This window comes from Sturnira hondurensis, unplaced genomic scaffold, assembly GCF_014824575.4.
Source record: "Sturnira hondurensis isolate 20B ecotype Veracruz unplaced genomic scaffold, ASM1482457v3 Scaffold0023344, whole genome shotgun sequence".
NCBI classification, from domain to species: Eukaryota; Metazoa; Chordata; class Mammalia; order Chiroptera; family Phyllostomidae; genus Sturnira; species Sturnira hondurensis.
In genome coordinates this window covers 185,344-317,502 of record NW_028095975.1, presented here as the reverse complement: position 1 = coordinate 317,502, position 132,159 = coordinate 185,344, and the positions used below count along the sequence as shown (strand labels likewise).

General features: G+C 37.5%; 1 protein-coding gene and 1 pseudogene across 2 annotated transcripts; both read right to left on the bottom strand.

Annotated features, from left to right (window-relative positions):
• Nucleotides 1-33,354: 33,354 nt before the first annotated feature.
• On the bottom strand, nt 33,355-89,329 carry LOC118980776 (membrane cofactor protein-like). 2 transcript variants are annotated; one of them, XM_037037415.1, is made up of 7 exons: nt 89,146-89,329; nt 53,183-53,268; nt 51,367-51,564; nt 41,887-42,069; nt 41,547-41,591; nt 38,944-38,991; nt 33,355-33,653 (listed from the first exon to the last, which is right to left on the bottom strand). In XM_037037415.1, the coding sequence occupies exons 1-7, from the start codon at nt 89,172-89,174 to the stop codon at nt 33,571-33,573; spliced, it is 672 nt and encodes a 223-aa protein (XP_036893310.1). In that variant the 5' UTR covers nt 89,175-89,329; the 3' UTR covers nt 33,355-33,570. The 2 variants fall into 2 exon arrangements, with proteins under 2 accessions (XP_036893310.1, XP_036893311.1); XM_037037416.1 differs by having other exon boundaries at nt 41,996-42,069.
• A 10,017-nt stretch (nt 89,330-99,346) lies between these two features.
• LOC118980777 (membrane cofactor protein-like) lies at nt 99,347-121,035 on the bottom strand (annotated as a pseudogene).
• Nucleotides 121,036-132,159: the final 11,124 nt, after the last annotated feature.

The window sequence follows — 132,159 nt, the reverse complement described above, 5'->3', positions numbered from 1 at the left end:
CATAAAAATGTTAAATACATGTGCACTGGCTTAAGTAAAATATATTGAAAATTAATATTCTTGTTTATTTTACTTTTCATGGCTTCAAGAAAATTTAAGTTATCCATGTGACTCATTGTATTTCCTGGCCAGTGCTTGAATAGAATGAGGAATTTTAGAAAGATGCCTCCTTTTACAATTAAAGGGCAATATAAACTTTCATTCTTGGGGAGGATCTCTTACCAGAACTCATGATTTTCTTGACAATAGGGGTGAATGAGGCATTACTGGAATTGAATACTGGTGAAACTGCTACCTTTAAAATGTTTCATCTTAGAGCCAGATTTTAAATTGTGACATTAGGAAAGCTCGTATTTCTCTACAGTCTTTCCCACTGGAACTAAATTAAAATGAGAAACCATGTATTACTTTCTATGCAACACTTCTATTACTTAGTTTGGAGGGAATAAAAATATATTATACAGGGATAGAGAAAAGTAAGACTAATTAACATTTGAAATTGCTTTAAAAGAATCATTTATTTCTAGTTTAGGGATTCAATAGTTTATTTTTTAGTTGTCCATTTTCTAAACGGGCTTCTGGAATTTAATTTCTGTACTTAATGATGTTTGTCTCTGATGCTATTTCTTTACCTTGCCTTGTAGGGAAACACAGGTTACTGCTGTGTGCAGTACTTAACAGAATGAATCAGCCACTCTAGAAGAGCAGGCATGCTAAATGGTTTCCACAATCCAGTGTATCAGTTCATCTTTTGGTCTGTTAAAATGTTAAGCTCTGCTATAAATTCATATTGTTACTATAGAAAAAAAGTATAGAGATTCTTCACAAAATTAAAACATACACCTACCGTATTTTTCATTAATTTCACTTCCTGGAATATATCCAAAGAAAATGAAACTACTTGGAAGAGGTATCTACATCCCCCTGGTTATTGCAGCATTTTTATTACAATAAACAAGACATGGAAACAGCCTGTTGTCAATAACATATACCTTGATTTATTAAATGTTATTTATAAATATGGTGGAGTACAATTCAGCCATAAAAATGAAGAAAATGCATCATTTGTAACAACATGGATAGTTCTTGAGGGCATTATATTAAGTGAAATTAGTCATACAGAAAAGGGCAAATACTATTGACCTCACGTGCAGGTGAAATCTGAAAAAAAACAAACTCATAGAAAAAAGAAATCAAATTAATAGTCGCCAGAGCCTAGGGTTGGGGAAATTGAGTGGAAGTTGTCAAAATGTACAAACTTTCAGTTATAACTTAAGAATATTGAAATGTAATATAAAAGTATAGTATGAAGACCATAATTAGTAATAGTATATTGCATATTGGCAAGTTTGCTAAGAAAATAAAAGTTCTGCCCTGGCTGGTGTAGCTTAGGGATTGAGGGCAGGCTGTGAAGCACATTCTGTTTCACCTAAATTATTCAGAAGTTTGATCTCTTTCAGGCTTATTAAGAACTCATCAGCATTTGTTTCTACAGAAGAGATATATTGCCAGTAGTTCTTTTTTAAAAAACATTTTATTTATTTTTAGACAGAGGGGAAGGGTAGGAGGAAGAGAGGGAAAGAAACATCAATGTTGGTTGCCTCTCACACACCCCCTACTAAGGACCTGACCCACAACCCAGGCATGTGCCCTGACTGGGAATCCAACCCACAACCCTTCGGTTTGCAGGCCAACACTCAATCCACTGAGCTACACCAGCCAGGGCTAGCAGTTCTTTGAACTGCTAAAGAATTGCTAGCAGTTCTTTTTTTTTTAATTGTTGTTCAAGTACAGTTGTCTGTGTCTTTCCCCTCACCCCAGCCATCTCCACCTCTCCCCCCCAATATCACCCCCCTTGGTTTTTTTCCATGTGACCTTTTTGGTTTCTGAAAACCCTTCTCCTTTTTCCCCTAGTTATCCCCTCCCACGTCCCCTCTGGTTACTGTCAATTTGTTCTTAATTTCTGGTTATATTTTGTTTGCTTGTTTGTTTTGTTGATTAGGTTCCACTTAAAGGTGAGATCATATGGTATTTGTCTTTCACTGCCTGACTGATTTCACTTAGCATAATGCTCTCCAGCTCCATCCATGCTGTAACAAAGGGTAGGAGCTCCTTCTTTCTTTCTGCTGCATATTATTCCATTGCGTAAATGTACCATGGTTTTTTGATCCATTCATTTACTGATGGGCACTTTGGCTGCTTCTGGCACTTGGCTATTGTAAATCATGCTGCTATGAACATTGTGGGGCATACATTCTTTTGAATTGGTGTTTCAAGTTCTTGGGGTATAATCCCAGCAGTGGAATTGCCAGGTTGAAAGGCAGTTCCATTTTTAGTTTTTTGACTAAATTCCATACTGTTTTCCACAGTGGCTGCATTAGTCTTCATTCCCACTAATAGGACACTAGGGTTCCCTTTTTCCACATCCTTTCCAACACTTGTTGTTTGTTGATTTGTTTATGGTGGCGATTCTGACCGGTGTGAAGTAGTATCTCACTGTGGTTTTAATCTGCATCTCTCTGATAGCTAGTGATGCCGATCTTTTCCTGTGCCTCTGGACCCTCTGTATTTCCTCCTTGGAGAAGTGTCTGTTCAGGTTTTTTGCCCATTTTTCCAGTTGGGTTGTTTGTCTTCCTGGAGTGGAGTCGTGTGAGTTCTTTATATGTTTTAGAGGTCAAACCCTTGTCTGAGTATCATTGGCAAATATGTTTTCCCATAACAGTTGGTTGTCTTTTCATTTTAATGGTGTTTCTTTAGCCATGTAGAAGCTTTTTTTTTTTATGAGATACCATCTGTTTATTCCTTCCTTCATGTCCCTTGTTCTGGGGGATATATCAGTAAAAATATTTCTGTGTGGAATATCTGAGATTTTCCTGCCTATGTTCTACTCTAGGACTTTTATGGTGTCATGACTTATATTTAAGTCTTTTATCCACCTTGAATTCATTTTTGTGTATGGTGTAAGTTGGTGGTCTAGTTTCCTTTTTTGCATGTAGCTGTCAAGAATTGAAAAGATAAAATCGACAAGCATTTTAGCAGACTCATCAAGAAAAAAAGAGAGAGGACCCAAATAAACACAATCAGAAATGAAAGAGGAAAGATTACAACTGATACCACAGAAATACAAAGGATTGTAAGAAATTACTATGAAGAACTATATGCCAAGAAATTTGAAAACCTAGGTGAAATGGACAAATTTCTAGAAAAATATAATCTTCCAAAACTGAATGAAGAAGGAGGAGAAAGCCTGAACAGACCAATAACAGCAGAAATGAAATAACAGAAATAACAGACCAATGAAATCGAAGCAGTTATCAAAAAACTCCCAGCACACACAAGCCCTAGACTGGACGGTTTCACAGGAGAATTTTACAAAGCATTTAAGGAAGAGCTAACCCCTATCCTTCACAGATTAGTCCAAATAAGTCCAAGAAGATGGAAAATTCCCAAACTCTTTTCATGAGAGTTATCATCCTAATCCCAAAACCAGATAAAGACACAACAAAGAAAAAAAAACTATTGCTAGTAGTTCTTGCGTGATGCTTCAGTGTGCCTTCTGTCCAACACTCCTTTCCACTTGAACACAGGTAACCATGTGGTAAAACTTAGCTAGGCAGGACCCATACCCTAGAAAGCATTCTGTGGAATGCTCCATGTCTGTGGAAAGCATGGCCTTGAAAACAAGATTCAAGATGTGTCCAAAAGAAATAGACTACAAAGACAGTCATGTTTTGAAGGACATGAGAATTCTCAATGATGATGTATGTGTAAGATAATGTGGGAAGTCTTCTAAGTGAGACAGAAAACAATGATTAGGGATCATGTAGCAGTAATTACTGGGAATGTCAGGGGAACTGATGGACATCCTCAGGATCTGTCCATTGGTGGAAGACCAGTGTTCCTGGCCTTAATTAAGAAAGAGGAGAGGCTTCAGCATGGCCAGGGAAGCATTTGGATGCCTGAGACTACACATACCTCCCTTCTATCTTGACTGTGATAAAGGAAGTGGGACATGCTCTCTAAACCTAACACTCCTCTACAATACTAGATCCTGTTCACTTTTCCCTGTCACTAGACCCTGCTACAACCATGGTAAAGAAAAGAGATTCAGCCCTGGCTGGTGTAGCTCGGTGGATTGCGCACAGGCCTGTGAAGCAAAGGATTGCCAGTTTGATTCCCAGTCAGGGCACATGCCTGGGCTGCGGGCCAGGTTCCCAGTGGGGGACACATGAGAGGCAACACACATTGATGTTTCTCTCCCACTCTTTCTCCTTCCTGTTCCCTCTCTCTAAAAATAAATATAAATTTAAAATATTTTAAAAAAAGAAAAGACTCAGGAGAAATTTTTTGTGTTACAGTGGATCTGTAGGTTTTCTGGAGTAAGGCTCTTTTTATTTAGTTGATCAACTCTGAAAACACTTTTTACAAGAGAAGCAATGGGGAAAGGTCAGTTAATCATTAATCTCTTATCAACTCATATCTCAATTTATGGCTTACTGTCTTGTGCCTACCCAGCAACCACAACAGAGGGCAAAGAACATTTCTTCTGAACTTGTAATCTGTGTGTAATGACGGCACTGTGATGATCAGCATATTAATTCTGGGTAGTTCAGCTGTCCATGCTGCCATCTGAATTAAAAAATCCTGTTATCTCAGTGTCCTTCCTTGACAAAATACTTAAAGCTAGAGAACACCTCTAATTAAAATGATTATTGGAAAGGAGCCAATTCATTTCAACAGAAAAAGATCCAAGATTCATAAAACCATTGAAATGACACCACAGAGATGCAGACATGTGCACTTGAAGATGCTGAAGCTCTCCTGATACCTCAGGAAGCCCCATCCTCTTAGTTTGGACACTGTCACTCCTCCATCTTCCTTCTTTGTGCTGAAAGCACACACAGTCTGCTCGGTGGAAATGCTGCACTTAGGATAAACAAATACTCTAATTACTCAAAGGGAAAATGTGTTGCCTAGAATTTCTGTTTACAAGTTTGCCATTTTTCTCTTACTTTCAATAATTTTTAGCATCGGATGGGCTTATTAAAGAGAATTTGGAAATATGCAGGAGGAAAATATAAAAATAAGTCACGTTTATTATGCTACCTATTAATTGCTGTTCATGTTTTAATGTTTTAATTTCTTTACAGACACATCTTTCTTAAATATATTCTTTTTCTTTTATAGAGCAGGACCCACTTTTTATAGACAGATGAGAGTAAAATACAGGGTATGGCACAAATAACAGCCCTTTTTCCTGTTTTAATACAAAATCTTTTATTACAAAATCATAAGCACATAATTCCATAACAAAAGTATCACACTCAAGCATACCATATGACATTTTAGGTGAACTGTTAAAATTTAATACTTGAACAAAATAAAATAAATGGAAAAATTAAATAAAACTATAAATTATTACACCCATATTATTACCCTACCAACTACACTAAAGCAGGCCTTACTTCTTCCAGTCCCCATATATAGGTCTTACTTCAAGGGGAAAGAAGTAATTTATAATTATTAATAGGGCATTAAATGATAATAGAAGTAATGGCTTAAGTCTGTTCCAGAGAAATATCTGGAAAAATTTAAACTATATATTTCCTAAGACCTATTTCAAAAGCACTTTGCACTAAAAAAATCATTAAAATTTTTAAATAAATAATTTTTAGATTCAAAATACAAAAAAATTAACTAACAATTCATGAGTTTTAAGATTTTATCAAATTAATAAACTTGTATTTGGTGTAATATTATGTACTATACTAAATATTTCTAGAAAATATCATCATCTCTACATTTTAAAAATACATTTGTATGTGTTTCCCAATTATTATGTATGAGTGTGAAAGCTGGATACTAAAGAAGAAAAATAATTGATTTATTTGCAATATGGTGTTGGAGGAGAGCTGTAAAGATATCCTAAAGCACTAGGAAGACAAACCAGTAAATCCTAGAGTAGAGTAAGCCTGCAACAGCCCTGAAGGAAAAAAAAAAAGACAAAACTGAAGCTGTCCTACTTTGGGCACATCATGAGAAGGTAGGCCAGGTTCCATGGGAAAGATAATAAAAGATAGAAAAAATAAAGACTAAATATGTGATGTACTGACCCCATAAAAGAGGTCCTAGGTAGGAGTCTAAAGGAGCTGAGCAGAGCTATTGAGGACTGGATACTGTGGACATTTCTCATTCACAAAGTCTACAAAATTCAGGACCAACTCAACAGCACATAGCATGCACACTGTTAACTTCTGTGTAATTATAATTCTAATAGTGGTCTTTAGAGTATATTCTGACACATTTATCTGGATAAATATAAAAAGGGAGCTGGTCCTCAATTTGAATTTCAATTTGAATTCATGCAAGGTACTGGGGATGAAAGATCAAGCCTAAGCAAACTCAAACTAAGGGGGAAAATTGGAATTTGTATCACAGAAAAGAGGTAATTGGCTTATTTAAAGAGTTAAAAATTCAAAGACCAGTCTTTTCCTACTTCCACCCAAAGATGCGCAATGACATACAGTCAGGTCACCAAAAAAAGAAAGGCAAGTAGCCTACAAATATATAAAAAGATGCTCAATATTTGTGTTTAGTTGGAACTCTATTATTTGGGGGGTTTCTGAACAAGTGATTTTTAAAGAAGGACTAGAAATTAAATGCTTGGTAATTGTGCTTTTGTAGAAGTAAAATTCTCCATCACAAGAAAAATATTGTTTTTTTCTTCCAGAATTTAGTAGGTCAATGAGCAATATGATTAACAAATATCTAATGACGTGACTTTTTAATTAGAAGAAATCTATGAGATCCAAGATGGTGGCAGAGTAGGTGGAAGCAACACTAATCTTCTCCTAGGACCGAACCGGAATTACAACTATATTACAGAAAAATCATCCTGAATAACCACCTGAACACTGGAAAGAAACCTTGTAACTAAGGACTTAAGGAAGAAACCACACCACCACAATGAGGCTGGTAGGAAGTGTGGAGGTGCTAAAAGGCTGCTGGGCTCCCATGGACAGCAGCTGAAGTTTCAGGGGGATATTTTAGTGGCTGTGGCCCCTGAGAAGTGTGGGGTCTAAACCCCAAGGGGCGCACCCAGACTAGGAAAAGAGCCCAGCTGTGAAAAGCAGTGAGGTTTCTGTCCACCAGGGAGAGATGGCTAGAGATGGAGAGAGCCTCTTAAAGGGCCAATGAACAAGATTTCATGTGCAGCTACTCAACCCCGGACTCTGGGAGAGGGAGAGCAAAGTAGACTAGAGCCACATGAGGAGATTCTGGGATTGGTGGATGTGGGGAGAGAACTTGAGTGTGAGGAGCCAGGATCCCTGTGCTGATTCATTCCCCATGTTGTAGAAGCCATTGTTTTAGTGCAGAAAGCTCCCCTCTAAGTGGCATCAACCTGAAGGGATGCAGTAGCCCCACCCCCAGGAATCCCTCTCACCCCACTCTGTGCAGGTTAAGCCTGGCCGCTGAGGCATACAGCTGGAGGCCATTTCAGAGATCAAACCTAACAGAAAGCCCACAGGTGGAGGCAGACCTCAGGGAACTCTGGGACTCTAGCTGTCCCTCCCCTGGGCCCAGTGCTGGTAAAAGCCAACCTTGGTGTGCATCCTGGTTCTTCATGCACACACCCAGGCCCAGCAGAAATCCACAAGCTATGGATTGCTGATAGCTCTGAAAAAATTTCCCAGGGCCAGGTCACAGGGAGGAGAAGGGTGGGAAGGAGGAGGAGGCTACAGGGGAATGGGGAGGGGGAGAGGAAGAGGAAAAAATAGAAAAAAATAAAATGGCAGCAAATACGTATCTTCTAGTAATCACTTTAAATGTAAGTGGCTTAAATGTTCCAATCAAAAAACAGAGGGTACCTGAATAGAATAAGAAAACAAGACCCATATATATGCTTTCTCCAAGAGAATCACCTCAGAACAAAAGAAACAAACAGTCTCAATGTAAAAGGCCAAATGGAGAAAGATATGTCTTACAAATGTTAAGGGGAAAAGAGCTGCAGTAACAATACTTATGTCCAACAAAATAAACTTTAAAACCAAGGCTATAGTAAGAGACAAAAAAAGGACACTATATAATGATAAAGGAAACAGTCCAACAAGAGGATATGACCCTAGTAAACATTTATGCACTTAAAATAGGAGCATCTAAATGTGCAAATCAAATCATGATGGACATAAGGAGAATATCAACAGAACTACCGTCATAGTTGGGAATTTTCACACCCCACTGACTTCAAATGGATAGATCTTCCAAACAGCAAATCAACAAGGAGACATCCCTAAAATGATACACTAGATCAAATGGATTTAATTAATATCTACAGAGCATTTCACTCCAAAGCAGGAGCATATACATTCTTTTGAGGAGGTCATGGAACTTTTTCTAGAATAGACCACATGCGAGGACACAAAACAAGTCTGAAGAAATTTAAGAAGACTGAAATCATATCAAGCATCTTCTCTGGCCATAATGCTATGAAACTAGAAATAATGACACGAAGAAAACTGAAAAATACACAAAGTAAAGGAAGCTAAATAACATGTTATTGAACAATGAATGAGTTACCAATAAGATCAAGAGAGAAATAAAAAGATAACTTGAAACAAATGAAAATGAGAATACAACAACCCAAAATCTATGGGACACGGGGAAAGCAATCCTAAAAGAGAAATTCATAGAATTACAGGCCTATCTTAAGAAACAAGAAAAAGTTCAAATAAAGAATCTGACTTTACACTTAAAAAACCTTGAAAAAGAAAAACAAACCAAGCCAAAAGTGAGTGGTAGAAAGGAAACAATAAAGATCAGAGCAGAAATAAACAAATTGCCTTAAAAATTACAAAAGATTAAAGAATCCAAGAGCAGATTCTATGAAAAGATAAACAGTATCAACAAACCCTTAACCAGACTCATTAAGAAAAAAAAGAGAGAACACCCAAATAAATGAAATGAGGAATGAAACAGGAGAAATAGCAACTGGCACCAAAGAAATACAAAGGATTATATGAAAATATTACAAACAAATGTATGCCAACAAATTGGACAATCTGGATGAAATGAATAAATTCCTAGAAACATAGAGTCTTTTAAAACTAAATCAGGAAGAACCAGAGAATCTGCATAGACAGATTACACATACCGAAATTGAAGCAGTAATCAAAAAACTCCCAACAAACAAAAACCCTGGACCAGATGGCCTCACAGGTAAATTTCACCAAACATTGAAAGAAGAACTAAGACCTCTCCTTCTCAAACTATTTCATAAAATTCAAGAGGAGGGAAGGCTGCCAACTCATTTTACAAGGCCAGCATTATCCTAATTCCAAAGCCAGAAAAAGACACTACAAAGAAGGAAAATCATAGGCCAATATCACTGATGAACATAGCTGCTAAAATCCTCAACAAAACATTAGCAATCCAAATGCAACAATGCATCAGAAAGATCATACACCATGATCCGGTGGGATTTCTTCCACAAATGCAAGATTGGTACAACATTCTCAAGTCAATAAATATGATTAACCACATAATCAAAATGAAGGATAAAAGCCACACATTCAAATCAATAGATGCAGAAAAGGCATTTGATAAAATCCAGCAACCATTTATGATAAAACTCTGAGCAAAATGGGAATCGCAAAAACATACATAAACCTGGTCAAGGCTATATATGACAAAGCCACAGCCAGCATCATACTCAATGAGCAAAAACAGGCATTCCCCTTGAGACTGAGAACAAGATAGGAATGTCTGCTTTTCTCTTGTTCAACATAGTCCTGGAACTTCTAGCCACAGCAATCAGACAAGAAGAAATAAAAGGCATCCAAATTGGAAAGGAAGAAGTAAAATTATGTTTATTTGAAGATGGCATGATATTGTACATAGAGAACTCTAAAAAGTTCACCAGGAAACTACTAGACATGGTAAACAAACTCAGGAAAGTAGCAGGATATGAATTAATACCCAGAAATGAGTTGCATTTTATATGCCAAAAATTAGGTATCAGAAAGGGAAATTAAGAAAACAATCCCATTCACAATTGCTTTGAAAAGAATACAATGCCTAGGAATAAATCTAACCAAGGATGTAAAAGACTTGTACTCAGAAAATTATAACACACTGAATAAAGAAATTGAAGAAGATACAAATAAGTGGAAGCACATATTATGTTCATGAATAGGACAAATTAACATCATTAAAATATCCATACTACTCAAAACAATTATAGATTCAACACAATTTCTGCCAAGATACCAATGATGTATTTCACAGAACAAGAACAAATATTTTAAAAATCCATATGGAATCCCAAAAGGCCCCAGATAGAACAACAATCTTGAGAAATAAAAACAAAGTTGGAGGAATCTAATATCAAAATGTACTACAATGCTACAGTAATCAAAATAGCATGGTACTGGCATAAAAACACACTCATGGATCAAAGGAAAAGAATGGAAAACTCAGAAATAAACCCACACTTTCATGATCAATTACTATTTGACAGAGAAACCAAGTACATACAGTAGGCTAAAGATAGTTAATCAATAAATGGTGTTGGGAAAATTGGACAGATACATAAAGGAAAAGGAAACTAGACTGCCTTCTTACACCATACACAAGAATAAATTCAAAGTGTATTAAAGACTTAAAGGTTAGATCAAAACCATAAAAATCCTAGAAGAAACCATAGGCAGCAAAATCTGAAACACTGCTTATAGCAATATTTTATCTACATATCTCCTCAGGCAAGGAAAACAAACAAAAAAAATTAACAGATGGGACTACATGAAACTAAAAAGTTTGTGTTTTTCTACAGCAAAGGGAACCATCAACAAAATGAAAAGATAACCCACTGAATGGGAGCATGCATTTGCCAATATATCTGATAAGAGCCTAATATCCAGAATTTATAAGGAATCCATAAAACTCAACACCAAAAAATGTTTAATTAAGAAATGGGGAAAATACCTGAAGAGACACTTCTCCAAAGAGGACATACAGATGGCCAATAGAAATATTAAAAGATTCTCAGCATCAATAATCCTCAGAAAAATGCAAATTAAAACCACAATGAGATACCACCTCACACTTTTCAGAATGTGTATCATCAGTAAATCAACAAACAACAACAAGTGCTACCAAGGATGTGGAGAAAGGGGAACCCATTTTGCACTGCAGATTAGTGCAGCCACTGTGGAAAGCAGTACGGAGAAACTTCAAAAAATTAAAAATAGATCTTTCTTATGACCCAGCAATTCTACTTCTGGGAATTTACCCAAAGAGACCCAAAACACTAATTCAAAAGGACATAAGCACCCCTATGTTCACTGCAGCATTATGCACAGTTAACAAGATATAGTAGCAGCCCAAATATCCGTCAGGGGATAAGTGGATAAAACAACAATGGAACATTTACACAATGGAATACTACTATGGAGGTATAAAAAGAAAAAAAACTTTTACCTTTTGCAACAGCATGGATGGAACTGGAGAATTGTTGTTAAGTGAAATAAGCCAGTCAGAGAAAGACAAATACCATACAATTTCACTCAGGTGGAACCTAGTGAACAAATTGAACTAACAAGCAAAATAGAGACAGGCCCATAGAGAGCAGGCTGACAGCTGTGGGATCGGGGGCATTACAACATGGAGAGATAGAGCAAAAGGGGAAAAAAAACCATGGTCATGGAGAACAGTGTGGTGATTGATGGGGGAGGAGAGTATAAGGGGGACAAATGGTAATGGAAAGAAATATAACCAAAAATAAAATTTTAAAAAGAAATCTATGACATTTTTTCTATCACATTAGTTATCTATGATAACTGTATATACTATTCTACATACATATATTAACTATGGTAAAGTACCGTATTACCTACATTAGCTTGCTTTATTGTGTGATTAACCTCATGCTTTACATTTTTCATCAGAAAATCAAGGACTGAACCAATTTCTATCCAAAGCTATTCTTCTCTTTTAAATTAAACTTATTGGGGCAACACTGGTTAATATTAACATTCTAACTCTGTTTTGTTTGCTTTTCAGTAAACAAGTATCAAATGTAAGTGATTTTTAAGTCTATGATATTAACATGAAATTCTGTCTTCACCATTATATTGAGAAATAAACATTTTTACCTTTCAAATATACTTATGGAATGTGGGTTGTAATACATTTTCTTTTTAAAGCCGAGAGGAAATAAAATGAATGTGTTTTTGCTGAGCAATGTTCTCCTTTATGTTTTTGAATGGTTTCAGAATTGCTTTGTTGGTTAGGGCATGCCACAGTATTGCTTCTGCTGGTAAAAGCTAAATATGAAAGTCAGCTGGCCAGGAAGTGCTTACCAGATGCAAATGGAGAGGCATAGCTCCCAGGACCAGCATCTAAAAGATGGCTTAACTATCCTCTGTCTAGCCATTCTCTTTCAGGTTTTCACAAATCCTAGTGTGTAATTCACCCAGGGCAGTGGAAGTCCTTCTCTCAGAGCTGTCACAGGTCCATTCATGCTGCTACTCCCACCTCTGAAAAAGATGTAAATATGTACCAATTTAGAATGCAAAGAATCAATTAACACTAAGTTTTATTTTGAAGAAGCTGACCCTGATTTGGCATATTCTCTAGCAAATGAGAACTCCAAATCCACACAGTCTTCTTCATCTAAAACAAACTGTCTTGACTGGTCAGAGTTTTAGCCACTTTGGTGAAGATGTGAATGAAGATATAGATGCACAGCTCCAGTCAGACTGGAAAGTCTGTCTTATTGGAGCTCTCTTAGAAGGGTCAACTCAGATGGCAGGAACACGGTGCAGAAGGTTTGACAGCCCAGTCTGTGCATTTTCCCTGCTATGAAGAGTGCAGGAGGGGCCTCTGTAAACAATGGCTGACAGACTCTGGTTATGAATTGGAGCCCAATTAGTCAAGAGGAATTCTTTTTGGCATTTGAGGTTTGTACTGAGAGCTTCCATTTCCTTACCAAGCTCTCATTCCTTAACCCTGTGTGATATGGATTCTATTTACACTTTAACCTCATTCCAGATATAACATATCAATAGAGAAAACCGAAAAAGCAGAGAAACTTAAATATGCATAATCCTATCAAGTATTAATTAATTTGGGTATATTTCCAGCTAATCTTTTTATGGGTATCAATATACATTCTATTTATAAAAGAAATGCCAAAGCCACATTAGGAGATTGCTTTGTTCACTTATAAAAAACATCAGCATTTCCACACAATGATATTTTTACATTGCATGTTGCATAGTATTCCATCTTATAAATTCCATAACACTATTACTAGATACTTAAAGTTTATATTTTTCCAAAATTCTACAACTTTGCTCTGATGATTTCTTTGGGATAAACTCTAAATAAGATTGGTGGTTTAAAGGTCATATCCATTTGAAAACATTTAAAAATGAAAAAAATAGCAAAAACAAAATTTGAGAGGGGGCTACTCCTGATACATTTACTCACAACGCAATGTTTTGATTCTTTGCCAACCAAGGAAAAAAAAATGTCAGATCCTTTTGTGTGCTCTTTAACATCCCTCATGTTGCACTTTTTCCCCTTTTACTGGTCTTACAGATTTACATCTACAAATAAATCTTGCTCATTTTTAATTTTCCAGAATTGAGATTGTTTCACTACAAAAGTTCCCCTTCTTACCAATTTCTGCTCATCCAACCAATCATGGCCTTATTCATGGCCAATCATAGCATTAGGAATTTAACACTTAATACATGTTTGTCGTTACCTTTTTCAAGCACTTGTATTTCATCTTCACTTATACTTAGTTCCAGAACAGTAAGGGCCCCATAGATTGAGGCCCAATATGCTGAACGGCAGAGTGTTTAATAATTCAACTTACCAGGGGTCCTCTCAAAGGAGTAGGGGCAAAGCCATTTCCATTGGGTGTGGGAGTCCATCTTGGTAATTTTGAAAATTACCAAGTCCACCAAAACCATCTCGGTAAGTTTGAAATCTGGCAGGCCTTCAATCATGAAAATCTCAAGTATTGTCCCTAATTATGCTTGACTAATGCCAAGTTAAAGCAAGGACCCTGGCACAACTGCCAGTTTGGAAGCCCCAGGACAAAAAGAGAACCTTAGGGGTGCTGGACCCTAGGGGACCCACTGTCTGTACTCTGGGTTTCTATGTTCAGGTCGATCCTCTTCATTCCTCCACCCAGTGTTCCGGAAAAGCCACAATGATGATTCCGCCAGTTCTTGTTTCCTTTCCACCCTGCATTAGTGGGAGGCGGTGGTGAACCTCCAGTTCTCGCAAATTTTCAATGTTCATCCCAATAGGTAACTGTGTGACAGACTCGGGCGTGGGCGGAGTGCGAGCTGCAAGCAGACAAGGTTCCAACCTAACCTAAGGCCCCGCCAGGCGCTGAAGCCCCGCCTTTCACCCAGCTGATTGGCCCTGCCTAAACTGGTACCTGAAAGCCCAGGCCACGCCCACCAGTGGTATATCACTGGACTCTTGAGCTTGCTGATTGTTACGTCTGCACTCAAAAAGGTAAATACTCACTGTCCCTCAGGTTTCTTGCTGGGGTCCCGAAAAATGAGAGCATGTTACGGGCTGCACAAGGCACCTTCCCGCCACGTCGAGAGTCTCTTTTCTTCTTGGTGCTTTCTTGGGATCCTTTTGGTGACCCTAGTGCTCCTGCTACCTATAAGCTCTGGTAGGAGAAGGGAAAGGGTGGGAGCCAGGGAGAGAACAGGAGCGGGTTGGGGAGCAGGCTGTCTGGAGCCCAGGGCAGAGGGAACTTTGCTTAATAGGCCGGGTAAGAGGCCGGGGGCACAGTCAACCCGCATGTTTCAGAGTGGAGGTAGAAGGCTTACCCACAGTGCTCAAGGTTGTGCTATGGCGATTCAGGACGGTGAGTACCCTGTAGTGCCCAGAGTGAGGGTTGCTTGGTGGTAGGCACTGAGCCTCGTGGGGTACAGGGTGCAGTCCCTGTTTGTCGGGGGCCAAGCTGTGTAGAAGCTTGCAGGTGTTCAGGGAGCCAGCGAATCAATCACGATGGGTAGCCCTGACTCAATGCTGAATGTAAGGGTTTACACTTGAGTGTTCAGTTGTGTGTGGGGTTTGCTAGGGCCTCTGCTGTGCCCATGGGGAGGGTTTGTGCTGTGTTCCCTAGACAGGGCGGTGGCTTGGTGAACTCCCCCGCCCACAGAGTTGGGCCGGGGAATCCCAGGTCAGGTGTCGCTGGTTGTTACTTATGCTTCACAGAAGTGTCCAGGCCAGCGGTGCAGGGTGTGGGGCAAGGAAGCTCCCTGCTTGCTTTCTACTGGGTACTGGGGAGTGCATGTTATACAGGGAGTCCTTGAGTGAGGGGTCCTGGGATTTAGGGGGATTAGGAAGGTCACTCAGTGCTTTTCATGCATAACGGTATCAGGCTGCTCGTTGCCCCCAAATCATACCGATAATTATCGTGCAAATTTTTTTCTGCCTCACTCCCCATCCATAGCCACACATGGAATCATCTTCCTATGCCCAACCAATGCAGATAATCTTATTCTATTCCCGAATGTCTTTTGGGCAATGTTTTTTCTTTTCTTTTCCTTTCCTTTCCTTTCCTTTCTTTTCTTTTCTTTTCTTTTCTTTTCTTTTCTTTTCTTTTCTTTTCTTTTCTTTTCTTTCTCATTAGGTTGAGTCCTAATGAAGGAGAGATTTGAAGCAGCCTAAAAAAAATACTGGTAGCCAACCCTAGTGAGAAATGAGAGTCATAAGAAATAAACTATAAATATCATCAATAGAATTTTCCCCAACAGCTCATAAACTAAAGCTGAAAGCCTTATTTGGCAAACTTTAGTGAAAGCCGTTCACTAAGTTTGAGTCGTGTTTCATTAAACATGAATGTTCATTGGAATGAATAAAGTATATATACATGTATAAGCTTATTGCATAAAATGTATAGAATCAGAGGACAATCATTGAATACTTTAGTGTATTTCCAACTGTCTTTATATGCATATGTGTCTCCCCACCCAAGTTATTTAGGACCCTATTACATGTGCAGTTTCATGCTGCATTCTGTCCTTAGCAGAATTCATTCAATGAATATTTGCTCTTTTATGTGCCAGGTTCTGTGCTGGTTCTGGGAATACACTGATGAATAATAGCAAATCATTCCTATTTCTATGATTCTTGTTTCACTATTTGTCTGTTTACCCCACACACACACTCAAACATAAACAGTGACTATATTTTGCTCACTGTTAGATTCCCAGTACCAGGCACACAGTAGGCAATCAATCAACATTTGCTGCAATTTATGGGGACTGGCAGACAGTAACCAAACCATGATACTGGTATGTTATAACCCCAGACAGGTGCCCTGGAGGGAAGGAGCATGATTCTCTGACAACATTTATCAAATGACTGGTCAAGGGGAGACTTTCCTGCTCATGAGACAGGCCAAACTCTGCTGCTTCGGGGCTTCTGCACTTGCTGTCCCTCAGTGTGGGAACATTCTCCTGCTGCACTTGGGATGTTACCCCCAATGGGACCTTCTCTGAGCAAACTCTATCACAGAGACCCAAACACTCCAGCTCAAATCCCCCCCAACTAGTGGGATGATCTCATTGTAAGGTCTAAAATTATCTAATCATTATACTGTATACCTGAAACTAATATAATCAATATAGTATTATATACTAACTGTACATAATTTTCTAAAAAAGAATTAAAAAACCTAAGTAGGGTGGTCACTAGTAAGGAATTGAAACAGTATTCAAAAACTTTCCCTTAAACAAAAGTCTAGGTGAGCATGGCAAAGGAGGAAAAATTGGGACAACTGTAATAGAATAACAAGTTTTAAAAAGTCCAGGTCCAGATGGCTTACCTGGTTACTTCTCCCAAGCATTCAAAGGACCATGTATCATGATCAAATGGGGTTCATTCCAGGGATGGAGAGAGGGTTCAACATTCACAAACCAATCAATGTGGTGCACCTCATTAAGAAAATAAAAGATAAAAACCACATGATCATTTCAAGATGCAGAAAAACTTTTGACAAGATAGCATCTATGTATGCCTACAATACAATAAAATGAGTACAGAAAGCATAGTATCTCAACAGATGAAAGGTCATATATGACACTCAGCTAATGTCATACTTAAGGGTGAGCATCTGAAAGCTTTTCCTCCAAGATGAGGAACAAGACAGGGATGCCTACTCTCACCACTGTTATTCAACATAGTAGTGAAGTTCTACACAGAAAAGATAGGCAAGAAAACAAACTGGAAGGCATCCAAATTCAGTGTGAAGAAGTGAAGCTGTCACTATTTGCAAATTGTGACAAAATGCTATGTATAGAAAACCCTAAATATTCCACCAAAAGACCATTAGAAAAAATAAGCAAATACTGTAAATTGCAGGATACAATAGTAAAAAATGCAATATAAAAAATCTGTTGTGTTCTTATATATTAACAACAAAGTATCAGAAAGAAAAATAAAGAAAATAATCCTATTTATAATCGGAAGTATAAATGCCTAGGAATAAACTTAACAAAAGATGAGAAGGAGCTTTATATTGCATTGCAGAAAGAAAGGGAGGAAGACAATGAAATAGAAAGATATCCCATGTTCATAGACTGGAAGCTTTAATATTATTAAAGTAGACATAAATCTAAAGCAGTGTACAAACGTAATGCAATCCCCACAAAATTCAAATGGCATTTTTCAGAGAATAGGAAAAAAATCATCAAATTTTATGGAACTACGAAAGACTCTGAATAGCCAAGCAATCTTGAGAAAAAAGAGCAAAACTGAAGGTATCACACATCCTGACTTCAATTTATTCTACAAAGCTAAAATAATCAAAACAGCATGGTATTAACAAGAAAACAGACAGAGAATAATGGGACAGACTCCAGAGCACAGAAATAACCCCACACATATACGAACAATTAATTTCCTGCAAAGAGGCCAAAAATATAATGGTGAAAGAAAAGTCTCTTCAAAAAATGGCACTGGTACTTCTGGTCAAGATGGTAGCATGGGTAAACACAATTGGCCTCAACCACATCAAAATTGCAACTAAACTACATAATAACCATTGAGGTGGTAGGAGGGGCAGAGACAAAGAATTGGCTGGTCCCATGCCCTAATGTGCCAGATAAAAATCAGGAGAGATATCTCAGGCATGAACAATCCCAAGCCCACACCAGGCCTTCCAACCCAAAGTTTCAGTTCCAGGAAGAGAAATCTCTGTAATTTTTCTTGTAAAAACCAGCAGGGATTGAGGCTGTGAAAAACAGAAGTCCCTGGCAATTGCAGAACTCCCTGGCAATTCCTCTTAAAGGGCCCACATATATTACTCATACTCACTCCTTCTGAGCCCCAGCACAAAAGCAGCAGATTGAAAGTCACCAGAGACACACACAGAAGAAGTGAAATCTGGCATCAGGGTAAGAGCTGGGGGAATGCTTTCTCCCAGACAGAAATGCTGGCAGTGACCACTGTTCCTTTTTTGAGCCGTTCCCATCAACAGCCACAGAGCCAGCAGGGAGACTCTATATCTGACATTCCCTCAACTTGGCTTACACAGTTGCCCCACACTGGTGATTCTTGCCACAACCAAGTTCTGGGCCACACAAACTGTTTCCAGTGGCTTTACCATACAAATGGCTTGTCTTGGCCCATGCTCCAGATTTTCCTAAATTCTATCAAATAAGCAGTATCTGTTTCAACAAGCCCCATACCTCTTACTATATTTCCCCAGCTCAAGCAATAGCAGCAGCTGGACTTGGTTCACAGCTTGGCCTTGCCTGGGCACCTCCAAACCCAGCACAAGTAGCAGCCATCAGCAGAATGCTTTGTAGCTTCTGCTGTGTGACCCCGAAAGAACAGAGACATAGCTGACCCTGGACATGCTAACATCAATCAAGGCTCAATGACAACAAGAGGATGTACACATCTCACACAGTGGGTGCACCTCAAGTACCCAGCTTCGGTAATAAAGGAGGCTGTGCCACTGTACTCTACAGGACGACTTCTACACTAGGCCACTCTACCAAGCCTGGTAGACGTAGCAGCTCCACCTGATACATAGAAACACACACAGGGAGGCTGCCAAGATGAGAAGACAAAAAAAAAACAAAACAAAAAAACAAAAAAACAGATGGCCCAAATGAAAAAACAGAACAAAACGCCAGAAAAAGAACAAAACAAAATGGAGACAAGCAAGCTACTAGATGCAGACTTCAAAACACTGGTTATAAGGATGCTCAAGGAACTTCATGAGAATCTCAATGGCATAAAAAATTCCAGTCAAAAATGAAGTATACACTAATTAAAAAATTAAAAAAAAAACCCTTACAGGGAATCAACAGTAGAGTGGATGAAGTCAAGAATCAAATCAGTGGACTTCCGCCAAGATGGAGGCATAGGTGGAAACACTGTGCCTTCTCCCACAACCAAGTTTGAATACAACAAAGGTTTGGAGAACAAAGACACAGCCACAAGACAGAAAACTGAATTATACGGAAGTCCAACAACCACTAACCATTCAACGGGGATGGTAAGAGGGGCGGAACCAGCAGCGGAGCAGGGTCGGGCAGGACAGATCCCCCCGACCTAGGCATGCAAGTGGCCCGGACCCAGGGTGCGGGGCAGACTGACTACGGTCGCACATTCTCGCACAGTGAGACGGACCACGCAAGCCCCAGGGGGCGAGGGCTGACGGCGGTGGCACACTCGCATGCAATGGGAAGAAACGCGTGGGCCCGGTTACAGTGGCAGCTGCCACACCTGTGGGGGCCGCGGCAGGAGACGGCAGACAGGATGCCATTGTTCCTCTTTGACCCCGCCCCCACATACACTGTCACAACCCAGCAACTGAGTTGCCCTGCTCTGGTGAAGACCTAGGGCTCCGATCCTGCTACGGAACAGGCACGAACAGCCCAAAAGATGGTGCAAGAAGAACTCAAAGTCCCAGAGCCAATAACTCTAAGCGACCGAGAAATTGCCAGCCTCTCAGAAGCACAATTCAAGACACTGTTTATCAGGATGCTCACAGAACTGGTTGATTATAGTCACAAATTAGAGGAACATATGAAGGCTAAACTAATTGAAGTGAAGGGAGATGTCCAGAAAACCAATAGTGATGGAAAGGAAACTGGGACTCAAATCAATGGAATGGACCAGAAGGAAGAACAAAACAACCAACCAGAAAGGAATGAAAAAATGAGAATTCAAAAAAATGAGGAGAGGCTTAGGAACCTCCAGGACATCTTTAAACGTTCCAACATCCGGATTATAGGGGTACCAAAAGGGGGAAAGAAACAGCCACGAGTGGAAAACATATTTGAACAAATAATAAAGGAGAACTTCCCCAGTCTGGCAAAGGAAATAAACTTCCAGGAAATCCAGGAAGCTCAGAGAGTGCCAAAGAAGTTGGACCCAAGAAGGAATACACCAAGGCACATCATAATTACATTAGCCAAGACTAAAATGAAGGAGAGAATTCTAGAAGCAGAAAAAGATAAGGGGACAGTCACCTACAAAGGAGTACCCATCAGACTGTCAGTGGATTTCTCAAAAGAGACCTTACAGGCAAGAAGGGACTGGAAAGAAGTATTCCAAGTCATGAAATCCAAAGACCTACATCCAAGATTGCTTTATCCAGCAAAACTTTCATTTAGAATGGAAAGACACATAAAGTGCTTCCCAGATAAGGTCAAATTCAAGGAGTTCATCATCACCAAGCCCTTATTATATGAAATGCTAAAGGGACTTATATAAGAAAAAGAAGATGAAAAATATGAACAGTGAAAGGACAGCAAACTCACAGTTATTAACAACCACACCTAAACAAAAGCAAAACTAGAGGACAGCTAGATCAGGAGTGGAAACATAGAAATGAAGAATGCATGGAGGGTTAGCAACAGGGGAGTGGGAGGAGGAGAAGGGAGGAGAAGGTACAGAAAATAGCATAGAGGGTAGGTAGAAAATAGATAGGGGGGAGGGCAAGAATACTGGGGGAAATACAAAATCTAAAGACTTGAGACACGTGGTTATAAACTAAGGGGGGAGAATGATGGGGGAGGGAGTGTGCAGGTGGAGAGGAATGAAGGGGGGGAATAGAATAACTGTAATGGTATAATCAATAAAATATATTTTAATAAATAAATAAATAAGAATCAAATCAGTGATGTGAAATATAAGGAAGCAAAAAAAAAACGATCAGAAAAGCAAGAAAAAATGAATTTAAAAAAATGAGGATAGTGTAAGGAGACTCTGAGACAACTTCATGCATACCGACATTTATACCATGGGGGAGCTGGAAGGAGAAGAGAGAGAAGTTGAAAACCTCTTTGAAAAAATAATGAAAACTTCCTTAACTTGGTAAAGGAAATAGACATACAAGCCCAGGAAGCACAGAGACACCCAAACAAGATGAACCCAAAGAGGCCCACATCAGAACACATCATAAATAAATTGCCAAAGGTTCAAGACAGAGAGAAACGTAAAAGCAGTGAGATAAAACCAGTTAGTTATTTATAAGGGAGCCCCCATATGGCTGTCAGCTGATTTCTCAAAGAAATGTTCAAGCTAGAAGGGATAGGCAAAAATATCAAAGTGATGAAAAGCAAGGGCCTACACTCAAGATTACTCTACCAAGCAAAGCTATCATAGAATTGAAGGGCAGATAAGGAAATTCTGAGACAAGAAAAACTTAAAAGAGTACATCACCACCAAACCAGTATTATATGAAATGTTAAAGGGTGTTCTTCAAGGAGAAGAAGATAAAAAATATGAACAATAAAATGGCAATAAATGCATATCTATAAACAATTGATTCTAGAAAACAAAATAAACAAATAAGTAGAACAGAAATGAAATCACATAAAGAGAGCAGGTTGATGAGTGTCAGATGGACGGAGGGTTGGAGACCTGAGTGAAAGAAGGGCAAATGGGTACTTACAGAATGTGCATGAAGATGTAAAGGAAGAACCCATGCCTCTCATGACCCATGTATGTGGACAATGGTGTGAGATTGCCCGAGGGAGTGGGGAGAGCTGATTGGAGGAGGACAAATTGGGAAAATTGGGACAAGTACAATGGCATAATGGATAAAACATAATTTGAAAAAGATACTGGTAAAACTGAAAAGCCACATGCAAAAGAATAAAACTAGACTCTATGTGACATCATACACAAGAATTAACTCCAAATGGATTAAAGACTTGAATATAAGACCAGCAACAATAAAATACATAGCAGAAGAGATAACTATTAAATTTATCAACTTCTGTCTCAGAAGGGTTTCTGTAAATTTGACTCCAAAGGCATAGGAAGTGAAAACAAAGACTTAAATAAATGGGACTATATCTAATTTAATAGCTTCTTCACAGCAAAAGAAACTGTTAACAGTACCAAAAGGCAACCAACTGAATGGGAAAAGGTATTTGCCAAAGGTACCTCTGGCAAGGTGCTGATTTCCAAAATATGTGAAGAAATCATACAGCCCAACAACAAAATCTGATTAGAAAATGGGCAGAGGACCTGAACAATTTTCCAAGGAAGACATTCAGATGGTCTCCAATAGATTAAAAGTTCCTCAACATCACTAGGTATAAGAGAGATGCAAATCAAAACCACCATAATGAGATACCACCTCACACCTCTTAGAATGTTTATTATCAATAAGAGAAGAACCAACAAGTATTGGAGAGGTTATGGAGAAAAAGGAAACCATATGTACTTCTAGTGGGAATGTAAATTCGTGCAGCCACTATTAAAAACAGTATGAAGGTTCATCAAAAAAAATTAGGAATAGAGCTAACATATGAACCAGCATTCCCTCATCTTGTCATCTACCAGAATAGTTTGAAAGCATTTATTAAGATACAGGGTTCCTTATGTTCACTGCAGCATTATTTGCATTAACCAAGACATGGGAACAACCTACCTGTCCTTTAACAGGTGATTGAATAAAGATGTGGTAAATATATACAATGGAATACTACTCAGTCACATAAAAAGTTTAAATATTGTCACTTGAAACAGCATGGATGGATCTTGAGAGTATTATACTAAGGAAGTAAGTAGCCAGAAAAAGACAAAACCGTGATTTCACTCCTATGTGGGATATACAACAAAAAGCAACCGATGAACAACCAAACCAGACATAAGGAACACTTACAGACAACAAAGTGGCAGTAGCTAGATGGGAAGGGTGCTGGTGGCAGGAGGTTAAAGAGGTTAAAGGGAGGTGAGGGAAGGAGACTAAACTCCACAACAGAGTATACAGATGTGCTCTTTCAGTGTTGTACACTGAAATGTATATAATGTTATTAACCAAAGTTACTCCAGTAAATTCAATTAGAATGTCAGATACCTTTTGTTGTTTGTTAGAAGTGCAAATACATATCTTTTAAACTTTAACATCAATCTGATATAAGACCAATCCAGGGAATCAGAAAAGTTTCTCAGGGATCAGCACAGATCTACCTACCCACTTTCTCCTTAGGGCCTTAACCTTGTGGGAGAGGCCTCTGCATTCTTCTAGCCCTCTAGGGCTCTATGGGTCTGCAGCACATTAATTTACACAATAGTTCTGTCAGATTTGTTAGGTTTTCAAGCCCACAGACAATTTAGAGGAAGGAGAATTGCTAAAGTAGAAGTAACACTATTCTAGGAAGGGAAAAACTACCACTAAAAAAAAACAAGAAATAAAAAATTCTAATGGCATAATGATATGGCCAAACAGCTACCTCAGAGAAAATTTCAGGAAAAGCATGATCCATTGATTAGTGAAGGAAGAATAAATTATATTTAAAATAATGTTAAAGTTATAATGTTGGTATTTAATTGGCATTTATTCACTTATAAAGTGCTTAGTTCCTATGATATGAAACATATGAAGTCTTACATTTTGAAACACTTTAGTCCAGGTTTTGATCTATGAAATCTGCAATGATTATTTAACAGTCAGTGCTTATGACAGCATTTCTTGAGCACCCACTGGGTACAGAATATAGTAGGAAAGGAAGGCATATTGTCCCTGACCTCAGGAACTTGCATTCTAAGAGAAGTCTGTGCCTAAGGTGGCAAGTCATCATCCTCAGTTTGTGCTTCAAACTGTGGAAGGGTAATCTGATGGAGGGCTATGTACTGCAGAAGTCTTCTTAGGAGAGAGGTAAGTGTGAAATGAATTTAAAAACAATGGGGAAGGTTGGATACTGTTAAATATATTTAAAACCAAAAATATTGCTGTTGTCTCTTCAATTTACTATGTAATGAATATTCACCTTTTTCAGCAAGAAACAAATGCTAATGGAATTAATGTAATTAAGTGGAAATCTAATGGAATTAAATCAGGTGTGGCACATGATCCTGTAAAAGTACAGAACAGTCACTTAAAATCTTGCCAATGATCTTTCCCTTTATTCTGTCCTAAATGCCTGCTTCTGGACTATGATCCATGGCTCCATGGCTGGTGAGAAAGAAAATGCTTTACTTTCACACTCTCATTCTGTTATGCCCAGATGCCTGTGGTGCTCCACTGAGATATGAATCTATGATCTCAAAGGTTCTCCTAATAATGTTTATCAACCTGGGGACAGTGTAGAATATCAGTGTTGCCCAGGATACATGCGTATCTTTGCTCTTGCCCTGTCTTCTCTTTGTCAGCCTGATAAAACATGGGAACCTCTCCTAGAGGCTTGTACAGGTAAGTACACAAAACTTTATTTTTANATGTCCAATTCGGGGCAACATTTCTTTGGCCCAGTTTGTGCCACTAGGTAGAAAAGTGTGAAACAAAACGTGTAAGAAAGAATTAGAGCAGCAGTCCCTTCGCTTTGCCCACTGGCTCATCCAAAGGAGACTCCGACTGGTGTGAGGACTCAGAAGAGGGGAATCTATTCCACCTGAGCATGAAGTGCTACCTGAGCTAGGTGAGTTTTCTTCCTTCTAGGACCAATACACAAAATTAAGTTTCCTTTTCTGAAATGTGTGGCTTAAGATTTATTCTGCCTTTGTGCAGGTGAAGTGATATGCACACAAAGAATGAGATCCTGATACAACTTGATATTATCTAAATTTACTTCCTACAAAACTGCCTACAGCTAGATGACTTGTTTAAGTGAGCTATCTTTGCCAATGATACCTCAGACAAGGGTTTGATCACCAAAATGTATAAAGAACTCATGCAACTCCACACCAGCAAGACAAATATCCAAATAAAAAATGGGCAAAAGACCTGAACAAACTGTTCTCCAAGGAGGACATACAGAGGGCCCATAGACATATGAAAGGATGCTCAGCATCACTTGCCATCAGAGAGATGCAAATTCAAGCCACAATGAGATACCACTTCACACCAGTGAGAATGGCCATCATAAACAAATAAACAAACAACAAGTGCTGGTGAGGTTGTGGAGAAAAGGGAACCCTAATGCACTGTTAAGTGGGAATGAAGACTGGTGCAGCCACTGTGGAAAACAGTATGGAATTTACTCAAAAAACTAAAAATGGAACTGCTTTTCAACCTGGCAATTCCACTGCTGGGATTATATCCTAAGAACCTGAAACACCAATTGAAAAGAACCTATGTCCTCCAATGTTCATAGCAGCATGATTTACAATAGCCAAGTGCCAGAAGCAGCCTAAGTGCCCATCAGTAAATGTATGGATCAAAAAACTGTGGTACATTCACACAGTGGAATACTACACAGCAGAAAAAAGGAACTCCTACCCTTTGCAACAGCATGGGTGGAACTGGAGAGCATTATGCTAAGTGAAGTAAGCCAGGCAGTGAAAGACAAATATCATATGAAGTCACCTATAAGTGGAACCCAATCAACAAAACAAATGTGAGCAAAATGGAAACAGACATGGAGATAAAGAACTGAGAGTGACTAAAGGGGATGGGGGAGGGGGAAGGGAATAAAAGGGGAAAGAAAGGGAAGAGTCAAGGAACATGTATAAAGGACCCTTGGACAAAGACAATGTGGGGGGGCGGAGGATTGCATGTGGAAGATGGGGTAGGATAGGGGAGGGGAGGGGAGAGGAATGAGGGGGAAATGGGAACCACTGTAACTGAACAATAAAAAATACTGGAAAAAAAGTGAGCTCTTTTTGTTCTACTAGGGAGAGAAAACTGCCCAGGCCAGAATTTAGAGTGTATTCTATGTCCCTTAAAAAGTAGAATTCTCCCTGAGAAAACTACAAGGCCACAGTGTTCACTTTGTATCAAGCTGGCATTCTTGTTATTGAGTGTTGGAGCCTTCTTTTTACAGAAGTAGGCAACTGATTCCAAATTTTTATTGATTCTTGACTGGTTTGTTGATGTTAGAAAATGTTAAGAATAAATGCCATACATTAACTTTATAGCTTCTTTAAGTCATCAAAATGTTACAAAAATATTTTTAGATAGAAGTTTACCCTATTTACTATGAAGATTTTTCAATAATATTCTTAGTTAAGGAAGTCAAATTTGTTCAGATTCCCAGTTTTCAGTTTTGTTTTTAGTTTGATGGCTAAAGTGTTACACACATGTGTAAAATTTTCCTTACAACAAACAATATATAAGACACATTTTAGAGTTGTTGACAGAATGAACCTTAAGAGTTGGCATTAATCCTTAAACAAAAAGACTTCAAAATCAGTTTCTGTACAAAAAATAATTTCATTTAATACTATAGTTCTCTAAATTTGGAGATTTCATTTAGAAAATCACCTACCAACCTTAATACTACCAGTGATGCTGTGTTGACTTGCTTTGTAAAAGCAAGTGTTATTTGAAGGAAAACAAACATCTTTGTTCACACTCAAATTCATACCAGTTTCGAAGAAGCATGACAGATTGGTGACTACATTCAGGCCCCATTGAAATGTTAGCATTATGTCTTAACAGTCGCATTTGTCATAGGAAAGGAAACCAGAGATTTACTTTGTAAATTTTTTTCTTTCAATTTTTATTGATATAATTGCCACATATCTTTATACAAATTTAAGGTGTACAGATAATGATGTGATAATGCACAGTTAACAAATAACTGCTATAAAATTTTAATCAATATTCATCATCTCATACTTACAAAATTTTTTTCTTCTCTGTGATCAGAATTTTTAAGATTCTCCTAGCAATTTGACAATATACAATATAGCACTGCTAATTACAGTTACCATGCTATCCATTATAATCCAGTACTTGCTTAACATAATTGGAAGCTGGTGCCCTTTGACACCCTCCCCCCTATTTCCCCAACTGACATGTGCACTGGCCTGCAGTGCCCCCAGCATCATGGATGGGAAATCAAAGACAAATTCACACGGACTACAAAGTCCTGTGGAGGAAAAGGGACAGGCAGGGCGGTTACCAACACCCAACCCCCTTACCCTTGGCTCTGGCAACAACAAAAGTCATTTCTTTTTTCTATGAGTTTGTTTTTTTTTAGATTCCTGTATATCAGGTTGACAGCGTTTGTCTTTCTCTACATGACTTATTTCACTGCATGCCCTCAAGTTCCATCCATGTTGTTACAAATGGGAAGACTTCTATAAATAACATTTTATTCATCTAGTCATATGTTGAAAAACACAGGCTGTTCCAATTCTTGGTTATTGTAAATAATATTGTGATCATCAGGGAGGTGCAGATATGTTTTCTTCCACATAGTGACTTCATTTCCTTCTGATGTATTCCCAGAGGTGGAATTGTTGGATCATGTGGTAGTTCTATTTTTAATTTTATGAGTGACTTCCATCATTTTTCCCATTTTAGCTATACAAACTCATGGTAGAACTTAACATTTTAACAGATCAAAAGATGAACTGATACACTGGATTGTGGAAACCATTTAGCATGCCTGCTCTTCTAGAGTGGCTGATTCATTCTGTTAAGTACTGCACACAGCAGTAACCTGTGTTTCCCTACAAGGCAAGGTAAAGAAATAGCATCAGAGACAAACATCATTAAGTACAGAAATTAAATGCCAGAAGCCCGTTTAGAAAATGGACAACTAAAAAATAAACTATTGAATCCCTGAACTAGAAAGAAATGATTCTTTTAAAGCAATTTCAAATGCTAATTAGTCTTACTTTTTCTTATCCCTGTGTTATATATTTTTATTCCCTCCAAACCAAGTAATAGAAGTGTTGCATAGAAAGTACTTAATAAATGTTTTCTCATTTTAATTTAGTTCCAGTGGGAAAGACTGTAGAGAAACACGAGCTTTCCTAATGTCACAATTTAAAATCTGGCTCTAAGACGAAACATTTTAAAGGTAGCAGTTTCACCAGTATTCAATTTCAATAATGCCTCATTCACCCCTATTGTCAAGAAAACCATGAGTTCTGGTAAGAGATCCTCCCCAAGAATGAAAGTTTATATTGCCCTTTAATTGTAAAAGGAGGCATCTTTCTAAAATTCCTCATTCTATTCAAGCACTGGCCAGGAAATACAATGAGTCACATGGATAACTTAAATTTTCTTGAAGCCATGAAAAGTAAAATAAAGAAGAATATTGATTTTCAATATATTTTACTTAAGCCAGTGCACATGTATTTAACATTTTTATGCTAACTCTTTGAAATCTGGTGTGTACTTTACACTTATAGCACATCTTGTATTCGAAGTCCTCAGTAGGATTATTAATGATTAAATTGGAACGATGAACTATAATAACTATTAAATTAGAAAATGTCATTGTAGTGCCTGCCTTAGTCAGTTGACCATGACAGACAGGCTAAGGCTAAAACCGGCCCAGCCAGTTATCTGCACAATGCTTGTGACAGCAAGCAGGTCCGGGATGCCTGCCCAGTGTCGGAGAGGACCAGTTAGCCCTGGATTCTTGATATTTCTCTCTGTGGGGAGGCACCACTGTGAGCCACCACTGTCACGGGACCCACTTGTGGTCCAGCAGCTTCCTAAACACTACTGTGGGGGGCGATGTGGTGGTTAGGCCCATCCCTGAGTGCTCCAAGACGGCGGTATTTTTCTATTTTTTGAAGTCAATTCATTTTATTTTCTGTAGTAGTAGCAGCTTTTTCTTCAAATACATTTAAAAATAGAAATCCAATACATAAGAGAGCTAAGTAAGCATTAGTATAAATATAAAGAAATGTTTCTTTGATAAAACAAAGATATTTGAAGACAATGAAAATCTAAAACTAAATTTTTAATTATAGTTATTTTACATTGACTTCAGCATTTAATAAATTAACTGCAAGGGTTTCAGACACCTTGAAGCTCACATCAGTCTGAAAACTGGTTGGCTTCAGCCTCAAGGAATCCTGGGAGAACAAGAAGACAGAGAGGGCTGGGAGGCCCAGACCAACCTTCTAGCAGGAATGTTTATCTTTCCCTTTGGCCCTGGGATCAAAGACATTTTGTTTGTTTGCCAAGAAATTGTTCTTCCCACTGGGCTGTGTGGAATCTGCTCCCAAACTCTTGATTGTAACCTAGGGTAGTTCCCCACATTATAAGTGATGGGATATATATCTCTTGTGGCCATTTTTCAAGTAATTTAAATATGTTTAATAATCTTAAAAATGACTACTCATGCTATCTTTCTGTTTTAATATTTTATTTATTGGTTAGAGAGAGAGAGAAAGGAGAGAGAGAGAGAGAGAGACGTGGATTTGTTGTTTCACTTATTCGTACATTCATTGGTTGCTTCTTATATGTGCTCTGAGTAGAGACCAAATCCACAATTTTGGCGTATCAGGATGGTGCTCTAACCAACTGAACTATCCAACCAAGGCCTATTGTTCCACTTTGGTGTGAAGGCTGTAGATGGGTAATTGTATTCCAAATCATCATAAGTACAAGTTTACCTCAATCCACTTAGTACCAAGTTTTAACATCAATGTTTGATTACCTGTGACTAGTACCCTGCTTCCAGAGTTACCCCTAGAAAAAGAGGAGTGTCTGTGTATATTTAGAGCCTTGTAAATTAGTTTCTAAAGCAATGGCTGCCAAGTATTTTGGGGGGAGATTATGGACATTAAACAGTGCAAAGAATATAATAAAATATGTACTTTTCCTCAGAGAAGGCAGGTAATGCTGAATATTACTCCACATCTTGTCTAGAGCATATATATAAGGTGAGGAGTCTTTAAGAAATCTAAACAGGAGAAAAATTTGCTTATAAACTTCATTGCATTCAAATTTCAAATATACTGGCTCATCAGTAACAGTCTTCACCCTTGTTACTCAAAGTACAGTCCAGGCCCAGCAGCATCAGCACTGGGAGCTAATTAGAAATGGAACTCAGATCAGTGACCGCACTGAACCTTTAATCCCGGAGTACAATGACTCAGATAATTCCTCACTTTTAAAAGAGACATTCACTGGTCGCTAGAGTGTTTGATTCATACTTATTTAAAGAACCATTAAGTATTCTGATGCACTGATGTTTTAAACAAAGTGAGGAACACAAAACTATTTTATTTTGCTTTTTTTAGAAGGTATTATTCATGAACCTTTTGCATTGTAAAAACATTCCACTGAGATCATTTCTTACTCAGACTGCAGTGTATATTTAATTTAAAAACTATCTCATGTGTTCTAAATTTAAGGTCCAAATAAAGGCATTGTGAATATTTTAAAAAGATAACCAATTATTAATATAAAAGTAAAACATATTGTATGACCCCCAATTCAAAAACTCTTAAAAGTGTTACTTTGATTTTAAAGCTACCTCCAAAGTGACAGGCAAAAATAAACTGCTGAAAATAAAATTTTTCAGTTTCTGGTCTAAGCTCCAGTAGTTCTAAGTCTTTCAGTACATTGAAAATTATTTCGTTAACATTTATGTGCAATGTTCACAAATTCAATTCTCCTTAGAAGATATATATTTGTCAATGTTTTCTATTCTAAATTCCCATTTTGTAGATAAAAAGAAAGATAAAGTTAATGAGGTGCCTTGGTAATTCAACCCTCTCAGCAACTTTAAGTTTAACCCTTCAGTTTTACTGAAACTCAGTAAATTAAGAAAACATGAGAGGAAAGTCAATTAGTGTTGTTTTAATTCCCTAGTTTAATTTCTATAACTAACAACTCTAAATGAAAAGAATTCAATTTGAGTATTTGAATAAAACATCTACACAACTTCTTAAAACAAGTTATATGGACAAATGGAAGCTTTCATCCTAAAAATTCCAGTGAATAAAAATGTCAAATTCTCCACAGTGAACTATTTGAAATTAAGTTTTGGCCACCCCACTTTAGGAAATAGAGTAGACCTAGGTTAGGGAAGGCCCTATAGTGATCCATGATTTTCTGCAGAACTTAAATCTCAAACCCCACAGATTTTTTTCTTACAGTTGTAACAGCTAAAGCAATTCTGTTTAGATTACCACATAATTGAATGATATTAAAATAGAGGAAAATATTTGTAGTAAGGAAATGCAGTTCTGATAGCACACTCACACAGGCACATGATTAAACAAGGCAGCAGGCGATACAGAATGCAAACCAAAGCTGCACAAAAGTATGTCGGGAATGAGAAGCACCAATACGTCCATAAAAACATGTTTATTTTACGCTCTCTTCCTTATGTGAAGATATTTGTACAGACAGGCGCCAACTACTGCAATGTCAAGAACTACAAGAAACCAGAAAACAAAAAACATGTAACTCTAAAAAATAATTACCAAGGCTGAAAATCTACCAAAAGAAACTAATGTTAGTCATATTTCAGTGGTCAGAATGTTATATTTTTAAAGCACCTATACATTAATATTCTATCTAGACACTTCTCTGTCTAAATGCAATTCCCTGGAATCATTTAAAAAGTCCATAGTAATCCAGAGGTGAATTCTTGCATAATTTATAATATTTGGAATGCAAGTTCATATGACTAATCTCCTTGACAGCAAATACATATATTATTTAGGATTTGTTGATAACTGGACATATAGAATACACAAGAATATACAATCACCAACACAAGGTAGAATATCATGTAAAAAGTCAGGTAGTTCTAGACTGGTTTACTTAATTTCAAGCTATAAAAACTGCCAAAGCTAAAAATATCATTAAAGATGCACTTCTTCACATTAATATTTTGATTTAAGTAGCATCCAAGTGTTGGACACTTACGTACAATAAGAACAATCACGGCAATAAGTCCTCCATCTGAGAAACAAATAAAACCAGTTTGAAGATAATTGAGCACATGTGAGTCTCCAGAGAGTCTGTGCATTTAAACATTGATCAGATTACCCAGAAACTACAGCAAAGAAAAAGTTTATCACCTTAGTTTAGTGTATATAACTGCTAGTGCATCCAGGTCATTTTGATCACAGAACCCTCTCTCTGGTTCAGGCTTAGGGTCTAACTTGGGAAACTCTTAATTAGAACCTTGCTTGTCATTGTTTTGTGCTGCAGTCACCACCCCAGGTTATAAAAATTAGAATTCACTAGGTTAGAGGAAAATTATTTTAGAGAACATATTATCCCACTAGAGTTGGTTTAGTTCAGTCTTCAGTTTATCATTCTTATGATTTTGTTAGAAATTTCATTTCTATTGTTCCTCAAAAGTGAGTCTATCTGATAAGTCATAAATGAAGTTCTATTAGTTGATTACACAGACACAGTTTGCAATCTTCACAAACAATATGTCATTTTATCATTGATACTTCCTCATGTACCCCCACTCCCCAAAAGAAGACACAGTCTTACCAAGAACATTCTAAGCATGAAAATGGAACACCAGGGCACATGGATAAATTATGATTAGAAACTTAAATATGCAGTTCTCTCTTTTTTTTACTATCCAGGGAGTAATAAATAATACTACCAAATCTTAAATCTTAGAAACATTGGCCACTACTGCTTCTGTTTCCAAACTGCCATTCTTTTCATTAAATTTCTATAAGTCACAGCATACAATGTCAGGTTTACCTCTGCTTTTGTCATTTCATAAAAATTATCAAGTGTGTAGCATCTTAGAATGGCCCTGGGTTCACTGGCACAATGATGGCTTGACTGCAGTGTTCAGAGGGAAAACAGAACAAGCCTAAGGCGCATTTCATAAAAAGATAAACCTTACTAAACTAGCCTAATGTAAAGAAAAGTAATATATATTTCTCTTCACTTACTCATCATAACTCCTTATCTTTCACCTAACTGTCACAACTATACTTTATCATTTCCTTTAACATATATTGTGTGAACCTTGTGAGCCTACAGAGTGAAGCCTGACCTAGAAAATAACTAACCCAACTTGAAGTACTCTAAGGCTTATGTATACAAGGTATGAATAGAAAGAAAATCCATTTAAAAATTGCCATTACAAAGTAACACTATCACATGGACAGCAAGTTAGGTTTTGTAAATTTTAACCTACAAACAACCACAGCAATTGAGAATATTACCTCATCTTATTAGGGATCCTTATTTAAGGCATCTCTTAAAAACTGTGTTATCTACATGTGTCTACACATACTACTGCTTACACATGTCATGGTATCTGCACTACTAAAATGAGTACAAATGTCAAATATCACTCCTTTGTGACAGGTTGTTTCTTGTATAACTACAGATAATTGAAATATAATATTTCTGTGTAGAACTCTAAGATTTCATAATGCAGTGTTATGTATAACCAAAATAATACCTAAATTGTCGTCATCATTTGGTGATTCAATACTGAGAGTGGAAAGTCCTAGAAAAAAGAAAAAAAATAAAAATAATTCACAAAAAGAAGTAAATATAAAACTTACTGACCTCGAAATTCAAAAGTTTTGATATTTTGCCTTTGTACAAAATCTTTTAGAATTTCATTTTTCTTATATAAATTATATTAATGTTTTTAATTTAAAGTGCTATTATATTATAGATTCATATTCAATGTCATCAGAATTGTTCCTCCTCTCTAGTAATATTTTCTGTGACAATATTCTGTGGTACAGCATGCAAATTTACCATTAGCGTATTGTCAGTATTAGCCTATAGATTCAATGTAATTCTACTTAAAAAAATTAAGGAGGGCTTAATAAATAATTTAGAGGGCATTTGGCAATACAGAGAAATTTCAACATAACAAGGTCCATTTATGAAATCCCCCAGCTAACATCATACTCAATGCTGAAAGACTGAGAGTTTCTCCCTTAAGATCAGGAACAAGGCAAGATAACTGTTTGTTTTTTTCATTCAACATAATGTTGAAAGTTATAACCCATGAAGTTAGGCAAGAAAAAAAAGCATACAAATTGGAAAGGAAGAAATAAAACAATCTCTGTTTTAGATTATATGATTTTTAAGTAGAAACATGTAGAAATTACACACATACACATGCCCACAAACTTAGCAGTTGGAACTAACAAGTTTGTAGCCTGCAAAGTTGTAGACAGTAACCTGCAATTCTATACACTAACAGTTGCATTTCTATACACTAACAAAGAACAAACAAGGAAGGAAATTGAGCAAACAACTCTACAATAGCATCAAAAAAAGAGTAAAATACTTAGGAAGAAAGTTAACCAAGGAGGTGAAAGACTCCTATCCTGGAAACTACAAAATGTTGTGTCCCTAAAAGAAAGAAAAGACAATATAAATAAATGAAAAGATATCCTGTGTTCATGAACTGGAAGACCTGAGATAATTAAGATGTTAATACTACACAAAATAACCTACAGATCATATGCAACCCCTATCACCATCTGGAATATGCATTTTATATAAATAGAAAATTTCAATATATAATTAATATGCAATCTCAAAGGATTAGGGATAGGCAAAGCAACCATGAAATAGAAGAGTAAAGTTAAGAGAACTCACATTTTCTGTTTTTAAAACTTACTCAAAAGCTACAATAATCAAAACGCGTTGTTATGGGCATAAATACAAATCCATGGAATAGAATACAGAGCTCAGAAATAAACCTTCACATTCACGGTCAAATGATTGTCTGCAAGGGTGGTAAGAACATTTAATTGGGAAAGGGCAATCTTTTCAACAACATTCTTGAAATATCTACATACAGAAGAGTGGAGTTTGATCCTTATATATAAAAATGAATTCAAAATGGATCAAAGAACTAAATATAAGAGCTAAAACTATAAAACTCTTAGTAAGAACATAAAGGACAAGCTTCATGGTTTTGGGTCTGACAGTGATTTCTTGGATGTGACACCAAAAGGACAGGTGACAAAGATGAAAATAGATAAACTGGACTTCATCAAAACTAAAAATGCTTATCCATGGTCACAATCTGCAGAGTGGAAAGGCAATTCATAGAATGGAAGGAAACGTGCAAATAATGCATCTGATAAGGGGTTACCATCGAAAATATATAATAAGCTCCTAAAAGTTCATAGCAGAAAATAACCAAAATCGAAAATGTACAAGAGACTGGAATAGCAATTTTTTCAGAGAAGATATGCAAAGCACCAATAAGCACATGAAAATATATTCTCTAATCATTAGAAAGTGCAAGTAAAACCCACAATGAGAGTACTTCATAGACATTAGGATGGTTAGTATCAAAAAACAGAAAATGACAAGCATTGGAAAAGAGGTGGAGAAATTGGAACTTCTGTGGCTCTCTGGTGGGAATGTAAAATTGGTGCAGCTGCTGTGGGAGACACTGTGGCTATTGCTTAGAAAGTAAACAGAGAACTAGCACATAACCCAGCATTCTATTCCTGGGTGTACACACCCCAAGTTGAAAACAGGCCTTAAACAGTTACTCAAATGCCAATACTCAGAGAAGCAGATTCAAAATAGCCAAAAGTTGGAAACAACTCAAGTGCCTATAGTGAAGTGAATGGACAACAAATGTGGTGTATACTAACAGTGGAATATTATTTAATCATGAAAGGAATAAAGTTCTGATACATGCTACAAGGTAGATGAACCTTGAAAATGTTATGCTAATGTTATGCTTATTATTTCACAATAAGCCAAAATATTTAAATTGATAGATAACTGAAGAACAATTGCCAGGGTTTGGGGGAGGGAAAAATGGAGAGTTATTGTTTAATGGGTATAATGTTTTAATTTGAGATGAAAAAGTTTTGGAATATAGAAGTGATGGTTGCACAACAAGGTGAATGTAGTTAAAGCCACTTATGTAAACTTAAAATGGTTAAAATGGTAAAAATAAAATAAAATAAAATAAAAGTTAATCTGCAAAAAATAGCATGAGTGGCTTGAACATTGCTGAGAAGAAAGTGTTCTGCCAGATAGTAAGGCATGTCATAGTACTACAGTAAAAAATTAAAGATTTGGTGTTGGCACAGCCATGGGCAGAGTTCAATGAACCGAGAAACAATTGGAACACCTATGAATTTCATGTATGATAAAAACTGGCACTTCAAACATTTGGAGAGAAAATAATGAATGTTCATACCAATTTCAGATGTAACAGAATTTAAAGGCAAAGAATGCAATGAAAACATATGGTTAAAAATTTTATAGAATTTCAGCAAGGGGAAGACCTACAACTTTTATAATAAGACACAATTCATATACTCATTAGAGAAAAAAATTGAACCAACCAACTACCTGTTCATGTGAAACTTATGTACATATAAACAACCACTAATGTTAAAATGGTTAAATAAAGTGGTATATATTAAAGACATGAACAAATGGAAACATATACCATGTTCATGGGTTGGAAGAATTATCATCATCAAAAGGTCCATACTACTCAAAGCAATTTACAGATTCAATGCAATACCAATTAAAGTACCAATGGCATATTTTGCAGACAGAGAACAAACATTTCAAAAATTTATATGGAACCATAAACAACCCCAAATAGCTGCTATAATTTTGAGAAAGAAGAGTGAAATAGGAGAGATCACAATACCTTATACCAAACTGTATTACAAGGCCACTGTAATCAAAACAGTCTGGTAATGGCATAAAAACAGGCACATAGACCAATGGAACAGAACAAAGAACCCAGAAATAAACCCAAGTCTCTATGGTCAATTAATATTCAACAAAGGGGGCAACAACATAAAATGGAGTAAAAATAGCCTCTTCAACAAATGGTTTTGGGAGAACTGGACAGCTATATGCAAAAAACTGAAACTTGAGCACCGACTTACACCATCCACAAAGATAAATTCAAAGTGGATAAAAGAATTAAATATAAGCCATGAAACCATTAAAGCCCTAGAGAAGAACATTGGCAGGAAAATCTCAGATATTTCATGCAACAACATTTTTACTGATATGTCCCCTAGAGCAAGGACTATAAAGGAAAGAATAAACAAGTGGGATCTCATCAAAATAAAAATCTTCTGCACGGCTAAAGAAAACAGTATGAAAATAAAAAGAGAATCAACTGTATGGGAAAACATATTTGCCAATGATATCTCAAACAAGGGTTTAATCTCCAAAATACACAAAGAACTTACATGACTCCACTCTAAGAAGACAAGCAACCCAATTAAAAAGTGGGCAAAGCACTAGAAGAGAGAATTCTCCAAGGAGGACATACAGAGGATCCAGAGACACATGAAAAGATGCTCAATATCGCTAGCTATTAAAGAGATGCAAATTAAAACCACAATGAGATACCACTTCACACTGGTCAGAATGGCCATCATAAACAAAGCAACAAACAACAAGAGTTGGAGAGGGTGTGGAGAAAAGGGAATCCTAGTGCACTGTTGGTGGGATTGCAGACTGGTACAACCACTATGGAAAACAGTATGGAATTTTCTCAGAAAACTAAAAATGCATCTGCCTTTTGACCCAGCAATTCCAGTGCTAGGATTATACCCGAAGAATCTTGAAACACCAATCCAAAAGAACCTATGCACCCCAATGTTCATAGCAGCACAATTTACAATAGCCAAGAGCTGGACACAACCTAGGTGTCCATCAGTAAATGAATGGATCCAAAAACTATGGTACATTTACACAATGGAATTCTATGCAGCAGAAAGAAAGAAGGAGCTCCTACCCTTTGTCACAGCATGGATGGAACTGGAAAGCATTATGCTGAGTGAAATGAGCCAGGTGGTGAAAGATAAATACCATATGATCTTACCTTTAACAGGAACCTAAACAACAAAACAAACAAGCAAGCAAAATATAACAAAAGACACTGAAATAGAGAACAGGCTGACTGTATCCAGAGGGGATAGGGGAGGAAATTTCAGGGTAAAAGGAGAAGGGTTTACAGGAACAAGTATAAAGGACACATGGACAAAAACTAAGAAGGGTGGAAATGGGAGGGAAGTGGGGAGCACTGGGGGTGGGTGGGCTGGGATTAGAGTAAAAGAGAAAAGTGTACTTTAACAACAATTAAAATAAATAAATTTAAATTTTAAAAAATGTGGTATATACTAAAATCCACATTAAAAGTATGGGGATAAATCTAAATACAATCTCAGTCTAAGATGTAAATGTAAAATGTGAGAGTTTTAGAAAAATATGAATCGAATAATTCCATTTCTGGTTAACAAAAAGAAAAGAACAGTAAGATACGTGTGTCTACACATTTGAGGATGTGAATGTATAGAGACAGAGACAAGAACATCTAAACTATTAAATGATTAATTCAGTTAATAAACTATAGAAACAGAAGGAGACTAATCTTTTATTCCATATACTTTTGTAATATTTGAAATTTTACAAATATACATTTGTATACTATTACTTATATAGTTAGAAGTTATAAAAAGCAATCTATATCCAAACATATAAAATCTTAAGAGAAAGGTGATTAGTAAAAATAAGGCAAATATAAAAAGCTAAATATGATTCACTTCTTGTTATGGGGGCTTTAATTTATAATAAATTGACAAACCAACAAAAATATTTTAAAAACATAATAGAAAAAATGAGCAAAGAACATGAATAAGTAAATGTGGATGAGAAAAAGTTCAGCTTCTTTGTATATAATGAAACAAACACAAATTAACACATGACATTTTTTACTCATCACCTTATGAAATTCTTAATATAAATCGGATAAAGTGTTACTGAACCTGGTTGACTTGCAGTGGGAGGTGTAGTTGGAACAACAGTCTTGACACCTCAAAAAATAAATTTGATTACATTCACCAGCTTTATCTATACAAAATTAGAGATTTAATTTGACTTTTTATTTTTTTACAAAGATTAATTCTTTCTCTGAATGAAAAATACACACACTTTCCTATCTTTGCAATTCTACTATGGAAAGTTACTATATGGACTTTGCTTAAGAGTGTTCACTGTAGCTTTATATTTTAGAATGGAAGTCCCAGAAATTAACTAATAGAAAATCATAAAAATAAGCTGTTCAAAAAATACGTATCTTTGAAAAACCTGACATCCAATCCCTATTGTACTACATAATTCTTATGTTTTTGATTTTCACTTAGTATTTCACATTTTTCATGTTTGGGCATGCATATCTATCTTCTCATATTTCATATGTTGCTACTGACTTTTTATGTAGTTTCTTCTAACTGATGATAAAAATGATTGAAAGTCCCATGAGGAACTTTGAGACTTCAGGAAAAAACCCTATAGATTATCTTCTTTATAAACAGTTCCTCACAATCCTCTCACCTTTGAAACACTAAACAGTATCTGTGTTATATAAGTCCTTTATGCAATACTATGGCCAACTCTTTCAAAAGAGCTTATCAACTGTACTTGAACAACAAAGTTAAAAAATAAATAACTCAAATCATAAGTGAAACGATTTAGTAAATTGCAAAAAATCCTGGATAAATATAAAATTATTTTATATTTTGAAATAAAAAAATTTAAAAAATAAAAGAGCTGATCAACACAGTATTCCACAGTGCATATACCCACTAGGACCATGTGAATCAACACAGATTGGCTAAAGAGTATAAACTTCACATGCAAACTTAATATATCAGTCTGCAAAAAACCTATCTTTCCCACCTCCAAAACCTCACAGCACTCAGCTAAGGTACTCAAGGATGCTACCAGTTTTCAGGTATAGAAGAATGATAAAAAAGTGTTCTAATTACCGTGTTAACAGGCGTAATTCCCCTCAATCCCTTAAAATATTAGGAGAATAGGAAATATACCAACAAATGAGAAGCCAGTAATGGAAATTTGTTCTGAGTTCAACGTGCTCATGTTTAATGCCCACAGAAATGATATTATTGGAGTAAGTAGAGCTAAATTAGGACCTTGAGTGAGGTCTGCCCAGGCTAAAGCTCTTCCCACCACATTATTCCCCCCTTGTCTACATGGGATACATCCCACAAGCCCCACTGATGCCTGGAAACCTGGAGAGTGCTGAACCATATATACATTGTATTTCTATTATACAAATACAACTATGGTAAAGTTTAACTTATAAATTAGGCAAGGTAAGAGATTAACAACAACTACTAATAAAATGGAACAAATGGAAGTTTACAACTTCCTGTAATAAAAATAATGTGAATGTGGTCTCTCCCTCTGAACATATCTTATTGTACTGCACTCTCCCTTCTTCTAGTGAGGATGTGAGGTGCCATCTCACAATGTGATGAGAAGTGAGGTGAACACACTGAACCAAGGCATGAGTCCCTGGGTGGGGAAGAGTGGGACAGTGTGAGATTTCATCGTGTTGTTCAGAATGGCAAATGACTTGAAACTTATGAGTTACTTATTCCTGGAATTTCCATTTACTATTTTGTGGCCGTGATTGTGGGTAAGTGAAACCACAGAAAGTGAAACTGTGCTTATGTGGTGCCTACTGCATTGCTCTTGGGTCTTGTTTCTGCTGAAACTAGAGAGGAACCAGAGACAGCACCACTGAAATCAGGAGGACGGCTCTGTCCACCATACCAAAATAATCTCCCAAGGCTTAAGCAGAGCAGCTCATCAGAAGTCCATGCAAGAAGTCCTCCATTTCATTCCAATAACAAAAGAGGTTTTCTGCCTTTCAGTTGCTATGAAATCTACTTTCTGTTCCCAAATAAAAATGCCCAGTAAGGAGAAAAAGAATAACTATATGACAAAGGGAAAGGTGGGGGTCTTGTTCTAGAGACAGCAGATGTTTCCCTGTTTAGGTGTTACTACATATGGTACTAGGAGCAAAACTGAATGCAGTCCAGGAAATACAACATCATCCTGCATCATGAAGATACCCTATAGAGTTATCAGCAGATTGTTTTTAAATAACAGATTAGTAACGTTAATGACATAGAAAAGATGTGTATTGAAGAACAAGCCATGGGCCTTTCTCATCACTAGTATTAACTGGAGTGATGCTGCAAGTCATAAATGAACTCCCTTAAGAGCTTCCTGTATGACAGGAACTGTGCTATGTGCTCCAAGTGCATCCCATTCTAACTCTACTATCACCCAGTGAGGAAGACATTAACTCATTTTACACACAAGGAAAGACGTTCAAGGTTTACCTAACTTGTTCCCAAGTTTGTTCCAATGTCTGCAAACTGTGGCAAATAGTTTCAAAATCACTAAGTGTAACAACTACAATGGCTGTGAATAGGTTCTTTCTCCTTGCACAACTAAAAATTATGGATGAGTATAAATCACCAGACATTTAAAGGATTTTTAAAATGTCACCTGGCATTTAAAGAATTTTGGAAAATACAAGCAGATAGTACTAAACCTGAGACACTGGAAATTGTAGTTTTTGTACTGAGAGGTGTTGACACTGGAAAAAAATAAAGAAGACAGGATCAACCATTAGGTAAAAATTTTCATGCTTCAATTTACTGTGAAAAATGATTGCTATACACTTTTACACCTAAAAATGCTGAACAACAGACACCTATGTGATGTATGTAGTGTGCTGAGAATCTACTGAAACACAAATTTTATGTCATATGCTTGTCACAGAAATGAATATGAGATAGAGTTAATTGCAAAAATTGCTTTTCAATTATTCAGTATCATTGATATTTAATGTCTGAGAAATAAAATCTAGAAATAAAAGGCGCCCTTTGTACCTTTAATACATTTTGGCATCTGAGGTTCCCAAGTACTGTTAGGTCCACATGCGATAATGCTACTGCCTTCAAGGTAAAAACCTGGCAGGCATTCAACTGCAACCATCACCTTGTAGTAAAACTTTCTTCCCGCTCCTGACACCAGTCTTCCATTCTCAAACACTGGATGTTCACATTTGACCACTGAAAAGCAGAGAAATTCCAGAATTAATGGAAACCTGTTTTAACACAGAAACAAAAAGACTAGTGCAAAATAGTTATTTCCCCTGGGGACAAAGAGAAAAAATGAAAGGCAGATGTTAATTTAAAAAATAAAGACTTTATTTGTCATTTTTATCATCTTTCCCACTTAGGACAGACTGTCATGATAGATTATTGGTTTCCTATATGTTTTCCCACTACTGACAAGTTTTCAGAAAGGCCTGACTACCACATAGAATTTTCAGGTAAGTTCAAAACAACTTTGGATGCTCTTTACTTCTAGGGATTTCTTAAAATAAATTTAATGCTAACTCTGACTCAGTATCCTGAGGTTTTAGAGAGGCAGGAAAGAAAGGTGCTTGTAAAAAGGTAGTATTTGAGCTCAAATGTTGAAAACAAAGTAGCCACGCAAAGATATGCAGAGAGGAAGTCATCGGCTATCAACATATAAGAACTGGGGTGTTCAAGAAATAGAAAAGCCACTGGAGTTAGGACTCTGTTCCAAATATTTTGCACTGGAACTCAGAGATCGAAAACCACAGTTTATATTGTAATCCCACAGGCCTGGTAAAACATAATATTAGCCCTTGTACCCATGTATTCTAGAATTTACCATTCTGCTCTGCTTCTTAGCACGTAAAATGCTGGGCACCACCNCAGAAAGTCCTGACTACCACATAGAATTTTCAGGTAAGTTCAAAACAACTTTGGATGCTCTTTACTTCTAGGGATTTCTTAAAATAAATTTAATGCTGACTCTGACTCAGTATCCTGAGGTTTTAGAGAGGCTGGAAAGAAAGATGCTTGTAAAAAGGTAGTATTTGAGCTCAAATGTTGAAAACTAAGTAGCCACGCAAAGATATGCAGAGAGGAAGTCATCAGCTATCAACATACAAGAACTGGGGTGTTCAAGAAATAGAAAAGCCACTGGAGTTAGGACTCTGTTCCAAATATTTTGCACTGGAACTCAGAGATCGAAAACCACAGTTTATATTGTAATCCCACAGGCCTGGTAAAACATAATATTAGCCCTTGTATCCATGTATTCTAGAATTTACCATTCTGCTCTGCTTCTTAGCACGTAAAATGCTGGGCACCACCCTCTAGGTTGATTTCAGGATCCAACAATGGGTATGGCAAAATTTGGAAAAAAATCACAAACAAAAGAATACACTGGGCTGGGCATTAAGTACAAGAGAACATCTTATGAGAGTAAATCTGAGCAACGCATAAGGTTCTATCATGAGCTGCCTTGTAAACCAGAAGAGTGCTCTTTGTCCTTACACATAGACCTGAGTTTCCATCAGGTATCTTTTCCCTTCAACTTGAAGAGCCTCCTTTAGCAATTCTTGAAATTAAGTTAGGGTAGTGACAATTCTCTTACCTTTTGTCTCAAAAGGGTTTTTTTTTTTTCAAATTTTCCCTTTAGTTTTAAAAGATTTCTCCTTGATAGAGATTTCTGTTACCTGTTTTATTTTTATTTTTTCAGCACGTTATCGGACAGCATTGTCTTCTTGTCCACATTAAAAGAAGTCAGCTGTTATTCTTACTTAGAGGGATGGGGCAATGTAATACATTTCTTTTGTGTCATTGGCTGCTTTTCCTTTTATCTTTTGTTTTCAGAAGTTTAACCATGATGTGTTTAGTTTAGTGGGGGGTTCTTGATAAATTTTAAAAATTTATTTATCCTGCTAGGGTCACTGAATTTCCTGGACTCATGTGTTGTTGCTTTGGACATAATGTGGATATTTTTGAACATTATTTATTCGAATAGTTCCATACTGTTGTTTTCTCTCTCTTTGTGAAGCTCCATTAACACACATGTTGACTGCCTGCTACTCTTCCCCAGGTTGTGAGTCTTTCTCTTTCTCTCTACATTTTCAAATCAGGCTGGATTTCTATTGTTCTCACTTCATGTTCACTGACCTTTTCTATGTTGTGCTAAACTGCTGTTACTCATGGTAATGATTTTAAGTTAGGTTTACTGTATATAATTTACACACAGTAAAACCATTTAAGCATATAGCTTGAATGAGGTTCAATAAATGCAAACACTGATCATGTAATTTCCAACACAACAGACATGAAAGAGTTCCATTATTCTCTCATATTTCCTTGTGCCATTTTGTAATCCACTCTCTCCACAAGCACCTCCAACCCCCTCCCCCAACCAGCCAACCACTGATCTGTATCACTAGAGTGTTTCTTTTCCAGAGTGTCATAATGGGACACAACCTCTGAGTGCAGCTAGTTTCACTTAGCATAATGCATTTGATGTTCATTGCTGTCATTGTGTGGGTTAGAAGAAGCTTACTGCTTTTTATCGAGGAATGTTAATCCATTATATGGATGTACCACAGCTGTTCATTCATTCACCAGCTGAGAAGTATGTGGATGTTTCCATAATGGGGTGATCACAACTAATGCTGTTTTAAATATTTTTATATAGGTTTGTATGTGAACATATTTTAATTTACTTGGATTGCTGCATTGTACAGAGAGTATATCTTTAACTTTATAAGAAATTGCTAAACAGTGTTCCAAAGTGAACCTACCACTTTGCATTCTTAACAATTATGCCTGAATATTCCACACCCTTGGAATATTGTTCCACACCCTTGCCAGAAGATGGTATTTTTAGTTTCTTGATTTTATTTCCAGCCATTTTAGTAGATGTTTAGTGATATCTCATTGTGGTCCTAAATTATGTTTCTGTATTTATTAATTATACAGACCAACTTTGCATGTACTTTTTGCCACCCATATATTTACTTTGATGAAATAGGGGTCATCAAATATTTTTCTCATTTAAAAAAACTGCATTGTTTTTAAATGATTGTGTTTTGAGATATTTTTATATATCTTTGATACAAATTAACTATCAGATATGTGCTTTGGCAATATTTTCTCCCAGTGTTTGGTGCATTTTTAAAAATTGTTATAAAAATATCTTTTGAGAGCAGAAGTTTTCAGTTTTTTATTTATTTATTTATTTATCTTTAGAGGGGAAGGGAAGGAGAGAGGAAGAGAAACATCAATGTATGGTTGCTTCTCGTGCATCCCCTGCTGGGAACTGGCCTGCAACCCAGGTATGTGCCCTACCTGGGAATTGAACCGCGATCATCTGGCTCGCAGGCCCGCACTCAATCCACTGAGCTACACCAGCCAGGGCAATTTTCAGTTTTTTGAAGGATCACAATTTTGCACTTAAGGAATCTTTGGCCAAGTCATGACTATGATCTGCATTTTCAAGTAAAAGTGTTATAGTTTTGTCTTTAGGTTAAGTCTATGATCTATGTTTACTGCATGTTTGAATATGGTGCCAACGTGGGTTGTGGTTTTCTTTTATGGCATATTGATGTTCAATTGTGCCTGAACTTTTACCACTTTTTCTATTGAATTTGTTTGTACATGTGTGATAAAATCAACTGGGCCCATATGAAAGGGGTTATTCTAGATTCTGTTCTGTTCCACTGTTTTCTATTATATGCGTTGGAGTATGTTGTATAAGGCTTGACACTAGATAGAATGAATCTTTTCTTTTTTTCAAAATTATTTTGACTCTTCTAATTCTTTTATCTTTCCATACAAATTTTAGAATCGGTTTTTCAATTTTTATAAAACTTATACTGGAATTTTTTATTGGGACTATACTCAATTTATAGATCAGATACAGGAAATTGATACTTTTATCATACTGATTCTTGTAATCCATGAACAATGAATGGCTCACTATTATTCTTTCTGGCTTTCAGCCAAGATGGAGGTGTGGGTGGAAATAATGTACCTCCTCACACAAACAAGGACAAGAAAGATTTAGAAACAAAACCACAACAAAAACAGAAAATTGAACTGTACCAAAGTCTGACAACAATGAACCATTCATGCAAACCAGTAAGAAGGATGGAGTTGGTGGCTGGCGGGGAGGGTCACAGCAGGAAAAAGTGGTGGCACCAAACTCACCCAGATGTGCAGGCAGCGGTTGGCAGATCCCAGGCACGGGGTGGCAACCAGCAGACCCAGTGAGGGAGCAAGGTGTCTGGCTGACCGCAGTCACACATTCACGTGCAGATAAACCCGGCAAAAAAAATGAGTAGTGAGACAGACCGTGCAACCCAGGGCCTCAGAAATGGGAATTAAAGCCGAAAATCACTGACTGGAAACCACTTTGCGGGGTTGAGGTGCTGGGAGAGGCTCCCAGCCTCGTAGGAGTGTTTGTTGGAGAGATCCACAGCTTCCTAGAATGTACTCAAGCCCAGGAACCAGCACCAGAAAGGCCAAATTTGCTTGTGGGAAGTGGCAGAGGGGACTGAAATCCGAGAGAGCAGAACAAATGCCATTGCTTCCTCTCTGACCCTGCCCCCACATACCACGTCACAATGTAGCCGCTGGGTCGACCCACCTCGGTGAACACCTAAGCTTTTGCCCCTCACATGTAACAGGCATGAACAGACCAAAACATTATGGCTCAAGAGCTCAAAGCCCCAGAGCCAATACTTCTAAGTAACCAAGAGATAGCCAACCTATCAGATGCACAATTCAAAACACTAGTGATCAGGATGGTCACAGAACTGGTAGATTTTAGTCCAAAATTACATTAAAAAAATGGGGACTTCTGCCAAGATGGAGGCATAGGTGGAAACACTTTGCCTTCTCCCAGAACCAAGTTTGAATACAACAAATGTTTGGAGAACAAAGACGCAGCCAAAGAACAGAAAATTGAACTATACGGAAGTCCAACAACAACAAACCATTCAACTGGACTGGTAAGAGGGGCAGAGCCAGTAGCGGAGCAGGGTTGGGCAGGAAGGATCCCCAGACCCCAGGGGCCCAGGCAGCTCCGCGTCTGGGAAGCTCCCGAACCCAGTGAGGGCTCGGGCCGGCAAGCTGCCTGTGGTCACACATTCATGTGCAGATAAACCAGCAAAGGAGTGAGCAGTGAGACAGACTGTGCAGGCCCCAGCGGGTGAATCCAGTGAGTGCGAAAGGTGGCGGGCTGACCATGGTTGCACATTCCAGTGCAGTGGGACAGACTGCGAGGCCTGCGATGGCGGCCAGAGGCAGCAGAGGGGGCCCGCCATTGCTTTCCTTTGGCCCTGCCCCCACATACAGTGTTAAAACCCAGCGACTGAGTGGCCCAGCCCTAGTGAACACCTAGGGCTCTGCTCCTTATACGTAACAGGCATGAACAGTCCAAAACATGGCACAAGAAGAACTCAAAGCCCCAGAACGGATAACTCTAAGTGACTAGGAAATAGCAAACCTCTCAGATGCACAATTCAAGACAGTGGTGATAAGGATGCTCACAGAACTGGTTGATTTTAGCTACAAATTAGAAGAACATATGAAGGCTAAACTAATTGAAATGAAGGGAAATACACAGGAATACAATAGTGATGGAAAGGAAACTGAGACTCAAATCAATGGAGCGGACCAGAAGGAAGAACGAAACATCCAACCAGAAAAGAATGAAGAAACAAGAGTTCAAAAAAATGAGGAGAGGCTTAGGAACCTCCAGGACATCTTTCAACATTCCAACATCTGAATTATAGGGGTACCAGAAGGGGAAAAGAAACAGCCACGAGTGGAAAACGTATTTGAACAAATAATAAAGGAGAACTTCCCCAGTCTGGCAAAGGAAATAGACTTCCAGGAAATCCAGGAAGCTCAGAGAGTCCCAGAGAAGTTGGACCCAAGAAGGAACACACCAAGGCACATCAGAATTACATTAGCCAAGCCCTGGCTGGTGTAGCTCAGTGGATTGAGCACGGGCCTGCAAACCAGACTATTGAGGTTCGATTCCCAGTCAGGGCACATTCCTGGGTTGCAGGCCAGTTCCCGGCAGGGGCCCGTTCCCAGCAGGGGATGCACGAGAAGCAACCATACATTGATGTTTCTATTCCTCTCTCCTTCCCTTCCCCTCTAAAGATAAATAAACAAAATATTAAAAAAAAGAATTACATTAGCCAAGATTAAAATGAAGGAGAGAATCCTAGAAGCAGCAAGAGATAAGGGGACAGTCACCTACAAAGGAGTGCCCATCAGACTGTCAGCAGATTTCTCAAAAGAGACCTTACAGGCAAGAAGGGGCTGGAAAGAAGTATTCCAAGTCATGAAATTCAAAGACCTACATCCAAGATTGCTCTATCCAGCAAAGCTTTCATTTAGAATGGTAGGGCAGATAAAGTGCTTCTCAGATAAGGTCAAATTCAAGGAGTTCATCATCACCAAGCCCTTATTATATGAAATGTTAAAGGGACTTATCTAAGAAAAAGAAGATAAAAATAAGAATAGTGAAAGGACAGCAAACTCACAGTTATTAACAACCACACCTAAAACAAAAACTAACTAAGCAGACAGGTAGATCAGGAGTGGAGCCACAGAAATAGAGATCGCATGGAGGGTTAGCAACAGGGGAGTGGGAGGAGGAGAAGGGGGAGAAGGTACAGAGAATAAGTAGCATAGATGTTGGGGAGAAAATCGAGTAGTGTGGGAAATGTAGAAGCTAAAGAACTTATGACACATGGACACGAACTAAAGGGGAGGAATGTGGGTGGGACAAGGTGGGCAGGGTGGAGGGGAATGAAAGGGGGGAAATGGCACAAATGTAATGGTGTAATCAACAAAATATATTTTAAAATAAAAAATAATGTCTTCTTTAATTTTTAAAGTGTTTAGTTGTCCTAACCATTCAAATATTGCACAAGTGTTGTTAGATTCATTTATAAATATTTTATGTAGTTCAGAGTTGTAAATGATACTGTTGGGGGAAATCAATAGCTATTTTAAGACACAACAGAGTGACTAGAGAGTGATTTGTTTTTGCAGCCCAGTGGCTTGTTTTTCTTTTGGCTTCTTTGGACTGCTTATCGTCTGCATGCTAGAGATAACGCTCTGCTTCTTTTGCTTCTGTAAGCTGCCTCCTGCTTTGGTGCCAGAAGTAATGGTCCAAAGGACGAGCCCTCCCTTGCTCTATAAAAATAACTGCTCCCCCGCTGCTCAGGGCCCAGAATTTAGAGACTGACTCCTCTGGGTCTGTGCAAGTAAAATAAAACTCCACTCCCTACACCTGAAAGCGGCTGAGTTGTTTTCTGTAACAATACATTTGAATTTCTAATTGTTTATTGCTAGTTATAGATATACCATTGATTTCTGTACATTGAGCTTGTGTCTTGCAACCTTGGTAAGACTTCATTCACTCTTTCATATTTTCCACACAGACAATAATGTCATAACTGAATAAGTCCATTTCTTCCTTTCCCTTATATATGCTTATTTCTATATCTTGCCTTATTGTACTCAGTAGAACCTTCAGTATATAATGATGAGTAGAATGATAGGAGTAGACATCCTTGTCTCATTCCTACCTCAGTTGCAAAATAAATATTTTGTCAAGTGTAATGTCTGTGTGATTCTTGTAGGTGCCTTTTATGAGGTTGAGATAGTTAAGCTCCTTCTATTCCTAGTTTGCTAAGAAGCTTTACCATGAAAGATGATGAATTCTGTCAAATTCTCTTATGATGATTATGTGTCTTTTCTTCTTTATAGTCTCTTTATAAGGTAAATTATACTGATTAATTTATGAATTTGCATTCATGAAAAAAATCTTACTTGATTATGATACATTCTTATTTTTCTATATGACAAAATTTTATTTGTTTAATGATTTTGGTTGCATGTTCATAGTGGATATTGTTTTTAATTTTCCTGCAATGTTTTGTCTGGTTTAGGTGTCAGGGTAATGCTATCCTTATGAGATGAGGTGAGAACTATTTTCTCTTATAGTATTTTATTGAAGAGTTTATATAGAGCTGTTATTATTTATTCCTTAAATGTTTAGTAGAATTCCTAGTGATGACATGGGGCCTGTAGTTCTTTTTGTGAAAAGGCTTAAATGTCAAATTTGTTGGAATAAAGTTGTATGTTATTCCTTATTGTCCTTTAAGTATGTGGAATATTTAGTGATGTTCTCTTCTTCATTGTTGATGTTGGTGATTTGTATCTTGTGTTTTTTTTCTCAGGTTGACTATGAGTTTATCCATTTTACTGCTCTTCTCCAAGAACCAGGTGTTGCTTTCAATGATTCTCCCTACATTTTTTTTCAATTTTATTGATTTCTGTTTTGATTATTTTGTTCTGTTTTCTAGGTCTGAATTCAATTTTCTCTTCTTCCTTAGTTTCTTAAAGTTGAAAGCTCAGATTATCAATCTGAAACTTTTCTCTTGTCCTAATATAAGTATTTCATGCCATGAATATCAGTCTTAGCAATGCTATTGCTGTATTCTAAAACTCCTCAAATGTTGATATATTCTGTTTTCATTTTTATTCAGTTCAGAAGTTTCTAATTTCCCTTGTGACTCCTTATTTTATTGTGGTTTAGTTAGAAGTGTTTTGCATTGTTTTCAAAAATTTGGGAGTTTTACAATTATCTGTTCTGATTTCTACATTCATTCCATTGTAAAGATACTACACTGTAAATAATTTCATTTTTGGAATAAAATTTGTTTTAAAAAATGTATTGCCTAGAATATGGTACTAAAGATTGTTCCATATGCACTTGAAAAGAGAAAATATTTTGCTGTTTTTCACTGGTTCCTTTTGTTCAAGAGTCAAATACCCTCCAGTGTCTCCCTGCTGTTGGTCAATATCTTTAACGTTGTTGTTTAAGTATAGGCAAATTTTTGAGATATTGTGAGTTTGTTTCAGACTATAGCAATAAGTAAGAATCCAAGTAAAGCAAGTCACAATTGTTTTGCTGGTTATGGTATTGCCTTCAATTTGCAAAAAAATGCGATGTGTGTAAACTGCAATAAGGCAAAGCACAATTAAACAAGATAGGCCTATATGTGTTGTCTGGAGTTTATCAATCTTGTCAGTGAGAGGGTTAGTCTTTTACAATTTATTCTACCATTTCCTTCAGTCAGATCTGATGAGTGTGAAGAGGTGTCATACTTGTCGTATAATAACATAAAACTTTCTTAAAGCCGATGCATGTTTTTTGATGCTTTTAAAACAGAACATTTTAATTCATGCATATACATAGTAATAACAATGTCTAAACAGGAATGCCAAGAACATGTGGGGTGAAGAGTGGGAAATTCTACACCTAGAATTATTTTTTATTTTATTTGACATGTATTCAATTAAATTTGAAACGAGTTTAACAGGAAAAAGAAGCAAAGTGGCTTTTTGAAAAATTTGTTGGCCAACGTATTTAAAAGTTGGTAAATTTTCCACACTATTTATGAATGAGAGGAAAATAAATGGAAATATTATTACCTTTACATTCAGGAGGGTGACTGCTCCATGTGTCATGCCCAGAACAAATAAGCCTGTTTTCTCCAATAAGGGAATATTCATCTGGTCCACTTGAAGGATCACAAGTATAAAATACTACTTCATTATACTCAAATGTAACCTTGTGGCTATTGGTGTATCTTCCATTTGATATTTTTCCAGGTGGTTGACACAAAATTTCTTAAAAAGAAAGAAAAAGGATATAAGAGGTAAAACGTGAAAGATTAAGAGGATATTAGTAAAGTTTTGTGAATGACCTTTAATAAATTTAATAATGTATGATTTGTACAATCTAGTTGTGAATCCAGTATTCAGTTAAAAGAAAGTTTTTTGAGAAAATGTACTGTCTCAACACAAACCATTAATAGAGAAATAAAATTTTAGAATAAAACTCGTTTTCTTAAATACCCATATAAAATAAAATACCTAAATAAAATACCTGTATTTATCTGTAAGGCCATGCTAAGTTTTTTTTTTTTCTAATCATAACAGATGCTGGCAATTTAATGAGAAAATATACTTCTGACTAAGGGAAACTCAGGGTTAGTTGAGAAATGCTATATCCCTTCTTAAATCAATAGTTCACAGGTAAGCCAAGATTTTATTGTCTCTTTTTCACTGTCATCCTAACAAGTGTACAGTGAAGTTTTCCAGTGGCTTCACATTGTTTGATGATGCAGTGGAGTGAATCTGGAAGTCTTCCTTTAAGTCAGATACTGAAGAGATTAGAAACAATGTAAAGCATTGCGAACCACTCTGCCTGGTTTCAGGAATTGTAACTGCCTCCCATGGCTAAGGATGAGTGGGCAACCTCCAGAATGCAAGCCACTAAGAAGACAAAGCTTGTTTCTGGTAGCCAACACTGCTTCTGCTTCCTCCCCTGGCCCCAATGCATGGTCGGTTAGTCAGAGATGGTACGACTCCTCAGAGGAGGGGCAACCTAAGTCAGACGTGATCACTTGGGAGGGCACCATGGAAGGACTCTGGGGGCTGCAACAAAGAGAGAGTGATGGACCCTCATCCCCCAGCTATTCTGAAATAGCCCAAGTCCCCATGTCTTCTGGGAGAAGTGCTTCCTGGCTATAATCCACTTAAGCCTAAAAACCTATGATGGGGAAGGTGGTGCAGCCTGTGATGGAAAGGGTGGGTTCTCTGGGTGATCAGGCCTAAGAAAGAATATGTAAAAATCCTGTGAAACCTACTTTTTTTAGAATGTTCTCATTTAAATGATAAAGGTCCAAGCAAGAAGTTTGTTCCTCAAAGTTTTATGGCTCTTTAGCTACCTGACCCTGACTCAGAATAAGCCCTCACAATTCTTTGAATGCTATCTATTGTTTGATCCTTACCTGTATTCCTGTGTAAATGAACCCAATAAAAGGCCCTTGAGGAAGGGGCTCTTGGCCTTTTTCCTCTGAGAGATCAGCCACCTCTCCTCCCCAAGCAGATCGTGTCTTCGTGGTTTTGCTTTCATCTGTGGCAGACTGGGGACCTTGCAGGCAAAGTTTCCCCCACAGTAAAGCAATGGCATTTTTCTCTATTTTTGTTTTGGAAATTTTTGATTTCACACAAAAAAATATGTTGCATATGTTAACACATATTGAGTTGACTGTTTTAAAAATGAATTAGTAAATAATTATTTAGAAAAATTCTGTGTTTTAATTCCAATATAAAGAATATCAGTAAAGCACCGGCAGAAGAGCTCTGTGGGGGTCTTTGCTCATTGCAAGGCATGAAAGGGTCCCCAGGGGATGAAGTCTGAGCCCTGCTGCTCTAAATGCTGAAGAAAGCATATACTTACTTTCACACTGCGGGGGAGTGCCACTCCATTCCACAGTAGTTCCAGATAGTTCACAGTATCGAATTTTTGTTCCAATTAAGTAATAACTAAATGAGAAAAGAAATGTTGATTGTGTTCTTTCTCAGTTATGAAGAATACATAATAATGAGGAACTTTTTACGTGGTTGTCTTTCTGCACTACAGTAGCTTCAGGAAAAATTTTCTTAAGTGACATTTACAGGATGTGATAACCAAATCTGCAATTTAATGAACTAAAGAGATTCTTACATGAACACATGTTGGCCCGGAGCAAAATGTCTATGGAAATCTGTCCTGCCTGACAGACTGGGGCTTGCTGCCTTTGGCAGTCAGATCACACACTCACTTCCATGTCCTTGCTCACACCATTCTTTTCAGTCAGGACAACAACTGAGTAGAGAGATCTGGCCCAAGAGCTTATCTTTCTGGATTTGGGATCCAGCTCCAAGACTGACTTGTGTTTTGAGCTTAGGCAAGTCCGTTAGTGTTTCTCTTTCTTAAATTCCTCATCTATGGTAATGGTATATATATTGTGGAGATGTTTTGAGTAGTAGGTGAATTAACATTTGGAATGCAGTGAATGCTAGGCAACTTTTGGGTGTTATGAATATTCTTCAGTTTGGAGTATCTTCTTAAGAATGGCTCAGGAAGACTCCTACTTGATGAAATTTTTTATTTGACAATCTAAGGGAAAACAGGTCCAGTGCCCTTGTCTAAATAGCCTGGCATTGTATGTTTTAAAAATTGTTGGAACACAGTAGCGTGCCTCTTGTGGCCTCTGAGAAACAAAAATGAGAAGAGATTGAAGAGAAAGGAGCCTAAGAGACCTGTGGGACCTGTGGGACACAAGTAAGCAGACCAACATTTGTGCACTATGGAAATTCCTGAAGGGAAAGACAAAGAGAAAGGTGTCGAGAAATTTAAAGAAATAATGACTAAAATCTTCCCAAATTTGATAAAAGGCATGACTATATATATCCAAAAAGCTCATCAAACTCCAAGTAAAATGAATTCAAAGACCCACAATAAGACCCATAAGTTTATTACTTTCAAAAGTGAGTGATGAAGAGAGAATTCTGAAAGCTACAAGGGGGAAGGTGCAAATTATCAAGTACAAAGGATCCTAAATATGATTATCAGCAGATTTCTCGTCAGAAACCTGGGGGCCAGAAGACATTGAACTAATAGACTCAAAAGGGTAGAAAAAATGGTTAACCAAAAATCTTCTACACAGCAAAATTCTGCTTCAAGTGTGAGGGAAATACTAAGACTGTCCCAGAAATCAAGAGTTAAGAGAATCTGTTTTCACTACATCTCACCTGCAAAAAATGCTCCAGGGTGTCCTAAAAGATAAAATTAAAGGACACTAGAGAGTAACTCATGCTGGACAGGCCAACATCTCCCTGCAGGTATATACATGAGCAACTAATAAAGCTAAAATTATTGTGGCAATGGTTTATAAATGCACTTTATTCTCTATGTGATTTAAGAACCTAATCTTCCAATGAAAATAAATAATGAAGAAGAAGCCAGTATTGCAATTATTATTATAGAGGAATGAGATGGAGCTGATTGAATCCATTATTGTAATTTATTGGAGTTAAGTTGGTATAAATTCAAACTGTTGTGTTATAACTCTAGGATATTAAATGTGATCCCCATGGGCACCACAGACAAAGTCACTATTCAATATACACACACACAAAAATGAGAAAGGCATTCCAATATTTCATTACAACAATCAACTAATAAAAAATAGGAATATACAAAATGAAGGGCAAAATAAAAAGCTTTAAGAAAACAAAGAGCTCCCTTCTTGTCGGTAATTACTTTAAACTTTAATGGATTTTACATTACAATAAAAAGGCAGATATGGGTGGAATGGATAAAAAACAAAAGATCCAACTCTATGCTGTCTGCAGGTGACTAACTTGACATTCAAAGACATGAACGAGTTGAAAGTGAAAGAATGGAAAAAGATATTCCATGCAAATTGTAACCAAAAGAGGGCAGGATGGCTATACTAATTCAGACAGAACAGACTTTGAATTGAAAAAGGTTGTAAGACACAAGAAGCACATCATATTTTAGTAAGTTTTATATACTTCAAGAGGATATAATGATTATAAGTATTTATGTACCTACTGAAAATCTTTTAAAATATATAAAGCAAAGCTGACAACTGAAAACAGAAATACACATTTTTACATAACAGGCCTATCTCCGACAATAGTTAGAGAGTTTAGTATCAAAATCACAACAATTGATAGCACAAGACTAAAGATAAGAAAAAAGGACTTCAACAGTACAATTAACCAGCTAGATTTCACAGTCACAACGCACCATAGAGCTGAATACACATTCTCCTCATGTGCACTTGGGACATCTTCCAGGATAGACCATACATCAGTCACAAATGAACATCAACCAATCAAAAGGTGTGAAACAGACAGAAATCATATCAAGTAGCTTCTCTGAACACATGGGATAAAGTTGTTTAACATAAACCTTCACATCTGGAAGCTTTTCTGAAAGAACACGTTCATTGAGTGGCCACATGCTTGTCAGGGAGAAAAAACAAAAACAAAACAAACCAGGTCCTGGGGCACACGGTCTGATCTGCCAGCAGCAGGGACAGATGCAGAAGGCAAACATTTCTGCCATCATGGGTTTAATGGAGTTCTTTTATAGTTTTAATGAGAAAGATGTAAGTTATTTTGAAGGAATTCGCGTTTTCTGTAGATAAGGGGGTGCAGAAGAACTGGGGTAGTTTTGGGACAGGTGCAGATTCTGTAGAGGAAGAAATGATGGGAGGCTTTTGACTGTTGGATGACAATAATCTGAAAAGTTCATGAGTAAGCTGGGTGAGGTGAAATCTGGTGGTCAGCAACTCCTTTTAAATAAGAGCTGTAGCAGCTCTTATGTTAACACTATTCTGAAGTAGCTCTGGAAGTTGATTCAAAGTTTCAACATACATTCCAGAAAGTGAGCAGTCTTAGTTTCTGTCCTTGGCTCACTCCCTCTATCTCTCCTACCCACCCTCAAGCCTTCTGTAATTTAATTTGGAACGATGTCACCATGATTACTACATTTTTTTAATGCCTACAACAGGCTTATTACATATAGTATTATATAATTTTCCTTTCCTTTCATTGAAGTGTCTATGTATTACACACACTGGTTTCCATAAAAAGCCCAAGAGTTGACTGGCTATAAATATGACTTGTCACACAGGAAACAAGATGAAATCAACATTATGGGAATCCTCAGGAGAGAGCCAAACAAATAGAACTAGTAACATTAACCTTATTTCTCTAAGGAGCCACTTACCCCTTATTACAAACATAGTGAGCCTGTGAACCATTTACATAGTCCACTTGACCATTTGTGGGATCTTGCAGCTGTAGGCATGGTTTTTCTGAAAGAAATTTCAAATTTGTTGTTTTATACCAATGTCTAAGCAGATTTGAATCAAAATAAAAACTCTACATTGCTTTATTAGATTCATGAAAATAGTTTCTTTCTTATTGGTTTTTATTAAATTTATTAGGGTGACATTGGTTACTAAGTTTACATAGGTTCCAAGTTTACATTTCTGTGGTACATGATGTGCATATTGCATTGTGTGCCCACCACCTAAAGTCAAATCATTTATGTCGTCATGTATTTGGTCCTCTTTATCCTTTACTAACTTGCCCCACCAACTCCCTTCCCTCTGGTAACCACCAAAATGTCGCCTGTGTCTGTAAGTTGCAGTTTTATGTCTCACATATGAGTGAAGTTACATGATTCTTAGCTTTTTTCTAACTGATTTATTTTGTTTAGTATGTTATTCTCAAGTCCCATCCATGGTGTCACAAATGGCTGAATTTAAGAATCCCATTTCCCCAGAGAATCAATAGTCAAATGAGATATTTCCTGGATATTCTCAAAGCCTGAAAAAGTACATTGCTATCTAAAATCTAATTTCACACAAGAAAACCATCATTGGTTTTTAGACAACTATGAAGTCTAAAATATGGCAATATGTTAGATATGACATATCTAATATGACATATCTTAATATGACATATTAAGTCTAATATGACTCTTCATTAGACAACTATGAAGTCTAAAATATGTGAAAGTCTCTGGAGCAGTAAAAATAAAGTTTTGTGTACTTACCTGTACAAGCCTCTAGGAGAGGTTCCCATGTTTTATCAGGCTGACAAAGAGAAGACAGGGCAAGAGCAAAGATACGCATGTATCCTGGGCAACACTGATATTCTACACTGTCCCCAGGTTGATAAACATTATTAGGAGAACCTTTGAGATCATAGATTCATATCTCAGTGGAGCACCACAGGCATCTGGGCATAACAGAATGAGAGCGTGAAAGTAAAGCATTTTCTTTCTCACCAGCCATGGAGCCATGGATCATAGTCCAGAAGCAGGCATTTAGGACAGAATAAAGGGAAAGATCATTGGCAAGATTTTAAGTGACTGTTCTGTACTTTTACAGGATCATGTGCCACACCTGATTTAATTCCATTAGATTTCCACTTAATTACATTAATTCCATTAGCATTTGTTTCTTGCTGAAAAAGGTGAATATTCATTACATAGTAAATTGAAGAGACAACAGCAATATTTTTGGTTTTAAATATATTTAACAGTATCCAACCTTCCCCATTGTTTTTTAATTCATTTCACACTTACCTCTCTCCTAAGAAGACTTCTGCAGTACATAGCCCTCCATCAGATTACCCTTCCACAGTTTGAAGCACAAACTGAGGATGATGACTTGCTACCTTAGGCACAGACTTCTCTTAGAATGCAAGTTCCTGAGGTCAGGGACAATATGCCTTCTTTTCCTACTATATTCTGTACCCAGTGGGTGCTCAAGAAGTGCTGCCATAAGCACTGACTGTTAAATAATCATTGCAGATTTCATAGATCAAAACCTGGACTAAAGTGTTTCAAAATGTAAGACTTCATATGTTTCATATCATAGGAACTGAGCACTTTATAAGTGAATAAATGCCAATTAAATATCAACATTATAACTTTAACATTATTTTAAATATAATTTTTCTTCCTTCACTAATCAATGGATCATGCTTGTCCTGAAATTTTCTCTGAGGTAGCTGTTTGGCCATATCATTATGCCATTAGAATTTTTTATCTCTTGTTTTTTTGGTGGTAGTTTTTCCCTTCCTAGAATAGTGTTACTTCTACTTTAGCAATTCTCCTTCCTCTAAATTGTCTGTGGGCTTGAAAACCTAATAAATCTGACAGAACTATTGTGTAAATTAATGTGCTGCAGACCCATAGAGCCCTAGAGGTCTAGAAGAATGCAGAGGCCTCTCCCACAAGGTTAAGGCCCTAAGGAGAAAGCAGGTGATCTGTGCTGATCCCTGAGAAACTTTTCTGATTCCCTGGATTGGTCTTATATCAGATTGATGTTAAAGTTTAAAAGATATGTATTTGCACTTCTAACAAACAATAAAAGGTATCTGACATTCTAACTGAATTTACTGGAGTAACTTTGGTTAATAACATTATATACATTTCAGTGTACAGCACTGGAAGAGCACATCTGTATACTCTGTTGTAGACTTTAGTCTCCTTCCCTCACCTCCCTTTAACCTCTTTAACCTCCTGCCACCAGCACCCTTCCCATCTAGCTACTGCCACTTTGTTGTCTGTAAGTGTTCCTTATGTCTGGTTTGGTTGTTCGTTGGTTGCTTTTTGTTGTATATCCCACATAGGAGTGAAATCACGGTTTTGTCTTTTGTCTTTTGTCTTTTTCTGGCTACTTACTTCCTTAGTATAATACCCTCAAGATCCATCCACGCTGTTTCAAGTAACAATATTTAATCTTTTTATGTGACTGAGTAGTATTCCTTTGTATATATTTACCACATCTTTATTCAATCACCTGTTAAAGGACAGGTAGGTTGTTTCCATGTCTTGGTTAATGTGAATAATGCTGCAATGAACACAAGGAACCCTGTATCTTAATAAATGCTTTCAAACTATTCTGGTAGATGACAAGATGATGGAATGCTGGTTCATATGTTAGCTCTATTCCTAATTTTTTTTGATGAACCTTCATACTGTTTTTAATAGTGGCTGCACGAATTTACATTCCCACTAGAAGTACATATGGTTTCCTTTTTCTCCATAACCTCTCCAATACTTGTTGGTTCTTCTCTTATTGATAATAAACATTCTAAGAGGTGTGAGGTGGTATCTCATTATGGTGGTTTTGATTTGCATCTCTCTTATACCTAGTGATGTTGAGGACCTTTTATTCTATTGGAGACCATCTGAATGTCTTCCTTGGAAAATTGTTCAGGTCCTCTGCCCATTTTCTAATCAGATTTTGTTGTTGGGCTGTATGATTTCTTCATATATTTTGGAAATCAGCACCTTGTCAGAGGTACCTTTGGCAAATACTTTTTCCCATTCAGTTGGTTGCCTTTTTGTACTGTTAACAGTTTCTTTTGCTGTGAAGAAGCTATTTATTTAAGTCTTTGTTTTCACTTCCTATGCCTTTGGAGTCAAATTTACAGAAACCCTTCTGAGACAGAAGTTGATAAATTTAATAGTTATCTCTTCTGCTATGTATTTTATTGTTGCTGGTCTTATATTCAAGTCTTTAATCCATTTGGAGTTAATTCCTGTGTATGGTGTCACATAGAAATCTAGTTTTATTCTTTTGCATGTGGCTTTTCAGTTTTACCAGTATCTTTTTCAAATTATGTTTTATCCATTATGCTATTGTACTTGTCCCAATTTTCCCAATTTGTCCTCCTCCAACCAGCTCTCCCCACTCCCTCAGGGAATCTCACACCATTGTCCACATACATGGGTCATGTATATATGTTCTTACTTTACATCTTCATGTACATTCTGTAAGTACCCATTTGCCCTTCTTTCACTCAGGTCTCCAACCCTCCATCCATCTGACACCCATCAACCTGCTCTGTCTATGTGATTTCCTTTCTGTTCTACTTATTTATTTTGTTTTCTAGAATCAATTGTTTATAGATATGCATTTATTGCCATTTTATTGTTCATATTTTTTGATCTTCTTCTTCTTGAAGAACACCCTTTAACATTTCATATAATACTGGTTTGGTGGTGATGTACTCTTTTAAGTTTTTCTTGTCTGGGAATTTCTTTATCTGCCCTTCAATTCTATATGATAGCTTTGCTTGGTAGAGTAATCTTGAGTGTAGGCCCTTGCTTTTCATCACTTTGATATTTCTTGCCTATCCCTTCTAGCCTGAACATTTCTTTGAGAAATCAGCTGACAGCCATATGGGGGTCCCTTATAAATAACTAACTGGTTTTATCTCACTGCTTTTAAGTTTCTCTCTGTCTTGAACCTTTGGCATTTTAATTATGATGTGTTCTGATGTGGGCCTCTTTGGGTTCATCTTGTTTGGGTGTCTCTGTGCTTCCTGGGCTTGTATGTCTATTTCCTTCACCAAGTTAGGGAAGTTTTCATTATTTTTTCAAAGAGGTGTTCAATTTCTCTTTCTTCTCCTTCCAGCTCCCCCATGGTATAAATGTCGGTATGTGTGAAGTTGTCTCTGAGTCTCCTTATACTATCCTCACTTTTTAAAATTCATTTTTCTTCTTGCTTTTCTGATTGGTTAGTTTTTGCCTCCTTACATTTCACATCACTGATTTGATTCTTACTTCATCCACTCTAATGTTGATTTCCTGTAAGGTGTTCTTTATTTTAATTAGTGTATGCTTCATTTTTGACTGGAATTTTTTATGCCATTGAGATTCTCATAAAGTTCCTTGAGCATCCTTATAATCAGTGTTTTGAAGTCTGCATCTAGTAGCATGCTTGTCTCCATTTTGTTTTGTTCTTTTTCTGGAGTTTTGTTCTGTTTTTTCATTTGGGCCATCTGTTTTTTTGTTTTTTTTTTGTCTTCTCATCTTGGCAGCCTCCCTGTGTGTGTTTCTATGTGTCAGGTGGAGCTGCTACATCTACCAGGCTTGGTAGAGTGGCCTAGTGTAGAAGTCGTCCTGTAGAGTACAGTGGCACAGCCTCCTTTATTACCAAAGCTGGGTACTTGAGGTGCACCCACGGTGTGAGATGTGTACATACTCTTGTTGTCATTGAGGCTTGATTGATGTTAGCATGTCCAGGGTCAGCTATGTCTCTGTTCTTTCGGGGTCACACAGCAGAAGCTACAAAGCATTCTGCTGGTGGCTGCTACTTGTGCTGGGTTTGGAAGTGCCCAGGCAAGGCCAAGCTGTGAACCAAGTCCAGCTGCTGCTATTGCTTGAGCTGGGGAAACATAGTAAGAGGTATGGGGCTTGTTGAAACAGACACTGCTTATTTGATAGAATTTAGGAAAATCTGGAGCATGGGCCAAGACAAGCCATTTGTATGGTAAAGCCCCTGGAAACAGTTTGGGTAGGCGTGGGGTTATTTCTGTGCTCTGGATACTGTTCCATTATTCTCTGTCTGTTTTCCTGCTAACATCATGCCATTTTGATTATTGTAGCCTTGTAGCATAGACTGAAGTCAGGATGTGTGATACCTTCAGTTTTGTTCTTTTTTCTCAAGATTGCTTGGCTATTCAGGGTCTTTTGTAGCTCCATAAATTCTGATGATTTTTTTTTCTATTTCTCTGAAAAATGCCAATGGAATTTTATGGGGATTGCATTAAATTTGTATACTGCTTTAGGTTTATGTCTACTTTAATAATATTGAAGCTTCCAGTCTATGAACATGGGATATCTTTCTATTTCATTGTCTTCCTCCCTTTCTTTCTGCAATGCAATATAAAGCTCCTTCTCATCTTTTGTTAAGTTTATTCCTAGGCATTTATACTTCCGATTATAAATAGGATTATTTTCTTTATTTTTCTTTCTGATACTTTGTTGTTAATATATAAGAACACAACAGATTTTTTATATTGCATTTTTTAATATTGTATCCTGCAATTTACAGTATTTGCTTATTTTTTCTAATGGTCTTTTGGTGGAGTATTTAGGGTTTTCTATACATAGCATTTTGTCACAATTTGCAAATAGTGACAGCTTCACTTCTTCACACGGAATTTGGATGCCTTTCAGTTTGTTTTCTTGACTATCTTTTCTGTGTAGAACTTCACTACTATGTTGAATAACAGTGGTGAGAGTAGGCATCCCTGTCTTGTTCCTCATCTTGGAGGAAAAGCTTTCAGATGCTCACCCTTAAGTATGACATTAGCTGAGTGTTGTCATATATGACCTTTCTTCTGTTGAGATACTATGCTTCTGTACCCATTTTGTTGTATTGTAGGCATACATAGATGCTATCTTGTCAAATGTTTTTTTCTGCATCTTGAAATGATCATGTGGTTTTTATCTTTTATTTTCTTAATGAGGTGCACCACATTGATTGGTTTGTGAATGTTGAACCATCTCTCCATCCCTGGAATGAACCCCATTTGATCATGATACATGGTCCTTTGAATGCTTGGGAGAAGTAACCAGGTAAGCCATCTGGACCTGGACTTTTTAAAACTTGTTATTCTATTACAGTTGTCCCAATTTTTCCTCCTTTGCCATGCTCAACTAGACTTTTGTTTAAGGGAAAGTTTTTGAATACTGTTTCAATTCCTTACTAGTGACCACCCTACTAAGTTTTTTAATTCTTTTAAAAAAATTATGTACAGTTAGTATATAATACTATATTGATTATATTAGTTTCAGGTATACAATATAATGATTTGATAATTTTAGACCTTACAATGAGATCATCCCACTAGTTGGGGGGGATTTGAGCTGGAGTGTTTGGGTCTCTGTGATAGAGTTTGCTCAGAGAAGGTCCCATTGGGGGTAACATCCCAAGTGCAGCAGGAGAATGTTCCCACACTGAGGGACAGCCAGTGCAGAAGCCCCGAAGCAGCAGAGTTTGGCCTGTCTCATGAGCAGGAAAGTCTCCCCTTAACCAGTCATTTGATAAATGTTGTCAGACAATCATGCTCCTTCCCTCCAGGGCACCTGTCTGGGGTTATAACATACCAGTATCATGGTTTGGTTACTGTCTGCCAGTCCCCATAAATTTCAGCAAATGTTGATTGATTGCCTACTGTGTGCCTGGTACTGGGAATCTAACAGTGAGGAAAATATAGTCACTGTTTATGTTTGAGTGTGTGTGTGGGTAAACAGACAAATAGTGAAACCAGAATCATAAAAATAGGAATGATTTGCTATTATTCATCAGTGTATCCCCAGAACCAGCACAGAACCTGGCACATAAAAGAGCAAATATTCATTGAATGAATTCTGCTAAGGACAGAATGCAGCATGCAAACTGTACACGTAATAGGGTCCTAAATAACTTGGGTAGGGAGACACATGCATATAAAGACAGTTGGAAATACACTAAAGTATTCAATGATTGTCCTCTGACACTATACATTTATACAATAAGCGTATACATAAAAATATATTTATATTTATATAAAGATTATATTTATATAATTATATTTATAAATGTATATAATTTTATATAAATTTATAGCTATAATTTTATATAAATTTATATATTTTATATAATTATATTTATAAATATAAACATGTGTGTGTATATATATATATATATATATATATACTTGTATCTATTCATTCCAATGAACATTCACGTTTAATGAAACAGGACTCAAACTTAGTGAATGGATTTCAGCTTTAGTTTATGAGCTGTTGGGGAAAAGCCTATTGATGATATTTATAGTTCATTTCCTATGACTCTCATTTCTCTGTAGATTTGGCAACCAGTATTTTTTAGGCTGCTTCAAATCTCGGCACCCAACCTAATGAAAAAACAGAATAAACAAAACAAAAAACATTGCCTAAGAGACAATCGGGAACACTGTCTGCAACGGAAATTGCAAACAATGCAATCTTACCCTTCCTGGGTAAGATTGTCTGCATTGGTTGGACATAGGAAGGTGATTCCTTGTGTGGGTATGGCTGAAGAGGGGGAGGCAGGAACAACCTGCACACTGACTACCAATATGGTTTTGGGGGCCACAAGCAGCCTGCTACCGTTATGGACAAAAAGCACTTCGTGCCCTTCCCAATCCCCCTAAATCCCAGGACCCCTCACTCAAGGACTCCCTGTAAAACATGCACTCCCCAGTAACCAGTAGAAAGCAAGCGGGGAGCTTCCTTGCCTCACACCCTGCACCGCTGGCCTGGATGCTTCTGTGAAGCATAAGGAACAACCAGGGACACCTGACCTGGGATTCCCTGGCTCAACTCTGTGGACGGGGGAATTCACCAAGGCATGGCCCTGCCTAGGGAACACAGCACAAACCCTCCCCATGGGCACAGCAGAGGCCCTAGCAAACCCCACACACAACTGAACACTCAAGTGTAAGCCCTTACATTCAGCATTGGGTCAGGGCTACCCATCGTGATTGATTGGCTGCCTCCCCGAACACCTGCAAGCTTCTACACAGTTTGGCCCCCGACAAACATGGACTGTACCCTGCACCCCACGAGGCTCAGTGCCTACCACCAAGCAACCTTCACTCTGGGCACTACAGGGTACTCACCGTCCTGAATCGCCATAGCACAACCTTGAGCACTGTGGGTAAGCCTTCTACCTCCACTCTGAAACACCCGGGTTGACTGTGCCCCGGGCCTCTTACCCGGCCTATTAAGCAAAGTTCCCTCTGCCCTGGGCTCCAGACAGCCTGCTCCCCAACCCGCTCCTGTTCTCTCCCTGGCTCCCACCCTCTCCCTTCTCCTACCAGAGCTTATAGGTAGCAGGAGCACTAGGGTCACCAAAAGGATCCCGAGAAAGCACCAAGAAGAAAAGAGACTCTCGATGTGGCAGGAAGGTGCCTTGTGCTGCTCGTAACATGCTCTCATTTTTTGGGACATCAGCGAGAAATATGAAGAAGAGTGATTTATGTTTTTGAGTGGATGCTGCAGACGTAACAATCAGCAAACTCAAGAGTCCAGTGATGTACCGCTGGTGGGCGTGGTTTGTGCTGTGTGTTACACGGTTAGGTAGGGCCAATCAGAAGACTGCAAGGCGGGGCCTCTGAACCTGGGCAGTGCCCTGGGGTTAAGTTGGAACCTTGCATGCAGGCAGCTCAGACTCAACTAGCCCTTGAGACTGTAGGACAGTTACCTATTGGGATGAGCATTGAAAATTTGCGAGAACTGGAGGTTCACTACCGCCTCCCACTAAGGCAGGATGGAGAGGAAACACAAACTGGTGGAATCATCATTGTGGCTTTTCCGGAACACTGGATGGAAGAATAAAGAGCATCGACCTGAAAATAGAAACTCAGAGCCCAGACAGTGGGTCCCCTAGGGGCCAGCACCCCTAAGGTTCTCTTTTTGTCCTGGGGCTTCCAAACTGGCAGTTGTGCCAGGGTCCTTGCTTTAACTTGGCATTAGTCAAGCATAATTGAGACAATACTTGAGATTTTCGTGGTTGAAGGCCTGCCAGACTTGAAAATTACCAAGATGGTTTGACCACTGCACTACCACACCCAGTGGAAATGGCTTTGCCCCTACTCCGTTGAGAGGACCCCTGGTAAGTTGAATTATTAAACACTGTGTTGTTCAGCATATTGGGCATCAATCTATGGGGCCCTTACTGTTCTGGAACTAAGTATAATTGAAGATGGAATAAAGTGCTTGAAAAAGGTAAGAACAAACATGTATTAAGTGTTAAATTCCTAATGCTATGATTGGCCATGAGTAAGGCCATGATTGGTTGGATGAGCAGTAATTGGTAAGAAGGCGCACTTTTGTAGTGAAACAATCCCAATTCTATGTAGATTCTATCTAAGATTTATTTGTAGATGTAAATCTGTAAGACCAGTAAAAGGGAAAAAAGTACAACATGAGGGGTGTTAAAGAGCACACAAAAGGATCTGACATTTTTTTCCCTTGGTTGGCAAAGAATCAAAACGTCCAGTTGTAAGTAAATGTAATAGTAGCCCCCTCTCAAATTTTGTTTTTGCTATATATTTTTTCAATTTTTCAAAGTTTAAAAGTGGATATGACCTTTAAACCACCAATCTTATTTAGAGTTTATCCCAATGAAATCATCAGAGCTGTAAGCAAAGTCATAGAATTTTGGAAAAATATAAACTCTAAGTATCTAGTAATAGAATTTATGGGATGGAATATGCAGCATGCAATGTAAAAATATCATTGTGGAACACTGATATTTTTATAGGTGGACAAAGCAGTTTCTTAATCAGCATGTGGCTTTGGCATTTCTTTTATAAATAGAATATATATTGATTCACATAAAAAGATTAGTTAGAAATATACCCAAATTAACTAATACTTGATAGGATTATGCATATTTAAGTTTCTCTGCTTTTTCAATTTTCTCTATTGACATGTTATATCTGGATTCAGGTAAAGAAAAAAATGTAATAACCCAACTCCTATATCAACATCAGTTTTATTCATAGAATGGAGTAGGTAGAATCCATATCACACAGGGTTAAGGGATGAGAGCTTGGTAAGGAAATGGAAGCTCTCAGCACAAACCTCAAATGCCAGAAAGGACTCGTTCTGACTAATTGGGCTCCAATTCATAACCAGAGTCTGTCAGCCATTGTTTACAGAAGCCCCTCCTGCACTCTTCATTGCAGGGAAAATGCAAAGACTGGGCTGCCAAACCTTCTGCACCATGTTCCTGCCATCTGAGTTGAGCCTTCTAAGAGAACTCCAACAAGACAGACTTTCCAGTCTGACTGGAGCTGTGCATCTATATCTTTACTCACATCTTCACCAAAGTGGCTAAAACTTTGACCAGTCAAGACATTGTGTTTTAGATGAATAAGACCATGTGGACTTGGAGTCCTCATTTGCTTCAGACCATGACAAATCAAGGTCAAATTCTTTAAAATAAAACTTAATGTTGATTGATTCTTTGCATTCTAAATTGATACATATTTACATTATCCTTTTCAGAGGTGGGAGTAGCAGCATGAATGGACCTGTGAGAGCTCCGAGAGAAGGATTTCCACTGTCCTGGTGAATTACACACTAGGATTTGTGAAAACCTGAAAGAGAATGGCTAGACAGAGGATAGTTAAGCCATCTTTTAGATGCTGGTCCTGGGAGCTATGCCTCTCCATTTGCATCTGGTAAGCACTTCCTGGCCAGCTGACTTTCATATTTAGCTTTTACCAGCAGAAGCAATACTGTGGCATGCCCTAACCAACAAAGCAATTCTGAAACCATTCAAAAACATAAAGGAGAACATTGCTCAGCAAAAACACATTCATTTTATTTCCTCTCGGCTTTAAAAAGAAAATGTATTACAACCCACATTCCATAAGTATATTTGAAAGGTAAAAATGTTTATTTCTCAATATAATGGTGAAGACAGAATTTCATGTTAATATCATAGACTTAAAAATCACTTACATTTGATACTTGTTTACTGAAAAGCAAACAAAACAGAGTTAGAATGTTAATATTAACCAGTGTTGCCCCAATAAGTTTAATTTAAAAGAGAAGAATAGCTTTGGATAGAAATTGGTTCAGTCCTTGATTTTCTGATGAAAAATGTAAAGCATGAGGTTAATCACACAATAAAGCAAGCTAATGTAGGTAATACGGTACTTTACCATAGTTAATATATGTATGTAGAATAGTATATACAGTTATCATAGATAACTAATGTGATAGAAAAAATGTCATAGATTTCTTTTTAAAATTTTATTTTTGGTTATATTTCTTTCCATTACCATTTGTCCCCCTTATACTCTCCTCCCCCATCAATCACCACACTGTTCTCCATGACCATGGTTTTTTTTCCCCTTTTGCTCTATCTCTCCATGTTGTAATGCCCCCGATCCCACAGCTGTCAGCCTGCTCTCTATGGGCCTGTCTCTATTTTGCTTGTTAGTTCAATTTGTTCACTAGGTTCCACCTGAGTGAAATTGTATGGTATTTGTCTTTCTCTGACTGGCTTATTTCACTTAACAACAATTCTCCAGTTCCATCCATGCTGTTGCAAAAGGTAAAAGTTTTTTTTCTTTTTATACCTCCATAGTAGTATTCCATTGTGTAAATGTTCCATTGTTGTTTTATCCACTTATCCCCTGACGGATATTTGGGCTGCTACTATATGTTGGCAACTGTACATAATGCTGCAGTGAACATAGGGGTGCTTATGTCCTTTTGAATTAGTGTTTTGGGTCTCTTTGGGTAAATTCCCAGAAGTAGAATTGCTGGGTCATAAGAAAGATCTATTTTTAATTTTTTGAAGTTTCTCCGTACTGCTTTCCACAGTGGCTGCACTAATCTGCAGTGCAAAATGGGTTCCCCTTTCTCCACATCCTTGGTAGCACTTGTTGTTGTTTGTTGATTTACTGATGATACACATTCTGAAAAGTGTGAGGTGGTATCTCATTGTGGTTTTAATTTGCATTTTTCTGAGGATTATTGATGCTGAGAATCTTTTAATATTTCTATTGGCCATTTGTATGTCCTCTTTGGAGAAGTGTCTCTTCAGGTATTTTCCCCATTTCTTAATTAAACATTTTTTGGTGTCGAGTTTTATGGATTCCTTATAAATTTTGGATTTTAGGCTCTTATCAGATATATTGGCAAATACATGCTCCCATTGAGTGGGTTATCTTTTCATATTGTTGATGGTTTCCTTTGCTGTAAAAAAACCCAAACTTTTTAATTTTATGTAGTCCCATCTGTTAATTTTTGTTTGTTTGTTTCTCTTGCCTGAGGAGATATGCAGATAAAATATTGCTATAAGCAGTGTTTGAAATTTTACTGCCTATTGTTTCTTCTAGGATTTTTATAGTTTTGAATCTAAGCTTAAGACTTTAGTCCATTTTGAATTTATTCTTTTGTATGATGTAAGAAGGTGGTCTAGCTTCCTTTTTCTAAATGCATATGTCCAATTTTCCCAACACCATTTATTGATTAAACTATCTTTAACCTACTGTATGCACTTGGTTCTTCTGTCAAATATTAATTGACCATGAAGGTGTGGGTTTATTTGTGAATTTTCCATTCTTTCCCATTGATCTCTGTGTGTGTTTTTATGCTAACAACATGCTATTTTGATTACTGTGGCATTGTAATACATTTTGATATTAGATAGCATGATTCCTCCAACTTTGTTTTTCTTTCTCAAGATTGTTGTTCTATCTGGGGCCTTTTGGGATTCCATATGAATTTTTAAAATATTTGTTCTAGTTCTGTGAAATACATCATTGGTATCTTGGCAGAAATTGTGTTGAATCTATAATTGTTTTGGGTGGTATGGATATTTTAATGATGTTAATTTGTCCTATTCATGAACATAATGTGTGCTTCCACTTATTTGTATCTTCTTCAATTTCTTTCTTCAGTGTGTTATAGTTTTCTGAGTACAAGTCTTTTACATCCTTGGTTAGATTTATTCCTAGGCATTATATTATTTTTGAAGCGATTGTGAATGGGATTTTTTTTAATTTTCTTTTTGATAGTTCATTATTATCATATAAAAATGCAACTGATTTCTGGATATTAACTTTATAGACTGTTGCTTTGCTGAGTTCGTTTATCAGTTCTAGTAGTTTCTTGGTGGGCTCTTTAGGGTTCTCTATGTACAATATCATGCCACCTGCAAATAAACATAATTTTACTTCTTCCTTTCTAATTTGGATGCCTTTTATTTCTTCTTCTTGTCTTATTGCTATGGCTAGGATTTCTACTACTATGCTGAATAGGAGAAGTGAAAGCAGATATCCCTCTTTTGTTCAAAATCTCAAGGGGTATGCTTGCCCTTTTTGCCTGTTGAGTATGATGCTGGCTTTGGTTTGTCATATAGGACCTTAATCATGTTCATGTATATTCTCTCAATTCCCATTTTGCTCAGAGTTTTATCATAAGTGATTGCTAGATTTTATCAAATGCTTTTTCTGCATCTATTGACATAAGTGTGTGCCTTTTATCCTTTATTTTATGTATGTGGTGAATCATACTTATGGATTTGAGAATGTTGTACCCATCTTGCGTTTGTGGAAGAAATCCCACCTGATCATGGTGTATGATCTTTTTGATGCATTGCTGTATTTTGTTTGCTAATATTTTGCTGAGGAATTTAGCACCTATATTCATCAGTTGCATGTCTTAGTTTGAGTTTGGTATTAGGGCAATGCTGATTTTGTAGAATGAGTTTGTAAGCATTCCTTCCTTTTTGATATTTTTTGAACTAGTTTGAGAAAGATGGGTATTAATTCTTTTTTAAAATTTTTAAAATTTAATTCTTCTTCAAGTACAGTTTTCTGTCTTATATTCCCTGCCCTGCCCCCCTAGTGCTCCCCACCTCCCTCCCATTTCTGCCCCCCCACCTTAGTTATTGTCCATGTGTACTTTATACTTGTTCATGTGAGTCCTTCCCCTTTTCCCCTGTGATTCTCTCCCTTCTCCCCTCTGGTCCCGGTCAGCCTGTTCTGTATTTCAGTGTCTTTGGTCATATTTTGCTTGCTTGTTTGTCTTGTTGTTTAGATTCCTGTTAATGGTGATGTCATATGGTATTTGTCTTTTACCACCTGGCTTATTTAGCTCAGCATAAAGCTTTCCAGTTCCATCCATGATGTTGCAAAGGATAGGAGCTCCTTCTTCCTTTCTGCAGCATAGAATTCCATTGTGTAAATGTACCATAGTTTTTTGATCCAGTCATTTACCGATGGGCATCTAGGTTGCTTCCAACTCTTGGCTATGGTAAATTGAGCTGCTATGAACATTGGGGTGCATAGGTTCTTTTGGACTGGTGCTTCAGGGTTCTCAGGATATACTCCTAACTGTGGAATTGTTGGGTCAAAAGGCACATTCATTTTTAGTTTTCTCAGAAAATTGCATACTGTTTTCCATAGTGGTTGTACCAGTCTGCAATCCCACCAACAGTGAACTAGAGTTTACTTTTCCCCACAACCTCTCCAACATTTGTTGTTTGTTTCTTTTTTATGGTAGCCATTCTGACTGGTGTTAAGTGGTATCTCACTGTGGTTTTAATTTGCATCTCTCTGATAGCTAGTGATATTGAGCATCTTTTCATGTCTCTCCGGATCCTCTGTATGTCCTCCTTGGTGAAGTGTCTGTTCAAGTCCTTTGCCCATTTTTTAATTGGGTTGCTCGTCTTCTTTTGAGTGGAGTCGTGTGAGTTCTTCATATATTTTGGAGATTAAACCTTTGTCTGAGGTATCATTGGCAAATATGTTTTCCCAAACTGTTGCTTCTCTTTGTATCTTGATACTGTTTTCCTTAGCCATGCACAAGCTTTTAAGTTTGATGAGATCCCATTTGTTTATTCTTTCCTTTATGTCCCTTGCTCTAGGGGACGTATCAGCAAAAACATTGCTGCATGGAATATCTGAGATTTTCCTGCCAATGCTCTCCTTTAGGGCTTTAATGGTGTCACGGCTTATATTTAAGTCTTTTATCCACCTTGAATTTATTTTGGTATATGGTGTAAGTTGGTGCTCGAATTTCATTTTTTTGCATGTAGCTGTCCAGTTCTCCCAACACCATTTTTGAAAAGGCTATCTTTACTCCATTTTATGTTACTGCCCCCTTTGTCGAATATTGACTGTAGAGAGTTGGGTTTATTTCTGGGCTCTCTATTCTATTCCATTGGTCTATGTGCCTGCTTTTATGCCAGTACCAGGCTGTTTTGATTACAGTGGCTTTGTAATACAGTTTGATATCAGGTATTGTGATCCCTCCTACTTTGTTCTTCTTTCTCAAAATTGTAGCTGCTATTTGGGGTCTTTTATGGTTCCAAATAAATTTTTGAAGTGTTTGTTCCATGTCTGTGAAATATGCCATTGGTACTTTAATAGGTATTCCATTGAATCTGTAAATTGCTTTGGGTAGTATGGATATTTTGATGATGTTAATTCTTCCAATCCATGAGCATGGTATATGTTTCCATTTGTTTGTGTCTTCATTGATTTCTTCTTCAGTGTTGTGTAGTTTTCTGCATACAAGTCTTTTACCTCCTTGGTTAGGTTTATTCCCAGATATTTTATTTTTCTTGTTGCTATATTGAATGGAATTTTTTTCTTGATTTCTGCTTCTGCTGATTTATTGGTGGTATACAAAAATGCCTTTGATTTCTGGATATTGACTTTGTATCCTGCTGTTTTGCCAAATTCATATATTATTTCAAGCAGTTTTTTGGTAGAGACTATAGGATTTTCCATGTACACTATCATGTCATCTGCAAACAATGCCAGTTTTGTTTCCTCCTTTCGAATTTGGATGCCTTTTATTTCCTTTTCTTGTCTGATTGCTGTGGCTAGAACTTCTAATACTATATTGAATAGAAGTGGTGAAAGTGGGCAACCTTGTCTTGTTCCTGATCTTAGTGGAAAAGCTTTTAGTTTTTTCCATTGAGTATGATGTTGGCTGTAGGTCTTTCATATATGGCCTTTATTATATTGAGGAATGCTCCCTCTATTCCCATTTTGCCGAGCACCTTTATCATAAATGGGTGTTGTACCTTATCAAAAGCTTTTTCTGTGTCTATTTATATGACCATGTGGTTTTGTCTTTGTTCTTGTTTATGTGATGTATTACATTTACTGATTTATGAATATTGAACCATCCTTGCATCCCTGGGATGAATCCTACTTGGTTGTGGTGTATGATCTTTTTGATGTATTGTTGGATGCGATTTGCCAATATTTTATTGAGGATTTTAGTGTCTATGTTCACCAGCGATATTGGCCTGTAGTTTTCTTTCTTTGTTGTGTCTCTATTTGGCTTTGGAATTAGGATGATGCTGGCTTCATAAAAAGAGTTGGGGAGTTTTCCATCCTTCTGGATTTTTGGAATGGTCTGTGAAGAATAGGGGTTAGCTCTTCCTTAAAAGCTCTGTAGAATTCTCCTATGAAACCATCTGGTCCAGGGCTTTTGTGTGATGGGAGTTTTTTGATTACTTCTTCAACTTCATCTGCTGTTACTGGCCTGTTCAGGTTTTCTGCTTCTTTTTCATTGAGCTTTGGAAGATTATATTTTTCTATAAATTTGTCCATTTCACCTAGGTTTTCAAATTTCTTGGCATACAGTTCTGCATAGTAATTTCTTACAATCTCTTCTATTTCTGTGGTATCAGTTGTAATCTCTCCTCTTTCATTTCTGATTGTGGTTATTTGGGTCCTCTCTCTTCTTTTCTTGACGAGCCTGCTTAAAGGTTTGTCTATTTTGTTTATCTTTTAAAAAAACCAGCTCCTGGATTCATTGATCCTTGGAATTGTGCTTTTAGTCTCAATGTCATTTAGTTCTGCTCTGGTCTTGGTTATTTCCTTCCTTCTACTTGTTCTGGGCTGTCTTTGTTGTTGTTCCTTGAGTTCTTGCAGGCGTCAGGTTAGGTTGTTTGTTTGAAATGTTTCTATCTTCTTTAGGTAAGCCTGTATTGCTATGAACTTCCCTCTCAGGACTGCCTTCACTGTGTCCCATAAGTTTTGGGTTGTTGTGAGATCATTTTCATTTGTTTCCAGAAAGTTTTTGATTTCTTCCCTAATTTCAATCTTGACCCATTCATTGTTTAATAGCATACCATTCAGTCTCCATGATTTGGGGTGTTTTGGGTTTTTTCCTGTGGGGTTGATTTCCAATTTCAGTCCCTTGTGATCAGAGAAAATGCTTGGTATGATTTCTATTTTCCTGAATTTGTTGAGACTCGTTTTGTGTCCTATCATGTGGTCTATCTTTGAAAATGTTCCAGGTACATTTGAAAAGAGTGTGTATTTAGCTTCTTTGGGATGGAGGGCTCAATATACATCAATTAGGTCCCTTTCATCTAGGGTGTCGTTTAATGCTGCAATATCTTTTTTGATATTTTGTTTAGAAGATTTGTCCATTTTTGACAGTAGGGTGTTAAAATCCCCTACTATAATTGTGTTGCTGTCAATATCTTTCTTGAGGTTGTCTAGGATTTTCTTTATATACTTGGGTGCTCCTATGTTGGGTGCATATATATTTATTATGTTAATGTCTTCGTGCTGGATTCTTCCCTTGAGTATTATGAAGTGACCTTTTGGGTCTCTCTTTATGGTCCTTTTTTTGTAGTCTATTTTGTCTGATATGAGGATTGCTACCCTGGCTTTTTTTTCTTGTCCATTTGCTTGGAAAATTTGTTTCCATCCTTTCACTTTTAGTCTGTGATGGCCTTTTGAACTGAGGTGGGTCTCTTGTAGGCAGCATATGTGTGGATCATGGTTTCTTATCCATTCAGCTATTCTGTGTCTTTTAATTGGTGCATTTAATCCATTTACGTTTAAGGTTATTATTGAAAGGTACCTATTCATTGCCATTTATGTACCTGTGTTCCTCTCTGTCTCTCTCTTTTCCTTCCTTTCCTTAAAGCAGCCCTTTTAGTAATTCTTGTAGAGCTGGTTTGGTGGAGGCATATTCTTTTAGACTTTTTTTTGTCTTGAAAGCTCTTTATTTGGTCTTCTATCTTGATTGAGAGCCTTGCTGGGTAAAGTAGCCTTGGTTGTAGGCCTCTGTTTCTCATTACTTGGAATATTTCTTGCCATTCTCTTCTTGCTTGGAGTGTTTCCATTGAGAAGTCAGTAGCCAGCCTTATTGGGACCCCCTTGTATGTTAGTTCCTCTTTCTTCCTTGATGCCTTTAGGATTCTGTCTTTGTCTTGGAGTTTTTCCATTTTAATGATGATGTGTCTTGCAGTGGGCCTCTTTGGGTTCCACCTACCTCAGACTCTCTGCAATTCCTGGATTCGTGTGACTTTATCTTTCCTCAACTTAGGAAAATTTTCTGTTATTACTCTTTCAAGTAGGTTTTCTATCCCTTGTTCTTCTTCTCCTTCTGGTATGCCTATTTTTTGGATATTATTATGTTTCATATTGTCCTGCATTTCTCTTAAACTCTCCTCATTTTTTCTGATTCTCCTTTCCATTACTTGGTCCATCTGGGAGATTCTTTCTACCCTATCTTTGAGCTTGCTTATGCAGTCTTCCGACTCATCAATCCTGCTCTTCATACCTTCTACTGTGTTCTTCAGTTCAGAAATTGTATTCTTCATTTCCTCTTGCCCTTTGCTGATGGTTTCTATTTCCTTTTTCATGTTGGTATAGTTTGCGGAGAGTTCACTGTAGCTCCCCTGTAGTTTCTGGTAGCTCGTGGTAAGCTCTTTGAATTTCCTGATAACCAGAGCTTTGAATTCAATATCTGATAGTTGACTTGCCTCTATTTCATCTAACATTCTTTCTGAGACTTCCTCCTTTTCTTTCATTTGGGGGTTGTTTCTTTGTCTTCCCATTGTTTGTGATGCTCTTCTTGTTTGCCTCAGCTTCTTAAATATTGATCTGTTCTGGTTCCCTAGGTTTATGGTGTGAACTTCTGTGGTAGGATACTTGTGAAAATCAGTGGTGCAGTCTCCTGCAGGTATCTTGGTGTTCTCTGCTTCCACCTACTCCTCTTGTTGGTTTCCAGCTGGTCAAACCTTTTCTTCTGATCTCACTAGCTGCAGCAGCCTGAGGAGCTATTAGTGTGGCCTTTCTTGCATCTAGGTAAGCTCAACTGGTCTCGCCAGTGTCCTCCCAAGATTCAGACTGGCACCACTCTCCCGTGCCCCACTGAGAGCAGATTTTTCCCCAGGCTTCCCACTCCTGGCCTGGTGCGCGTTCCCAGCCAGGCTTTCCTGGTCTTGCAGGCTTGGGGTTGGACCTTTCCCAGTGCTGTGGCTGAACACACAGGGCAACTCACAATTCTCCCAAGCCGGCAACCACAGCCTGACTCAGGGTGCTTCTCAGTCTGCTCTGCCTGGGTAGGGAGGGAGCTGGTGACTTGCTCTCTTCCAGGGGCCTTGCTAGTAGCCCGAGGCTCCCAGGGTCTGTGGCACACCAGGCTCTGACCCCGTGCTACAGGGAACGCACGTGCAACCCTTAGTTCTCAGTTCTCCCAAGCCGGCAAGTGCAGCCTGACTCCACTGGTTATCAGAGCTCTCTGGTTTGCTTCCCAATGCCCACTCCTTTCTTTGCCAGTACAATCAAACTGATCTCTCCTGGTGTTTTCCAATCTGCGCCCTGCCGGACAGGGTGGGTGCCAGTGACTAGTTCTCTCCCTGTGTTGTTGTTGCCTGCCCTTGGCTCTCAGAGACCAGGGCATCCTGGCCAGGGCCCTGGCAAGGCCCGGCAGAGGGCCTGCAGCCTCTGCGCTGTACCCTCGTACGTTGTTGATCTGCAGCCGTCTCCTCTCCTCAACCTGTGGTCATTCAGTGTCCGCTACATTTTCTGGAGTCCTGCCTTCCTATATGCTGGGTCCCTGTTGGCTATCCACTGCACTCCTCCGCTGATCAGCCCGGTTTTTCTCGGGCACATGGAGGGAAGTGAAATCCTTTGTCCTCCTCTGCCACTATCTTCTTCAGTCCCCCTAATTCTTTATTAAATGTTTGGAAGAATTTCACCTGTGAAGTGGTCTCATTCTGAACTATAATTGTTGAGAGATTTTTTTGACTAATGCTTCAATCTCATTACCAATAATTGGTCTGTTTAGATTTTTTTCTAGTTCAGTCTTTGAAAGTCATATGCATCTGGCAATTTTTCTATTTATTCTATATCATGGAGTTTGTTTGCAAATAATTTTGTGTAAAATTCTTCAATGATTATTTCTACTTCTGTGGTGTTGATCGTAACTTCCCTGTCATTTATTATTATTTTTTTATTTGGGCCCTCTCTTTTTCCTGGACGTGTTTGGCTAAAGATTTATCAGTTTTCTTTGTCTTTTCTTAGAACTTGCTCTTAGTTACATTGATTTTTTTCTATTGTCTTGCAAAAAGATTTCTATTTCATTTATTCCCCTCCAATTTTTATGATTTCCTTCCTTCTGTTTACTTTGGGTTTTGTTCATTCTTTTTAAAAATTTCTTTAGTTGTAAAGTTAGATTGTTCATTTCAAAGTTTTATTGGTTCTTGAGGTAGGCCTTTATGGCTATAAACTTAACTTCTTAGAACTGCTTTTCCTCCATCCCATATATTTCAAAAGATTGTGTTTTATTTTTATTTTTCTGAAGGTATTTTTTATCTTCTGTTTGATTTCTTCTTTGATCCATTGGATGTTTAGTAGCATATTATTTAGTCTTCACATATTTGTGGGGGATGGGGGTTGTGTGAGTTTTCTCTTTGTGGTTGATCAATTTCTAATTTTATGACACTGTGCTGGCTATGAATTCAATCTTGTTGAATTTACTGAGGCTTGTTTTGTGGCCTAATATGTGATATACCATAGATAATGTTTTATACGTACTTTAAAAACTTTGTATTCTACAGTTTTTGGATGAAATATTCTATGATTATCTATTAAGTCAGTATGTCGTAATGTGATATTTAAGAGAATTTCCTTACTAATTGTCTGCTGCATGATATATCCATTCATTTGAGTGGGGTATTAAGATCCTAATACTTTTATAGTATTACTATGAGTTTCTCCTTTTATATCCATTAATATTTGCTTTATGTATTTAGCAACATATATTGGATGCATGAGTATTTATAATTATTACATCCTCTTCATGATTTTATATTTATGTAATGTCTTTTTTTGTCTCTTTTCACATTCTTCATTTTTAAATGTATTTTGACTGATATGAGTATTGCTATGTTAGCCTTTTTTGGTTGTTGTTGGTATTTGAATGTGATATCTTTTTCCATCCCTTCGCTTTCAATCTGTGTGAGTCTTTCATGTGGAGTGTTGTGCAAGCAGCATTTACTGGCAGATGACAGTTAATTTTTTAACAATTCAGCCAGACTATAATGCTTTGTTGAAGCATTTCATCCATTTATGTTTAGAGTTATCAATAATTGTGTACTTATTATTTGTTCATTGTTTTTTGGTTGTTTTTGTAGTTTTCCTCTGTTCTTCTTTTGGTCCCTTCCCTTATGGTTTGCTGGTTTTCTTTGGGTTACTTTGTCTTTCTTTTTTGTGTATCTTTTATAGGTTTTTGATTTGTCATTACCATGAGTTAATGTATATCATTCCATATCTATAGAAATGATTTTCAATCTTTTTCTCTCTCACATTCATAAGCTAATTACTAAATTCAGTAGCACACCCAAAATATATTTTTTGCTGATCTAACAAAAAAGAGGTATAATTTTGACTCATTCATACCGGACAGCTCTTATTGTGTTGGGTGTCATCGTCATCATTTCTTTATTTCACCATCTAAGGGAAAAGAGGTCAGTGACCCTGACTAAATAGTCAGGTGTTGCATGTTTTACCAAAGTTCTTGTGACACACCAGTTGAAAATCACTGATTCTATAGCAATCCATTTAAAACTAATAGACATTTACATTTCAATATATTCTAAGAAAGACTACATTTTTACTCCCATATCTATGCTTTATGATTTTGATAACATATTTTAGATCTTTTTGTTTTGTGTATCTCCTAACTACTTTCTGAAGTTGAGTTGAGTTTGGAACTTTTGTCTTTTGAACTTTAGAACTTTGTAAATGTCTGATTTGCTGCTTTTATTAAATATTTGTCATTGCTTGTGATTTTTTTCTTTGTTTTATTTTAAAATTTCTGCGATGATCTTTGTTTTTTTCTTAAAGAAAACCCTTCAACATTTCCTGTAAAGCTGCTTTACTGGTGATGACCTTCTTTAGTTTTTGCTTGTCCAGGAAACATTTTATCTTTCCTACAATTCTGAATGATAAATTTGGCAATTAAATCATTCTAGATTATAGGCTCTGTAATGATCCATGATTTTCTGCAGAACTTAAATCTCAAACACTACAGATATTTTTCTTACAGTCATAATAGCTAAAGTAACTCTGTGCCGATTACTCATGTTACAATATTAAAAATAGCTGAAAGTATTTTTAGTAAGAAGTACAATTCTGACAGCACACTCACATAGGCACATTTTTAAACAAGGCAACATGCAACACAGAGTGAAAACCAAGGCTGCACAAAAGTATATCACAAGTGAAAAGGACCAATGTATTCAAGAAACAAGTTTAATTTACACTGTCTTCCTAATGTTAGGATATTTGTACATGCCGGTGCCAACTACCGCAACACCAGGATCTACAAGAAATCAGGAAACAAATGATATGTAACTTTAAAAACTAATACTAAGTTTCACAATCCAGCAGAACAAATTAATGTTGGTTACATTTTAGTTGGAAGAAATATTATTTTATTTAAGCACATATATATTTATGTTCTATCTGGACTTTTCACTGTCTAAGTCCTAAATTCTGGAATCACTCAAATAGTCCATAGTAAGTCAGAGAAGTTCATTTTAAATTTAAAAAAACATCCAAAGTATATTTGGGATAAAAACTCATCCCAAATCATAATCATATTATTACTAATCATATTAAAATATGTATTATTTGAGGCTCATTACTAAATGAAAATATGGAATATAAAAGAATACACAATTACCAACATAAGGTAGTATATCTATAAAAGGTGAGGTTTCTCTAGACTGGTTTATTTAATTTCTAGATATACAAACTATAGAAACTGAGAAGTTTCTACATCATTAAACAGTAATGAACTTTGTCCTGGCTAGGTAGCTCAGTTGGTTAAAACATTGTCCCAATACACCAAGATTGTGAGTTGGATCCCTGATCAGAGCACATACAAAAATCAACCAATGAATGCATAAATAAGCTGAACAACAAGTTGATCTCTCTCTCTTCCTCCCTCTCTTTCTCTAAAAATCAGTAAATCAAAAATTTAAACCGATGCACTTCTTCACAATAATATTTTGATTTAAGTGCTATCCAAGTTTGGGACATTGATTGTAAGAATAATCACTATTCTTACAATGGTTCCTCTACCTGAGAAAAAAAATAAAACTAATTTGAAGATAGCTGAGCATATAAGAGTCTCCAGATAGCAAATACATTTTAGTTAATCCGATTATCTATAGACTACAGCAGAGAAAAAGTTTACCAATCTAGTTTAGTGTCACTGCTATGGCATGCAGCTCATTTTGGTCACAGAACCCTAGTAATAAACTTCAGGCTTGGGGTACAACAGTGCTTTGTGCTGTGGCCACCACACCAGGTTACTGAGTAAAGGTTACTACTAGAACAATCAGAATTCACTAGAGAAAAATGATTTTAAAAACACATTATCTTATTATAGTTGGTTTAGTTTAGCATTTAATCTACCATTTCTTATTATTTTATTAGGAGTTTATTTTTTTTCCACAAAAGTGGATCTGTGAAATAAGTCATGATGAGAATCTTCTAACCTATCACACAGGTGTAATCTGCAGTCTTTACAAATGATACTTCACCTTATCATCAACCCCTCCTTATATCTTCCTCCAAAAGAACTATGAGACTTAGTCAAAATTATTAAGGAGATTCTAAGAATGTAAATGAAATAGCAGGGCATATGGAAGAAATTATGCTTAGAAACTTAAGCATGCATTTTTGGCTATCCAGAGAGAAATAACACTATAGAATTTTAATCCTTACAAATGTTGGTTAGTAGTATCTCTGCTTCTAAGGTGCCACAACTTTTATTATATTTTTATAAGTCAAAGCCTATGATATTATGTTTTCTTCTGCTCTTTTTCTTTTATAAAAATTGTCAAGTGTATAATGTTTTAGGATGGCATTAGATTTAGTGGCAGATGACAGTTTGACCAGTGTTCAAAGGAAAAAACATTACAAGCCTGAAGTGCATTTTATTAAAAGATTACCTTACTAAGCAAACCTAATGTAAAACAGCAATAAATATTTTTCTTCCTTTTAATCATGTAGAAATACTTATATTTTATTTAGCTGTAAAACCATACCTTATCATTTCATTTAACATATATTGCATGGACCTGTGAGCCTGCAACTAACCCAACTTAAAATACTTTAAGGCTTCCATATACGAGATTATCAATAGAAAGAAAGTTAATCTATAAACTGCCATCACAAAAGCATCATTATCTTCTATAAATTTTAAACTACACAGCAATTGAGTAAGTTACCTCACTCTATTAGGAATCCTTACTTAAGGCATCTTCTAAAAACTATATCTATATGTATCTATACTAGTGCTTATATTTGTCATGGTATTTGCATTATTAAATTAAGTACCAATATCAATTATCATTCATTTGTGACAGCTTGCTTCTTTTTTAACTACACATAATTTAAATATCATATCTTCATGTAGAATTCTAAGGTCTCATAATGTATAGTCATTAATAACCAAAGTAATACTTAAATCCTCAGTGTCTTTAGATGGTGACTTATTGGTAGTAAAATGTTCTAAAAGAAAAATAAAAATAAGTAAAAAAAGTAAAGACAATAAAGCCTATGTAAAAACCTCTTACAATTTCACTTTTTCTTTTATAAGTTATCTTAATGTTTCTCATTAAAAAAGTATAAAGTATTATAAATTTACACCAATATCATTGTCATTTTCTTCCTGACCAGTAATAATTTCTGTAACAACACTCTTGGAATTGCAAACACGTTTGTCATTAGTGTATTGTTAAAATTAGCCTATGGATTCAATGTGATTCTACTTCAAATTACAAAATATAGGAAGGCTTACTAAAGGATTTCAAAGTTCATTTGCAATGAAAAATATGTGATGTACAGAACATGCTAAGATCCTATAAAACATACAAATAACAACAACAGAATTCTTTGTAAACTCTATGTAATACCTCTGTCATGGAAATGAATACAAGATAGTCAGTTACTAGAATGGCTTCTTTTCAATTATTCTGTGTCATTGATTTTTAATGTCAAAGAAATAAAATCTTTAAAAAAACAAGAAGAAAGAAGACACCTTTGTATCTTTAATATATTTTCGCATCTTAGGCTTCATCTAACAGTTCCATAAACTGTTAGATCCAAAACTGTTAGATCCATAGAAAACTGTGCTACCACCTTGAAGGTAAAAATCCTCCAGGTATTCAGCTACAACCTTTGCTTTGTAGTAGTAATATTTTCCTCCAAATCCTGATACCAGTCCTCCATTCATGGGTACTGGATATTGATATTTGAGCAATGAAAAGTAAAGATATTTCAGAATTAATGGAAAGCTACTTTAGCCTAGGAGAGGAAAACTAGTGTAGGGTAGTAATTTCCACTGGGAACAAAGAGACAGGAATGGAAGGAAAGATTTTTTTTTTTCTGATGAAAGACTTGATTTGTACATTTTAACTTAAGTAAACAGATTTAGAGAAATGTAACAACTTTTTCCAGCTGGAAAAAAATTGTCATTATAGTTTATTGGTTTCTCACATTTCATTTTTCACAGTAAGTTTTGAGAAAGAACTGAATACCAGATGCAAATTCTGGGCAAGTTCAAATGCAAGTTCTGATATTTATCTGTTTTAGGGATTCCTTCAATTACAGTTCACATTCAGTATTATATTAGTATCAGGTGTACAGTATAGTGATTAGGCAGTTAAATAACTCATGAAGTAGCCCCTTTTCTCCATAAATCTAGTATTCACCTGGCACCATACATACTTATTACAATATTCTTGGCTATATTCCATGGGTTACAAAATACTCACTATGCCTTTGTACTTCTTAATTCCTTAACCTTCTTTCACCCAGCTCCCTAATCTCCTTCCCATCTGGCAACCTTCAGTTGGTTTTCTGTACCTATAAGTTTCTTTCCATCTTGATTGTTTTAGCTTTTTAGAGTCCACATATAACTAAAACCATATTTTCTGTTTTTTCATGTTGTTGAAAAAATTATAAGGTTTCATTGTCTTTATGGCCAAATAATATTCCACTGTATATATGTACCATATCTTCTTTATCCAGTTGTCTGACACTTAAGTTGCTTCCATATCTTGGATCTTATATATAAAATGTCTTTTTTGTCTCTTTTTTTTCTTAAAGACTTTATTTATTTATTTTCAGAGAAAGAGATAGGGAAGGAGAGAGAGAGAGAAACATCAATGTATGGTTGCCTCTTGCAAGTCCCCAACTTGGTATATGGCCTGCAACCCAGGTATGTGCCCTGACTGGGAATCAAACCAGTAACCCTTTGGTTCACAGGCCAGTGCTCAATCCATTGAGCCACACCAGCCAGGGCGATCTTTGTCTCTTCTTATAGCCTTTGTTTTAAAGTCTATGTAGTCTGATATAAGTATTGCTTTCTGAGCTTTTTTTTATTGTTATTCAACTACAGTTGTCTACATTTCCCCCCTGCCACTCTCCCGTGTCCCATGCACCTCCCCTTCCCACACTCAATCCTACCCACCTTTGGCTTTGTCCATGTGTCTTTTGTATGTGTTCCTGGACAACCCTTCGCCCACTTTCCCCCATTATACCCCGCCACCTCACCTTTGATTACTGTCAGAATTTCTTTATTTCAATGTCTCTGGTTATATTTTGCTTACTTGTTTGTTTTCTTGATTAGGTTCCTCTTATAGGTGAAATCACATAGTATCTGTCTTTCGTCACTTGGCTGATTTCACTTAGCATAATGTTCTCCAGTTCCTCCCATGCTATCGCAAAGGGTAGGTGCTCCTTCTTTCTTTCTGCTGCATAGTATTCCATCATGGAAATATAGCATAGATTTTTTTTATCCACTCATTTACTGATGCACACTTAGGTTGCTTTCAGTATTTGGCTATTGTACATTGCACTGCTATGAACATTGTGGTGCATAAATTCTTTTGAATCGGTGTTTCAGGGTTCTTAGGATATAATCCCAGCAGTGGAATTGCCAGGCCAAAAGGCAGTTCCATTTTTAGTTTTCTGAGGAAATTCCATACCATTTTCCACAGTGGCTGCACCAGTCTGCATTCCCACCAATAGTGTACTAGTGGGTTCCCTTTTCTCCACATCCTCACCAGCACTTGTTGTTTGCCAATTTCTTTATGATGGCCATTATGACCAGTGTGAAGTGGTATCTCAGTGTGGTTTTAACTTGCATTTCTCTGATAGCTAGTGATGCTGAGTATCTTTTCATCTGTCTCTGGGCCCTCTGTATGTCCTCCTTAGGGAAGTGTCTGTTCAGGTCCTTCGCCCATTTTTTAATTGCATGGTTTGTCTTCCTGGTGTAAAGTCATATGCGTTCTTTATATATTTTGGAGCTTATACCCTTGTCTGAGGTATCATTGGCAATTTTTTAATATAGTTTATTGATTATGCTATTACAGTTGTTCCATTTTCCCACCTTCAATCCCATCCACCCTGTATACCCTCTTCCACCCACATTCCCCCACTTTAGTTCATGTCCATGGGTCATACTTATAAGTTCATTAGCTTCTACATTTCCCATACTATTCTTCCCCTTCCCCTTTCTATTTTCTACCTACCATCTATGCTACTTATTCTCTGTTCCTTTTCCCCCTCTTTCTCCCTCCCACTCCCCTGTGCATAACCCTCCATGTGATCTCCATTTCTGTGGTTCTGTTCCTGTTCCAGTTGTTTGCTTAGTTTGCTTTTGCTTTTGTTTTAGGTATGGTTGTTAATAATTGTGAGTTCGCTGTCATTTTACTGTTCATATTTTTTATCTTCTTCTCCTTAGTTGAGTCCCTTTAACATTTCATATAATAAGGGCTTGGTGATGATGAACTCCTTTAATTTGACCTCATCTGAGAAGCACTTTTATCTGTCCTTCCATTCTAAATGAAAGCTTTGCTGGATAGAGCAATCTTGGATGTGGGTCCTTGCCTTTCATGACTTGGAATACTTCTTTCCAGACCCTTCTTGCCTGTAAGGTCTCTTTTGAGAAATCAGCTGACAGTCTGATGGGAACTCCTTTATAGGTAACTGTCTCTTTTTCTCTGTGTCTAGGATTCTCTCCTTCATTTTCATCTTGGCTAATGTAATTATGATGTGCCTTGGTGTGTTCCTCCTTGCGTCCAACTTCTTTGGGACTCTGAGCTTCCTGGACTTCCTAGAAGTCTATTTTCTTTGTCAGATTGGGAAAGTTCTCTTTTATTATTTTTTTTCAAATAACTTTTCCACTTGTTGTTCTTCCTCTTTTCCCGCTGGTACCCCTATAATTTGGATGGGGTACCATCCGAATGTTTAAAGATGTCCTGTAGGTTCCTAAGGCTCTCCCCATTTTTTAAAAATTCTTGTTTCTTCATTCTTTTCTATTTGGTTGTTTCTTTCTTCCTTCTAGTCCACTCCATTGATTTGAGTCCTGGTTTCCTTTCCAACACTATTGGTTCTCTATACATTTTCCTTTATTTCACTTAGCATAGCCTTAATTTTTTTCGTCTAATTTGCAATCAAATTCAACTAATTCTCTGAGCTCATGATTACCAGTGCTTTGAACTGCGCGTCTGATAGGTTGGCTATCTCTTCGTTGCTTAGTTGCATTTTTTCTGGAGCTTTGATCTGTTCTTTTGTTTGAGTCATTTTTTTTGTCTTCATATGCCTGTTAGGTAGCAAGGGGTGGAGCTTTAGGTGTTCACCTGGGTGGGGCAACACAGTGGCTGGGTTGTGATGCTATATGTGCGGAGGGGTTCAAGAGGGAACAAAGGTGCTTGCTCGGCTCTCTGCCACATTGCAGTTACTTCCGCCACTTCCCACAAGCAAATTGGGTCCTTCTGGTGCTGATTCCCATGTGGGTGGGCTTGTGTATGTTCCAGGACCCTGCAGGTCTTTCCAACAAACTCTCTTGTAAGGCTGGCAGTCTCTCCTGGCACCTCAACCCCGGCAGGTGTTTTCAACCAGTGTTTTAAGGCTTTAGGCTTTATTTCCCCATCCTGGAACCCTGCATAGAGCCTACGGACTCTGCCCTTCTGCTGCTCTCAAAGAATATTTATTCTTTAACTCCTTGGTTGTTGGTCCTCCATACAGTTAAATTTTCTGTCAGTACTGGTTGTTTTTTTATTTCTAAATTTTTGTTGTCCTTATTTTGATTGTGCAAGGAGGCACAGTGTGTCTACCTACACCTCCATCTTGGCCGGAAGATGACAAATATGTTTTCCCATACAGTTAGTTCCCTTTTCATTTTACTGATTTTTTTTTAGCAGTGCAGAAGCTTCTTAATACAATGAAGTACCATTTATTTATTCTTTCCTTTATGTCCCTTGCTCTAGGGGACATATTGGTAAAAACATTGCTGCATGGAATATCTGAAATTTTCTTGCCTTTGTTCTCCTCTAGGACTTCTATGGCTTGTATTTAAGTCTTCTATCTGTCATGAGTTTATTTTTGTGAATGGTGTGAGTTGGTGGTTGAGTTTCATTTATTTTGCATGTAGCTGTTCGGATCTTTCAAAACCATTTGTTGAAGAGGCTATATTTACTCCATTTTATGTTTCTACCTCTTTTGTCAAATACTAATTGACCATAGAGACATGAGTTTATGTCTGGGCTCTCTATTCTGTTCTATTGATCTATGTGTCTGTTCTTATGCCAGTGCCAGACTGTTTTGATTACTGTGGCCCTGTAATATAGTTTTATATCAGACATTATGATCCCTCCTACTTTGTTCATTATTCTAAAAATGGCTGTGGGCCCTGGCTGGTGTGGCTCAGTGGATTGAGCACGGGCCTGTGAACCAGATGATTGCGGTTCGATTCCCAGTCAGGGCACATGCCTGGGTTGCAGGCCGGTTCCCTGCAGGCCAACTCCCAGCAGGGGACACACGAAAGGCAACCATACATTGATGTTTCTCTCCCTCTCTCCTTCCCCTCTAAAGATAAATAAATAAATAAAATCTTAAAAAAAATAAAAATAAAAATAAAAATGGCTGTGGTTATTCGGGGTTCTTGATACTTCCACATAAATTTTTGAAATATTTGTTCTATATCTGTGACATATGTCATTGGTATTTTAATAGGCATTACCTTGAATCTATAAATTGCTTTGTGTAGTATGGACACTTTGATGACGTTAAATCTTCCAATCCATGAACATGGTACATGCTTCCATTTATTTATGTCTTCCTTAAGTTCTTTCTTTAGTGTTGTATAGTTTTCTGGGTAGAGGTTTTTACTTCCTTGGTTAGGTTTATTTCTAGCTACTTTATTTTTCTTGTTGCTATAGCAAATGGGATTTTCCTCTGATTTCTGTTTCTGATATTTTGTTGTTGATTTATAAAAAATACCTTCAATTCCAAATATACACTTTGTATCTTGTTATTTTTCCAAATTCACTTATTAGGTCAAGTAGTTTTTTTGTGGAGTCTATAGGGCTTTCTACGTACATTATCATGTCATCTGCAAATGATGACAGTTTTGCTTCCTCCTTTCCAATCTTGATGCCTCTTATTTATATTTTTAGACTGACTGCTGTGGCTAGGACTGCCAATACTATGTTGAATAGAAGTGGTGAAAGCAGAATCCTTATCATGTTCCTGATCTTAGTGGGAAAGCTTTTAGCTTTTGCCCATTGAGTATGATGTTGGCTATAGGTTCCTCATATAGGTTCCTTTGTCCCTGGGATGACTCCCACTTGATCATGGTGTATGATCTTTTAAATTTATTGCTGGATACAGTTTGTCAATATTTTGTTGGGGATTTTAGTGTCTATGTTCATTAGTCATATTGGCCTGTAGTTTTCTTTCTTTGGTGTGTCTTTATTTGATTTTGGAATTAGGATGATGCTGGCTTCATAAAAAGAGTTTGCAAGTCTTCCATCTTCTTGAATTTTTTGGAATAGTCTGAGAAGGATAGGGGTTAGCTCTTCCTTAAATGTTTTATAAAATTCTGCTGTGAAACTTGCCCAGAGCTTTTGTGTGCCAGGAATTTTCATATTATGCTTCATTTTCACCAGCTGTTCCTGGTCTGTTCAGGCTTTCTGCTTCTTCTCTATTCATTTCTGGAAAGCCTATTTTTCTAGAAATTTGTCCATTTCACTTAGGTTTTCCAATTTCTTGGAATATAGTTTTTCATGGTAATTTCTTACAGTCCTTTGTATTTCTGTGGTATCAGGTGTAATCTCTCCTCTTTCATTTCTGATTTTGTTTATTTGGGTCCTCTTTTTTTTTCCTTGATGAGTCTGGTTAAAGGCTTGTAGATTTTGTTTATCTTTTCAAAGAAGTACATCCTGGATTTATTGATCCTTTGAATTGATCTTTTAGTCTTTATGTCATTTAATTCTGCTCTGATCTTAGTTATTTCCTTCCTTCTACTCACTATGGACCTTGTGTTGTCCCTCTAGCTCTTGTAGCTATAGAGTTAGGTTGTTTATTTGAAATATTTGTATCTTTTTTAGGTAGGCTTATATCACTACACACTTCCCTCTCAGGACTGCCTTTGCTGTGTATCATAAGTTTTGGACTGTGTGTTCATTTTCATTTATTTCCAGAAACTTTTTGATTCCTTCCTTGATCTCATTATTAACCCAATCATTGTTTAATAGCATGCTATTTAATCTCCATGAATTTGAATGCTTTTGAATTTTTTTCCCTGAGGTTGGTATCTAGTTTCAGGCCTTTGTGGTCTGAGAAAATGCTTGATATAATTTCAATTTTCTTGAATTTGTTGAGTCTTGTTTTGTGTACTGTTATGTGGTCTATCATAGAAAATGTTTCATATGGGTTTGAAAAGAATGTGTTTTGCTTTTTTGAGATGAAAGTTTATATATATATATAAACTTAATATATATATATATATATATATATATATATATATATATATAAACTGGAAGCTATGTATGTAGAATATTTGGCATTTTGAAGTTCTCCTAGCTGTGGGCATGATTTTCCTAAAAGAAAATTTTCAAATGTGTTGTTTTATGTCGATTTCAATACAGATTTGAATCAAAATAAAAGTTTGACACTGTTCTTTTGAATTCATGGAAATATTTTCTTCTTTTAACTGTCAAAAGCCCGAATTCAAGATTTACACTTCCCTTGACAACCAATTGTCAAGGAAACGATTCTTGGGAAATTTTCAAAAACACTGCTACTGAAAATATACTCTCCCGTGGGATAACTGTCATTACAGTACTGAAATGTACAATCCATAATGTGAAAATATCTAAGGAATAAAAAGTTTTGTATACTTACTTGTACAAGCCTCCTGGAGAGGTGTCCATGTGTTACCAGGCTGACAAACAACAGAGATGGGAAGAAGAGGATCAAGAGGCTTGTACCCTGGGCGACACTCATATTCTACTTTGTGCCCAGGACTATAAACATTGCAGGATCATCCTTGAGTGTCATAGATTCAAATCTCAGTGGATCACCACAGGCATCTGGGCAGAGGAGAATAAGAACATGAAAGTAAAATATTTTAACTTTGTCATCTGCCAGGGACTGTGGTCTGGAGGTAGGTACACAGAACAGAGTAAACGGAAAGATTTTTGAGAAATTTTAAATGATTGCTTCATTCTTTTTCCCAACTGGTAGTAGTAGTGGGTGATGTGCCATGCTTGCTTTAAATAACACTTTATTAGCTTTCAATAGTTTGGAGAATAAGGTGAATATTCATCTAACAGTAAACTGAAGAGATAGCAATGTTTTGGATTAAAAAATGTATTCACACATGGATTCTTCACCATGTTTTTCTGAATTCATCTCACTCACAACTCCCCAAGAAGACTTCTATAATATATAGTAACAGAGATTACTCTTTCACAGTTTGAAACACAATCTCATGAAATCTTGTCACTTCAGGCTCAGTGTTCTCTAAGGCGGCAAGTTCTTAGAAATCAGGGATCATATGTTGTCTTTTTCTCCTATTCTGCATGTAGCTGTTGCTCAAGAAATGCTATGGTAACAGTTTACTATTATGTAAGCATTGTGGATTTCATATATCAAAGTATGATTAAAATATCAACTAAAGTATTCAAAGTATAAGACTTCATGTTTCATAGGTCGATCCTGAGTTGAAATTTGCCTGCCAAGAAGTACTCTTCATGTTTAATTGGGCTCAAATTCAAAACCAGAGTCTAACATTGTTTATAGAGGTCCTTCAGGCACACTGTCTGTCTATCAGGGAAAAGCTGCAGACTGAGCTTCAAGCCTCTGGCCTGATGTTCTTGTCCCCACTGTGTCTACTCTCATAAGAGGATAAAAATTTGACCAATGGGCTGAAGTCCTGCCCCATTCAATCAAAACTGTACAACTATATCATCATTTGCATTTTTATCAACCAATCAGGAGCTTTATGGACCACTAAACTGTGTGGATTTGTAGTCTCCATTTGCATCAGAATGGACCAATCAAGTGCCAGGAGTGGAACTTCTTTCCCCTTATAGGAGTCAGCTTCCCCTCTGCCTGGTGGAATGCACTTTCCGTTTCGGTGGGTGTTAGGTTTACCTGGCCAGAACTCTACACATGGCGCTGCAAGACTGTACCTGCAGCTCTAACACTGGAGGTGGGGCTGTGACATAAGAGCCATAACACCTGAGCCTGTTTGCCTAAGCCACTTCCCTCAACTGAGAAGCTGTATGTCTTAGATATTCCACAGCTGACCTGATTCACAATTGAGCTGTTTTCACTGAATAAAGTCTTTTCCCCTTTACCTCATCCTAAATAGGGGACTACTTTGGGTATTGACTTGGCAGCATTAGTGTGGGATAAAATATATAAGTGAACTGAGCATTTTATAAGTAAAAACATGTCACTTAAATATCAAATTTTAATGCTTTTATTATTCTTACAGGAAAAACTATTGCTTTCTTAGACATTATTTTAAATGTAATCTTCCCTCCCTAATCAGTGGATCATGTATTCCCTCAGAAGTTCCCTGAGGTGGCTGGCTGGTTTGTGTATTTGATACAACCCTACAATAAAGATACTATATTGCTATTTGGTAGTATTTTTTACGTCTGGGTTTTTGTATAGTTTTTTTCCTACCTCAAATAGTGTCATTTCTATTTTAGCAACTCCTCTTTTTTAAAAAAAATTATTTATTTTTAGAGAGAGAGGAAGGAGGGAGAGAAACATCAATGTGTAGTTACCTCTCCTCCGCCCCCTAGTGGGGGCACGGCCTGCAACCCAGGCATGTGCCCTGAACTGGTAATCTAACCTGAGACCCTTTTGTTCACAGGCTGGCACTCAATCCACTGAGTAATGCCAAGCATGGCACAACTCCTCTTTCTGTTTGAAGTTATCCATGGGGTATAAAACCTGACAAATCTATTACAATAGTTTTGTAAAATAATGTGATGAAGACACATCAGATAAAGTCCTAAGGGCTAAAAGAATGCACAGGCCACCCTGGCTGGGTGGCACAGTTGGTTGGAGTGTGGTCCTGTACACCAAAGGTTTGAGGGTTACATCTTTGGCAGGGCATATAGGAGAGGCAACCAATCAATGTTTCTTTCTCACATTCATATTTAACTCTCCTTAGAATCAATGACCATATCCTCAGATGAGGATTAAAGAAAAAATGCACAGGCCTCTCTTACAATGTTAAGGACCCAAAGAGAAAGTAGATGTATTTTGATCACTTCAGAACCTTTCCTTTCTTACTCCTTAAATCTTGGCCTTATTTCAAATGGAGAGATCAGTTAAGAGAAATGAAACAAGTTAAATGTTTTTCATCTCATTCTAAATTCTAAAATTCTGTCTATATTTCATTTCTATCATGTCCTAAAAATATTGGAAGTGTTTTCAACACTTCCACTATACTGACTTTGGTGTCTGAATGTTCCTCATTAAACTGCCCAAGACAAAACAAAAAGCAAAAAGCAAACTAAAAGCCCAACTAATTAAAAGCATTGTTTAAAGGGAGGCTTAGTATAGAGGTGAGTTTTATTAATAATATTACATTTTCTGAATAACCTGAAGCAGACATTTTTACTTACAAGAAGAAAATAAACATGACCTAGAAGTTCTATATAATTCATTCAGTTACAAAAACATAATAGCATTCTAGAATTTCTTGGAACCACCAAGAAAGAAATCAAGTATAGTAATAGCACACCAATGATGAAATTATAAAAATATTCTTTGTTTTATGCATTCAATCACAGTAATTATCTTGAAAACATAAAAAGTAGGGGGATTCTTAATATAACTCACATCTAGTGCTGTGTATTGAAAAAGAAATGTTAATTGGATGGTTTAATCCATTCAACTAATTTGAAGTATTTCTTTCAACTGACATTCACCATGAAACACATGCTTTCAATTATATGCAGAGTATAAAATCTGGTTTGTCAATCATTTGATTACAAGCCTTATACCCTATAATAATTGAGTCTAATATCACATTTTTTAATAAGGAAGTTTGTTCCTCTACTCAGAACAGTGAATTTCTTTCTTATGGAGATGCTCAAACATTACCAGCTCTGGAAAACAGCACTTTGATTTAGTTTTTTCTAGATAGTTTAATATAATAATTATTAGGCTATATGACATTATGTGGTATGATAGGCTGCATTCAGAAAATGCCTCAAAGTTCCAGTTGAATTTCAGGAAAATGAAATAGTTTTCTGCTATGAATCAAGTATGACATGCAGCTGCTCTATACTTGCTAAAATCATTTAAGTACTCTGTACTTGCTTTCAAAAATTAAAAAAAAAATTCTGATAGAAATACACACACCCCTGGCCAGATTGGTGCCTTCATGGTCTCCGACCAAAACTGAAACCCCAATGAAACCTGACCATCCTGCTCCTCCCACTGCCTCTACAGCCCTCAGAACTGGTTTTGCTTGCCTAAGCAGAGCCCAGTTAAGGCCCTGAGTGAAATCTCCCTACAGTAATGCTTTTTCCTCGACAGTAGTCTGCCCCCCGCACCTGTGGGGGATTCATTCCAAGACCCCAGTGGATTCCTGGGACCTATGATTAATTTATACACTAATCATACTAAGTAATTAATAAGGATAATTAATAAGAAGATAGAACAATTATAATATTATCCTCTAATAATAGTTGTGTGAATATTGTCTATCATTGTCTAATTATATTATCGTGCTGTATTCTTCCTTGTGAGATGATACAATGCCTGTGTGATAAGGTGAAGTAAGGTGGATACACGAGACAAGGTGATGATTCACATGCCAGGTGGGGGGAAGTGGGGCAGTGCGAAATTTTATCATGCAACTCAGATAGGCATGTAATATTAATATTATGAATTGTTTATTCTAGAAGTGATTTAATGATTTAGTTAATTTAGATCTAGTTAATTAAATTATTTAATTAATCTAGATCCAATTTAATATTTCTGGACTGTGGTTGCTGGTAACTCAAACCACAGAAAGTAAAACTGCAGAAAAGGGTAGGTTACTGTATTTCTTTTGTCTCTTGCTTCTGCTGAAACCAAAAGGTAGCCAGAGATAGCAACACCAAAATCAGGAAGACAGTTCCTTCCACCATATTGAGATTATCTCTCATCTTTTTAAATTTTTTATTACAGTTGACATTCAATATTATTTTATATTAGTTTCAGGGATGCAGCAAATGGTTAGACATTTATATAATTTAAGAAGTGATCCCCCAATAAATCTAGTACCCACCTGGCACCAACCATAGTTATTAAATATTACTATGTCCCCTAGGCTGTACTTTACATCTCTGTGACCTCTCTACTTCGTAATCCCTTCACCCAGTCCCCCAAACCTGCCTCCTCTCTGGCAAACATCAGTTTGTTCTCTGTATCTGAGTCTGCTTCTGTTTAGTTTGTTCAAAAGTGAAATCATATGGTATTTGTCTTTCTTTGTCAGACTTATTTCACTTAAGCATAATACCCTTTACATCCATCCATGTTGTTACAAGTGGTAAGATTTTATTTATTTTATTATGGCTGAGTAATATTCCATTGTATATGTGAACCACATCTTTTTATCCAATTGTCTATCACTGGGCATTTGGATTCCGTCCATATCTTTCATATTGTAAATAATGCTGCAATGAACACTGGGATACATATATCCTTTCTAATTAGTTATTTTAGATATCTTTGGATAAATGTCCAGAAATGGAATTTTGGGGTAATATGGTAATTCTATTTTTAGATTTCTGAGGAACCTCTATAGAGTTTTCCACAGTGGCTGCACCAATCTGCATTGCCAGCAACAGTGCATAAGAGTTTCCTCCTTTCCACGTTTGCCAACATTTGTTGATTTGTTGATGATAGCCATTCTGACAAGTGTGAGGTAATGTCTCATTGTGGTTTTAGTTTAGTATATCTCTGATGATTAGTGATTTTGAGCATCTTTTCTTCTATTAGCCATTTGTATGTTCTCTTCAGAGAGGTGTCTACGCAGATCTTCTGCCCATTGTTTAATTGCGTTATTTGTTTTCTTAGTGTTGAGTTGGTTGAATTCTTTATAAATTTTGGATATTGACCCCTTATTAGATGTATCATTGGTGAATATCTTCTCCAACTCAGTAGGTTCTCTTTTTGTTTTGTTGATGGTTTCCTTTGCTGTGCAAAAACATTTTAGTTTGGTGTAGTCCCATTTATTTTTTCTTTTGGTTCCCTTACCCAAGGCGCTGTGTAGAAGAAACTATTGCTGAGAGAAATATCAGAGATGTTACTGCCTACGTTTTGATTTCCTAAAAATTGCCTAGGAATTTTTGTTTTTGTGACTTAAATTTAACTCTTTAATCCATTTTCAGTTTATTCCTGTGTATGGTGTAAGCTGGTGGTCTAGTTTCTTTTTTTTTTTTTTGCTTGTATTTGTCCAGTTTTCCCAACATCATTTATTGAAGAGACTGTCTTTATCCCCTTGTATATTTTTGCCTCCTGCATCATAGATTAATTGATCATAGAGGTGTGAGTTTATTTCTGGGCTCCATTGATTTATATGCCTGCTTTTTTATGCCAATGTCATGCCACTTATTACTATAGACTTATAGTATATTTTAATATCTGGTAGCACAAGATCTCCAACCTTGTTCTTTCTTAAGCTTTCTTTGGCTCCGCAGGGTATTTTGTGGTTCCATATAAATTTTAGAATTATTTGTTCTTTAAAAAATGCCATTGGTATTCTGATAGGGATTGCTTTTAGTAGTATGTATATTTTAATGGTATTAATTCTATCCACCCATGAACACAGTATACACTTCACTTATTTGTATTCTCTTTAGTTTCTTTCTTTGGTGTCCTATAATTTTTTTATTTTGACAATTGCCTGTTTCCCCTTCTTCTCAATCCCTGGAAACCATGATTCTATTCTCTGCTTCTATGAGTTTCACTATTTTAGATAACTCATGTAAGTAGGATCACACAGTATTTGCTCCTCTGTGACTCTCTTATTTCACTAGAGTACAGTCTTTTACATCCTTGGTTAAACTTATTCCTAGGTATTTTATATTTTTAATGGTATTGTGAATGGGATTGTTTTCTTTCTTTTAAAAATTTTTAAATCTTTACCTGAAGACATGCTTATTGATTTTAGAGAGAGGGAAAGGAAGGAGAGAGGGAGAGAAACATAGTTGTGAGGGAGAAACATCAATCAACTATCTCTCATACGCATCCCTACTGTGGATCAAACTTGCAACCCAGGTATGTGCCCTGACTGGAAATCAAACCTGCGACCTTTCAGTTTATGGGATGAATAACGTGCCAACCAACAAAACTACACTGGCTAGGGCAGGGATTGTTTTCTTAATTTCTCTGATAGTTGGTTATTGGTATATAAAAATGCAGCTGATGTATCCTGCTACATTACTGAATTCATTTATCCATTCTATTCTTTTGGTGGAATTTTTGGCGCTTTCTATATGTAGTTAGTATAATTACTTCTTCCTTTCCATTTTAATACGTTTTACGTCTTTCTTTTATTTATTTATTTTTTGGTCTGATTGCTCTGACTAGGACCTCCAATACTGTGCTTAACAACTGCTATAAAAGTGGACATTCTTGTCTTGTTCATGATCTTAAGAAAAACAAGTTTAGGTTTTCATCACTGAGTCTGATGTTAGCTGTAGGTTTGCCATATGTGGCCTTTACTATGTTGAGGTATATTCCCTCTATTCCCACTTTGTTGAGAGATTATAAATAAATGCTAGGGTTTTTCAATACTTTTTCCTCATATTTTGATATGACTAATGATTTTTATCCTTAATTTTGTTTATGTAATATATCATGTTAATTGATTTGCAAATACTGAACCAACTTTGTATCCCAGGAATAAATCACACTTGATCATGGTACATGATGTTTTTAATATATTGCTAAATTCAGTTAGCTAACATTTTGTTGAAAATTTTTGCATATATCAGGGATATTGGCCTATAATTTTTCTTCATAATGTTTTGTCTGGTTTTGGGACCAGGCTGACATAAAATGAGCTCAGAAGCCTTCCTTCCTCTTAAATTTTTTGGAATAGTTTGAGAAGAATTGGTATTAATTATTCTTTGAATGTTTGCTAAAATTCACCTGTGAAGCCATCTGGTCCAGGACTTTTGTTTGTTGGGAATCTTCTGATTACTGATTTGATTTTGTTAGCAGTTACTGGTTTATTCAGATTTTCTATTTCTTCTCGACTCAGTCTTAGAAGGTTGTGTTTCTAGGCGACTTCTTCCATATTTTCTCATTTGTTGGCATATAATCATTCATAGTATTTTTCTTATAAATCCTGTGTATTTCTGTGGTGTGGCTGACATGCCCCCTTTTTCATTTTTTATTTTATTTACTTGGGCTGTTTTTTATATGTCTGGCTAAAGGTATGTCAGTAATTTTTATTTTTTCAAAGAATCATCCTTTTTCATAGCTTTTTCTACTAATTTTGATTTAGCCTCTTTTTTATGTATTTCCACTCAGCTCTTTATTATTCTCTTCCTTCTATTCACTTTGAGCTTTGTTTGTTCTTTTTTTCTGGTTCCTTTAAGTATAAAGTTAAGTTGTTTGAGATTTTTCTTGGTATTTTTACTATGTATTACTATAAATTTTCCTTTTAAAAATCTTTGGTTGTGTGCCATATATTTTGGGTCATTTTATTTTTATTTTCACTTTACTCAAGATATCTTTTGATTTATGTTCCGGTCTCACTGTTAACCCATCCATTATGTACAGCATTTTATTGAGCCTCCATATGTTCAGTTTTCTTCTTGTAATTGATTTCTAGTTACATATTATCATCAGAGAAGATAATTTCAACCTCCTTAAATTTATGGAGGCTAAATTTATGTGTATCCTAGCATGTGGTATAACTTGGAAAATGATTAGTTTTCCAAGTTAGAAAAATTTCCAAGAAGAAAAATGTATATTCTTCTGCTTTGGAGTAAAGTGCTCTAAAAATATCATTTGAATCCATCTGGCTCAGTATGTCAGTTTAAGGCTGCCGTTTACTTTAAATTTTTTATCTTTGTGATCTATCCATTGATGTCAATAGAGTGTTAAAAGTTTCCTACAATTACTCTATTACTGTTGATCTCTCCTTTTATGTACATCAATATTTATGAATTTGTCTCTACATTGGGTGCATAAGTGTTTACAAGAGTTAGATCCTCTTGTTGGCTTGAATCCTTTATGATTATGCTAGTGTCCTTCTTCATCTCTTGTAATAGTCTTTTTTAGAGTATATATTTTTTCTGATATAAGTATTGTTCCCTGATTATTTCCATTTCTACTTGCATGAAGTATCTTTTCCATCACTTTACTTTGTCTGTGTGTGTCTTTTGATCCAAAATGGGTCTCTTGTAGACAGCATACAAATGGGTTCTGCTTTTTAAAATCCACTTAGCTACCTTATGTCTTTTGAATAAGCATTTAATCCATTTACATTTAAAGTGATTACTGATATATATAGTTATTGTCATTTTACTATTCATTTTTATGTTCTTTTTCTTAAAGAGTCCCTTTAACATTTCTTATAATATTGGTTGTACAGTAGTGAATTCCTTTAGCTTTTTCTTGTCTGGGAAGCTCTTTATTTCTACTTTGATTCTAAATAGTAACCTTGTTGGGTAGAGTAATCTTGCACATAAGTACTTTAAAAAATTTTTTTAAATTTAATTATTTTTCAAGTACAGTTTTCTATTACTCCCATCCCACCCCACCCCCATGCTCCCCTTCTCCCTCCCATTTCCACCCTTCTCAGTTGTTGTCCATGTATCCTTTACATATGTTCCTCTAAATCCCTCCCCTATTTCCCCTGAAATTCCCTTCCTTCTCCCCTCTGGTCACTGTCAGCCTGTTCTCTATTTCAGTGTCTTTGGTTATATTTTGCTTGCTTGTTTGTTTTGCAGTTTAGCTTCCTGTTAAAGGTGAGATCATATGGTATTTGTCCTTCAACACCTGGCTTATTTCACTCAGCATAATGCTTTCCAGTTCCATCCATGATGTTGCAAAAGGTAGGAGCTCCTTCTTTCTTTCTGCAGCATAAAATTCCATTGTGTATATGTACCATAGTTTTTTGATCCATTCATTTACTGACGGGCACCTAGGTTGCTTCCAACTCTTGGCTATTGTAAATTGTGCTGCTATGACATTGGGGTGCATATGTTCTTTGGGATTGGCGTTTTAGGCTTCTTAGGATACAATCCTAGCAGTGGAATTGCTGGATCAAAAGGCAAGTCCAATTTTAGTTTTCTGAGAAAATTCCATACTGTTTGTTTTTCATCACTTTGGATCAATTTCATGCCAATCTGTTCTGGTCTACAAAGTTTCTACTGAAAAAACAGTTGATATTATTATGGCAGTTCCCCTTGTATGTAACTGCTTTTCTCTTGGTACTTTAAAGATTCTTTGTCTTTAAGTTTTGGCATTTTAGTTACGATGTGTCTTGGTGTGGCCTGTTTGAGTTCATTTTGTATGAGACTATTTATACTTTGTGGACTTAATGTATTTCCTTCAACAGGTTAGGTAAGTTTTAGTCATTTCACAAACAGGCTTTCAATCCTTTGCTCTCTCTCTCCTTTTTCTGGTATTCCTATGATGTGTCCATTGGTAACCTTGATGTTGTCACACAGGCCCTTAATTTGGGATGTATTTCTTTGTCTTATCATTTTGACTCCTCTGTGTTTATTTCTATGTATTTGACAAATCTGCTATTTCCCAGTCTTGGCAGGTGGCCTTATATAATAGGTTTCCTTTGGGGCCCAGTGGCATGGTCTCCCCATTACCTGAACCAGATGCTCCAAGAGTATCTTTGTGTGAATTGTGTGTGCCCCCCTATTGTAGCTGAACCTTGATTGCTGTTTGCTAGTCAATAGGTAGGGTAGTCCCTCAGGGTGATTGGCTGTAAGGACTGATAACGACCACAGTGGGAACTGAACCTATGGAATGTGATTCACCCCAGTGGGGCCTGGTGCCTTTTGAGATCACCCTTTGGGTTTGCCTTTTTTGGAGCTAATTGAGTGGTGTTCTATTGTAATGTGAGGTTGGCCATCAGGTGTGTTGGTTCTGGGGCTTCTTGAGTGGGGATCCAGTACAGGCTAAGTTCAGCCACAGTCTGTGCTGGGACCAGGGCTGTATTGTATGAGCTACAAAGTAATCCCAGGTTTGCTAATACCTGTGCTAGGCCAGGAGGCTTGTGGAAGAAGACACAATGTGACTTGCTGGCAGTCACTGCCTTCTTGGGGCCTGTAGACTTTGGAAGAGTTTAAGAAAGTGTGCAGTGCGGGCCACATCTGCCCATTAGCCACAGCCACTGAAAGAGCCAAGGGCAGTGTGTACATTGGATAGAACAGAGTCTCAGGGAGTCGACAGGGCTTGGTGAGCAGTACTTACTGGATTGATATAGATTCAGATTTGGTGCCAGTCTCTCCTTGAAGGCTGTAGAGACAATGACAGTCCTTTCCCCAAAGCCACGCATTTCAGTTTCTCCCCACATGTCTCTGATGCCTTTTGAGCTTTTTGCTGGTGCTTAGGGTGAGTGCTTGTGAGTGACTGAGCCTGTGAGCAGGCCTTCTAGGAGAACATCTGGGTTTCTAGCAGCTCTTCATTTCACCAAGATTGGACTGAATAGCCACTGAATTTCACAGCCAGTTGCTGTGGTGACTTCTCTTCTCAGACCTGGAGTGTTGGTCCAGGGAGCCTAGTGTGGAGCTAGGACCTCTCGATCCTCAGTGGGGACCTCTGCAGTCACAATGTCCCTCCTGATTGTCAACTGCCACACATGGGTTGGGACCAGCCCACTTCACACCTCTGTCTCTCATACCAGTCTTAATGTGGCCTCTTTTTTATATCCTTAGTTACAGGAGTTCCACTAGTTCAGCTAGTCTTCAGGTGGTTCTCCAGGTTGATTGTTATATAACTGAGCTGTAATTTGACCTGGCTGTGGGAAGAGGCAAGCTCAGTGCTTACCTACTCTGCCATCTTGACCAGAACTCTCGGACCTCTGAAGTCTTTAGCACAGCAGTTGATCAGTACTCTGTACACTCTTTTGACTTAAAGACTTTTCCTGCCTTTTAGTTGCTATAATATTTAGCTTCCATTGCCAAATAAATATCCCCAGTACAGATAAAAACAGTATTGTATGAAGTGTGGAAAGGTAGAAATATGGGTCTTGTTTTGGAGAGAGCAAACATTTCCCAGTTTAAATGCTACTATATAAGAAGAACTAAACTGGTCATATGAAGATACCTTATAAAGGTATCTTCAGATCACTTTTAAAGTGAATAAAAGAGCAAAGTCAATGACAGACAAGATGGAAGTCACGGACCTTCCTCTTCACGTACACTGGAGTGATGCAGTCATCAATGAACTTCCTTAAGAGCTTCCTATAGTCCAGGCACTGTGCTAAGTGCTCCAAGTGCATCCCGTTCTAACTCTACTACCACCCAGTGAGGAAGGCATTAACTCATTTTACACACAAGGAAACACATTTAAAGTTCAAGTAACCTGCCCAAGTTTACACACCTGTTTGTATCTGCGGACTATGACAAATCAATTTAGAATCACTAGTATAACAACTAGAATAACTGTAAATATGTTATTTTCTTTTTATTACTAAAATTATGAATGACTATAAATCACCAGACATTCAAAAGATTTTTTAAAAAATGAAAAGGTATTTAAACAACTTTGAAAAATAAAGCAGAACATTACTAATCCTGAGACACAGGAAACTGGAGTTTTTTTGGGAGGAGTCAACATTTAGAAAAAAAATAATGTAGGCTGGTTCAACCAATGGTTATTATTTTCATTATATGATATGATGCCTTTCATTCTTGACTTACATGTTTCCCATGATTTAACTTATTGGAATAATATATGCTACACAATTTACACATAAAAATGGCAAACAAGAGAAATTCGGGCACCAATGTGATGTACACAATGTGTTAACAAATGTAAATAACATACACATTTTATGTCATAGGTCTGTCATGGAAATGAATACAAGACGTAGTCAATTACAAAAACTGCCTCTTTTCAATTATTCTGTATCATTGATGTCAAGAAATAAAATGTGAATGTCAAAAAAATCAAATTAAAAAAAAAGACACTTTTCGTGCCTTGAATACATTTGGCATCTTAGGTTCCCAATTACTGTTAGCGCCACAGGTAAGTGAGCTGCTGCCTTCAAGGCAAAATCCCTCCAGGCATTCAAATGTAACCTGTGCTTTGTAGTAATATTTTTTCCAAATCCTGACACCAGTCTTCCATTCTTGAGTACTGGATATTGACATTTGACCATTAAAAGGTAGAGAAATTTCCATAATGGAAAGCTGCTTTAACATAGGACAGAAAAACTACTGCAAAGTTAGTAATTTCCACTGGGGACAAAGAGACAAGGTGGGATGTTGATTTTAAAAAAATCTAATTCCAAGTAAACAGATATAGAGAAATCTAGTATTTTCCCACACAGAAATGACTGTCATTGTAGTTCATTGGTTTCCTTTATGTTTTATTTTGTGATATTTTCTTAAAAATATTTTTTTCAATTAAAATCTTTAAAAAATATTTTTTCAATTCTATTTTTTCATTAACATTGACCCCCCCCCACCCTTATATCTTCCTCCCCTCTGCAACGATTACATTACTGTCCATGGCCATGAGTCCTTTTTCCATTTTTCTCAATCCTTTATGTTTTTCCCATACTGACATATTTTGAGAAATGTCTGACTACCAGATACAAATTCTGGGAAATTTCAAAAGCAAATTTTTATTCTCTTTAGGGATTAAAAAAAGTCACGCTGATACTGATTACAGTACACTGCTTTCTTTAACAAGGCAGGAAAGACTCTTGTGAGAATGTTACACTTGTGCTCAAATATAAACATTGAAAAGAAGCTAGCCCTGTAGAGACATAAAAAAAGAAAGTTCTTAGGTGACAACAATGTATATGAACTGGGATGTTTAAAAAATAGGAAGGCCAGTGAGGTTAGGGCTGTGTTTACCAAACATTTTGGACTATAACTCAATAATCAAATATCACATTTTACATTGTAACCCAATGTATAATCCTCCAGCCCTGAGATAAAGTTAAAAGTCAATACTTAGACTCCATATAATTTTCAATTATACTCTTCTGATTAGGAAATAAAATGCTGACCATGACCTAGATTGGTTTCAGGACCCAGTAATGTGTTTGGCAGAATTTGGAAAAAATGAAACAAATAAACAAACAAGCAAACAAACCACACCTTGAGCTGTGCAGTAAGTAAAAGAGATTATGAGATTAAATCCTAGCAATAGATAAGGGCCAGTAACATACAGACTTATTAACCAGAAGAGTGGTTTTCCTCCGCACCTGTAGATCTGAATTTCCATTTTTTAAAATTCCAATTTTCAGGTATGGTGTCCATTTAGCTTGAATTATTTCCTTTAGCAATTTTTGTAGTATAGGCTGGATAGTGAGAAAATCTCTTACCTTTATCTCAAAATATTTTCACTTCATTTTCAGGTCTGAAAAAAATTCTCCTTGAAAGAGATTTCTCGGTAATGTGTTCTACTTTTCTTTTAGTACTTTAGCAGATATTATTGTCTTCTAGTCCCCAAAGTTCTGCAAGTGTTCCAAGAGAAGTCAGTTCTCACTCTGTGTGGGGAGGGGCAATGTAGTATGTATTCCTCCCCTTTCTCAGGACTTCTTTTACTTTAACATTTGATTTTAGTAGTTTTATCACAAGTGTTTCCATTTAGTGAGGATTTCTTGGTAAAATTTTAAAATTTATTTAACCTGCTAGAGTCACTCACATTCCTGGACTTGTGGGTTTTGCTATTGTGGTTCAGATGTAAATAATTTTGGGTCAATATTTATTCAAATAATTGTCCATACTGTTGTTTCTCCTCTCTTTCTGAAACTCCAATAACATGTATAATTGTTTGCTACTCTTCCCTACATTATCTCTCTGTATATTTTTAATATTTTTTCAAATCATGTTGGATACGGTTGTCCTGAATTTAGGTTCACTGAGTTTTTTTCTGTTGTGCTAAAATGCTATTAGTCACATTAATGATTTTAAGTTAGGTGTGTACTGAATTTAATTAACATATAGTAAAACTCTTTTGAGTGTAGAGGTTTATGAGATTTCATAAATGGACACACTGACCGAGTAATTACCACCACAGAAAAAACTTTAAGAAGTTCCATTACATCCAACAGTTCCTCACTTAGTATTCAACACTCCCACCCCCATCCCCCAACCACCTCCCTCAACCAGCCAACCATTGATCTGTTTTCATCCCTATAATACTGATTTTCCAGAATGTAATTATGACTAAGGTTGCTAAGAAGATTCTCACATAGGGTTCTATGTGCACATGTTTTAGTTTACTCAGATTGCAGAGCTGTATGGTAAATGTATACTTAACTTTGTAAGAAACTGCCAAATTGTGTTCCAAAACAGACTTTGTATTCTTTAAAAAAAAAAAAGATTTTATTTATTTATTTCTAAAGAGGGGGAAGGGAGGGAGAAAGAGAGGGAAAGAAACATCAATGTGTGGTTGCATCTCATGTGCCTCACCCTGGGGACCTGGCCCGCTACCCAAGGCATGTGCCCTGACTAGGAATCCAAATGGTGGCCCTTTGGTTCTCAGGCCAGCACTCAATCCACTGAGCCACACCAGCCAGGGCCCACTTTGTACCCTTAACAGCAATGTTTGGATGTTCCAATAGTTTCATATCTTTTCCAGTATATGGTTCTATTACGTGTTTGCTTTTGCTTTAAATTTCAGCCATTCAAGTAGATGTTTAATGGTATGTCACTGTGGTTTTAAATTACATTTTTGTATTTACTGATCATATTAAATCTTTTGAATAGATTTGAATAGAGCTATTTCATCAAAGTAAATATAAGGGTGGCAGAAGTACAAAGTAAATATAAGGGTAAAAAGTTTCTTAATAAAATTGGGATGTTTTCTCATTATTGTGTTTCTCTCTATATAACAGATACAAGTCTATTATCAGAAATGTGCTTGCCAATATTTTATTCCAGTGTTTGCTCTCATTTAATTTTTGTTCTTGGTACAATGTCTTTTGAGAGAAGAATTTTTCAGTTTCTAAAAAGTCCAATTTGATCATTATTGTTCATTCAAGGATCAGGCTTTTAGGACTGTATTTAATATTTTTTTGCCAAGTCACAAATATTTTGTTTTCCAGTGTAAGTGTTATAATTATAGGTTTAAATTTAAGTCTAAGATCTATTTGCAGTAAATGATGAAATATGGCATCAGGATGGTGTCATATAGTATAATTCCCCTATTATACACTAAACATGTATAGAATATTTAGTAATGTCCTCTTCTTCATTCTTGATATTGGCTGTTTGTATCTTCTTTTATTCTTATCAAACTGGCTATAGGTTTATCTATTTTACTGATCTTCCCCAAAAGCCATTTATTTATTTTATTTATTTTTTCTCTTTTCAAATTCATTGATTTCCAGTTTTACCATTTCCTTGTTCTTGATTTAATTTGCTCTTTTTTTTTCAGTTCTTAAGATAGAAGTGTATATTATTGATCTGAGACCTTTCTTTTTTTCTAATGTAGGTATTTTCTGTTATAAATATCCCTCTTAAGCAATGCTTTTGCTTTGTCCCAGAAATGTGATATACTGATATGTTATGTTTCACTTTTATTCAATTCAAAACACTTTTAATTTTTTGTGACTTGTTCTTTGATTCATTGATGAGTTAGTATTGCCTCATAATTTTCAAATATTTGGGGATTTTACAAATGCTATGTTTATTTTTATTCTACATTCATCCCATTGTGATAAATATTTATTATATGGTAAATGAATTAAATTTTTGGAAATTAAAAAAAATTATCTTATTGCATAGAATATGTTAATAGAATTTTTTCTATATGCACTTGAAAAGTGAAACTTTGCTTTTATACAGTGGTTTCTTTCTTTCAAGAGTCAAACACACTCCAGCTGTCTCCCTATTTTTGGTCAGGCTCGGATGCCTTAAACATTGCTTTTTATGTACAGGCATACTTTGGAGATACTGCAGATTTGTTCCAGACCACAGTAATAAAGGGAGTATCATAATAAAGTGAGTCATAGTAGTTTTGCTGCTAGGGGTCTAATCTTCCATTTGTAAAAATTGTAACATCTATTAAGTGCAAAATAGCAAAGTGCAATTAAACAAGGTATGCCTGTATGCTTTATCCAGAGTTTATCACTCTTTTTGGTGAGAGGTTTAGTCTTTTACATTCTACCATTTCCTTTGGCCAGAACTCTTATATGTCCTGTATTATAAGACTTTATTTTTAAGCCAGTGTATGTTTTATAATGCTCTCAAGCAAAAAAGTCTTAATTCCTGCACAGACACAGTAATTCACAATGTATACAGTGAAGTACCAAGAACAGTGGGGTGAGGAGTGGGGAAATCTATAACTAGAACTATTTTTTATTCTATTTGTCCCATAGTAAATTCATTTAAAAACTAGTTTAACAGGAGGAGCAAACTCATATGACTGTTTTGTTAACTTTTTGGCAACAGTACTTTGAAAGTGTCTCTGTAATATTTACAAATGAAGAAAGAAAGAAATGGAAATATTACCTTTACAATGAGTAGGGTCATTGCTCCCTACATTATGCCCAGAACAAGTAAGCCTGCTCTCTCCAACAAGTGAATATTCATCTGGTCCATTTGAGGGATTACAACTATAAGTTACTATGTCATTACATTCAAATATGTCCTTCTAGCTATTCATATATTTCCCATTTGATATTTTTCCAGGAGGTTGACATATAATCCTTAAAAATAGAAAAAAAAGACATAGAAGGCAAAAAAAGGTTTAGAGATGAAGACAGTATTAGTAACATCCTGTTAACTACCTTCAATATATTTATTAACATATGAATTTTTACAATCTAGTTGTGACTCTAATATTCATTAAGAAGAAAGTTTCTATGACAGAATGTATTATACCAATTCAAAACACTAATGTAGAAATATACTTTTAGAATAAAAGTAGTTTTCTTCATACCAAGAGAAGATACCTATGTGAAATAGCTATATTATCTTCAAGGTCATTCCAAGTTTTGCTCTCATCATTAGAGAGGTCGACAATTTAATGAGAAAAAATGCTGGTGATTAAAAATAAATCTCAGTGGTCATTGAGAAAGGCTTCCCAGTTTATAAATATATCCATGTGTAAATCAGTGGTTCACAGGTAGATTCAGACATTGCTGCCTTTTATCACTTTCATCCTTAAGAGTGTACAGTGAAATTTCCAATGCCTGCAAATTGTTTGCTAATGCAACACACTGAATCCAGGCGTCTTCCTCTAAGCCAAAACTTGACGACATTTGAAAAATGTCAAACATCACCTGTTACTAAAGTTTTGATTTTCCATGTAAAAGTTCCATAGTCAAGTATGTATCAAGCTTATGAGTTCTTAAAAATGAATATATAAATATTTGTTGTTAAAATTTATCAGTTTTTGTTCTAAGATAATGGATATCAATTGACTCACCCCCCTGAAGATAAGCTCTGTGGGGTCTTTGTTAATTTAAAAGCATAAAGGGGCACCCAGGGGACAGAGTTTGAGCACTGTGGCTCTAAACTCTAAAGGGAAAATATACTTACTTTCACACTGTTGGGGACTGTCACTCCGATCCACACTATTTCCAGAAACTTCACAGTATACAATTTTTGTTCCAAGTAAGTAATAACCAAATGAGAAAAGAAAGATTACTACCAAAAAGAAAGAAAATAACCAAAAAAGAGAAAGATTTCATGTTTTCTTTATGAGTTAAGAAGAAGCACATGATTATAAATAAAATTTGTATGTGGTTGTTCTTCTGCACTATAGTAGTTTGAGGCAGAAGTTTCTTAAACAAAATCTGTTGAACTGCTAAGCAAGTTGGCAACTTAAAGAGGTTTTGCATTTGAACATGCATAGGCCTAGAGAAAAATGTCTAAATACACCTGTCATTGCCTGACAGTCTGGCCTCTTTTCTATCTCCAGGAGGCACATCAGCATTCACTTCTCTAAACTTGCTCACGCCATTCGGCCCAGTAAAACTCCCAAGTAGAGAAATCTGGCCCTTGAGCTTACCTGCCTGGATTCACATCCCAGCTGCCAGACTAACTTGTTGTTTGATCTACCCTTAATGTTTCTCTTTCTCAGTTTCCCCATCTATGAAAATAATATAATGGTATATACCTCACAGGGTTGTTCTGAATAGTAGGTGAATTAGCATCTGAAATACAGTGAGTACTCTGTAAGTTTTAGTAAGTTGTTTTGAAATAATTGACAATGGCTATAGGTAAGGAGGGCAAGAGAAGGTAAAGCTGGTCTAATTCTGGGATGGGGACAGAATCCATAAGAAAGAAGTGTTTGCTGCTTTTGGATTGTTTGTGGGCAACAGTTTGGAATGTGCATGTGTCCCAGGATGCAGTGGAGACTGGTGGGCAGCTATCCTTCTTTAGGTTAGACTATTTCCTGAAATAGCTCTTCTCTAAACACTATGCTGAAATAGGTCTGCAATGTGATTCAGTGGTTCAACATACATTTAGGGAAGTGAGCAGCTTTTCTCATTGTTTCTGCCCTTGTCTCTGTTAACCAATATCTCCTTGCCTCTTTCTCCTACCCCTCCAGCCTTCTTGTAATTTAATTTCACACATCTCAGAATCTTTCTCGTCAAAGTTAGAAACCAATATCAAATGCAAAACTGGATAATTCACAAAATTGTGAGCATTTACACTTTTAAGCATTCAGTAGATCAAATAGAAATTAGAAAATACTTTGAAATGAATAAAAATGAAAACATAATGTCCTAAAACTTTTTGGATTCAGCAAAAGCATTTCCAAGGGAAGGGTTAGGGAAGGGTTCATGGTTATAAACACAACAAACAACAAGAGCTCTGCAATCAACAACCTAACTTTATGACTTGGGAAATTAAAAGGATTAAATACAGTGTTACCCAAAGAAAGTAAATACTAAAGTTTGGAGCAGAGATAAATAAAACATTGTAAAGAAAAACAATAGAGAAAAATAAATCAAACTAAAAGTTGTTTGGTCAGAAAGATCAACTAAATTGATGAAACTTTAGCTAGATGGAATAAGAAAAAAGACTCAAATTACTAAATAAAAAATGAAAGTGGGGGCATTAATACTGATTCTACAAAAATACAAAATATTTTAAAGTACTATGAACAACTTGATCCAACAAACTGGAAAACCTGGATAAAAGCAGAAAAATTCCAGAAACACAAAACTGACCAAGACTGAATCATACACACAAAAAAGATGACATCTGAGTAGACTTTTAATTTGTAAGACTTAATCGGTAATCAAACATCTTTCGAGAAAGAAAAGCCAGAGACCATCAGGTCTCACTGGTTTCACTGGTGAATCCTACCAAACATTTTAAGAAAAATATGAACGCCTCGTACCAGGTGTTCTCAAACTTCTCCAAAGTGCTGAAGAGGAAAGAAGCCCTCAGAACTTATTCTATGAGAAGAGCATTACTGTGACACCAAAGGCAGAAAAAGATGACAAGAAAAGAAAGCCACGGACCAATATCCGTTCTCACCCTTGATGCAAAAATATGCATTAAATAATAGCACACAGAAACCAGAAAGGTTATCGACCACGCACAAGTAAGACTTATTCCTGAAATGCACGGGTGACTCAGTATAGGAAAACTGATCTAGGTAATCTGCCATAGCAACAGAATGAAGGGGAAAAAACCCAACAGTATCATCTCAACTGATGCTGAAAAAGGACTTAAAAGAATTCAACACGTCTGCATAGTAGAAGTACTCACCATCTAGGGATAAAAGGTAAGTACTCCCTAGGATAATAAATGCCATGCATGAAAAACTCACAGCAAACATCACATTCAATGGTTAAAATCTAAAAGCTTTTCTTTTAAGATCAGGAACAACACAAGGATGCTCACTTTTGCCACTTCTACTTAACAAAGTATTGGAAGTTCTAAGCAGAGAAATTAGACAAGAAAAAAGATATAAAAGGCATCCCAGTGGGTTAGGAAGAAGTAAAATTGTCACTATTTGCAGATAATAAAATCTTAAATGTAGAATACCCTAGAGATTACACTCACATATATATACACAAATTCTGCTAGAACTAATAAATGAGTACAGCAGAGTAGCAGTATACAAATGCAATATTAAAAAATCAGTTGCATTTTTATAGTGTATTATATTTAGCCTCCAAATTCATATTTTCACAAATTTTCAAATATTAAAAGAGCCCTATAGAACAAGGCTACTATCAAGTGCTTGATAATTGTTTTTCAGACCTTCATTCTTTGTAGCAGTCTGAGAAATAAGGGTTCCCAACTAAAAGGTCTTGAGCAGTCTTGTGGTCCAGAATAACCAGGTCAAATTTCTTCTGACACTTTACAGAATTATCGCAATGTAATAATATCCTTGGTGGGCAAATCTACCTCTCGTTCTGTAAGCCCTCCTTCAACTCTGAGGGTTGGTCATGTAACATAGGGTGCACTTTGTTGTTAAAGTAATGTCACTATGATTACTTCATTTTTAATGCTAATGATAGACATATTCTTACACATAACACTATAAAATTTCCCTTTTCTTCAATTTAAATTTCTATTCATAACCTATCTGTTCAGTCTCCATAAAAACCCTAAGAGCTGACTGGCTACAAGTCCAGCTTGTCACACAGAAAGCAAGATGAAATCAACATTATGGGAATGCTTAGGAGAGAACCAAACAGAAATAGAACTAGTAACATTTACCTCATCTCCCTAAGGAGCAACTTACCTCTCATTACCATCATAGTGAGCCTGTGATCCAAACGGGTGAGTTCTGTTTTCATAGACCACTTCACCATTTGTGGGCTTCCCTAGCTGTGGGCATCGTTTTTCTAAAAGGAAATTTTCAAATTTATTGTTTTTTAACAATTTTAAAACAGATTTGAATCAAAGTCAAAATTCTACATTGGTCTTTTATTTTTAAATTTTATACATTGTTCTCTTTTTAAAATTTTAATTGTTGTTCAAGTTTTCTGCCTTTTACCCCCATCCCAGCCCTCCCCCAGGCCCTCCCCACCTCCCTCTCATCTCCACCCTCTCAACCTGTTATTGTCCATGTGTCCTTTATACTAGTTCCTTCAAACCCTTCCCCCCTCCCCCTGAAATTCCTATCCCTCTTCCCTCTGGTCACTGTCAGCCTGTTCTCAATTTCAGTGTCTTTGGTTATATTTTGCTTGTTTGTTATGTTGTTTAGGTTCCTGTTAAAGGTGAGATCATATGGTATTTGTCTTTCACCGCCTGGCTTATTTCACTTAGCATAATGCTTTCCAGTTCCATCCATGCTGCTGCAAAGGGTAGGAGCTCCTTCTTTCTTTCTGCTGCATAGAACTCCATTCTGTAAATGTACCATAGATTTTTGATCCATTCATTTACTGATCAGCACTTAGATTGCTTCAAGCACTTGGCTATTGTAAATTGTGCTGCTATGAACATAAGTTCTTTTGGATTGGTACTTCAGAGTTCTTAGGATATAATCCTAGCAGTGGAATTGCTGGGTCAAAAAGCAGATCCATTTTTAGTTTTCTAAAATCCTCCACAAAATATTGGCAAACTGCATCCAACATTACATTAAAAAGATCATATATTGCTTTCTAAATTCATTTAACTATTTAAAGCCCAAACTTAAGCTTCAGATTTACCCTGATAAGCAACTGCCAAGAAAAAGGTTCCCAGATTTTCAAAGACATTGCTATCTAACATGCACACTCCCATGAGAAAATCAGTAAGACTACCATAAGAGTATCAGCTAATTTCTCAAAGGAAATTTTGCAGACTAGAAGGACCTGGCAAGAAGTATTCAAAGTGATGAAAAGCAAGGACCTACCACCTAAATTACTCTATCCAGCCAAGCTATCATTTATAATGGAAGGGCAGATAAAGTGCTTTCCAGAGAAGGTAAAACTAAAGGAGTTCATTACCTCCAAGCCATTATTACATGAAGTGTTAAAGGGAACTATACAGAAAAAAAGATCAAAACTTTGAACCCTAAAATGGCAAGAAATTTACAACTATCAAGAACTGAATCTAAAAAACAAACTAAGCAAACAAGTAGAACAGGGCCAGAATCACAGAAATGGAGATCACATGGAGGGTAATCAGTTGGGAGGGGGAAGAAGGAGANCGTCTTCCTCTAAGCCAAAACTTGAGGACATTTGAAAAATGTCAAACATCACCTGTTACTAAAGTTTTGACTTTCCATGTAAAAGTTCCATAGTCAAGTATGTATCAAGCTTATGAGTCAAGTATGTATCAAGCTTATTTTTCTCAAAGGAAAAGTTCCTTCCTTTCTCAGAAGGAACTGGCAAGAAGTATTCAAAGTGATGAAAAGCAAGGACCTACCACCTAAATTACTCTATCCAGCCAAGCTATCATTTATAATGGAAGGGCAGATAAAGTGCTTTCCAGAGAAGGTAAAACTAAAGGAGTTCATTACCACCAAGCCATTATTACATGAAATGTTAAAGGGAACTATACAGAAAAAAAGATCAAAACTTTGAACCCTAAAATGGCAAGAAATTTACAACTATCAAGAACTGAATCTAAAAAACAAACTAAGCAAACAAGTAGAACAGGGCCAGAATCACAGAAATGGAGATCACATGGAGGGTAATCAGTTGGGAGGGGGAAGAAGGAGAATGGGGGGGAAATATAGGGATTAAGAAGTACAAGTTGGTTGGTACAAAATACACAGGGGGGTGTTTAGAACAGTATAGGAAATGGAAAAGCCAAAGAACTTATGTGCCTGACCCATGGACATGAACTAAGGGGGGGAGGAGTGACAGAGAGAAGTGGGGTATTGGGCAGGGGGTGGGAAACTGAGCAAAGGGGGAAAATTGAGGCAACTGTAATAGCATAATCCATGAAATGTATTTTTTATAAAATACCATAACAGTTTTGCTCATAAAAAACAAGAAAAGCACCATTGCAGCAGGAAAACACACACTCTCACAGGTGTAAAAATCTCCAGAGCAATAAAAAGAAAAGCTTTGTGTACTTACTTGTACAGGCCTCTTGGAGGGGTGTCCATGCGTTATCAGGCTACCAAACAGCAGTGGTAGAGAGAAAAGGTACAATACACTTGTATCCTAAATGACATTGAAATTCAACTCTGTCCCCATGATGATAAAGACGTGCAGGATTATTCCTGAGCATCATAGACTCGAATCTCAGTGGATCACCACAGACATCTGGGCATAAGAGAATAAGAACAGGCAAATGAAGTGTTTTATCTTTTCACCAGCCAGGGACTGTAGTCTGGCAGCAGTTAGATGGTGTAGAATAAATGGAAAGGTCCTTGGCAAGTTTTTAAATGCTTGCTTCATGCTTTACACAAGTTGAGGATATGCTGTGCTTACTTTAAATAACGTTCTATTAGCTTTTGCTTTGTTGGGGAGTAAGGTAAATATTCACTCCACAGTAAATTGAAATGACAAATATCAAGGCTGGGGTGTCAAAAATATATATAGTTATGCATCTTTTCCTCCTTTTTTTCTGAGTTCATTCCACACTTACCTCTACCCTAAAAAGACTTCCATAGTATATAGTCCTGGGTCAGATTACTCTTCCATAATTTGAAATACAAATGGATGACGACTTGTCGTTTCAGGCTCAGTCTCCTCTCTGAAGGCAAGTTTTCAAAGGACAGAGAAGCATATGTATTCTCTGTACCCAGTGGGTGCTCAAGAAATGCTATGTTATGATGTGATTATTAAATAAGCATTGTACATTTCATAGATCAAAATAAATACAGACTAAACTATTTCAAAATATAAGACTTCATGTCATATGGTTCATATCAGTGAACTGAGCATTTTATATGTGAATAGATATTTAGATATCAACATTTACTACTTCAACATTTCTTTGATGAAGAAAGACTGCTTTCTTGGACATTATTTGAAATACAATTTAATCTCTCTTCATTGATCAATGGATCATATATTCTCTCAGAAGTGCTCTGAGTTAGCTGTTTGGGCTGTGCGTCCAACAATTCCTTATGGTAAAATTTCTATATTGCTTTGCTATAAAACTTTTTACTTTGGAGTTTTTTTAAGTGGGATTTTTTGCCTGTTATGATTTCTACCTCAGCAATTTTTCTTTCCTTTAAATTATTTGTGGGCTGGAAAACCTAACAAATGTGTTAGAACAACTACGTAAAATAATGTGCTGGAGATGCATTAAGCCATAAAAGGCTAAAAGAATGCAGAGGCCTCTCCTACAAGGTTAAGGACCTAAGGAGATAGGAGAAAGGTCTGTTTTGAATCCTGAGAAACCTTTCCTCTCTTACTCCTTGAGTCTTGCTCTTTGGATTGAGAGACTAGTGAGGAGAACTCTAAACAATGGAAATTTTACTCTTATTTCATATCTTCTAAATTCTAAAATCCTGTCTATATACACAGTTCGCCATTTCATTTCTATCACAGACTATAACTGACCTACTGGCAAAATGTTTCAACATTTCCACTATGCTGACCTTGGTGTCTGAATACAACTGCCTGAAACAAAACAAATACAAAAGGCAAACAGCATTTTAAGAAAGAGGATTAGTACAGAGGTGAGTTTTACTAATAACTTACATTGATTGAGTATAGTGAGGCAGACATTCTTAAAATAGGAAAAAACACATGGGCTAGAAATGCTATATAATTCCACTCAGAATACATAATATCATTTCAGGATTTCCCAGAACCACCAAGAAAGGAATCACATAACAACATGCCTGTGATTTAATTGTATAAGTATTCTTTGTTTTATGCACTCAGTCTTCGTAACTACGTTATCTGCTTTGTATGGAAAGCAGGTTAAGAAGAGAGGAAGCCCAATATGACTCTCATATATAGTCTCTGCATGGGAAAAGAAAAGGAAAAGTCAATTGGCTGCTTTAATCTATTCAACTAATTCAAAGTATTTCTTCCCACGAACTTGCATTATGAAAGGCATGCTTACAATAATGTGCAGAATTTAAAATACGGTTAGCTACCAGTTGATTACTTGGTTTATATATTGTGATAATTGAGTCTAATATCACACATTTTAATAATCAAATTTCTTGCCTTGCTCAGAACATTGAATTTGTTTCTAACAACGATGTTCAAACTAAACATTCCCAGATGCACAAATACAGCATCTTGATTTAGTTTTTTTCTAGGTAGTTTAAGTACAATTATTACTTGGCTGTAATACTATATTTCAACAGTAGGTGACATTATGTAATATGATGGGCTGCATCTAGAAAATTTTCCAATGTTCAAGGTGAGTTTTAGGAAAACGATATAGTTTTCTGGCCAAAAGAACTGTTCATCTTGTCTGCATCTGCCAACACTGGGTAAGTACTTTCTACCTGTTTGCAAAAATTAAAACCACTTTCTCACATGAGGACACACACAGCTCCACCCAGATGGTGCCTTCAGAAAATCATGGTCTCTGACCAAACTGGAGCCCAGTGAAACCTGACCATCCTGCTCCTTCACTCACTGTCTATACAACCTTTTAAAGACTTTCTCTGCTTCTCAAAATACAGACTCTGGCATCTACACCAGTCCATTTTATTTCTCACGTCCTCATTTCTAGGTTTACAAAATCACTGAAATGACTTTGAAAGTCATTAAGTGGCCTTCTTGTTTTTCAATGAATCCTAACATCTTTAAAACTATTTTTTATTGAATCCTAACATTTTCTTTCTCAGTAATTCCAGTGACTCCATCTATAACAGCTGGGGCTAGTGATCATTCTGTCTTTGCTCCTTTCTGTCTCAAAGTCTCTTTGGTTTCTGGGTCAGCACAACCACCGTGGTTTGTGGCTTGTCCTCTGGCTAGTTTTCCTTCTCTGCCTGATCGGATAATGGGATGCTCCTAATAGTCTTTCTGGGAACTCTTGTTATTTCATTCTGCGTACCCCCTGGGTGGGTAGATACACTCCCACAGCCTTGTTACCCCTGAGAAGAGCTGCCTCCCAAATCCCTCTCCATCCTAGACCTCTCTACGTGGGGTGCTAGGTCTACATATGCAGTGCCACTCCACACAACTCCACTCAGGAAGTGTCATGCTTTCTTAAGTAACATAATGAATTCACCCTTTTGATTCTTCACATTCACACATACCCAGCAAACAAGTTACACTGTTTCTGCAATTGAATGCCGTTCATCCTTTTCTACAGCCACTGTCATTCATCTGGATTGTGACCAGTTTCTAGATGGGTCTCCTCGCCTACCTTGGTGCTATCCATTCAATCCATTTTTCATCATGCTACCAGAGTAATGTTGCTGACACAGTAACCAAGGACCTCCCAAGCCAGATACTTTTCAATGGATACCCAATGCCCTCAAGACAAGGCTCCTTGAGGAGCCTTAAGATATCGAAGGCTCCTCAACATGGCTAAAGACTTTTACACTACAATCTGTCACTATCTGAATCCTGCTTTCTCTTGCACACTATTGTCAAACCATATTCATTTCCTTGTAGTGGCCATTAAATTTTTATAATTGTGTTCATATGCTAGGCCTGCATGCATCATTTTCCTTTTTGACCCTGCCATTCTTCCCACCCACTCACCCTTCAGCTCCATCTTAAATTTGACTCCTTCCTTGAGGCTCTTGACATCTCTCACTTAAATATTGAGTTGTGTCCTCATGCTCCCCCATTTTCCTCTTATACACTTTTACTCTAGTAATTGTTTATTTTTTATGCTCTCTATGAGACTGTCACCCCCTTGAGGACCTCGTCTCATTCATTGCTGTACCTATCATCAGAGGTGAATGAACAGTTATCAGTTCTAAACACTCTCGGATAAACATTTGATTCTTTACTGTTCAGCCAGCTTGTCTTGGAGATATCTCCAAATCGTAATTTTTCCTTGTTATTGTTATGCCTGTGTTCATTTTTTATTAATTTATTTATAGATATTTCCCTTTATCAAATTTCTTTCATGTCAAAATATTTATGCTTAGTTTATTATGTACTCATTTCTCATTATTGTTATTATTAGAAATGGCTTTTAAATATTACCAAAGCTGAATTCCAAAAACTGTAAGGTTATATTTTTTCCTAAAGTATGGCAGTGGTTGGTTATGAAAGATTCTAGTACTTGATTCTTATAACAATAGTGATAGGAATAATTTTAGAAATAGCAAACATAGAGCACTACCTGGGTCAACCATTATTTCAAGTGCTTTTTAACTAACTCAATCTTCGTAACTACACCATGAATTGAGTACTCTTTCTCCCTCTTCAATGTGAGCAAACTGAAGCATAGGCAGGTGAAGTAACTTCCTCAAGAATACATTCCTAGTAGGTACCTGATCCAGGAGCCAAGCCAGGCAGCCTGGTTCTACTTCAAACACTGCTTCCTGTGTGGAACACTTGCTTGCTTACACCAACACGCCCTGTTTGCAATTTAGTCCTCAAGAAGGGGTCTTCTACTAAGCCTGGAGAAATTAAAGCAACACTACTTTAGATTCGCATTGTGCTAAGTCCAACAGAAGTGCTCAAGGTGCCCTAAATGGACAGGTAATGACATTGCAGTCTAAATTTTATGGTGATAATGATTCACTCCTAACTACCCTGTTCCTTGTTACAATTAGTCACTCTTTGATCTAATTCTACGCCTTTCTCTTGCCTACTTTGCTCTATGCTGCCACAGTGGACAGCTCGAGAGTCCATGAATGCCCTGAGCCCTATCAAATCCCTCGGTTTTTGCTCCCACTGCTCCCTGTGCTCTGCATACCCTTCCCCGATGCTCAGCTCTCATCTTGTGGACTTAATCCACTCAACATCTCCTCGAGAAAGCATTTTCTCCTTCCCCCGAGGAGGCAGTGACCAGTCCCCTATTCCCGGACTCAGTCTTCTACATGGATCTCTCGGGTCACTAGCAGATGTTTTTGAGTTTATTAGTTAACATGGCTGACTCCACTCATCCATGTGGCCATAAGACCTAGCACAGAATGTCCCCCATAGTAACTATTCAAAAAAATATGATACTCAATGTACCAGTGCTGTCAAATAAAAAAGAATGGTGAAGATGTTGTAATGAATACAGTATTGAAAATAATCATTTAAAACTCTATGCACTGGAGAAGAATTTGGATATGTAATTTGTTTTGTTGCCTATCTGCCAGTATCCTGGTAACCTACCAATTGACAGGCAAAGGGCTGGTGTCTTTACATTGTAATGTGCAAACTAAGGAAACTAAGAAACTATTGTGTTAAGCGCTTATTGATCTTAGTTTTTTTAATTAGAAAGAAAGAAAAAAACAAAATAGTTTTAGAGAACACATGTAACAGTATACTACAGGTTTTGTCCAAAAAGAAGACCCCTTCTGGAAGAGTAAGATTGCTCCTGGAAATACAAGTGTTCCCTCCCACAAGTTCCTAGCATTTGACAACTAACTCTGAGGTGCAAGCCTCACACGCACAACACTGTCTGCTTACAAATCCACCTTCTGAGCTGCTTCACGAGACAAATGTTTATTTTATCCACGTTTTCCCTGCCCAGGAAAGTGATTTCTCATTTTTACTTTGTCTGAGTTTTATTTTATTCTGATTGTAACTTTCAGCCTGAAACTTAACCTTGTTGTCATCCCGTTCATTTCTAGTTTTGTTACTTTCCATGTTGCACCCTACATTTTACCTTTCTGTATTCCAAATTGCATTCATAGGGTTCTTCAACTCTAGTGTTAAGCTGATACTAAACTTTATTCTTTACAAATTTCCTCTAGTTTTCCTACCACCACTGTTCCCTTCCCTCCCTCATACAAACACATTTTTTGATGGTCAGTAACAAGAAGACTGGAGCAACATGAGCCCTGCAGGCTCTACAAAAACGGGAGAAGACAGAGAGCCTCTCCAACCCTCAGCTGTCTCTGTCTTAGCTTGTCAGGCACCACTGAAAGGCCATCCTAAGCATGGCTCTTGAAAGAACCTTTCCCTTGGAGGCAAGAGAGATTTGTTCCTGGGCTCTGACCCCCGGCTAAACATTATACTTCATTTTCTGACACTGAATAGTTATACAAATATGTTGATACTGAGGCAAAATAATTGGACATTTGCAACCACAAATGTGACAAGACAGACAAGATCTCTGTATTCCAGTGGAGAGAGGAAAGACAGTTTTGGAAGAGCAACTCCAAGTAAGGGATGATTGGAACTGGAGTGTGTGTGTGTCGTCTAGAGACAGTTCCCTCAAAGACAGTCCCCCAGGGGGTAAGATCGAAAATGAGTCTGAAAGATAAGAAGCAGCCAATTATGAAAGAGGCGGCAGGAGAATGTTCCCACACGGAGGGGCAGCAAGTGCAGAAGCCCCGAAGCAGCAGAGTTGGGCCTGTCTCATGAGCACAAAGGTCTCCCCTTGACATGTCATTTGTTAAACGCTGTCAGAGAATCATGCTCCTTCCCCGCTTCTCTTATGGTTTGGTTACTGTCTGACAGTCCCAATAAATTTCAGCAAATGTTGACTAATTGCCTATTGTGTGCCTAGATCTAACAGTGGGCAAAACACAGTCCCTGCTTATATTCCAGTATGTGTTTGTGTGTGTGTGCATGAGTTCAGAAAAAATAGTGAAATAAGGATCACGAAAGTAGGAATGGTTTGTTATTGCTCACCAGTGTGGCCCCTGAACCAGCACAGAACCTGGCACATAAAAGGCAAATATTTATTGAATGAATTCTGCTAAGGAAAGAACGCAGCATGCAAACTGTATATAATAGGATCCTCAAATAATTGGGGCATAGACACACAAGTGAACATAAAGACAGAAGGAAACATACCCAAGTATTAAAAATAATTGCCCTTTCATTGTGTACATTTTATACAATACACATGATTTTTAGCACACACACACGTACTAGTACGTGTGTGAGCTTTTGTTTATGAGCTCTAGAGAAAAATGATATTACAGTTACTTACCAATCATTTCTTAGGATACTCTTTTCTGATTAGGTCTAGTTACACAGTAGTTTTTAGGTTGTTCCAGACCTTACCTCAAATAGAATCCGATCTAATGAAAAAAGGGGAAAAAAACATTGCCCAAAAGGCATTTGGAGATAAAATATGATAATGTCTATATTGGATGGGAATAGGAAGATGACTCCACGTTTGTTTTTAAAGCAACAGCCTCAAACCAATAATACAATTTTTGAGCCACAAAGAGTCTGTTACTTTATGTACAAAAAGCACTGCACACCCTTCTAAAATCCTCTAAGTCCGGCCCTGGCTGGCGAGGCTCAGTGGATTGAGCGCGAGCCTGCGAACCACAGGATCCCGGTTCCGTTCCCAGTCAGGGCACAGCCTGGATTGCAGGCCGGCAGGGAACTCACAAGAGGCAACCATACATTGATACTTCTCTCCTTCTCTCCTTCCCTTCTCCTTTAAAGNCAGTTACTTATCAATCATCTCTTAGGATACTCTTTTCTGACTAGGTCTGGTTACACAATAGTTTTTAGGTTGTTCCAGACCTTACCTCAAATAGAACCCGATCTAATGAAAAAAGGGGGAAAAAACATTGCCCAAAAGACATTTGGAGATAAAATATGATAATGTCTATACTGGATGGGAATAGGAAGATGACTCCACGTTTGTTTTTAAAGCAACAGCCTCAAACCAATAATACAATTTTTGAGCCACAAAGAGTCTGTTACTTTATGTACAAAAAGCACTGCACACCCTTCTAAAATCCTCTAAGTCCGGCCCTGGCTGGCGAGGCTCAGTGGATTGAGCGCGAGCCTGCGAACCACAGGATCCCGGTTCCGTTCCCAGTCAGGGCACAGCCTGGATTGCAGGCCGGCAGGGAACTCACAAGAGGCAACCATACATTGATACTTCTCTCCTTCTCTCCTTCCCTTCTCCTTTAAAGATAAATAAATAAAATCTTAAAAAAAATAAAATCCTCTAAATCCCAGACCTAGGATCTAGACCTAGCTCTCGAGGGTTCCTTGAAAAACATGTGCTCCCCAGCCCCCAGGCAGAGCAAGCAGTGAGCTTCCTTGCCGCCCACCCTGTACCCCTGAGCTCCCCCCAGGCCAACCCAGAAGGGCCTAAGCCGTCGTCCCAAGGACGACATCAAGCCGTCCCGGGAAGACCGAGCATAACCTCCCCATCGGCACAGCACCGGCTCTAGCAACATACCTAGGCACCTGGGCACACCTTGAGCACCGGGTCTGCGCTTCCCATCCCGCTTAGCTCAGTCGAAATATGCAAGCTATTTCTATTTCTTGGTCCCTGGCAAACACCGGCCCCCGCCCGGCGCCCCGCAAGGCTCTGTGACGACCACCAAGCAACCTTCACCCCTGGCACTTCAGGGCCCCACTCCCCTTGGATCCGGGCACAGCACAACCCTGAGGAGCTCTAGCCACGCCTTCGCCCCAGCTCTGCACCTCCAGGGTCGACCAAGTCCCTCGCCTCTTGTCGGACCCACCAAACAAATTCCCCTCTCCCCACCCTCAGCTTCGGCCGGCCCTCTCCCCAACACGCTCCAGGTTGCCTACAGAGCTCACATCCTCTCTCATCCCCTAGCGGAGGTTTTGGGTAGCAGGAGCACTAGGGCCACAAAAAGGATCCCAGAGACGCACCCAGAAAAAAAGGGGCTCGCGGGACGGGGGGGAGGAGCCCTGAGCGGCGTGTGAGACGCCCTCATTTTCCAAAAGATCAACTTGGAAACCTGAGAGACACTCAACACTTACCTTTTTGAACGCGGACACCACACGCAACCACCCCCACCAGACTCCAAAGGCGTCCAGTGACGCACCGCTGATGGGCGTGGCCTGAGCCGTGACGTCCGGGATCGGGCGGGGCCAAACGTCGGCGTCACGTTAGGTCTGGATGGAATGCGGCGGGTTTGACCTGTCGGATCCCGCTGGCGGCCGAGGCCCCGCCCGCGAGCGCGCGGGTCTGAGTGTTCTCCCGCCGACCCGGAAGCACCCCTGCCGTTTGGGAGACCTGGTGGTTCACTGCCGTGTTCATAGTTACCCTTTTCAAAAGCTGGTGTATAATGAGAGGTGTCATTATAATGGTAATGTGTATATCTCAAAAAGATTTAGAGGAAATAAACCCCTTCCCCTGCAGTTCTATTCAGTTAGCTCAGGATGTATTGAGAACTTACTATGAGCCAGGTACCGCGCTGGGTCAGTGGGTGCTACAGCAGATACCACCTGCCCCTGCTTCCAGGGAGCTCGTAGTTTGTGCAGGTTCTAGCAGGTCACGCTGTCAGGGCAGTGTAACGAGGGATCAGGCTTGTCCAAGGTGCTGGTGTGCCTCATGGAAAGGTCACGTGCATACTTTTTAAGCCCACTTGGGTGGGCTCTGGACTTCTGAGGGGCTGCCGCCACCCTGCCCCTTTGCCTGGAGTGCCAGCTCTCCTATAGCCGGGCTCACGGAGACCCCTGTAATTCCAGGGAATGAAGCTTTGGGGAGATTCTCTAGCCCTCCCTCTGAACTAGGAGAGTCTTCCTCCCTCATGCTGCTCCTCACCCCAGGGGCTTCGGGGAATGATGGAGTTGCATGCAGTCCTGGATTCAGCTGAGGATGCGCGAGGCGGGGAAGAGGGTGCCCATGCCATCTTCCTCGGAAGCTATGTTGGCCCCCCCAGACGTTCAGCTTGGAGATAATAGAAACTTTTTTCTTTTCTCTTTTTGTTATCAATAAACGAAGCAGATCCACTGCCAGGGTGATACTGAGACACCACTGATGGCTGTCCCATGTTGAGACGTTTAAATGTAGCTCAATTTCATGGAGATTAGGGCTCCCTCCAAACCAATCATTCAATTATTTTCAAAACAAGTCAGACGCACTCTCTGGTGATTGCTTTTGTCCCTCTTCCAGGGAGGAAATTTCTGGGGGACTGATTTCATAGTTCTGGGTGGAATAAAATCACTTTTTTTCCCAAGAAGTCTTTTGTTTTACCTCCACTTGTTTCCAAAGGAGCCCACCTTTTTAAAATGAAAATAATAAAAAGTAAAAGATAATATTTATTGAATGTGAACTCTGTAACAGGCTCCTTCCACTTGATTCTGAATGCATGATGGCTATTGGCCCTATGAGGAAAGTGTTAATATTAGCTTCATATTACAAAGAAACAAGTGCAGACTCAGAGAGATGCAGGAAATAACTTGACCAATACTCTGAGTTCATAAGTGGCAGAGTCAGGATTTGAACTCAGTACTTTCTGGCTAGAGAGGATGGGTTCTTGACCACAACACAGTGCTAATTCTGCAGATACAACCTCATTTCCCCCTCTCATGTCATATGACACTCCTCAGTTGCCTGGATACTGAAGATGATTGACACAGCAGAGGAAAGAAGGGAACCTGTTCACGTGGCCTACCTATGTGTTCGCTTCCATCAGAATTAGTAACCAAGAGAATTGTCACTGAACATGGGGTCAAGGAGGGCACACCGCACAGTTACGTGTGAGATACTGATGCTCCCTCTCTCCCAACCCAGGGATCCCCCCTGATTGTGTTCTGTTTGGGGGTGTGTAATAGTTACAGCCTCACTGCACTGCCTGCAGTCTGTCTAGTGCAGATGGGAATGTAATAAAATCTTCAAGTGGCTTTATTGGCTGTACATTCTTGCTGAGGGCTTATCAAGAGAAAGAAGCTTAACTCAGTGCAAAGATATTCAACCTCAGCAGCTCTGTAGCTATGATCAATTCATTATGAATTTTCACCTGGAATCAAAAACTCTGAATTATCAAGGTGAGGCTGAGGATTGTACCTCTGAGATTCTACTAAATAGCCAAGAATATTTCATCAGTTTCTACAGGGAGAACATCTTCCCTCAGCTCCCCCTTCCTGGCTTCACTTACTCACATTCTAATCAAGTTACAGCCTGGAAATTGCTTACCTGTCTCTGTTACACAAGCTTATTGAAGGCGGTGCTAAGCTGCCCAGTACCAGCTACCCCGTCATCTCCTGTGGACTTTGGTCAATGGGTACACATAGATGCAAGGGGAGAATAGGTGCAAAACTACCTATAAACCACACAATCGGCCTCAGATGGTACCACCCTGCACCTACATCACCTAGCGTCATTTCTCCTACTCATTCATTTATGCTGCAAACATTTATCCAGTTCAATAGACATATACTGGACATCCAATGTAAGCTAGGCATCTAGCTAGGCATACAAAGTGAGTAAAAATGGTCCCTGCCCTTAACACGCTCAGAAACCAGTGGAGCTGGCAAACAATAAAATGACTGCTATAACTCAGTTGGTTTGGGGAATGGACAGCACTTTGGGAGCTTCTAGTGGGCAGGTCAAAGTGTCACTATGGCGCCCCAGGCAGAAAGAATTATCTGTGCAAAGGCTTACAAAGATGTGAGGCTTACAAACATAAGGGCAGAAATTCCCTGCTCTTTGTTACTCAAATGCCCACTTTGGCTAGTATCTTCCTCAGGTCTTGGAGGTCAATGATTTGCTTAAGTCAGTTCCAGTCCCCATTGCCTGTGATCCTGTCCCGGCTGATGAAGAGAAATCTGCTGGGCTTTCTGGGGACATACCCCTCGCCTGTAAAAAGAATCACTTGAGATATGTCCTTTTTTTCCCTTTGAGCTTCATGTGAAGATGAGATGCTTACAGTTCCTGAGCCATCTTATGAGATGGGAAGCCAAGAAAACTGCAGAGAAGCTGACACTGAGCCCTGATACCAACCTTGGGACCATTTTCTTGATCTGGAAAATAACATCCTTATTATTAAACAGCTTTTTATTGATTTTTCTGTCCTGAAGCCTACAGAACCTTACCTGATGGAGCAGGTGTAAGAAATCACATATATACGCCTGCTCCTAGCTTATTTCCATTGCTCTTGAACTTCCTGCTACCATAGGTACTTTCTTACCAACTCCGTCTGTTAAAATCATACACACCCTATGAGACCCACCTCAAATATCACCTACCTCCACTCAAACCAGTATGATTCTCCCTCTCATCTGACCTATCTCCATTTTAGAATACCACGACACATTTTTGTTTGTCTTATAAGAAGGAATACGATTGGAAGTTCTCTGAGGATAGAAGCTATGTCTTATATTTCTTTGCAAACCCAGAAGTGCTTCCCCAGTGTCTGACCTCTGTGGGTGCTCAGTAGATGCTTGATAAATTTAATGGTAGGGGATGGGGGTCTGGGAAAAGGTAAGATATACATGAAGGAAAGCTGTGGTCTGGTGAAACATAAAGTTGAAGAGAGACCCAGCTGGGCAGATAAAGCATAAGGCCTGGGATCCTGTGACTTCAGGGCATGGAGAATTGTGAAGTTTAGAAAGTCATGGCTGAGAGCACCATGTTGGGTAGACGTTGGCAGCTGAGAAGCTAAAAAATAACAAGCATGGAAATAAATTTATACATGTAAACTTACAGCCCATCTCAAATAATGTATTTGCTCCTTAATAATGCTGGAAAGACAGACTGGCTCTGAAATCAGGGAAGGCTGGTGTGACATGTACCTAACAGGTGAGACTTATGGTAAAGACTGGCCGCTCACTGCCAGGTTCCTCTCAGCCAGGCCTTGGGATCTCTAACACCACCTCACAACAGCCGTCTGGACCTCAGAGCAGCTCCTGATTGGTTGATGCTACAGTGGTTTAGGAAATCCAAGAATGTGGGAGCTGCAAAGAGGGTGGTAAAATATCTTTGCAGCTGAGCAAATTTCAGAACTTCTTGTGACATTGAAGGCTTCAGGGGATTGGGCCAGACATGACACATGGATAGGTGTGGAAGATGCTGCTTCTGAGATTCAAGCTGGAAATGAAACGATGAGGAAGTGAGGGCTTTGAGATTTATTTTGGGTGGAAAAATGAGAAAGCAAAACTCCTTATGGCCGGGACTTGGAATGTACAAGAGGCACCTGGATGTTAGTGCTGAGAAATTCTGTCTAGTGGGCTGGACTGGGTCCTTTGTACTCTGATAGAGTAGAGCTCATTGACATCCTCCTTCTTTACTCCTGCCATTTCCTCCTTGCTTTTTCTTCTTTCTCTCCTCCCTTTCTCCTTCCTGCCCTTCTGAGAAGTATAGCTCCTGCATCTGTGAAGCAGTGCAGTGGCTTCAAATGGATGAATTACTGACCAGGTTAGCGTATGTCTGCATCCACTTATCAGAAACTGGAGACTCCGCTTGTGTGCAGAGCCAGCTTGGAATTGTGGGAATGGGCTACGGGGTGTCCATTTTTCAGGTGCAAACTCAGGTTGGGCCTTTCTGAATACACATCACTTATACTGGCTCTTTCCATGATGCCTTTGGCTGTTTATGGAATATGTCTGTGTCTATTTGATGGACTGATGGACATGCAGACAGACAGACCTGATAGAAGAACACAGGAGAGGAATGCACAGGGAAAATAATGACTTTCTGTTCTCCTAAAAGAAATTGACTCACAGTCCTCCTCATTTTATAAAAACCACAGGACTAGAAGTCAAGCCAGTCAAGTTCTAGTCTAACTGCTCTTTTGTCAGCCTATGTTGAGCACACCTCTTCTCTTGGCTGGACTTCATCTTCTTTACCTGTAAAGTGAAGGCATTGGACTGAATGAGCCCTAAAATCCCTCCCAGAAATTTCACTTTGTGTTTCTATGATTCCTGGCTCTGCACTCCTGGGCTTGCAAAGCAAGAATGAGTAAAGGCAACACGAAAGCCCTCATGGCCATCACAGTCCATCTAAAGAGCCTTGGGCCCATAGTGGCACACAGGGAGCCCACAGGCTCTAGACCTCCTGGTCTACAGAGAAGGGTTTTGCTGCCCAATACGCAGCCTGAGGTAAAGCACAGCATAGATTTTTNTCATTGACATCCTCCTCCTTTACTCCTGCCATTTCCTCCTTGCTTTTTCTTCTTCCTCTCCTCCCTTTCTCCTTCCTGCCCTCCTGAGAAGTATGGCTCCTGCATCTGTGAAGCAGTGCGATGGCTTCAAATGGATGAATTAGTGACCAGGTTAGCGTATGTCTGCATCCACTTATCAGAAACTGGAGACTCCGCTTGTGTGCAGAGCCAGCTTGGAATTGTGGGAATGGGCTACGGGGTGTCCATTTTTCAGGTGCAAACTCAGGTTGGGCCTTTCTGAATACACATCACTTATACTGGCTCTTTCCATGATGCCTTTGGCTGTTTATGGAATATGTCTGTGTCTATTTGATGGACTGATGGACATGCAGACAGACAGACCTGATAGAAGAACACAGGAGAGGAATGCACAGGGAAAATAATGACTTTCTGTTCTCCTAAAAGAAATTGACTCACAGTCCTCCTCATTTTATAAAAACCGCAGGACTAGAAGTCAAGCCAGTTAAGTTCTAGTCTAACTGCTCTTTTGTCGGCCTGTTGAGCACACCTCTTCTCTTGCCTGGACTTCATCTTCTTTACCTGTAAAGTGAAGGCATTGGGCTGCATGAGCCCTAAAATCCCTCCCAGAAATTTCACTTTGTGTTTCTATGATTCCTGGCTCTGCACTCCTGGGCTTGCAAAGCAAGAATGAGTAAAGGCAACACGAAAGCCCTCATGGCCATCACAGTCCATCTAAAGAGCCTTGGGCCCATAGTGGCACACAGGGAGCCCACAGGCTCTAGACCTCCTGGTCTACAGAGAAGGGTTTTGCTGCCCAATACGCAGCCTGAGGTAAAGCACAGCATAGATTTTTTAAATGTTTTTCAATTATACTTGACATATAATATATGAGTTTCAGGTGTATAGCACAGTGATTAGACATTTGTATAACTTACAAAGAGATCACCCCAATAAGTCTAATATGTCTTTGACATCACACAAAACTATTATAATATTATTGACTATATTCCCTATGCTTTACTTTACATTCCATGACTATCTTTATAACTGCAAAATCTCTTTTACCTTTTTGCCCATCCCCCCAACACCACTTCCCTTTGGTGACCATTAGCTTGTTCTCTGTATCTAACCATTTGTTTCTGTCTTGTTCGTGTTTGTTATTAAATTCAAGATTTCAGTGAACTCATACAGTATTTGTTTGTCTCTGTTTGACTTATTTCACTTAGCATAATACCCTCTAGGTCCATCCATGGTGTTGCAAATGGCAAAATTTCATTCTGCTTTATGGCTTAGTAATACATATACAAATATATATACCATTTCTTCTTTACCCATTTGTTTATTGGTGGATACTTAGGTTGCTTTCACATCTTGGCCATTGTAAATAACATTGCAATAAACATAAGGGTGCATGTATCTTTTGAAAGTAGTGTTTAGGAGTTCTCCCAGTAAATACTCTGAAGTGGAATTGGTGGTCAACTAGTAGTTCTATTTTTCATTTTTTGAGGGCCCTCTATACTGTTTTCCATAGTGGCTATACCAATTTACAATTCTACCAAGAGTTTTCACTACAGTCCCATTTTCTTCACATTTTTGCCAACATTTGTTGTTTGTTGAAATACTGATCATAGCCTATGAGATGGTATCTCATTGTGGTTTTAATTTGCATTTCTCTGATGGTTGGTGACATTGAGTATGTTTTCCTCTGCCTATTGCCTATGTGTATGTCCTTATCAGAGAAGTGTTTATTCAGGTACTCTGCCCATTTTAAAATTGGATTGTGTCTCTAGTGTTGGGATATATAAATTCTTTATAAAATTTGGATATTAATCCCTTGTTGGATGTGTAATTGGTGAATATCTTCTTTCGTTCAGTAGGTTGTCTTTTTGTTTTGTTGATGGTTTCCTTTGGTATGCAAAAGTTTTAGTTGGTGTAGTCCTATTTATTTATTTTTTGTTTCATTTGCCTAAGGACATACGTCAGAAAAAAATTGTTGAGAGAAATTTCAGTTTACTGCTTATGTTTTCTTTTGGGAGTTTTATGGTTTTGAGTCTTACATTTAAGGCTTAAACCATTTGCATTTATTCTTGTATATGGTATAAGAAATCGATCCAGTTCATTCTTTTACATGTGTCTGTCCAGTTTTCCCAACACAGTTGATTGAAGATACTGTCTTTAGTATCCTTGTCTCCTTTGCCATAGATTAATTGACCATATAGGGTTTGTTTCCAGACTCGCTGTTCTGTTCCATTGATTTATATGTCTGTTTTTATGCCAGTAGTATGTTGTTTTGATTACTATAGACTTGTAAGATAGTTTAATATCAGGTGGCATAGTGCTTTTACTTTGTCTCTCTTTCTCAACATTTTTTGAGAAATTTGGGGTCTTTTGTGTTTCATGTAAATCTTAGAATTATTTGTTCTAGTTCTGTGAAAAATACCATTGGTATTTTGATAGGTATTGCATTGTATCCATAGATTTCTTTGGGTGGTATTGAATTTTAATGATGTTACTTCTTCCTCTCCATGAGCATTGTGTAATGTCCATGTACAATAAATTGTATTTATTTGTGTCTTCTTCAGTTTCTTTCTTCAATGTCTTACAGTTTTCTGAGTAGAGGTGTTTTACCTCCTTGGTTAAATTTATTCCTAGGTATTTTATTTTTTGATGCAATTTCTTTTTAGGTAACAAAAAATTATCATTTTAATTTTTATTGTTGTTCAAGTACAGTTGTCCCCATCCCCCCCCAATGTCCCTCACAACCCCACCCTCAACCACACCCCCTTTGCTTTGTCCATGGGTCTTTTATACATGTTCCTTGATGACCTTTCCTCTTCTTTCCCATTATCCCCTTCCACCCACCCCTCTGGTTATCGTCACTTTGTTCTTTATTTCAATGTCTGGTTACATTTTGCTTGCTTATTTGTTTTGCTGATTATGTTCACCTTATAGGTGAGGTCATACAGTATTTGTCTTTCACCACCTGGTTTATTTCAGTAAACATAATGCTCTCCAGTTCCATCCATGCTGTCACAAAGGGTAGGAGCTCCTTCTGCTGCATAGTATTTCATTGTGTAAATGTACAAGTTTTTTGATCAACTCATTAGTTTTTTGATCAACTCATTTACTGATGGGCACTTTGGCTGCTTCTGGCACTTGGCTATTGTAAATCATGCTACTATGAACATTGGGGTGCGTAGGTTCTTTTGAATTGGTGTTTCAGGGTTCTTAGGGTATAATCCTAGCAGTGGAATTGCTGGGTCAAAAGGCAATTCCATTTTCAATTTTTTAAGGAAATTTCATAGTTTTCCACAGTTGCTGTGCCAGTCTGCATTCCCACCAACAGTGTACTAAGGTCCCCTTTTCTCCACAAGCTCATCAGCACTTGTTTGTTGATTTATGATGGCCATTCTGACTGGTATGAGGTGGTATCTCAATGTGGTTTTAATGATGCAATTTAAATGGAACTGTTTTCTTAATTTCTCTTGCCAATAGGTTGTTATTGGTGTATAAAATACAAATAAAGTCTGAGTATTAATTTTGTAGTCTGCTACTTTATTGAATGTATTTATCAGTTTTAATAGTTCTTTTGTGTGTATGGAATCTTTAGGGGTTTCTATAGTATCATGTTATCTGCAAATAATGAGTTTTACTTCTTCCTTTCATAAACAAAGCAATAAACAACAAATGTTGGAGAGGGTGTGGGGAAAAGGGGACTCTGGTCCACTGTTGGTGGGATTGCAGACTGGTACAACCATTACGGAAAACAGTATGGAATTTTCTCCGAAAACTAAAATTGGACTTGCCTTTTGACCCAGCAATTCCACTGCTGGGATTGTATCCTAAGAACCCTAAAACACCAATCCCAAAGAACCTATGCACCCCAATGTTCATAGCAGCACAATTTACAATAGCCAAGAGTTGGAAGCAACCTAGGTGCCCGTCAGTAAATGAATGGATCAAAAAACTATGGTACATATACACAATGGAATTTTATGCTGCAGAAAGAAAGAAGGAGCTCCTACCTTTTGCAACAACATGGATGGAACTGGAAAGCATTATGCTGAGTGAAATAAGCCAGGTGTTGAAGGACAAATACCATATGATCTCACCTCTAACAGGAAGCTAAACAACAAAGCAAACAAGCAAGCAAAATATAACCAAAGACACTGAAATAGAGAACAGGCTGACAGTGACCAGAGGGGAGAGGGGAGGGAATTTCAGGGGAAATAAGGGAGGGATTTAGAGGAACCTATATAAAGGATACATGGACAACAACTGAGAAGGGTGGAAATGGGAGGGAGGGGGGAGCACGGGGGGGTGGGATGGGATGGGAGTAATAGACAGAAAACTGTACTTGAAAAATAATTAAATAAAAAAATTGAAAGAAAAAAAAAAGACTTTTATTCTTTTCTCTTTTCTGATTGCTGTTTAGGACTTCCAATACTATGTTGAATATAAGTGGTGAAAGGGGTATCCTTTTCTTATTTCTGATCTTAAATAAAAAGCTTTCAGATTTTCACCTTTAGTATGGTATTACTGTGGGTTTGTCAAACGTGGTCTTTATTATATTGAGTTATATTTCCTCTATCCCCTCTGTGCTGAAAATTTTTATCGTAAATGGATGCTGAATTTGTCATGCTTTTTCTGCATCTACTGATGGGATCAAGTGATCATATCATATCCCAAATTTTATTTATGTGGTTATCATGCTAATTGATTTGAAGATATTGAACCAATCTTTCATCACAAGAATAAGTCCCACTTTATTATGATTTATGATCTTCTAAATTTATTGCTAAATTCAATTTGCTAATATTTTGTTGAGAAAATTGCACATATGTTCTTCAGGAATATTGACCCATAATTTTTTTTTGTAATGTCTTTGGTTTTGACATCCAGGTAATCTTGGCCTCATAAAATGAGCTCAGGAGCCTCTCTTCTCTTTGTTTGAATAGTTTAACAAAGATAGCTATTAATTTGTCTTTAAGTGTTTGGTAAAATTCACCTGTAAGCAAAAGTTTATCTGGTCCAGAACTTTCACTTATTGGGAGTTTTTAGATGACTAGTACAATAGCATCAAAAGTTATGTGTCTATTCAAATTTTCTGTTTGTTCCTGATTCAGTCTTGGGAGATTGTATGATTCTTCTTTTTTAATATTTTATTTATTTATCTTTAGAGGGAAAAGGAAGGAGAGAGGAAGGAAACATCAATGTATGGTTGCTTCTTGTGCATCCCCTGCAGGAAACTGGCCTGCAACCCAAGCATGTGCCCTGACTGGGAATCGAACCGCGATCGTCTAGTTCACAGGCCCGCGCTCAATCCACTGAGCTACACCAGCCAGGGCTGAGATTGTATGATTCTATGAAATAATCCATTTCTTCCAGGCTGTTCAATTTGTTGGTATATAACTATTTGCAGTATTTTCTCAGAATCCTATGTATTTCTGTGGTGTCAGCTGTCACTTGTCCTTTTTTATTTCTGATTTTATTTATTTGGTCCTACCTGTTTCTCTTGATGTGTCTGACTAAAGGTTTGTCAATAATTTTTATCTTTTCAAAGAATATGCTCTTGGTTTCATTGATCTTTATTAATTTTTAAGCTTCTGTTTTATTTATTTTCAGTCAGAGATTTATTTTCTTTTTTTATTCATTTGGACTTTGTTCTCTTTTTAGTTCCTTTAAGTGTAAGGTTAGATTGTTTATTTTGCATTTCTCTCATTTCTTGAGGTAGGCCTGTAATGCTGTGAATTTCTTTCATAGACCTGCTTTGTCTATACCTCAAAGACTTTTGGTATTTTATTTCAGAGAGGGAGGTGGGAGGGGAGGGGGAGAGAGAGAGTCAGACAGAAAGGGAAAGAGAGACCTCAATTTGTCATTCCACTTTTTTTATGCACTTATTGGTTGATTTTTGTAGGCACTCTGACTGGGGATAGAACCCAAAACATTGATGTATCAGGATGATGCTCTAACCAACTGATCTACCTGGCC

Coding starts and splice junctions, on each gene's coding strand:
- LOC118980776 (XM_037037415.1), bottom strand. CDS start 89,174: ATGGACACCTCTCCAGGAGGCTTGTACAA. Junction 53,269..89,145: donor TCTCCAGGAGGCTTGTACAA/GTAAGTATACAA, acceptor TTTCTCATTTAG/TTATTACTTAATTGGAACAA. Junction 38,992..41,546: donor TACAATTTCCAGTGTCTCAG/GTTTAGTACTAT, acceptor TTATTTTTTGAG/GTGTCAAGACTGTTGTTCCA.